Below are 117,337 nucleotides of genomic sequence, written 5' to 3'. Positions count from 1 at the left end.
ATAATGTGTTGCTAATGTTTCACAAACCATGTTCCCGTTGCTGTTCCCCATCTCAGTCTGCCTTCTAACAATCAGCATCCTTAGACACTTTGAACCACTCAGAATGTCAATGGAGAAAGGCATAGTTCATCATAACATCATACATCATTCACCCATTGCTAAATGTACCTGATTTTTCATATCAACAGAAAAATATACCGGGATATCCTGGCTTCTCTTGAGACTCCCCAGCTTCAGAGAATAGTTAATGATATGCTAAAGCCCGCCCGTATGTTGATGTGATTGGTTACAAGGTAGTTTGTGATGTAAGAAACACCAGCGATTTCCTGTCTTTGGTTCACTGCAGTTTTAAGGAGAAAATACTCCGCAATGGTGCTGACTTACGAATTTGCACATTGTTTGTCTTAAAGCATATTAAAAACACCACATAGACATATAAACAACATTAAAAACTTATAAACAAAAACTTTAAATCATATTGTTATTGAGGACTGACATTGAGGACTGATTGACAATTTTCTACCTTCATTCTGACCCTCTGTCTGAAATGATCAGTTTTTAAGGGTCGGCTCCTATAAGGCTTGTCAGTAAACAATCACTGTTATGATTGGCAAATGTCATTGCATAGGAAACAATATCAGCACCCACTGGCTATTGCACGTGAGTAAGTGTTTTGAAAATATTTTCCATATAAAACTGTCATTTACAGACAAAGCATTATGAAATCATTTACAATACAGCTGGCTACTTCATCTTTAAACCAAAGTTTCTTTGCCAACTCCCCATTACACTGTGCCTCATTTACAAAACAAAATGCTCCGAACAAACATATAGCCTATTCCTTCAACGTGATCCGGGACGCCACTAAAATAAACCATCCACTTGTTTCTGACGAATTCTTCTCAAGTCTGCACAGAGACACAAATGAGCTGTTTAAACTGGACAAGTCAAAGCGAACGTTCTTTCACTCTTTCATTTGCACTGTTGTCGACAAACTCGAGTATTGAATGTGGAAAAAAAAGTGGAGTATGTCAGAAACTAAACACACATCTCTACAGTATCTAGTGCAGACAGCATCAGTGATTATAATGGGTAAAAGTCTTTCTGATGTCGTGACCCATCACCTGCTGCCACCAACCATCAGTGGTTCATACTGGCCTTTAACACAACACACTGTGGGGAGGCGATCAGGAAAGGTTCTTGCATGGAGCTCCTCGCATGGCAACAAGGCGGCTTAGCTACCGGTTGCTAAGGACCAAATCCGAGGCGAGCCCCCCTGAAGAGATCCTGTGCCAAAAAGAAGGAATTCCCCCCATGGCAACGCTATAAAATGCCACTGCTGGGTTACCATGGTGACCACATGGAGTCAATGAAGGAGAGAATGGGCCACATGTGTCTGTTAAGGGTGGCAGATTGGCAGATCCGAGATGTAATATGTAAAGAAAGAAAAAAGAAAAGAAAAGACAGCACAGTAGCTGGCAGTCTCAATGTGACAAATGGTGCAGTTTTGCCCCTAACCGACTTGATTCATTTTGAATTAGCGACAAATGTGGAAGAGAGCGATGGAAGAAAACCCTTTTTTTAATGTATAATCAATATGCTTTAAGATAATATAAAAGAATGGTACATAGAGCAGGACAATTCTGGATAAATTCAAAATCACATTTTTTGTTGTTCAAACAGAGATGACGATTCTCCCACGATTCTGAACAGACAACTAAACAAAATAGCATGTCATTTACTAGAGGTTCTGACAAGATGTTAACTGCTGCAGCCCACTAAAAAAGTTTATAAATTATTTTTAAAAAGTCGGTTTGAATGAATTATTCAATGACTCACTCATAAATGCTTTACTTATTTCATTACTGGATGAATCACCATTTTTGAATGAATCTCTTGAATGAATGATTCAATGACAACTAAATTTTTTAACAGTCACTAGTAACGACGCAATCAATATTAAATCAATATTTGAAGCGCCAAGTTACTTTTAAAAGGTGATTTGCTCTAATTTGATCACTTTCGTAGATATCAGTGTTTATATCCCAACTAAAATCTTTTATCCCAGTATTTTTGTGATAATATGAATATTTGTAACACAGAAATAACGATAATGTGTGGTTGCAAAGAGATCTGTATATTTCTATGGCATCGCTGTCGAAGAGAAATTAGCTGGTGAAGTGGATTTACTCATTGTAGAGTTAATGAAAGTTATCATGAGCATAGTAATGTTTTAAGTGGATGTCATAACATATGTCAGCAGACCTGGAAGATTTTAAAAGAGCGGTTCGTTTAAAAATCCGTAAGATCTTACGAAGATGCTGTGGAAATACAAACCGTAAGACAGAACACAAGGAGTGCAGCGCTGTAAAGGGGCGGGGCTACATATTTAAATAACAACTGCTTTATCTGAGTCAGTGTCAGTGCGAACACAGATTTCAATGTTCCGGTGTGATTCTGTCAAAGGTTTAAAAGACACAGATGAATCGTTGTCATTTAGGAATGAAATCATGTGGGTGTTTGAATCGAGATAGCAAATCTTTTAACGATTAATCGTGCAGGTCCATTACATAGCTGTTCAATATATTGCTAGAAAAAATGTACTATCATCTTAGGTTACCTCCTCACCTCACACCACACTTCCCATTCAGAATGCAGACAAACCCTGTGTAACTGCATCAGGGTTATTATTTTAAACTGTATAACTATTAACATGTCAGCAATGTCATTGGCTGCATCTCAATATACTATGTACGCACTTAAAGTATGTACTTTACTGGTGAAAGTATATACTTATAAGTGAGTAGTAAGTTTAGAGCGAGTATTATAAGGACATTCTGCAACATCAGAAAATTGTGTCTTATGCAGCCTTCATGTGCTATCAGAAATTTCCCACTTCCCTTCTGAAGTCATGAATACGAGCTTGTCACATTCAAGTGCTTTGTTGTCGGAAAGAACAGGAACCGTGGAGGACACCATTTTTATTCTTGCCTATTAATTGGGAAAATCTTATTAAAGCCAAAATGATATTTAGCATCCCATTCATTGACAACCATAATAAACATTCACCACGTTATCTAAAGGTTAGTCAGCTTACTGATGATTCTGGAATTTCGGTCAAATACAGGCTATTTTCACTGTGTAGAATACATACAATACGCTTCAAATTATTCATATACAGTCAAACCAAAAATTATTCAGACACCAGATATAATTTGTTATATTTTTTTACTAGTGGGTGTAGTACATTATAGTTCATTTATGTAAGTGAGGATAGCAAAATAAAGTAAACTGTGACATATTATACACACAAATTCTTATACATATATACAGTGGACTACCAGTAAAATTTCTAAACATTTAGGACCAAAAATTATTCAGACACTTTGACCTGACCATGTTTTGCTTAAGTGTTTTTTCTTTAATTGCTAATGTGACCTTTTTACACCACAGACTGAACAAAATTAAGCATTGCTTGGTAATTGGTTGACCTAAATTGGTATTATCTAATTGTGTACTATAATTTAACAGCTGACAGCTATTCAACCTAATTCATTTGTGAGACAGTCTAACAGAAGGATGGCCAAAACCAGTGAAATACCAACTGATTTGATAACTCCGAGTTCTTGTCATATTTTATTACCATTTTCGAAACTATAGCGAATAAACTGTGATAATGTGAGTAATGTTGAAAGTGTCTGAATAAATTTTGGTTTGACAGTATGTAAATATGCCGTACTTTAATGAAAAGATAAGGCATAGATGTAGTTGTGAAAAACACTAATAAAAAATAGGCTATCAGTCACAACAGTGTTTTATTAATATTTAAATTAGCATTTCAGTTTAATTTTAGTATAATTGCATTGTCATTTTTAATAAATTATTGTAAATTTAAAATAAATTATAAAAAAAAAATATTTCAGTATTTCAATTTAAACTTATTTCAGTTAGTTAATTTATCTAATATTTATGCTTTAGTTTAAGTTTTTCATCTATTTTTTTTTTTTTTTACTTTTCTTCAGCATTAGTTCAACAACCAAATTACTAAACAACTTACTAACAAGCGACTTTTAGTTATCGTGTCTAATTTCAGTACGTGAAAAAAAAAGAAACCTCTCACCACCTCATTTTCATGCATGAAAAAATTTAATATGACATCTACCCTGACTAAAGAGCATTGAAAACTGCCACATGCTCACATCTTAGTGCAAGGGGTTGTGGGTAATATTTGACACACAAAAGAAGTATTGTTCCAATAATCCATCTGGGCACCTTTGTCATCCAAATGTCTACGTACCGTTTTTTGTTACTAATTCTTATCTCGCATACTATTTATTTATTATGCAAATTGGGATGCAGTGACTGACAGCCTACATTTGCCATGTGATCTAATTTAAGACGGAAAAGAGTCTCTACTGACCTCTAGTGGCCGTGAGGTGAAAGCAAACCCAAGTTCAACTACAGTTTTGTTCTTTACAAATGTTTTTTTCCCTACACATATTTCTATATTGATGCAACAATCCACTAACGCATGACTTCATTACCCCCAGTCATTCCCTTCTGCTGGATAAATAGAAATAGTATTCATTTTTCTTCTTTATGGTTGTGCTTTGGCCAATACGACTGTTTGAAACAATAAACAGAGCAGCAAGAAGACTCATTTCCAAACAATGACATATTCACAGCACACCATTACATGATGATATGCCCAACATCCGACCATACTGTAAAACTGGTTCACTAATCAAAGAAGGAACAATCTACAGGCAACGATCGAGTCCCCAATGGTGTCGATGGAGCTGGTTTTTGGTTTAATGCTCTTTGGCCGTCTTGCAGTAAGTATAAGCTAGGCTACACAATGTGTTGATGACCTGAATCAACTTAGTTTATGGAACAATAGGGTACTAAAAATATCTTCCAGCAGGAGAAGGGTCAGTAGGCCTACAGATGATGTTTTTGGACGTTGAGACTGAGCCTGAGATCTATCTGGGGAATGCGTGCAGTTATAAATAACAGATGCTCAACGTCCATGCAAGAAGAACATTTCTGTTCGGATTTTTTCAAGAATAAAAAAAGAAAAATGGATGCAAATATATTGGTTTCATCTTAAAGGAATAGTTCACCCAAAAATGGAAATGTGCTGTTAGTTTACTCACCCTCAGGCCATCCAAGATGTAGGTGACTTTTTTTTTCTTCTTCAGTTGAACAGAAAAGAAGATTTGTAGGTGGTGATTCAAATAATGTACGTCAACGGTCACTTTAAGAGTAAAAAAAATACATATACAGGCTAAATTAAATTATATTCATTGCTCCTGACGATACATTGAGGTCTTATGAAACGAAACGATCGTTCTGTGCAAGAAACTGAACATTATTTACAACATTATTACCTGTAACCCACAGCCTCGGCAAACTGTCCTGACTCGTCCTGGAGCGCGAGCTTCCTGTCGCATTATGACGTCAGGAGCCACTGACTGATGTTAATTTTGTATTTTGTATATTTTTTTACAGTAGCCCGTTGAATTGCGTTGAATGAATCACCAAAGAAGGAACACGGGATGACACATCTTGGATGACCTGAGGGTGAGTACATTAACAGCAAATTTTCGTTTTTGGGTGAACTATCTCTTTAAACCTGGAAATAAAGTTTTTTAGCATTTATTATTATTATTTAAAAAAAGCTACAGTATGATCTAAAACTGAATTAAAAAAATTTCTGCACTATTTCTGGATCACTAATCCATTAAGCATAATTGTGATAAAGTGAATTCCTGCAAATACCTAGCTATAGCCTGGATGCCAGCCGAACTTAGCCCCGCCCACAACATTTTTAGGTCGGGAAGTTCGATCTGGACTTGTATATCCGTTGTGGAGCTATTATGCTCGAACAAAAGCTATTCGGACCAATCAAATTGTCAGGGCGGGCTTTATACGATGATGGACAGATGATCAACAGTAACGTAATCATCCACGTCACCAAAGGTTGAATTCGTTTACAACAAAGATGACTACCGCTGGAGAATTGAGTTCTCTTACGAGAGGTTCTCTCGTATTGCGTAAGTTACTTACGCTACAGGTAAAGTCATCTTTTCTCGAGATATGAAGCCAAAAAATTATCCTTAATTTTTATAATATTGTCAACGCAGTGCAGCAGCACGCAGACCTAGAGCAGGCTATCTAGCGTGCTCATTGGCTGCTCTGCGGCAACTGCAGCAGCCTACCACTGAGCCTGGCGTGACGTCGCGCCCTCACGCGTCACAGCCCGCCAAAAGGGGAGTGGCTTAGCATATATAAGGAAGGGCTCGGGGGCTGCTACCCTGATTTTTGTCTCTTCAGCGAAGCTCTCCGCATCGCTGGACTACGAGAGAAGCTGCCGTCGAAGCAAGCAATCAGCAAGCCGAGGATAGAGTCTGAGGAAGCCGGTCGTCTTCGCCGCCTTCAGCCATCCGTGCCTGCTTCGCTATCCAGCGACAGTATCCTTTTTTGCTGTGCTTCCTTGTGTGCTCGCCGCCACGACACACTTCTCCTAAAAGAGCGTTTGTTTCAAAATGCCTTGTATTTCCTGTGGCTCTTGCCGAGCCCAGCTCAGCGACAGAGACCGCCATGTGATCTGCGCTCTCTGCCTGGGACGAGACCACGCAGCCCTCGCTCTGTCTTCGGGAGGCTGCGAATACTGCGAACTATTGAACTATTTGGACGATTGGCTGATACTAGCGCAGTCAGAGAGAGAGCTTATATCTCACAGAACAGCGCTTCTCAGCCATCTGGAAAGCCTGGGTCTCTCGGTCAACTGGACCAAGAGCTCATTACTGCCCCGTCAGTCAATTTCTTTTCTGGGAATAGAACTGGACTCGGTGGCTATGACGGCCAGACGGGCAGTCGGGTTCCACTGAAAACGTTTCAGAAAATGTTGGGCCACATGGCCTCAGCTGCAGCAGTGCTCCAGCTGGGCTTACTGCGCATGCGCCCGCTACAACGCTGGCTGAAAGCACGAGTGCCTCACCGAGCCTGGACTGCCGGCGGCTCACGAATCAGTGTGAATCAGGGCTGCGTTTCAGCCCTGCAGCCCTGGTTGGCGGCCGAATGGTACCAGACGGGAGTGACAATGGGAGTTGTCTCGCACCAGAAAGTTGTCTCGACAGACGCCTCCAACCTAGGTTGGGGGGCTCTCTTCGAGGGCAGATCAGTCTATGGCCTCTGGTCAGACCGGGAGAAACGCCTTCACATAAACTGTCTAGAGATGATGGCGATCGAGAATGCGTTGAAGCACTTCCTCCCATACCTGCGGGATCACCATGTACTAGTCCGCACGGACAATACGTCAGTGGTGTCCTACGTGAACCGTCAGGGCGGTGTCAGATCCAAAATTCTCTGCACCCTGGCGGGACGCCTCCTTGTTTGGGCTCAGCACTCACTGCACTCGCTGAGAGCCGCGCACGTACCTGGTCACCTGAACGATGGTCCAGACAGACTGTCCAGAGACAATGTTCCCCCGGGGGAATGGTCTTTGCATCCCCAGACAGTCCAGTTACTGTGGCGCCTTTTCGGCAAAGCGAAAGTCGACCTCTTTGCGTCAAAAGACAACGCTCACTGCCCAAGGTTCTTTTCAAAGAGCGAGGATGCGCTGGCCCAAGCCTGGCCCAGCGGCCCGCTGTACGCTTTCCCCCCGATCTCACTGTTGCCACAGGTCATCAGGAGAATCAGGGAAACGTGCCACTCGGTGCTCCTTATAGCCCCGCACTGGGAGAACCAAACGTGGTTCCCGGAGTTAATGCGGCTGGCAGACTCAGCCCCATGGCCGATCCTGGTGAGAAGAGACCTCCTCTCTCAAGCCCGCGGCTCGATCTGGCATCCTCATCCAGAGCGCTGGTCTCTGCATGTATGGATAATCAACGGATACCCGTTGACTTGCCAAAAGGGGTTGTGAAAACGATCACACAGTCTAGAGCTCCCTCTACGAGACGGCTCTACACGTCTAAATGGTCTGTGTTTAATAAATGGTGCACCATCAAAAATTTAGACCCACAAACTTGTGGGGTTTCGTGGGTGCTTTGCTTCCTTCAAGAGCTGCTGGACATGGGCAGGTCCCCCTCCACGCTCAAAGTGTATGTTAAGGCCATTGCAGCTTTCGCTGACTCGACGCACGGCCGCGCAATAGGAAGGAACGAGTTCATCATCCGCTTCCTCAGAGGAGCCAGGAGGATAAATCCCCCGCGGCCCCCGTCGGTTCCTATTTGGGATCTTTCTCTGGTCCTGGAGGCCCTGAAAGCTCATCCCTTCGAACCTATAGAAACTGTGGATCTGAAATACCTCACGCTCAACGACTGGGCCGTTCTGCACCCCCTACTGTGTGCTTATGTACATGTGCTGGCCACTCTGTTGGCCGCCTGATTCCCACTTATTTGTGTTCCCTGGGCTTCCCCTGGGACTCATGCTGTGGATGCTGGGCGCGCACGGCGTTGACAAGGTGGTTCCCGTAGCATAAGCAACTTACACAATACGAGAGAACCTCTCGTAAGAGAACGTACTCGGTTACCTAACCTCGGTTCTCTCTAGAAGAGGGAACGAGTATTGCGTAACCCGCCGTGCTCGCGCCACGAGCTCATTTCGCTTCAGTCGACGAAAACCAGGGTAGCAGCCCCCGAGCCCTTCCTTATATACACTAAGCCACTCCCCTTTTGGCGGGCTGTGACGCGTGAGGGCGCGCGCGCCATCATTGGGCGTGACGTCACGCCAGGCTCAGTGGTAGGCTGCTGCAGTTGCCGCAGAGCAGCCAATGAGCACACTAGATAGCCTGCTCTAGGTCTGCGTGCTGCTGCACTGCGTTGACAATATTATAAAAATTAAGGATAATTTTTTGGCTTCATATCTTGAGAAAAGATGACTTTACCCGTAGCGTCAGCAACTTACGCAATACTCGTTCCCTCTTCTAGAGAGAACCGAGGTTACATTAGGTAACCGAGTATGATTTCACGAGTTCACACTTACAAATAAGTCAGATAGAATAAATGCATATTTGGCATGCTGTACGAGGAGAGGGCTCCGGGATCGGTATTCGGCCCGAACCCAAAGTACTCCCCCCTTCCAGGCTGTGGAAGAACAGGCCAAGAGTGAGTGGAGGGATGCTGAAAACTGTCAAGGAATGTTAGGTGAGTTGACAGAGTGAATAATATGCTTCCTCTCATGCTGATAGGGTAGACATGGTAATTGTTTGATGACAAGTTGATTGGATTGATTATTTGAACATGCTCCTCCCGAACTTTGTTTATGAAACATCATGTGTAGATTCCGCCATCGCGTCTGTTATAGAAGATATCGACAGCGCATTAATTTTAAAAGAGGAACAGAGAACCGCAATCAAGGCATTTGTCGATCGTAAACATGAATGAAAAACATACGTCACTTACTCCGTTGCTCTGATTGGTTGTAGGTCTATCCAATTGAGTGCAGAGGCTTTTCCTTCCTGATTCGGTTGAAACACGCCCCATAATCACAGCCCAACGACGTCAGGCTAGCAAATACCCTATAAACTGTACTTTTTAACTATATTGTTATGCTGATGATAAGATAATTTAATTTTTAACTTTGAAACATGTTTTAAGAAATTGGAAAAGTATGCATTGGAATAGGAAAAGTATGCAAAAATATGCATTTCTACTAGTGATCTGACCTTTGGACCCCAGTTTATATGACACGTTCATAAAGTTTTAATCTCAGGAAACATTTGGTTGTTTGTGAATCATTATTTGTTTGTACATTTACAACAATCATGTTTCATACAGGAATCAGAGTAATAAAAAAAGAGGCACAATCTGCATGGCAGTACAACATTTTTTTCCACATAATATAATACAGCTTTTCTCTTTATCTAAATATATCTATATAAATCTTCTCTTGCTATGCAGTAGAACACACCTGCTGTCCCATCAAACGCAGACACTTTAAGGCAACAATTGTTCAAACTTCACAGTTTCTCAGTTATCAATAGTTTCTGTTTGTCTTCACACTAATATATTAGCATAAAATCGCTGCATGGGCAGTGAAATATAATCCTAGACATGCTGCAATTCATACATGTCCTATACAGATCATATACTGGCAAATGCCTTGCAGAAAAGTGTGATGTGTCAGTTGTTTGCTTATATTTCTTCTTTCAATTATGAAAACATGAGTTAACATCTTCATTTCACACTCTATTAATTATTAAGATATGCATAACAAAAGGAAAAGCATTAAGACAGAAGAGTTTCAAAGCAAATTCACTATATGATGGGTCTTAATATTGGGAGGAATTAAATTCTTAATCGGAACCAACTAAAATTTAAACTAAATGTATAATTACAAGTTATAATTTAGAAAACAAATGGCAGTATGGGTATTCAATGAACTGCAACGGTGATTGTCCAATATGTTCTCTAAAATTTGGATTTAGCTACTTTGGTTAGATTGATACCATCCAGAAATCCATTTCTTGCACTTTTGTGCATGATCTAAATGAGATTTGATTGACAAGCACATTAAAAATGCTTTTATATCCTCATTTAAATATTACAATGATTTCAGAACTAAGTGGTTCCAGCTCTAAATATAGATAAAACACTTGCATTCTGCATTGTTGTTTTATAATGTGGATCCACTAATCTTAGAGAGATTTGAGGCATCAGAGTTCTCTATCAAAAAAGAGAAATAAATTCATTGTCAATACTGCGAGTTATGGAATTAAAAAAAACTATTTTGTGCAATTGGTGTGTGTGCAAAATATTTCAGCAACAAAGTCACATTTGAACTGTAATCCATGATGAAAGTTTTTACAATTTGTCAAATATATACATGATACTGTTTTATGTAAAAGCAAACCTACAGTGAGGCCTAAAAGTTCTTAAAAGGACTGCATGCGTTCAATTGCATTGCATTTTTACAAAAGGAAAAAAGTTCAATTGTTTACAGAACCGATTCGTTCAGGTATTTATGACTGACTGGGAGTTTGAAAATAAATATGAACTGACTAGCTGAGCTATAATTAATGCAATATGGACAAAATTATAGAGAAAAGAGCAACCACATGGACTGCCTAATAAATGGAAAAACATTTGCAATTCATACATTCAACCACCGGGGATGCTATAGCTGAAAGTGAGTGGGCATTTCTCCATAAATCTGTGCTGAGATCAGCAACTTTGAATCTTTAAACACGTTTCATATATAAAGTCTGTGCTTACAAATGCCCTGTCTCTTCAGAAAGGTAAGCAAACACCAAGCAGAGGTATAAATATTCACATCACAGCCTTTGAAGAACACACACTTGATACTACAAACATGTGCTCACGCACATTGGCATTTGCTTGAGGAAGCAATGTTGTCACTTCAATCCATAAGGAAAGCAGGATAGGGGCCAAAGAGCTCCTTTGCAAAGGAAATCACTGTTGGAAAGATAAAAAAGGAAGGTCAGTGCATCTAAAGTGAGAATTCCATTAGAGGGGGTAAAGAACAAACAAACAAAAAAAGATACAGAAGGTGCAGAAAAGTAATAATCAATGAAAGCAAATAGAAGGTCTGTGGATGCACTCACAATTCTGGCGTAATCAGTGGCAAAGGTCACTCCTTTACTAGTCCTCTCCTGTGAACCACTGCTGCTGCCGCTCACTGAGTTCTTCCGTATGATACCTGAAGTGTGTTTGAGGAAATTACAATAGCACATGTATGAGTTACTGCCATATATGCCTTCATCTATAACCAATGAATGGCTATTATAATAAATATATATTACTTTGCATTCGTGTGAGTCTGAAACAGACATGCACATTTCAAAGTAACCATAATAAAGGTCATTGTATTTTTCCAAGTATCATTAAGTGCACACATCAACTCACTCTGACATGCTCTTAAAGGGAAAACGTTATTTAAGAGATGCACTTAACGGGTTAAATCTTCGGGCCATAATCTATCGTTACCCATTTAAGTCACAGCTAGACGATGAACTTAATTTTGAAATTTTGAATGTCCAGTATATATCAAGTATCAGCCAATAAACATCCAATGTCTGCTGATGCCAAATAATAAAAAGTTTATTGATAATATCGCAGCTGTCGGCTGATTATTAGTATGGTACGGATATTTTGTACACCCCAAATGCCAAAGAAATATTTATTCAAAATGTAATTTCTGAAACAACTATTCTTTTCAGTTGACATCATCGAGCCCTCTTATTTTTCAACCTCATCAACAACTTGACTTCATTTTGGCATGTAGCGCCCACTTTTCATGATCCAATCAATTCCCCATGGAAACAATAAAGTCCAGTTTCACATTATTAAAGGATAAATAGGTTATGAATGCAGTTCCATGTTGAAATGTGGTTTAAAGCAATAAAAAAAACTTTGTAAGTTCACCTATGGTACCTGTAGGTGGCAGTATGTCCAGTCTTTGCAAGCTATTTCGGCGAGAGGTAGGGTACCCTCCGCTCTTAGACAGGCGGCGCTGGCGACTGGACAACATGGCCGCTGGGGACACGATTCCCGGAGGGGGCACTTTACCCATCCGTTTGTAGAGCTCCTCAATCTCTAGCTTTTGAGAGGTTTGGAGAGCCTGCACCTCTGCCACATGTCTGAGAAAGAGGGGGAAGGAGAGAGAAATGACGAGGAACAGGATAAGAAGACAACATTCTCAAGGCAGTGCTTTTTAAACTTTATCACACAATCAGTTAATTCACAGATGATTAATCAGTCCATGAATTTAATTATTTGAATAATTATTTAAAATAAACATTAGATTACTGATAACCTAGTACATCTCATTCACCAATATATCATAGGATATAGAAATAGTTTTTCTGAATTCCTGTATTTTTGCATATTTTTACACTGTATGTCATCAGATATTTAACCAAAATAATATAACTGATGTAAAACTGTTATGCATTTATAGGATTTACACGCAAAAAAATTCTTTAGTTCTAAATTTATTCTTAGTTCTTCAATGATGGCAAGGCGTTCAGGTCCTGATGCAGCAAAACATCTCCATACCATCAAACTACCACCAAAATGCTTGTTGGTATGAGGTTCTTCATATGAAATGCAGGGTTTGGTTTTTGCCAAACATAGCAAGGCCCATGTGTACAAAAAAGCCCCACTTTTGATTCATTCGTCAATAAAACAAAGCAAAGACTTTTTCCACACCTGCAGACGGCATAATTGAAAACTTTTCACAGCACTGAACACGTTTGGACACGTTCAAAAATTGATTGAAATGATTTGGGATTAAACCTATAAAGGACAATGATTATTAGAAATTCTAAATTATAAAGAGTTTGCTGTTTTACATCATGCTGAGGCACACTGTTGGAGTTTGATTAAACTCTTCATAATGTATAAAGACCTGAGGGATTGTTAAATAGCCACAAGCAACCCACGAAACACTATAGGCTCACCTCTCTCTGAGTTCCTGTAGCTCCTCATACATTCCCTCGTCTTCACTCTCTGTCTCGTCGCTGCTGGCGTATGATGTGCTGCGCGTGTAGCTCATCCAAGGCTGATTTAGATTGAACTGAGGGCTCCCTGCTGAACTGTCCAGCAAACTCACACTTATCCTCCTCCGCCTCCTTTCTGTCTCCTCCTCCACCTCCTCCTCTTCTTCACCTCCACGCCCCTCGCCTGGTTCTACAACTTTTCTGTCCGGGGTTTTAGTTTCTCCAGTCCACAAGGGGGCACTCTCTGAGCAGCACAAAGTCTCACTAGGCCGTTTGGTAAGTGGTGGTGATTCATTCAGAGAGCTGGGACTGCTTTCGGGTTCCGCCTGTACGTCTGTGCTGCTGTCTGATTGGCTGTTGTGTGCGGGGGGCGTGGTTTGGGGAACTTTTATAGGACATGTTTGAGTCGGCATGGATGTTGGCGAAGCTGTAGGGGTGGGAGTTTGCGTCGGGCTGAGAGTTGGAATGGGAATCTCCTTGCTTGGACTGACATGGAACCGTCCCACTGTGACAATAGACTTTTTCTCTGAAAACAAGGAGACAAGGATATTTTTTAATTACAGTATGGACAGTGAACATGTTATAACAGCAAGACAATCAAAAACTAGATTTTTACATTTTCTAATCGCAATGTGAGTGGTAATAAGGGGTATAAAACTTATCAAAACTAACTGAACAATGTGCTAAGTATGCAGTGAGCTCTTACAGTCAATAGATGGCAGCTGTGTGTTTTCATGTTAGCCACTGGCAACACAATTTGACATTTTAGGAATTGGAGTTGACAAGACATGGAAATAAACCTGAGCAGAATATTGCAACAAAACCAACATTTTTGTATGGCTTTCACAATCATCATTCTATCACAACCATATGATAATTCCTGTCAGATATTTTGCTAGAGGTGTTACAGGGCATGTTTATTTTCAGAAAGTCAGCAAAAACCTTACCTTTAGAGAGGACTACTGCTCAAAGTTTTGGGTCTAAGATTTTTTTTTTTATGTTTTTTAAATAAGTCTATTATGCTCACCAAGGATGCATTTGTTTGATAGAAAATACAGTAAAAAACAGACAACTTCTGTCTTTGCGTACATGGAAACTAGGGTGTGAACTTATTTAAGGGTGTGAGTGTGTGTGTTTCACAAATGGAAGATTGCCACTCACCTTCAGATATAGGCGAGAGTCTGGATTTGGCTGCAATGGTATTTGTTTCAGACACTGCCAGAGATATGGATAAAGAGGGGGAGGACCTTGGGACAGGCGAGGACACCTTTTAAAACAAGTTGAAAAACATTAATAAAAGTGTCAACCCCAGAAGTCCTTCTACAGGTGCTTTCAGACATACAGTATAATAACAGGCAACACCCATGTCAAATAATTTTCATGCTCAGAACAGGTTTGTCTGAGTATGCTAACAAAGATGACAGAGAGCAATGTTTCACTTAAGAGTACACCATCATATGTATATTGACAGAAACACTAAAAAGAACTTATTGTGTCTTGTGTCTTTGTTTAAATGTTACACATCAGTAGAAGAACAGGTTTGGCTTTAGATGACTTTTAAATGATAGTTCACCCGAAAAACTTTTTACATTGTTTCTCACCCTCATGTTGTTTCAAACTTGAAAGACTTGAGTGGAACACAAATGGAAACGTCTTTCTCTATTACAGAATGTTCAAAATAATTTACCTAAATATATTCCATATGGCTACATTCCAATTGTTCTGAAGACATACGATAGTTTTGTTTAAGAAACAGATCGATATTTAAGTTGTTTTATATTGTTAAGAACTTGGCTCATTAAAAACATCAATAACATCTCGTAATGAGTCTGTTAACTGAACGTGATGATCTAAGTTTGAATATTTGTGAGCAGACGGAAGATTCTGCAATATTTTTCCTTTTGTGTTCCATAGAAGAAGAAAAAATCATACAGGTTTGGCATGTTCGATAATGCCTCAGAAGTTTAATTTTTGTCTGAACTATCCGTTTATGAAAAAGTTGTTTGTGTATGTTATTTCAAACACTCACAGTGTTTTGTGGGCTGGTAGATGTGGAGGATGCTGGTGAGCTTGTGCTTGAGGGGGTGCGGGTGCTTGATGCTGAACTGTCTGTCCGCTCTCTGAGCTGTCCTATGAGATTAGACTGGCTTTCCACAAGTGGGCTACTTCTGGACACTGGAGAAGAGCTTGAGTTTGTGGGAATTGTCTGTTTAATCTCAGGAGTTGTGCATGTTCTTGGCTCCCCAAGTGAGACTACTGGTATTTGGCTCCCTTCTTGAGGTTCAGGAACTGGTGCCGGAATCTGCGTATGAGCATCAGGGTATTGGTACATATCCATATACTGTCCACTCATTACCCCCTGGTGGTATGGAGCATCGGCATTGCTCATGCTTGCATGCTGAGCTGGATACATGGGGCCATACCCTGGTTGAGGGGTCATTTGCGGATGAAAACCTTGAGGGATGGATCCAGCGGGTATAATGGACTGTGCAAAGTTCATAGCTAGAGAAAGAACATTGGCTAGGGAAATAAATGGCTGCTGGGATGGCGATGGCCACATGCCTGCAGGTTGCGAACCAGGTGGAGGGGCAACTGGAAGTGGCAGATTGTTGGTTTCTGCTTGAGGAGCCATCTCGTACTGCTGAACTGGTGAAACAACAGAAGAGGACGAAGAGGAGGAGGAGAAGTTTGGGTTGCTGGGGACACGGGTGAGTGGACTTGGGTTGAGGGAGGCGTGATCCATTTGGTAGGGGTAGGCGAAGTGGGTGTTCTGAACGTAAGGTGGTTTGGTGAACTGAGGGGGCATGGCAGACATCTGATTTGGCAGATAGGACAGAACATCAGGGTGTGAGTACTGTGAGTAGTTGGGCACAGAGGACTGATAGGTCTGTGAAGAACCTGAAGGAAACAAAAATAGAGAAAAACTGGGTTAAGCTCTATATACATAGTAGCAATCAAATCGCTCTTTGTTGCCAAGTCGTTGTAGTGTTCATTGCTAGGAGGGTTTCCTGCCTCTTCTCAACAAGCCATGACTTTTTATCCATTATGACTTTACTCCAGGTTGCTCTACAAGGATTGTCCCTGGAGTAAATGTACTGTAAGGGACCATTCACACAGAACGCTTTTTTGCTTTGAAAAAGACGCTGGCAGTGGAATGGGGCAAAAAAGTCTTGAGATACGTTTTATAAGTTTCAGCCACGTTTTTAGAATGCCATTTCATGCACGAGACGCTGAAAAAGACACGAGACCCAAGTGCAACGGTCAAACACATCCGTCTAGCACATTTACATAGAAAAACAATGGAAAAGTGGTGCAGTGGAATGGAAAAACGTGTTCTGTTAGAACCAGCCCTAAGGCATTTACAGACCTGTAGACTTTGTTCCAAAACAGAGACTTAAAATGTTACAATGTTGCATTTTCTTCATGGTTCAGATCGCTTTCACAAGGCAACATTTCAAAGTGTACCAAAAAGTGTTTTTGCAAGTCACATGTGAGTAAAACTGTCCTCTCATTAATCAAAGTGCACCTGCTTATATTCTGGGATTCCACTCATCAAGATGGATTGGCCAGTTTGCTCAATGGGCTTATTGTGGCTTTATCTGAAGCTATCTTTACACACTTTTATTATAAATTATGATACCACTTGGTTCACTGGTCCAATGGGACGCATTGCTTTCTCACCGCAACTGAACGGCTCCAGAGTTCATTTTCAATCAGCCAATACCACCTCGTTCAGGCGATCTCGGACAGGTTGGTTTGGTGCTGATCCGAGCACGACTATCATGTTTAAATATACTTGCCTGTTTCCTCAAATCTCCAACTATTGTTAAAAATGAATCACTTTGTCATTGTCCATGTGAACGTACCTATTCACTTTCAAATTTTCAACTGAGAAATCACTCTCGGTTGACTCTCTAACGTTCTTTCACCTGTCGATGCTGTGCGTGACTTTTGAAAAGACTCCACAAACGTCATTGTGGCATAAAAACAAAGCCACAAACTGGGATGTGACCTCTCTCCTGAGGAGCAAACCACTTTGGAGCATTTATCAAACTCCCTGTGCAAGTCATCTACTTCCTGTACAGATAGTGGATACAATGACACAAATAGTCATCTTGAAATAGAGCTTTTATACTGTGCACAGGCTGTGTAATACATATTGTTTGTTCTCTCAGTTAATGAAATCTATTTGTTCATTTTGAAGCAACAGGTGTCAAAAGCAAATCCTGAGATACGTCAACAATGACACTGGCGTTAACGCTTGGTCTCCATGGGGATGGGTGTTTAGAAAGCCAATTGCAAAGTGGGATACACAAGATATCATGTTTGTTCCAGCACAGCTAATGGCGTGCAGCAGAGAAAGAAATGACATCAGTGAAAGAAACAAGATGAAAGAGCAAGACAGAGCGAATGTTCATTATGATGCACTGAACGTCCTCAAGGGGTTCGGACTGTACTGACGGCCTGTGTGTCTGAACATAGCACCCACTACCTGAAGAGACCAAAGATGATTGGTTCTGATATTAAAAGCTTAATAAATAAATTATATTAAAAAAACATTGTAAGCATCTTCATGGTAAAAATTAGCCTAGAAATCTAGACGCACCCCAGCGGCAGCAAAATTTATTTTGCAGCCAGGGTAGTCTAGCAACTCTCCGTTGACTTTCGAGCTGGAAAAACCAAACTCTAGTCAGGCCAATCAAATCGTGTATAGAGTCGGTGGGCGGGCTTAACATAATGACGGCAGAGTTGTGACGGTTCTGCGTGAATTCCCTGCTACTACTTGAAAACAAAGAATGGCGGCTGCTGCGGGCGAACAGCGGTCTTTCGAATCGGCTTTGGCCGCGACTCTGGAGGACTTGGAGTTAAGCTGTTCTTTGAGAAAAGAACAAAGCACGGCACTGAAGTCATTCTTAAAAAAGGAAGATGTGTTCGTAGTTTTGCCGACCAGATACGGCAAAAGTTTAATCTATCAACTAGCTCCGCTGGTGGGAAAACGCTCTGGTTGGTTGTAGCGCTATCCTATTGCGTGAAGAGGGAATTTGAAAGACAACCGTTTATCCCGCCCCTCGGATTGAGCCGTGCCAATGGTGAGTTGCCAGACCTAACATCTTGATGTAGGTCTGGCTTGCCAGGCTAGGTAAAAATATAACCATTTTAGGTTAATCTAATTCATTAATACTCTGCAAAAAAAGAGTACCCGAACAACATACTCGAGTAAAGTTACAGATAAAATGACTCCATTACAAATTACAAGTCACCAATTCCAAAACGACTTGAGTAAAAGACTTAGGACCCTATTTTAACGATCTGAAACGTAAGTATCAAATGTGAAACGCAAGTAACTTTGTGGGCGGATCTCGAGCGCTGTAGCTATTATACCGGTGGGATAAATGACTCTTACGCCCGACGCAAATCTAAAATGGGTTGGTCTGAAGTAGCTACATTACTCATAGGTGTGGTTTGGGCGTAACGTGAAATAAACCAATCAGAGCACAGTATCACATTAGGCAGAGTTGCTTAGGAAATTTTTTTACTGTAAAAACTATGCACAATACAAAAATGAAGGAAAGAAGTGAATGATGCATAAAGAAGATAAGTGGTTTATTGTGCCGACAGATGAATGTACCTGTGGTGTGGAAGGATTGTGAACGCAGGGGCCGGACGGGTGGAACAGCATCAGGATCGACGTAAAAGTCGGCGCTCAGAGTAGGAGAGGAATCGCGGGTCACTGAACCTATACTGGCACCAGCATAATCTGAAGGACATACACACAAACAGGTTTATATCATGGTGGGTATTGTTTTATATTGAGCAAATTAAATGTTCTATACCCTAACCCTTAGAGAAAGCTTTTTGCATTTTTAGATTTTAATGAATACATCCCTTAAGCCATTTTTTGTGAGAATCAAATACATTAATAATAAGATTCAAGACTGTATACTGATATAGAGCACACTGAGCATTTTACACATGCTTTATATGTGTTTGTGTTGTGTATGTGGCCTGCATGTGTGCATGTTTGTTACCTGGCAACGAGGAGGAGGAGTGCGTGCGAGCGAGGCCCTGTGTGTAGAGATTGGGCTTTGGGGAAAAACAGAGCACATGTTAGCATTAATGTCACCATCTGGCAAAGTGACAAAGTTAGGAACACGTGTGTGAAAAGATAAGAAGACTGTCACTCAAGCATGATTAAAGTCTCCAATCACACTGTTCCAGAGGCCTTTCTCACTAATGACTGTTGCATATCGATGTCGAAGTTCTCTTATTCCAATCAGTGTGAGGAACACACCGTGTTTTTGTGAATTGTTATCACTAACATGACACCAGAAGATTGGATTTCTGAACCACAACATCTAAAGCTCACAGTAAACAATTGAACTTTAAACCAGACACACAAATAAAAATAAAACCCCTTATATGAAAACCAAGGAATATTTATTCAACATCAAGATTTAACCGTTTCCTGTAACTTATTTCCCCTTAAGTTCAATTTAAATGGTCCTGTAGTGTGACAAATTACTTTTTATAACAGTTTAGAGTTTCTCAATTAAAGAATGAAAAAACTGTAAAATGTATAATACTAAATAATTATAAAAAACTATATATATATATATATATATATAAAACATAATATAAATAAATAATAATTATAGAATGATAAAAACAGTGGATCCACATATGTTATTGTTCCTTTATTATATTATACATTTATTTTATTTTTTACCACACACATACAGTTTATTATGGCTGTCAAATCCTTTTAAAATCCTTAACGCGTAAAATTTTACGTTCTGTCTATGTGTGTATATATATATATATATATATATATATATATATATATATATATATATATATATATAGTAAAAAAATATATATTTTTAGAATAAAAAAGTAATAAAATAAAAAATATATATTCTTTTTTATAAATGATAAAAACACACCTGTGAAGCAGACAGTGTGCCGACACCGCTCAGGTAAGGCAAGCGACCGGTTTGTCTCGGATCGAGTGGTTCCAAAGGCTCTCTCCTCATCAGGGCTTCTGCTCGACGGATGATATCTCTCATGCGGTGGATGAATCCCTCTCTCTCCCCAGGTAGGATAAACTCATTATGTACCTAAAAGGAGTGCAAAGAGACGAATAAGTTAATTGGGTTGATATAATTTGGAGTCTTCTTGAGCAGACTTTATTAATGAGTTCAAAGGTCTCGTTCAAAGGTACTGGAATTAAACACAGAGCAGTGAACAAAGACATGTACTCATAATGCAGCAAAGAGAAACACTACAGTCTATTTTAGACTCCTATATCCAGTCTCAAGGCTATGGACAGGCTGATCAAAACAACTTTTAGTCAGAGCGAGCTAACACAAAGAAGCCAAAGAAAGAAGCTTACAAAAGTGATGTTCAGAAAACACACTCACCCAGATTCCATTTTACATAAATATATTTAGCCTCATATCAATACTGACAAAAGTTGAACTGTTTTTAACCTGATAAAACACAGAGATGGGTCACAGCGGTCCAACACAACACATGTTTCCATGGAAAAATACTATAGTAGCAACACGAAAAACAGAAATATATTTTCCAGTGATTTTCAGAGCTAATTGAGAATGTGGTGATAAACATTTCAAACTGGTTCTTTCTCCTGTATGCAAAAAATATGTCAAATATTGCTGACAAGTCACAATGGACACATAAGAACTGGTTTTCCACTGGTAACTGTAGATGCAACAAAATGTTTTAGATGAACAGGTGAGAAAAATTGTGCATAGATTTTCCACTGTGCGTTTGAGGTTGCAGAGTTTGTGCAAACACAGAAGCTGAAACATCAACACTTCTCATGGTGTAAATCAGTTCTCACAAGGAGGACCGCCTTATCTGTGTCCTTGTGTCCTCTTTGACATCCATAACTTTTAACTTACAGACATTCAGTGAAGTAGTGGAGACCAGGGGCAATTGTAACACGTTTTATATTTTCCTTCAATACAGACTATTATTACAATTATAATTTTATTATTGTAAATGATGAAATTATTATTTATTATAATTATTTTATATTTTATTTATTGTATTTTTATTTTATATATAAAAAAAATGTAAAATACATTTTTTTTTTTTTTTCGCTGTGATGCTAGCTCACCATCACTGTAGCGATGTCTTCTGGGTTGTCTCCATCCAGATCGAATTTAAATGTCACCATCTTGCTGTTATGAGTCTGTAGTTGACACTCTACAACCCGATCCACTTTATCTGACAGCTGCATGTAGAAAGACACAGGCAGGGAATGAGGTGAGAACATTTATGAGAATATTACAAAAAAGCTATTGATTTTGAAAGCAGTTATCAATTTTTTTTAGTTTTTTTTTTTTTAGTTAGACACATTTACAGCCTCAGTATTAGCAGACTGTAAGGTTGGGAACCACGTCAGGACAGTTAATTAAAGCTAGGTAATTGACTGATGAGTCACCCCAGTGATGCGTAGCCTTGAGCGAGCTCTCTTCCTGAGCAGCTTGGTTCCGGTGCGTTTGTTCTGACCTTTCCCGCTCCTCTCCGAAAGACCCTCGTTTCCGTCACTCAAACCAGAGGTGACATCAGAAGCGTAGCTGTTCCGACAGGAAGGATATAAAACACATGGTGACATTCCGAGTTCCTGAATTTCACAGAACTCGACTTCACAGAATGTTCCTTTAATCAGTTTACCATAAGCACAAAAAAGGCCAAGTCATTTAAGATAGCTCTTCTTAAATCAGGTTGAACTAATTCAGTATAATGAAGCTGTGTCCTTGTGTACACATTTTACCATATGCTACCTTTGCTTTGCCTTCGTCAGGCTTCCAACAGAAATGCTTTTTAGGATATTATGCTCCCCTGAGGTAAATCATTCCCATTAATGCTCTTACCACTAGTGTATGTGTATGTGTGTGTGCCTGTATATGAGAAAGGAACTGCTCTCCACTGGAGCATTACAGCCACCGTGGGTATACGTGGCATGTTGGTCAGTTGGTGAGTAAGATTACAGCTCTCACAGCTGGGATCAGATCCACATTTTCTTGACGTCAAAACAAAAGCAACATCCACATTCACACACATACTGGGGGAGGTAAACAACAGTCTTTTTATCGGACTGATTCTGTGTTCACAGCTTAACAGGTTAAGAGCAGGATGAAGACGTTAAAGTGAACTAATTTTGTCAAATTTTGACATATATCCCCTGATTAGGGAACTGTTAATCAGAACTCAGTTTACCTGTCGACAGGAGAGGAAAAACCACTGGCACTTCCTGACTGGGTCCTCTCTGTATTTTGGGACACAGCAATGCTCTGTGGGTGGGCCAGTGAAAAATGATTAGCAATGCAAATTATAACTCAGTTTAGGTAAACCTCATTCAAATGAGCATTTTATTTGATGGGTTAGGGTTAGGGTGCATTTTAAAACTGCTTTCATTATAATCTCTGTAGTGTCAGTCAGAAATGCTCAACCATTATGCTTACAAACATTCAAAAGTTTGGGGTTATTAAGATTTTACTGCTTATTAAGATTTTAATGCTACAAAGGGTGAATTTATTTGATCTAAATATACAGTAAAACATTAATACTGTGAAACAATATTACAATAGTTTTCTATTTTAATATAATTTAAAATTAAGTTATTTATTCCTGTGATGGCAAAGCTGAATTTTCAGCAGCCATTACTCCAGTCTTTGAACTCACCTATAATGACCAACAATTGTCATTCTCCATTCTCCAAAGGGTAGGTTGGATAATATATCAGACAATCATAACTCTCCATCATTTTAAGCATCTCATGCTCACTGGTAACCTACCGAGGGGAAACGGAGAGCTGGGATTGCAGCAGCTGGAGTGGGAGTGGCTTCAGTGGGTGGAGCTTCAACGGGTGGGGTTTCCACACGAGGTGCTCCACTGTTCGGTTGTGGAACTGTGAAGGGTTGGTTTGTTACAGGAGCTCGAGACTCTGAAGGGTCCTGAAGCCCAGAGGGGCTGAGGTAGCCGTCCGTCTCACAGTCAGCTGCCATGGTCATCGTCATTCAACCAAACAAAAAAAAATTAGTTTGTTAGTGTGCAGCTAACTCTTACTGCTAAGTGCATATAGATGTCAAATGTGACCCGGCAAGGCATCAGATTATACAGTGACTTTTATGGAAGTTGCTTATTTTAAAGGAATTTTTCCATTTTTTCAATCTGTTGTATTATTGAATGTACACTACTGTTCAAAAGTTTGGGTTTGGTTAGATTTTTTTATGTTTTTAAAAAATGTCTCTTATGATCACGAGGGCTGCGATTAAAATATAGTAAACATATTGTAGTGATGTGAATTGTGAAATATTATAACAATTAAAAATATATTTTCTATTGTAATATATTTAAAAATGTAATTTATTCCTGTGATGGCAAAGCTGAATTTTCAGCATAATCGTTCTAATTTGCTGATTTGGTGCTCAAGAAACATTTTTTTTTTTTTTATCTTTATCAAAGTTGAAAACATATGTACTGCTTAATATTTTTGTGGAAACAGTAACGCATTTTTTCAGGATTCTTTGATGAATAGAAAGATCAGAAGAACATGTATTTGAAATCTTTTTTAACAGTATGTCTTCACTGTCACTTTTGATCAATTTAATGTGTCCTTACTGAAATTCCTATACTGACCCTAAACCTTTGGGCAGTAGTGTATAGGTGATATATAAATCTATAATAAAATGATACATAACATGCTCACTAATTAGAGCCAAAATGGAACGAATTGGAATCGAGTGACAAACAAACAGTCAATTATATTTTTAGTGGTAAAAAGTTGTTTCAAATCAGTCCGGCCCAAATTAAAACCTTGGACTTTTCAAAATTGAATTTACCCTTTTAAATTGACATGTAAGTAAGTAAACATTCTGTCCATGCAAATGGTCCAGTAATAAAGATATGCCGCCCGCCATACAATGTAGCAACTGTTTATCCACTAACAAGTAAATCATGTTGTTTTTAAAGGACATTTGGTCATGAGAAACATGTTTAAAGGTTTGGCTGGTCATGGGAAACGTGTGGATCAACATCCTCACTTCTGATGGAACAACATTACAAGAATCAACCAATCAGATTTGAGGTCTAAAGGGGGTCCCACACTGGACGAGAAGCGCAGCTCAGGACTACGGCTCAGGACCTTGTTCAAAATCCTGCCGCGCCATTACAACCATGGTTAGGAGCTTCTACATTCTCACTATGATTTTAGAAGTAAATTATGGTTAGGATTATGTTAGGACTATGTATTTGGACTGGAACAAGTCCTGGCAAAATCATGGCAGCCTGCACAATACTCTACAACACTGCTTCGGTGCGCACGTCACAGTGAGAGTTTTTGGGTTTCATTCAGATGTGCTCTTATAGTAAGTTGTGTCTATGACAAAATCATGGAAAAGTACATTCAGGAAGAAATGGAGATCAACAGCAGACAGGATTTTGGAAAACTTACAGCACAGACTGAAAGTCTGTGAAAGTTTTTTTGAAACGGTTACAACAAATGTGAATGCCTGGAGCATCCAAGTGTAATGGATCATTTAAAAAAATGTAAGGCAGGACCGGTTCTATGCATTGGTTATTGATTGGATTTTGAGATATGGGCTCTGCACTTAAAAGTAGAGGCAGATGAACATGACCTTGCAGGGTCAGGTTTAAGTGGATCAAATTCCTGTGAACGTGGACGCATGGACGAATTGTTCATAATAAGATCTAAAACTTGCATTTAGAAAATAGATGCCAATGCCATTTCATGCCGACTTTAATATAAACAAAAGCACACAAACTCACATGTTGCTGATGAGTAGCTGGCATGGCGTATGTTGAAATGCTGCCGCTGGTCGGCGTCCGGCTCTTCGGGTTCAGTGGCAAAGCTGGCATTGAAGCCAGAGTCCAGAGATTCGTTTGCAGGCAGGGAAATGGGACCAGACACTGTGACAGTGGGCGGAGCTTGTGTAGGGTTGGATACAGGTGTCTCTACAGGAGGTTTAGAAGCTGGAGGGTTAGAAACTGAAGGTTCGGCTTCAAGACTAGGTTCCGGTTCCTCTTCAATCACCTCCTCTTGGCGACGCCTCTGCACCTCTTCAGCCTGACGGCGGAGCTTCTCTCGTTGCCGTTTGATGGTGGTGACGCGGTCACGGATGGCTTTGGCCACAAGCTTGTAGTCGGCCTCACAGACAAAGCCAAGAACAACCTGAAGGACATGGATTAGCTTTTATGTTTGCTGAACTGTTAAGTAATAGCATGGAAATTAATTCGAGATCTCAGATCTCACCATCTCCTGAGCCACCTCCTCCGGGACATCCTTGTAAAGTTCGAAAAGGAACTCGATGGCATTGTTGTCCTTGTATTTGCCATGGAGCTTCTTGGTGTCGTCCATCCGAAGCCAGAGTTTAAGGCCAGACTTCACCATGTCGTCTTCCTCAGCCAGCTCGACATGGACACCATTATTCTCCTGGAAGAAGGTGTGCTCTAAGAGGTCCTGGATAGTGTACCTAAACAAGAAAATACATATGATCATATACTTTTTACAAAAAGACATCAAGGTTTGGCTGGTTAGCATGGCCTAGTTAGCCGCTACTATCGCTACTATTTTTTTTCCACTGGAAGCCATTAAAAATTAGCTCAGTATTTTTATAAGCAACATACAAATGGTAAAATACTATACTGAGCTAGCTATTTTTAGCTATTGTTTTTGATGAATGCTGTTTACTTGAGCAATTGCTTTTAATAAGTGCTATTTATTTTCCCAATCTTTTAAGCCAATTTATAACTATACTGTCTTGTCGCAGAGATAAGTCAAATGCTAGTATAATAAAGTCTCATATCTTATAAGAGATGGGCTGTCAGGCAAGCACTCTGAGGTCCTAATCTGACTGAGAGTAAGAAAATTCAAGAATTCAAGAAAATGGAGTTAATTAAATCAACACTATTAATCATAAGAATTACCTGCTGCTGGATGGAGTGAGTCATTACTAGTGGCTATTGACCAAATGCTTTACATAATGGTTGGATGACATTAAATGGACCATTATCCAGGCATAAATGAGTTATGTTGAATTAGGACACAAGTGGTGTGATTGAGTGATTTCAAGTTGGTTACTAATGGAAACCAGCATTCCAGTTACTTCTCTACAGATACAGAAATATTTGACTCATGTCAATTGTTTTTTAGTATAAAAGTGTCAAAAGCACAAAGTCTGTTCAAAAAGTAGTGAGCTGCCTACAGAGGCAAGAAAAATAATACATTATTTTACATTTCTTTCCCTAAAAACAGTTCAGTTTAACAAAAAATATTAACACAATATTTGTGAGCTACTGTGTGGATTTGTATGCATATTAGAGTACCACACTGTTAGCTTAGCAATGCAGTTGTGTAGCTGCCTATAAGTACAGCGTTCCAAATTGGTCATTTATGAGCAGTGTTCAGGGTAATGCACAAGTAACATGAGTTATGTAATCAGATTACTTTTTCAAGTAACTAGTGAAGTAACACAATACTTTTAAATTTACAACAAAAGAGTTACAAAAGAGTTTTTTGTTATCCCATTTATAGACTGACCTCTTCTGTCCCCATGTTGAGAGAAATCGGCAGTAAGTTCAGAGGTGTATTGTGCGCTGTGTAAACATGACGGTTATTGTAGTTCTAGACTAAATGTGAGCATGCATTTAATCATCTCACTTGCAACAAATAGATTTAGTATTCCTTAAAATGAATAAAAACAGTGAAATGCAAACTCAGAATATTACTCAAACCTGCAATAATTAAATATGTTAAATAACACTAATATACTTTATGTATTTAATCTCACTTTATTAACCAATGTCTTTGTTCCTGACTGTTGAAATTCCAGTTCAACCATACTAATAAGCAGTTTAATTGATTTATTTTTTATTGCTGAAGTAAGAGTGTTGAACTTTCTTCACCTGTGTCCTATTCTACAGCGATCCAGAATGGCAGCACAGCTGAAAGGTACGGTACGTTTGAGCTGCGCCCTCTATGTGAATTTGCATTCCCTTCAGCCTGAAGCTTATTCATTTACTCATTAATTTGCTGATTCCCATTAATTTACTCATATTTACTTTAAGTGTGAGAGGGAATAGAACTTTTTCTGTTATTAAAAAACAAAGCAAGCAAGCCCAACCCAGGTGAGAAAAAGTAATCCAAAAGTAATGAAAGGCATTACTTTCCATAAAAAGTAACTAAGTTACTTTTTTAAGGAGTAACTCAATAATGTAAGATTACTTTTAAAAGTAACTTCCCCCAACACTACTTATGAGGTTCCATATTGGTTATAGTGTTGCTTTAGAAGCATGTGACCAAAAATATATTAATAATATGACTGAAATTAGCTAGAAGTTAAAAAGATGGTCAGGAATGTGTTAGTAACTCTGAGTGTAACTCTTATTTAAGTGACCCAAAGCCCTCTGATACCACAGGGGTCATGACAGACAACCCAGAGGAGAATGTTTTTGCCCTAGTAGCACTGTAAAATCTGAAAAAAGTCTGTGTCGGTGTCTTTGACACTGTTGATTCTGCAACATGTGTCACCTGACCAATGTAGGGTGGAACAGAAATATCAAACAGTGCAGCTGGGTAACAAAAATAGTGGCATGCAGGGATCTCTGAGGAGCCTGCGTGGTATTGTTTAAACGTCAAAAGGACAAGAATCAGGGTATTGTTGTTTTAATGTGCACACAGTAAAAACTCGTCTGGCAGGTGTTAAAACATTACAAAGGCTACTGGCGCACATACACAACTTTGCAGTTCTTTGGTTACAGATTTTCCTCTTTGTTGAATGACCTTGTAGACACTATAGTTACCTTGCGTCTTTGTTCATTCGGATGCATCCCTCAATGATCTCTTTTAGTTCAGGGACTTTCACTTTGTAAAAACTGTCTGGCTTCATTCCCTGAGAGAGAGAGAGAGAGAGAGAGAGAGAGAGAGAGAGAGAGAGAGAGAGAGAGAGAGAGAGAGAGAGAGAGAGAGAGAGAGAGAGAGAGAGAGAGAGAGAGAGAGAGAGAGAGAGAGAGAGAGAGAGAGAGAGAGAGAGAGAGAGAGAGAGAGAGATTTTTTCAGGATTCACAGATTTGTCTTTAAATCACACAAAATACAGTTACATACCATGTGGCTAATATTTTGCCAACATTTGGTTCTCACAAGCACAGTAAAGAAAACACCCACATTGTGTGGACCAGACCAGACTTATTAAATATTAATTTAGTGCTGATTTAGATGCATAAATCTTAAAATATGACTTTTTAAATTGTGAATAATTTGTGTTTTGCTGACTACCCACGTCTGTACCATGAAAAAAACGTGCAAACACAACTCAATAATGATACAAACAAGGCTTGCCAGGTTGACCTTCAGCATTTCAATGTTGAAGCTTCAGACTCTGTTTGACTTAAGAATGGCTAGAGTTAAGCTACTCTTTAAAGCTAATCTTTTTTACTCATTTCACATGCAAAGAGGTTAGCCAATAAAAGAGATCATTTTCATATAGATGCTGAAAAAGGTCATGAAAAACTAAATTATGTCCTTGACTAACATTATAAGTGGACTTCAGAGGAAGAAGGGGAAAAACCAATAATGAATATAACATAGACCTTGACCTGGTTCAATACAATTTAAGCTCAATTGACAGCACTGCTTCATCCTTCAGTTTGTAAAAAATGAACAAAATTTAATAGTACTTATAATGGAAACCTATGGGATGCTGTTGATGCTTCATTTGAATTCAATCCGTAAGAGTCCTTTAAAAGGGACCTAATAGAAAGGAAGCTGGCAAAACCTAATGCAGACATCCCACCTCTCCCGCATATTGATAGCGGCTCCCTGACGCCTGAAAATTAGAGAGAGAAAGCCTGTTTCCATCTAGTATTCAGATGTGTTTTCAGTGAATCGATCACAAGTGGCCAGCCAATACGCATTACGCATTGCCATCTCCCGGAAATGAGTTTTTGCAGGTTGGGATGTCTCTGCAAACCTAATTAATGACAACTAATTTGCCTCCGTTTTATAATATGTACCTCCATATTGTAAAGAAGGAGAAACTAGCTTTTTAACAGATTGGCTATATAAAACTAAGCAGTTTTTAACACAGCGTACATTTTACATATTGGCCGTATAAAACTGTAAGCAGTTTTTCTGCATATTTAGTCAACAGAACACACCACGCCAGAAGTGCGTTCAGTCCTTCTGGAGTAAACAGACCATGTTATCGTTGCAGCTAATGACAGGGAACAAACGCCATATTGTGGAAAAACATTGATCACACAAGATATGCTTTGTGGAGTATGGTTTGATTGACTGTTTTTACAAACTCTATTTTACAAGCCTTGTGAGGACATATAAGTTTCCACAATCGGTCATAATAAACACTCACAAACACACTTAGTCTATATTGGATTTTAAAGAAAAACAGTTCATAAAAGTAATGCACTGCACCGTCATTCTATAAAATTATTGTTGTCCTAAAAAGACCTTCACTTTTTCATTTAGATGATAGTAAATTTAATTCTGGAATCCAATGAAATGGTCTTTTCACAGTCCATCTCCTTTGCTAACTGGGAGAGCAAAATTAAGTCAAGCTCTCGTTCTGGAAATGTGAGGCAGCTGAAACCACACTGTAAAGTAGATGAGGTGAAAACTACAAAATTGTAATGCTGAAGGCCATTTTCACAGCATTATACCCATTTTAGAACCAGCTGATTCAAAGTAAATGTAATGTAAAGTGAACACAACTAGTGTGTGAAGTTTGCGATAAACAGTTTAAAATTCATCACATCATCACTTAAAACGGTGTTTTTGGACTGAAATCTTCATGGAGGAAAGCTGTGATGTAACTTCAGTATTCTTCCAACCAGGCCTGGTGCCATTTGATCATTGCAAAAGTCATTATGAACTAGATCCATGTATTTTTGTGGCAGCGGCAGGCACCTCAATGTTTTGAGCTGGCCAGAAAATACAGAGAGGAACTTCTTGACGTAACCAGGACGCTTTGGTATTGCTCATTTAGATAATAGGCCCATTGAAATGTTGAGATGGAAAAGAAAACAGAAAATACAAAACAGAGGTGCAATTCAGCGTAAAGGGGGTGGGGCGGGCATGAAGTTCTCACCCCTGAAAACCGCTTCTGTCTGAGGCACTGGGCAAAACTGATCTCATAGGCTTTCAACAGGGGTTTGGGAGGCATCCAGACCAGAGTGTTGAAAGGGATTAGCTGAGTTTAACAGAATGAGTTTTCTCTGGTCAGGCTCCTCGTGATGACATCGTCTTTTGAGGAGACCCCTTGAGAGCATGAGGCAAAAAACCAAATGCCCATTTATGTTTGTTTCACACTCCATTAATCACTTCTAGAAAAAAAAATATCTTAGCCTGGTCAGGATGGTCTGGTTTACTGGTTTTACAGGGATTCGGGGTAATTATTAGCTGGCCAGGCAGGGAGACCAACTTAAGACCAACCTGACCAGACTAGGAGACCGGCAAGTTTGTTAGGACCAGCATGTCCAGGTTAGGAGACCAGCTGATCTGGCTTAAACCACCTAAAACCAGCAAACGTTCTCATTCCTGCTACAAGAAATATTTTAAATAAAAATATAATTTCTACTCTGAAACTTTCTCTCTTTTTCCTCCTCCTCGCCAATGCCTTAAGGATTCATTACCTCATATTTACGCAAGAAGCACAACATTACATCCAGCTAAATAAGCTGCAGCCATTACATGCTGGTGGCTTCAGACCAGGGGCCGTATTCACAAAGAATTTTAAGGCTAAAAGTAGCTCCTAATTAGCAAATTTAGGAGCAACTCCTAAAAATAATGGGCGTGTCACTCGTAACTTTAGGACTCCTAATTTTTTTGACTAAGAGTAATTCACGAAGCATTTTAGCCCTAAAAGTAGCACCTAAGCCTGGGACAGCTTAAAAGAAGTCGAGAGGACTCCTAACTCACTAAGACCTATTCACAAACCGCTTTTTGTGGCATTTCACGCTGCGATGTTTAGAAATGCGTATGCGGCGGCTACAGGAGCTTCCAATCGCGAGGGAACAATTTTGCATTGTAGGCATAACTAGGGATGCAATAACGCCACCAACAACAACCAAAACTAGGCTACTCATTGAATGTAAACTAATTGTAACGTTTCATTGTGAATCAAATTAAAATGTTCTTCTCTTTGCAAACGTAGGCAGAGGCATATAGTGACAGATTAATTCAATAATGTTGCAAAGATATTGCATCAATCCATATGCTTCATTAGGCTACTAGGCTATTTGTTTTGCCTTACTCTTTATTCATTTAGGCTATTTATTCAGTTATTCATCATCTTCCGTCCTTCGCACTACTTGTGTAGCGCACGCATTCTCAGACCTGTCACCTGTCACTCATCATCGTAGGGGAGGTGTTTGGAATTCCCGCGTTACAATCATCAGCCAATCAAGGTGGTCACTTCAGTCAAGCTCGTGCATGAGTAATGACGTCATCCATAGCAACGAAGACTCACTCTTAGTGTAGGAGTTGTCATTTTTCTTTACTAAGAGTAGGTCTGAAAGGCATTGTGAATAACTTTTAAGAGAAAACTCCTAGCTAAAATCTTTTAGTGCGATTTAGGAGTACTCCTAGTGGTAAGATAAAATGCTTTGTGAATACGGCCCCAGATCTCTCTCTCTTCATCTCTATATACACAAGTGTATTGTCAATAAACATTCTGTAAGAAGTGAAAACCCTGAAATACCCTTCACTAATCACACATTGTCTTCCCTAGTGATTTCAACTGATTATCTGAATCAAAAGTCAATATAAATGATACTGTTTTCACCAAATACGTACATTTTTCATTACTTAAAATTATCGTAATGTTAAAATCAATGTTATCTTAATGCTGGTATATTAATGGTATCAATGAACTATATATGATCAAAATTAATTTATTAACCTAAGTTAATGTTAATTCATAAAAATACTATTGTTCAAAATTAATTCATGTTTGTTCAAAATACATTCATGTTCATTTATAACTTTAATTGATCGAATTTAGTAATGTAGAAATTTACATTAACTAAGGTCAATAATAAATGCTGTAACAGTCTTAAAATTGTTACTTCATGTTAATGACTGCATTAACTATACAACAAAATATTAAACAACAATATTTTTGTGAATTCATTTTACCCATTCATTTCATATCCTCAATTGAGTCTTGTCCCTAAGGAATATTTAGGCTAAACAAATGATACATAACAGGAAATACCATCAAGTCTCATGAGCTATCAAAGAGCAAACTCTTAACACTACGATTCCCTTCCCTGTCAGGCCCAGTTGCTCTTAGTGAGAAAACATCACAGTTGTAGATATGAAACAACCTTTTCCCCAAGGACTGCAGACAGATATGCCAACCTTTCTAGCTGACAACATTAACATGCCAACATTAACTTCTGAACCACACTGAAAGCTTCACAAACAAACTGTGCTGAACTCCAAATAATGAATGTGCTCATACACTGTATATAAATACACTACCCCACAAATGTGTCTACAGAAACCATGTGTTAAAGGGCCGAGTAGTTTACGTATAAACATTCTCTCAAGAGAACTGTGATTAGGTTGATTAGCTTGGCTAAATCTTTGTTCATTTTACAGGCAAGATTCATTATGCTCATGCAAAGCCAATAAATAGACCTGAAAAGCTTTTGATTGCAGTGAAAAGGCTGGGCCAGTTTTCTACCGCATCTCGGCTAACTGACCACAATCATCTTACTGACACACGGACCTTGAGCCTGAAGGCTTTCATCTCCGCTGTGCATTTAACAGGTAAGCAGCATGGAGTGAATTACAGAAAACAGCAAGGTCACATGTTTCAGTAAATGCATAATGTGTGGCTCAGTGTTCACTATACACTCACCTAAAGGATTATTAGGAACACCTGTAAAATTTCTCATTAATGCAATTATCTAATCAACCAATCACATGGCAGTTGCTTCAATGCATTTAGGGGTGTGGTCCTGGTCAAGACAATCTCCTGAATTCCAAACTGAATGTCAGAATGGGAAAGAAAGGTGATTTAAGCAATTTTGAGCGTGGCATGGTTGTTGGTGCCAGGCGGGCCGGTCTGAGTATTTCACAACCTGCTCAGTTACTGGGATTTTCACGCACAGCCATTTATAGGGTTTACAAAGAATGGTGTGAAAAGGGAAAAACATCCAGTATATGCGGCAGTCCTGTGGGCGAAAATGCCTTGTTGATGCTAGAGGTCAGAGGAGAATGGGCCGACTGATTCAAGCTGATAGAAGAGCAACTTTGACTGAAATAACCACTCGTTACAACCGAGGTATGCAGCAAAGCATTTGTGAAGCCACAACACGCACAACCTTGAGGCGGATGGGCTACAACAGCAGAAGACCCCACCGGGTACCACTCATCTCCACTACAAATAGGAAAAAGAGGCTACAAGTTGCACGAGCTCACCAAAATTGGACAGTTGAAGACTGGAAAAATGTTGCCTGGTCTGATGAGTCTCGATTTCTGTTGAGACATTCAGATGGTAGAGTCAGAATTTGGCGTAAACAGAATGAGAACATGGATCCATCATGCCTTGTTACCACTGTGCAGGCTGGTGGTGGTGGTGTAATGGTGTGGGGGATGTTTTCTTGGCACACTTTAGGCCCCTTAGTGCCAATTGGGCATCGTTTAAATGCCACGGCCTACCTGAGCATTGTTTCTGACCATGTCCATCCCTTTATGACCACCATGTACCCATCCTCTGATGGCTACTTCCAGCAGGATAATGCACCATGTCACAAAGCTCGAATCATTTCAAATTGGTTTCTTGAACATGACAATGAGTTCACTGTACTAAAATGGCCCCCACAGTCACCAGATCTCAACCTAATAGAGCATCTTTGGGATGTGGTGGAACGGGAGCTTCGTGCCCTGGATGTGCATCCCACAAATCTCCATCAACTGCAAGATGCTATCCTATCAATATGGGCCAACATTTCTAAAGAATGCTTTCAGCACCTTGTTGAATCAATGCCACGTAGAATTAAGGCAGTTCTGAAGGCGAAAGGGGGTCAAACACAGTATTAGTATGGTGTTCCTAATAATCCTTTAGGTGAGTGTATGTAAACCTGACATCAGTGTTATGGAATCAGAACGGTTTAAGCTGCCATGATGGTGGCTGTATGACTTTTATCTTTTGTGGAACACAACAGTCAGAAGATATTATGAAAAATGCCTCAGTGAAAAACATTTGGACCACACTGACTTCCATTTTATGGGCAAAACATTCAAAACATTCTTCAAAATATCTTATTTTCTATTCCATGGATGAAAGGAATTCAGATAAATACAGGTTTGTTACCTCACGATTCAAACTACACATTTTATCAGTACATATATTACCAAGGAATTAAGCCTAACTATGGTGTTGCTAGCGCCATGCTTTATCATTTGAGCTAATGTGGTAAGACCACATGCTGCAGTGACATCACTGGCTCCGCAAAGACTAACAGACATGATTAACGTCTGATCCAGCCTTAATTCTCTCTGTCTGTTTTCCTCTCATTCCGCATGTCCCTCATTTCTCTGCAGATACACTGGAGGTCATTCACAGCTGAGAGAAAAAGCTTACACACTTTCACAATCAAGGTGCACTGGTTCTTTGGAAAAACATCCTATTCTATGTGCGCTATCAATATAATGAGGTTTCATCAAAGTTTTACCTATGCTGATGTGTAGGCAGATGAGGAGACGAAAGTGATGTGTACATGGTCTAATTATAGCACTTCTGATAAGCAGAGGAGTTACATAATCTTTTGCCCTCCCAATAACATGCACACAAGTAAGTTTGGTCCTAACGCCTCCACAACCTCACGAGAACAGATCTGTCCCCATGGCAATACAGGACCCAGATTCACGTCTAAGAGAGACTAATTGTACTACACTTAATTAGCTGGAGTCGTGACAACAACAGCATTACATCACTGAAACAACTGAAAATTAGAACAGACTAACAAAATCTCCTTATTTACATATATATATTAAAATTAAATGGAGGACAATAAACATTAAATTTACATTCAATTCAATGACCATGCCTTTTGAAAAAAAAGGAATAAATATAATATTATTAAATAAATAATTGACATAAAAAGTAAAATATATAAATATATGTAACAATGTTTCTTACCAACATCTATCTATCTATCTATCTATCTATCTATCTATCTATCTATCTATCTATCTATCTATCTATCTATCTATCTATCTATCTATCTATCTATCTATCTGAATGAAAATAGTGAACATTGCTGATAAATTAAACTAAGGTAAAAAGAAAAACCTTTTTGGTCACACTTTAGATTAGGGTCCAATTCTTACTATTAACTATAACTATTAACCAAGACTTTTGCCTCAATAATCTCCTAATTACTGCTTATTAATAGTTAGTAATGTATTGGTTAAGTTTATGTATTGGGTAGGAATATGGTCATGCAGAATGAGGCATTAATATGTGATTTATAAGAAATTAGAAAAAGCCAATATCCTAGTAATATGCATGCTAATAAGCAAATAGTTAATAGTGAGAATTGGACCCTAAACTAAAGTGTTACCAACATTTTAAAATTTAAAAAAGGGGGACCAAATGACTTGCAAGGTGTGAGGCTCTTATATTACAGGAATGAGCCACAGGTGGTTCAAGCACCCTTTTTTACCTTACAATGGACTTTCAGAAGTTAGAAAGAATGACAGGTTAAGAACTAAATAAGAGACTGAGTTGCCATGGTAACCCTAAAACAGCAAGAGAACCCTGTGGCATAACAACACAAGAATTTTAAGTGCAGGGACGGCAGTTCATAAAGTTGCGCTCGAGGGCCCACCCGTCCTGCCCTATCCGAAAAACAAACACATGAGACTGAGGATTGTGTTTGTTGGAACACGTGTTGTGCACTTAAGACTCTGAATATTGAAGCTCAGCCTCGAACCTCCACAAAATTCATGTGTTTTGTGGTATTTGCACATCGCCTAAAACAAACGTACACAAATAGAACTGCATGGCTGAGGGGAGCCGGTTGTTTACAATGCTCACCGTCTGCCTTGAATGATTTTCTGTGTTACACATGCCTTGTCTCTCTGGGATGCCTGGGACGTGTGGTTTTGAAAAACAGCTTTGAAAAGCTGCTGTTTGTCTTTCGAACTTCCTCTGCTCCAGGAACGATTGAACATTCTTTTTCCCATCTCTTAAAAGCTTGTTAAAGACTCATGCAGATCATAAAACCCGTTCGCATTCTAAACAGAACTTAGAGCTATCTACATACAACAGCATCGTTCTTGCTGTAATAAACATGCCAGGGTCAAACGCCTCCTCCACAGATCATGAACGCCGTATCACAAACCCCACGCTCTCAGCCCCCGGCGACACAGAGGATGATTTTCATTAACCCAGGGAAGTGCAAGGGCCCGTTGGGGTCAAATATGAATGTGACTTTGAGACACATTCTCCGATCAGCTGATACTCAGGCACATTGTTCGACCCCATTTGGGCTCCACTTTGCCCCACTGAACTCCTCTGCATCCCTTCCAGGCTTGTCAGGGGCCATTGCATATGTTTGTGTCCACACTCTTAGATTACGCATAGCTGATCCACTGTGTGCAGTGTGAAAATGAACAGTCATAATCAGTGAATTATGATTGGCTCGAGGCGGTGATGATGTGAATGGACATGCAAATACAGACATACAAGATACACATGCAAAATACAGATATACAAGATAAACATCCACAGAAAAATCTGTGCCTTAATCAGAATTTTTATTTTTGTCAGAGTTAACAATTTTAAACAACTATAAAAAAAAATATGTAAGATAATAAGTCTTGTTTGAATTACATTGGGAATTAAGAATTAAGTTTGATAATCCACTTTAGACATTCTGTGAACTAACATTGTAACTACATGTCAACCAGTCATTAGAGTTAGTAAACAGATTAGTAGAATTTCTGCTTAATATCTACTAACACTTTTAGGGATGAAAATTTCAGAAATTTTGTTTTAGAAATTAATACTTTTTTCCAGCAAGAATGCATTAAATTGACCAAAAGTGACACAAATACTTTAACAGTTACAAAAATTTCAAATAAATGCTCTTGGAACTGTGATAATAATAAGACTTATAATAAGCGATAATAATTGTAATAATATATCACAATATTACAGTTTTTTACTATATTTATAATCAGGTTAATGCAGCTTTGGTGAAAATAAGAGACCAAAGCTGCTTTAAAAAAATATCTTACTGACCACAAACTTCTGAACAGTAGTGTAGTGTAGTGTATACTTAGATAAATGTAAATATATAATATATACAAATATACCACTAAGTTTGCTTCAGTATTTTCTGGGATTGCAGAAAAATGCTACTGTCTCGCTCTGCCTATCCTTATCGCTTAGTGTTCTGGAAAACGGAAATGTCCTCTCCGACCAACCATGTAATTTCTGCATGCCAACTTGAAAACCACACATGCCACAAATTCACTGCTCTATTGTATCAGCAACAGAAGGATAAAAGGTGACGTCTGTTTGTCATGTTAGATACACAAATGACTGCAAGCATCTAATTCACGCTTTCCTTCCTCTTTCCTTATCAGCTGAATCTGATATGGCCTAACCTTGACAACGCTATAACACCAATCTGTGAGGGAAAACAGGAACAAAACACAACCAAAGGATGTGCTGACTGAAGAATGAATGGATGTAATGTCATAAAACACCGGACCATGATGCAGGACAGGACAATATAATGAATAGGAAAAGAGTTTCTTCAACATGTGTTGGCTATTAAATACATCATATGGAACTGAAATAAAAGAAAATCAGCCAGTTTTCCTACCAAAATAATGAATCTCCTCTAGGGCTTCTGCATTCAACAATGCTGCTAGTGTTGTTCTAGAACTGTTTAACTGTGTGGTTTTTGCTTTGTATATTATTCATGCAGCATGCCGATTGCTTGGACTCTTAATGAGTTGTCCCAAGGGAAAAAGCCACCCCTTGGAAGATATAACCATGCAACTCACTGCTCACCCAAGATTGAGGTTAGCATGCATTACACACAAGTACAACTAAATGACACATTTGCAGCACTGTAATCAGAAATCATCTTGGATTCTGTGGTTTACCAGGAGGGTTGATTAGAGATCTAGACAAGATCAGCATATCCTAAGGAGAATTACAGCTCAAGGAGAGATGCGCTAATTGTCCTCTTGTTGCAAAGAAATGTCACTGAGCACCTCATAAAGCCCTCACACAACCATTAGTGGACTCATAAAAGCCTTGGAGCCTCTTTGAGGGGAGATGGCCAGTGAAGTGGGTGGCCGAGAGCTGAAAGAGCAGAGAATCGGTGCATGGTTTCACCAAAAGGCCAGCTATGCAAGCAAGTAGTACATGTGAGAGTCAGACAGAGAAAGAGGTCATATTTTTCATGTAACCTGACAAGCCAATGTAGTCTGTCTTGATGGTAAATGACATATTAAGAGCAGCCCGGGGCAGTGACATCCATCTCAAACTTGCAATACAGATGCGAGGATTGACTTACACTGGTGACTTTGCGGTAGATCTGCGCAGCGTTTTGGCACTCTGAGTAGGGGTACTCTGATGTGGTCATCTCCAGGATGCACATGCCAAAGGCATAAACATCCACGGCTTCATCATACTTCTCCTCGTACATCTCTGGAGCCATAAACTCTGGGGTTCCTATGTGTGAGCAAAGATCAATGTCAAAAATAGAGATATTATATATAGATAGATAGATATATAATATAGATATTATAAGGACAGTCCTAATGTGGTATACTGGGTTACAGTGTTTTGCTATAGGGTGCAGCAGTGATCCCAGAGCTTTGTTTGGCCCACCAAGTGGCTGAATGTTAAATGTTCACTCATGAACATTCACAATGCATTTGAGCAACCCTTGAAAACTCAATTCTGGGAACTTGAGCTATTGGTTGGGCTAGCCTGATGTACCAGGTTACACACTCTTTACTTATTCATGTCATTGAACTCCTAATCTCAGCGTGAGAAGATCAGATTTTAAACCGTGCTGAGCCTATGATGAGTTAATATGATATATGCAGCACTGTATATAGGTGAGGTGAGAAATCTGTGTCAAGCACTTGTTGGGGCATAAATACAGTTGACAGAGAAAACAAACAAGATAAGCCCATAGTAGAGGCAGCTCAGGGCACTATTTACAGTAACTCTTATGAAGGTCAAAGAAAGTTCTTTTAAAGTTGACAATGTAACTTTTTAAATTTAATAAGCACTACATTTTTCTTAACTTACCAATGACGCTCTTAGCAAACGAGGCACTCTTGAGAGTGGCTAGGCCTAAATCACCAATCTTAACAGATCCAGTGGGGCCAGTGATGAAGATGTTGTCACATTTAAGGTCGCGGTGGATTATGGGAGGTGTTCGTGTGTGCAGGAAGTGAAGGCCCTTGAGGATCTGATTACTCCAACGCTGGAGGAGCTTTAGCTTCATCTCTTTGAACCTTTTCAGATACCTACAGGGAAAGAGCAAACAAGAATACCCTTAAGTTTAAAACACAGAGACAAACAACAAAAGGCGAACAAATGTGCGCTCTCTTCCAAAACCTTGCAAACTGCCTACGAGAGGCAGAATTTTAAGGGACTTTCTAAAAATGAAGGCTATTCCAAAAGGTAGGCATTTTAGTAATAGTTGGCATATTTTTTAGCTAAATTCTAAGGCAGCATAATTTAATGAAGAAGGCAAATTCAGAATGAATTATTAGAGTATTGCACTGTTAGCTTAGCAACATGCTAACGGCAAGCTCTACTGAAATAAGTCTCCCATGCAGAGCAATATTTTGGTGGACTATAAAGGCAGTTGGCAGTAAAAAAGAATAATTATGTTCGGAAATATTTCATTCTCCTATTTGTCCTTTACGTTCACATATATATACTCTATGCAGTTTTGATGTGCCTGCAGGGCAAACTTCAACAACAATCTGTGAAACATTATGTCACAAATTGTGATGCCATTTGGGACAGGGCTACTGTTAATGAACAGTGCCAAAGGACTGGATACAATATTTGTTTCATAACATACAGGGAAATAAATTTAACCTACTGTATGGTGGTGGCATAGTTGTGAGAGATTTGGGTTGTAACCCATAGGTTCAGAAGTTGTGAGTGAGAGTGAGCTCAATAAAAAGCTGAGATCTTTCATTTATTGAACAAAACACTTCTCCAAATGACTGCAATTATTCTACGGTTGGCAACTCTTGATAAATGTGTCTGCAAAATGACAAAGTGCAGTTATTAATCTGGGAAAAAGAATGGAAAAACAGCTGGGTTTTAGTGTCTCATGTGAGAATGCACAAGCATGAGCAGAAGCTCAATTACAAGAGAGACATCTTTTCTTGTCTTCGTACTGGCATCTCTAATAGCCACACCATCTGCAAGTACTTTCATAGCAATTTTGCGCATATATGTACAGACTCAACTTACGTCTTCAGCGTCCCTGACGTCATGAGTTCCGTCACAAGGATAATGCACTTTTGCCCTTTCATGGTGGACTTCCAGGAGTCGTAAAAACGGACAATGTTTGGATGCTGCAGGCACTTCAGCATGTCCACCTCTTCACTGAAACGCTGCCGTTCCACTTTCGTCAGCCTTCTTGTCTGTCGAAGAGACACATATTTCAAGTAAATTTATGGGTTAGAAGATTCATGTTGGTACATGGTAGAACATACAGAATGGTGACTTGTGGGACAGGTCTTTGTCAGCTGAAGTTGAACCACATTCAAGTTCAAAGTGATTTCAGTGGCGAATACAAAACAACATTTCTTAACCAACCTTCAGGTCTCGACTTAAAGAATTACACAGAGAGAAAAACACGCCAGAATTTCCTGACAAATCAAAACACAACTTACTAAATCAAGTTAGCAGCTATTCTGCATTTTTAAAGTATCAGAAATGCAGTAGACATCAAAATGTGCCAAATCCATAAGCTGGCACATGCTCTATGCTGAAGATTCTTTGCTATGCACATGGAAAAACTGACAGTGCTGTCTTCTTTCATAACTTTGATTTGTGGCTTTGGGCTTTAAAGGCTGAACTGCATAATTTTCTGTAAAAAGTTGACAGAAGTTGTTGGTAAAAACACATATAGCACAGCTAAGTTTGTTTGAATTTCCACATCTGGCTCTCCAGACAGCTCAACCTGTCCCACACATGACATTATGTCAAAGCCAAAGCCAGATGGTGCTAATAACAAGAGGGCCACTCTCAGTCTCGGGCCCTCGAGACAGGACTGGTCAACCGGACCATTGCCTGCCTCTTTCTCATGCTTGTCGGCCTGTAACCAGCAAAAACACGATCATATTGGGTGTTTTTTTTGTTGTTGTTTTTTATCTTGATAACAGGGAACTGATTGTCCTGAATGAGTTCATGTGTAAATTATGTGTATTGGTTCAGAAAGACAGTCCTACAGCAAGCGCAAAACTTTGAAATGCTCAGTGAAAAGGCGAATTTAATGTGCTTAGACTAATGGAAAACATATTTCTGATAGATCTGAAACATCCTGAATGGGGGGCAAAGACAGCTGGTTATGTAACCAAGGCAGATGAGGACAATCTTGACAAGTTTGGATGAAGTTAGCGGGAGTGAAGGGTGAAGAGTGCATGAGCGTGTTGAGAGAGCATTAATAAGAGTAATGTAGTAATAATATGGTACTGCAAGGAAAGTAGGAAAGAAGATCCAGTCTTGTATGTTAGACAGAGCTGCTGAGGAATGCTGTTGCGTCTCTGACAACGCTATTTCAGGAAGTAACCCGTTACAGTCCTGGAAAAACTGCTGTGTAAAACTTACTCTCCTTCCCTCAGTTCCTTTCCCTGCTCACCAACTATTTCCCCTCAGATAAGTGGTTCTCAACTGGCTTTGCTTCACGAAAATAAAAAAATCTGAACTCACTATTTTTGACATTAAAAACAATAAAACGTACATAGGCATATTTGAAAGTACATAGGCTTATTGCACCCCACCTGTTGAGAACCACTGTCTTAGATCCACTATCAGTGATCAAACATTATCCAGATTTATTGCATAATTAATAATTTATTGCTTATTAATGAGCTTGTTGTTCTGATCTCCTTCTACATTTCAAGAGTTATTAAACTCTTCCTTTTGAATATCAACTCAGTCCAGTAGAGAATCTAGTTGGGTATTTGTAACCATTCAAAAATAAATCTTCTTTCATAGTAAAAGGTTTGAGATAGCTTTAAAAATGGTAACAGAAAGTAGGTACTGTTCACATGGACATGCTCCTAAGCTAAACACATTCATGGTATAATTCTCTTACTATAAAGATGTCACAAAATATGCAGTGTCTAACTCGATGAAGAACCTATCCGACATAATTTTTTAATCTGAGTTCTCTAGGATGTTCGTTCCCTCGAACCGGCTGTTCCCTCGAACCTCCCATAGTAACAGTCTCAGATACTAGTGGTTAGTAGATCACTTCTTAGCTGTTTCTGCCAGCACAATTTAGCACTGAACTAACCGCTAATGGAACCACATTCAGAATGACTGCCTTGAGTTTCACTAGAGAGTACACAGACCACTCATAGAAATATGAATGGGAGAAACTGTTACTCTCAATATGGCCGCAGTAAGAATGCAAGTCTTGCCTTTCATTTAAAAAAAAAAAAAAAAACTATAATCTTTTCAGTAGAGTTGATTTATGCTACAACGCACATATGCAGTTTACTGAAAAAGGACGGAGGTTTGGACATGATTTGTTCTCACAGGCTGCATACAAAAACAAACATACAAAATGACCCTGTATTCCGATTTACAAACAAATGACTTAGTGAGTGAGTGTAGTCTGATTTGCAAAATGTTTTAATCTCATGAGGCAGTGCTTTAAATAAATAGTTTAAAAAGACAAGCTACTGTTTGGAACCGTTTGAAACACTGCCATCAGAGAATTAGACTCAAATGAAATCTAATCAAGTGCTTGTAAATCTGAACTGAATTAAATTGGATAATTCTAACTGTCTGATCTACCCAATGAAGAAAACAACTGCTCATGACATCGATTCATTAGTTCTTTCTACTTTAACAGGGACTTTCCAACCAAGCTGTTTGTTGAGTTCTTAAGAGTGTGTCCCACCAGGGTTATTTTTTAATGAAAGGAAAGAAATGTCCTTGATAGTTAAATAATCTTATTCGTACATTTATCAACCCCAAGTGTGGGAAACTCAGCACCACAAGTCAACACACCTGTTAAACAAATGCCTTATGCAACATAAAGGCCGTGCAAGCAAGAAAAGGTCTTGAAACATACAAAAATGGGGTTAATTTGCTTCAGCGTGGCAAAAAAATGCATAAACAGAGAAAGAATATGTTAAACCGGACACTGGCTTGGTAAAGCGGAACCTGTAATTGTAGTTTATGATGGCGGTCAGTGGCGGGCTGTGATTGGGGTTCGTGACGTCAAAGCCGGCAAATAATGTATTCCAGACAAGGGAAAAAGCACACACATGTAATGTGCATTTACAGCTCAAATAATAAACTGGGAATAAATGGAGGATTTGATGTAATAGTGTTTGAGCGTGTGGGTGAGTTACAAAGACCTGCTCTTTATCAGGAACAAGCTGTGTCAGCTCTAAGATAAAATCAATACGGTCTCAATGGCTCAGTGCTCTTTTAACAGATACACAGAAAACATCACTGACTTCCCACAAATGTGCCTTTGAAATAGCATGATAAATTAAAATAAACGATAATAACCGCCTCTAAGAAATATCTAGGGAATATACTGGACGCTACAGATCAAAAGTTTGGAATGATTTAGATTTTTTTATGTTTTGAAAGAAGTCTCTTATGCTCATCGAGCCTGCATTTATTTGTTAAAAAAATACAGTAAAACAGTAATATTGTGATTAAATTGTATTACAATTTAAAATAAGTGTTTTCTATTTGAATATATTTTAAAATGTAATTTATTCCTGTGATGGATTTTCAGCAGCCATTACCGCAGTCTTCAGTGTCACATGATGCTTCAGAAATCATTCCAATTAGTCAAGAAACATTTAAAAATCTTAATGATTCTAAACTTTTGAACAGTAGTGAACTATTGATTAGAAACTTAAAATTTAAAAGTGTTGTGAATGTTTCAAATGGGCTCATGCCAGGAATCTCAGATAATAATATGTGCAAGAATTTGAATATGACAGAATTTGTCTCAGACACTGTTTGGATCAGCAGCGTTTACTCACTAATATTCTAAGGCTTCAAGGGCAAAATAGAAACAAACATTTGCCAAGTTTAAGAAGAGATATCAACCAAGTCTCATCCTATGCTTAGATTTACCAGGATATCCAATAAAGGAAAGTAGCAGTAATATCTGAAATAGCTGGGACCATTTCTGAAATCTAAGTAAATGTGCAAGTCCAGTGTTTTAGCACAATTTTACCACTTGTTTTATTGGCAAAACAAGCTCTTTTTTTCTTAGCAGAAAATGTTCTAAAGTGCATTGCATGTTTGCTCAGCGGTCGCATATGAGAAGTGAAGCTAATGCTTAAATCCCTTAAACAGAAATTCAAAGCATTTCAGTCCATACTCTTATTAACATGGAGCAATTCTCTGACCTTGTACATGTATACCAAGCAACAGTTACCATGTCCATGCAATTACTCATATTACATGGGTCATCAGACTCCACATCTGCTCTGGGCAGTGTATTCTTAGCCTACACTAGAGAGCAATGAATATTTGGCTCTGCATGTCACTCTTACCTAACCCGTGTTAGGGTGTTTATAGACCCTTCACTTTCCTCTCTGCCTTTTAGAATGACTGAAGGCCAGGATATGAAGATAACATCTAAAATGATGAACTGAATAATGGTTGATGCCATGAGATGTACATTAGATAGCAGAATTAAGATAAAATGCTATCTAGGAGACCATGTTTTTCCACATACAGGCCATAATTAATATTCTGTCATCATTTACTCACTCCAGCCCTATCTTTTTGACTTATGAAAACTATACGAAAATATATATTTCTCACTGACAGATTTTTCAGAAAATCTGCTTTTGTAGTCCACACAAGAAAGAAGGACTATCCCTTCAGTGTGTGAACTGAAGCACGGTAGCAGCTAATGTTGGTGACAACATCACAAGTTCGTCTAAGGTCGCAACAGGCTACTGGAAACTTCTCAGGTTCCTCTCTGGTATCTGAGATGATGTGGCTGATCTCAATGTACAAGTGGAAGCCAAGTACTTCCAAAGATACCCATGGTAATCCATATATTTCCAGGCTCTGATCCACATGGTTGGAGTCAGTAGATTCAAGCGAGGGCTGGTAACCTGCCAGATGGATCACCTGAGATCTCACTATAATCCAGACGTCCAAAAGGAGAATCCCACACATCACAACTGCCTAATCAAGCATAATGACATGCAAATGGTGACAAAATGATAATTTGGGTGAACTACTCCTTTAAACCTTCTGTCAAGCAGGAGGAATTCTGGCATGCCAGAGGAACGATGCAGGATTTCGCCATTGCGTAAGAGACGAATCAATCTGGAACTAGCAGCCCCAGTGCCTCACTGGAAGCTTCCTCTCTATCTCTCTCCGAATTATGAAAGGCTAAGATTTATGGATCACCAAAACTCCACGAACAGCCTCTTGCTGTAATACAAAACAGACTGCACAATTAAAATTGACACGGTGGAAATGAGGTGTGGAAATATCTGCTCATTTCCACAAGGCTGGTGTGTTTCACTGAACAGAACCAGACCCATATCACTGATTTGACATTATTAAACTCAGGAAAAAGTCTGACGCATGTATCTGGTATCATTCATTGGTCAGTATATTACTAAAGCAGGGCTGCACAATGCATGAGAAGATAAACATTGTCCCCATGAAATCAAAAGTTTTTTTGGCTTTTAGTGTGAATGTTAGCCTTAAGGTTATCTATAAGTTAGTGTGCTCCAAAACAATGACAAAATTCACATTTAGAAGATCTGATGCATTCAAAACTTACAGTCTCTCACTTCCGCCAATATTGATCGATGATTTTGATGACATCACTCCGCACTTTAGCTTCTCAACAGATTTTCTGTCCAATCAAATGCTCTCTAGAATCTGAAGCATCCCACCCACTACACTAGTAGACCCTGAAGCTGCGGCCGAAATCAGTCACTTGTTAACACAATTACTATTTTCTATATAGTGAATGGCACATAATGCACTATACAGGGGATAGGGAATGATTCAGACAGTGTAAATATGCTTTCCATTGGGGCAAATGAAGTCTGGTTTTGCGTGGCCATGCAAACCGCCGCAGCGCGCACACATTCTGCTCTGGTCCAGACACACAATAGCACAGAGCGGATCATATGCGTGAGTCGACGCTCATGTGAAATTGTTAAGGGGTCTTTATACCATCAATGAACAATACACACTGAGAACTCGCTTTGGAACGACAGATTTTTAAATGCAGTGCTCCCTAAAACACTCCATATGCAACTGCACAGGTAACCGCATAATAAAAAGATAAGCCAGCGTCATTTATTACGCATATATTAATTAAATATTCAATGCCTATTCTATTCTAACTGAAAAATTAATTGAACTTTTTTGACCACTTAAACTCTAAAAATTTCAAATATTATAATATGAACACATTATTTATATAGTGTATAAAAGACGAATCCTAGTCAAAATTAGAGAAGAATATGAGAAGAATTAGTACTAATATACTAATAAATAAATACCTAACATAAAACAAACCCTTGAGAAAATAAATTTCATGTGCTGCTTTTATTCGCTTGACAGGAGCTGATAACAAGTTTCTCTCCATTTTCTTCCACAAGTTTGCGCTTCTAAATGATAGTAAGTTAGCTGTTCTTGAGGCGTTGGTGTAACTCATTCCTCTTTACTAGTCGAGTGTGTACGTCCTGCCTGAGGGGAGGGAGGCCGTCTGGTGGCTGTGTGGAATGTCTCATTAAAGCAGCATCTCGCTCATAAAGCTCTCAGATCTATGAAGGGAACTGGAGATCCAGCGCGTCTAGATGTTCCCTATTATAAGATTTCCCAGGAGCCTCTGACAGCACTTGGACTAGATTACGACATGCTCCCGGATAACAGCTAAATTCAGAGCCGGCAACAACAACAACAACAAAATACTACTAATAATAAAAAGCATCAATAAATCGAGTGATAGTTCTTTTTTTTGTGGCCCTGAGAATAAGGAATAATATTCTAACTGACTCCCCAGAGTGAGTTTTTTCAAGGCGACCGTTATTTTAGAACGTTCCCTCTTAAAGGGAAAAAATACCCTAAAACAACTTTTTTTAGTTAATGATTTGTAAGACTAGGGCTTTTAAATTATCTAATTCAAAATGAAAACAAATATTCTCTGTTTATGTAATCTGTACGAAAAGATAGAGATGTCAGTCGTTCTCATGGCAACTCATCTGCTAACGTGAACATGCCTACAGAGAGCACGCACTATTGAAACGGGTCTCAGGTGCAGGTTTTTTTTTTTTTTTTGGCAACTGCAGGCTGTTAAAATACTGGCAGAACCATGAGGTTTTATTGATTTCCAGCAGTAAAAGGGAACAATTTTGCTGCCATATTCCTATTTCCTTAAGTTAATATATCCAACTGAGCTGTTGTGGTATGTTTAATCCCAAATAGTATTGGTAAATGTATGTTTTTAACCTAAAGTCTTTTTATTCTGGCCTGACAACAGAAGCTGGGAAACACCAAATGTGAATATAAGATGGAAATTATGTTTGACAGACATAAAATGACCAACTACTGTTTGCATAAGGGGCCATGTATTGTAAGTAAATCTGAAATACAGTACTCTCCAAAAGAAAAAGAAATCTTATTATTTTGTGATGGCTTTGTGATGGTTTTGAAAACCCAAAAGAGAAAGAACACATGGTTTGCTGGTATTAGCTGGTATGTGGGTGTTTTGGGTACATGAAATTTAGTCCAGTATCACAGGATAAATCAGGCATAACAGTCTGACTGTAAAAGAAAATCATTAGTTACTTCAATCGATTTATGTCAAGAAATGGGGAGGGATTTCTGTCGATATTTTCCAAATGGCCACTTAGAAACGTTTCCACCCTTTTTGGAAGGCACTGCTGATAACACCACTGGTTCAAATAAAAAGAAAATTAATTAGTGCTCAAATAATTGCACAGCATGTGCACAAATAATTTCTAAGCAAAATAGTATACCTTAATAGTATAATACAAACAATTATTACATACAGTACATTTCAAATATTTCAAAGATTTAAATAGAATTATACATATTTTTAATACATTCTTACAAACCCTGAGACTTTCTCTCGTCCCTAAGTCTCACTTAATAGAGTTTGACCAAGCGTCACCATATGCACGGCCCACAGTGGCAAAATAAGTTAATTACTGTATATAAATCCGCTATGATAAATTACTCTCGCTCATTCATAAATCATTCAATCACATTATCCATCCATAGAGAATGAACCATGACTCACAGTTGTAATATGCACAGGGTGTGTGCAATCGCAAAAACACTGTATGGGAACTCAGTGTGGAAGAGACGACTATCCTGAATGCTTCCATCTCTTAAAATACTCCTGTATGTTCAGTAAGTGCTAGATAACATTTAAATACTTCTTTAAATAACTTTCCTGCGCAGTTCTGTATACTGAAGAGCTCAAGTAAATGATGGTCAAATTCGAAAACAAGGCCAAATATTCCAATTGCATCCTATTTTAGATATTATAAAGCTTCAGAAGTTTCTAGAAATTAAACACTGTGTCCATGAAGCATGAGTTTACACATCAGCTCAACTGGAATGCAGAAATAAATGTCAATGCCATGGTTTATAAAAACAAAATGACATTGAATACAGACTTAAATGCAATGCCAACAATAAGAGATAATGATTTTTCCTTCACATGAAGGAACACAAACATCAGGCTTATCGGAGTTTGAACTGTCACTAATGCAATAAATCAAAGCACTTTTTACTAGAGAGTGCTGACGCACTCAGCGGTTAAAAATTACGTCTTACAAATTATTGCTTTCAAGTCATGTTGAAGCTATCATAATTATGAGAAATTTTCTGAGTTGGACTTTCCATGTCGACAAAAGAATTATGGCGGGAACAAAATGGCATTGATCATTAGTTATTAAGCAATTGTGAATGTTGACCGTTGATGTGGAATAGCAATACAACTCGCCAAAGCATACTAAACATATAGCTGGTTAATGAAGCAACATGCTTGTATGACCAAAATGTGCAGTAGTGTTTTAAAAAGAGAGGAAGAAATATCAAATTGGCCACTCCACTGCATTCAAAATCACTTGAACGCACATCCCATGGTAATTATAAGCTCATAAATGATCCAGGAGTACTTGAACGCAGCATGAGGTCATTTCAAAAATCAATTAGAAGTACATTTAGCTATTGACATTTCACCTGGGATTAACAGAATAATATGAATGCTTAATTCAAGACTAATTGTATCACTCACAACCCTCTGTTTGGGATTCATGTGTTTGTCATATCACCTCTGATAATATCAATGCTGTGAAATTACGAAGTGATTATCCTCCGGAAAATATCTCCCAAAGGAACGTACATTAGTACATTGCTCTTGACCTGAGTGAATAAGAACGAATTAACCTTGACTCATCATATTGAAAAGGAAAAATCAAGTCAGTTGCAGTGTGGGGTATAATATTCTACACAGTGTGCTCTGAATGCATGATACACATTTTGGAGAAATGTACTATGGTGGGTCATGTATTGCATGTATATAGATATTTGCATATTATGTACAGTATATACTACAGAAATAGTAGTATGCTAGTATTTTGTCCTCAAGGGAATAGTAATTTAATATTTTTAAAACTTGTTCTTATACAATCTAATCCAATCTGACTGAAACACAAAACCATGATTTTCATACAATTGTGGCTTGTAGCCACTGACTAAACAATATATCAGCTAAACTAAGTACAGCTGAGATTTAATCTGTGTTTGAATCCAGTGTGGTCACATGTTCTAATTGGGTAATAGATTTAAATGTGAACTCTCACCCTCCATTGAAGACAGCTGCTGTTGTTTCATTATACAGAAACAAAACAGAGAGCAGCCAAGGCCCTACAAAAGACAGATTGAATGTGTGAACTTTACAGAGGACTGCAGGGTGTGCGTACAAGAGAACAAACATTACTGCAGGGAGACTGCGTGTGTTTGAATGTGTGGGGGCGTGTGCAAATTGTATGCATGCATCTAAAGACAAGTTTGCACAGCTGAATTATTGCATGCTGTAATTATAGTGCATACTGAATGACGTAAAACGTATAATCTAATATTTTTAAAACTTGTTCTTATACGATCTGATACAATCTGACTGAAACACAAAACCATGTGGCTTGTAACAGATTTGATACAGTATATATATGAAAGACAAAATTAAATGAAATTCTGAAATATCACCAGAGAGAGCAGATGTGAGGTACACTATATTCATATTTCCGAAATAAACAAAAAACTAATTCTGTCATTATTACTCACCCTCATGTCATTCTAAACCCGTAAGACTTTCGTTCATCTTCTGAACGCAAATTAAGATCTTTTTGATGAAATCTGAGAGCTTTCTATAATTAATGAAAGAATTTTCATTTTTGAGTGAACTAACCCTTTAAGAGTCAATACAGCTATAGCAGTGGATGACTATTATTCTGTTGCGGGAACAGCTGATAATGGCACAGTTTGATATTTGATTGACCATTCAGTGGAAAGGGGCGTTTCATTCCCAGCCATGTAGTGATCGAATATTCAAGCTGTTTATCCATTTTGGGATATTATCCAACACGAGATTACTTTATTAAGTTCATGAGAAGGGTCGAATATGTGATAAATTAACAGTTTCTTAATTTTTACGTTTTGAAGAAAAAAGCAAGAAAACAAATTATCCAAAGGTGCACGACCTCTGTCTGTCTGATTTCCTTGTTAGTTGCCTTGGTTACTTGATTTGAGTTACACACCTGTTTGTAGTTGAGTTGTTCATTATCTTGTTTCCTTCCTTTGTTCAGTGTATACACTCCTGGGCAAAGAAAAAAAATGGGCCAAGGCAAAATATTTAGTATGGTCTTTTAATGGTCTTAACCATTTTAATCACTGGTCAGGAAATTAGCTAAAAATGCACAAATACTGTAGATAAAGTAACTTAGCACAGAATAGCCTTCCCCAACTTGCAGACTGCATTTTACAGGAAGAAGACTGTTGTTCCACTCAATGTTAACGTTTGAGTTTAATGTGAGACAAAATATTGACTCGTTGGATGGACTTGTTCTCAAGCCACTTCTTGGTTGTCTTTGCAATTTGGGCAGGAACATTGTCTTGTTGAAAATAATATCTCATCATTCCTCTTTAGATAACAACTTTTCAATTGTGGGAAGCAAACCATTCTGCAATATTCTCCTGCACTCCAAAGCATTAAATGACTTTTCACAGTGAAGTATCTCACACATACCAGCAGATAAAAAGGCACAGTCTCTTCCTCCATGCTTCATTGTGGTAGAGATGCATTTATTATTATATTTCTTAGCAGATTTTCGAAGACATCACTCTGGAGCATCAACATGCAACTCGTGTTTCATTGTGATTTATCACTCCACACACAACTCCCCATATTCTGCCAAAAACTTGTCTTTTTAAGTAGTGCATTTGTTTAAAGTTTGCTAAGACAATTAAAAGCTTTTTGGGTTAAGCCCTTTTTTCTTTTTCGCCCATGAGTGTACTCTGTTTCTATTCTCGGATGTCCGTTCTCGTCATTATATGGAGGTTGTTCTCTTTGTGTATCAAGTGTTTAAACTAAAGTAACCTGAGTATTTCTTACTGCTGCAATTAGATCCGTTATTTTTCATTATCTGCGTCAACTAAGCGTGACCCAAATAATGATTAATTCATTTCCATATAATTTCATTTTTTCAATATTTTATTGACAGCCCGATTGAAAAAATAATACACAGTCAAGGCCATACTAAAGATCCAGATATGACAGTCTTGTTCCTCTGACTCTAACTCATCTGAATTTGCAACACTCTGTACTAAAATAGTTGAGTTACTGTAAACGAGCGATCAGAGGATGACAACACCAGATCTGATGTAATCTCAAAAGATACACAGTTCACATGCTTTTAAGTCACTACATGAAAATACACAGTATTACAGACACTGTGTTCAAAAGATGCACAACAAGTTTCAATGTCATGAGTGTATTTTTGTCAGTGTTGATGAGGAAGTGTTAAGCAACAGCGATAATGCTATACATTGCCTATTTTGCTTGTGTTATCTCATTCATACAGACTAACATATCTGTAGTATGACGCATGGCCAGATGAGACTTCACTTTGCATACATCTTGAGTATGGAGGCAACACATCTTCATCTTCAAGAAGACAAGAAATTCTATAAGCTGGATTCAAAGAGGCACAAGGAAATAGGAAGAAAAGAATATAACACCACAGATACTGCAGTATTATAGACAGACTCGATCCAGCCCTGGCCCACTTCCAACAGCAACAGATCTGATAGCATCAATAGAGAGTCTATGAATATCCTGCATTCACCTGTTGCTAATCCCACTGGCTCCTCACTGACACGTGATATCTGGGAAATGTCCATGTCAGAGGAAACTGTAAATTATAACACATTTTCAGAGAAGAAGAAAAGACATTTATATAAATAAAAGAATAACACAGTCTAAAGGCCAAATACAAAAAGCCAATAAAACTTCTTCCGTCTGGTTCAGCCAAGACTCTTCTCGTGATTTACAGTGGTGAAGTCCTAACCTAATTTTGTGTACTTTTGACTTAAGACATAAAGCCATTGTTTATACAGCACCTTATTTTTTTGTCAAAAACAGCCCAATTTAACAGAAAGACACAGGGCCCTATCTTAACGATCTAAGCACATGGTCTAAAGCGCATGGCGCAAGTTCACTTAGGGCGAGTCCGAATCCACTTTTGCTTGTTTAACGACGGGAAAAATGGTCGACGTGCCCGGTGCATGGTCTAAAAGGGTTGTCTCTTTTCTCTTTATGAGTAATGGGTGTGTTTTGGGCTTTACGTGCAATAAACCAATCAGAGTCTCATCTCCCATTCCCTTTAAATGCCAGTTGCGCTCGCACCATGGTGTATTCGCTATTTACATGATGGAATTTGATAGTGGAAAGAATGAACGCGTCTCCAGAGCGCAAACGGATCTGCTCGTGGTTAAAGTGGGACAAGCCGGATTCCACCATATCTTTATGTACACAGTAATGATCTTTTACATTGTAATCCTTTTATTTTTAATATTTGCCATGTTTGTGTGCTGCTGTGCATCCCTGTGTGTTTAAAAATGATAACTGCGTCGGGCTGAGACTAGCAAAAAACACTTGCGTCGTGCCTGGCGCTGCATTGCGCCGGGTGTATGATAGGGCCCACAATCTGATTAAAAGTGACCAACCACAGCTATGAATTCTGATATCAATACAACAGTAATAGACCAGTTCTATAGCATATTTGGACATTTTGAAATGAACCGATTTCACTTGGTTAATTAAAGTTTCAGTCTCTCCCTTTTCATCATCTCCAAATTCTACTGACAGCTTTGACAATGAATAGATAGTCTGATAGTAATTTATTTATTAGGGAATATTGAGTGAAAATTAAAAAAAGAAAGAAAGAAATATATATATTATATATATATTAGTGGCCAAAAGTGATAGTTCGGATATTTGTTATGTTTTAATAACCCTACAGGTTCGATTAATCCATCAAAATATAAGGAAAATAATTTATATTTTTTAAGTTTTAAATATGAGGGAGGGAAGAACAAAACACTAAACTTAGTTAAGGTATTTATCTGACAAAATTATTTGGCGAAATTTATGCAAAAACAAAAAAAGCATAGAAAAGCAAAAAACTCACAAAAAGCATACATGAATAAAATCTTTAACATAATATTTGAATAAAGGGTAAAGACACAATTTTTTATATAAATATGTTTACAAATAATTAAATTACAGCAAATGAGATGCAGAAATCTTACACTACTTTTATTTATAAAAAAAAAAAAAAAGTGTATTAGGCTACACCGCCAGCTCACAAACACTGTTACTGTGTCTGTCTCAATAATACTTAAGGCTAGAGGTGCTGCCCATAACCTCGCATCTCTCTTTCATAAATGATCTTAAAGGCAGTGTTCAATCATTAAATGGAACAATGACAGAAAACATGTTAAGAACAGCATTTCTCTGTGATTGGTGTCTGGTTTTCCCAGTCTGGCTGACATTAAGCTACAAGGGCATGGCAGAGCTGTGGCTTGTTTAAAGTACAAACAGGTGGAAAGGTTTCATGTAACCATCAACTTTAAAAGCCCTGTTTGCAAATACAAAAGATACAATTTGGAGATATTATGTGTAGTGTACACATATTAGCTAAGGTCAAGACACAGAAAGCACCTTTAGATCTACACTGTACTGGCCAAAAGTTTAATTAAAATAATGAATGCATAGTTTTTATGTTGTTACAATAAAAAAAAAAAATAATATTGTGAAATATTATAACAATTTAAAATAATAATCAGTTATTATCAATTATTATTGGTGCTCAATTATTAATGATGGTTCTTCTTATTATAAAACTGATACATTTTTCCACAGAGTTTAGTTCAATGAACATCTATTTGAAACAAAAATCTTTTGTAAAATTATAAATGCTTTTACTGTAACTTTCGAACAATTCAATGCGTCCTTACTGAAGAAATGTTTAAAACAAATTATTTGACCTCGACTGAAGGTCATTTGCGATATAGGGCCCTATCTTGCACCCAGCGCAATTGACTTTGTACACCGACGCATGTATCATTCCTATTTTGCACCCGACGCACAGCGGACTTTTCCCTCCACAGACGCACGTCGGTAAATTAGGGAATAAACTTGCTCTCCCGGGGGCGGTTCAGCGAAAAGAGGAGGCGTGTTCCAGCGCAAACGTTCCCTGGTGCTATTTTGTAGGTTTAGAAAACAATTCCGCCACTGACCAGGAAAAACCTAGTCTAAAGTCAGTGGCGCGTTCAGATGCTATTTTAAGGGTGCATGCTTGGCCATAATGTAGCGTGTGCACAACGTGCATACCCTTTGCTTCTCTCATCTACACACAGACGCAGCAGTTGCCAAGGAAAAATATTCCACATGAGGGAAATCATAGTGGTGTCCATGAAGATGTGAAAAAATAGGCATAAATCTAGCTTACACATTTACCAAAATTATTATACGCCTGTTTAACCAAAGCTAATTTGGGTGGGTTTCTCCCATCCCCATACAATGTCAATTTTCTGTCTTTTACGGCCCTGACGAGAACATCGGTCTCCTCGGCTGTGAACCGCTCCTGGCGTGCGCCTGGCAAATCCACCGTTATAATAGCAATCCGTCATGGAACAAGCACGCATGCTGTAAAAGGGAATGTGAGATGTTGCTCTGATTGGTTTATTGCACGTTACGCCCAAACCACACCTATGAGTAATGTAGCTACTTCACACCAACCCATTTTAGATTTGCATCGGCCGAAAGAGTCATTTATCCCGCTGGTAATTATACCTCAGAAAAAGTGCCCGAGATCCGCCCACAAAGTTACTTGCGTTTCGCGTTTGATACTTGCGTTTCAGATTGTTAAAATAGGGCTCATAATCTCCAAGATCCCCATAAGTATCAATATGGAGTATCTGATAGTCTTGTGATGAGCCACTGAAAGTTAATGGTAATGTTGGCATTCCAGAACCAGACACAGCCGTCTGCTGCGGTTGTGGTGAAGAGATGAGTCCCAGCTTAGATATAAAGCTGTTCTCGCGATAACTTCTTGTAGCTAACATGAGCTGTTTTAGCTTTATGTGGTAGCTTAATGTAGAATGCTAAATCCCGCTGTTATATAAGGCCTACAGCTACAGTAAATCCTGCTGCTATGTACAAGATAAGATATTCCTACCAGAAGCCTACGATTGGTAAATGAGCAACGGTTCGCGGTGATCACGAAATCACTCTCCAGAACATTCTCATTCACGATTCCTTGCTGGTGGAATGATCTCCACACCTTCATCCGGAATGCAGAATCCCTGACAACATTCAAAAGACAGCTGAAAACTATCCCTCCCTTGTCTAGCTCATGCTACTCTAAGCAATGTCGGAAACTTTGTATTTTGAGCACTTCTTGCGTTGTTTGCCTCTTAATGATGAATCGCTTGCTGTATTCCACATTTGTAAGTCGCTTTGGATAAAGGCGTCTCCTTAATGACTAAATGTAAATGTAGATAAGATAAAAGCAGTTTGTAAAAACATTTAAAGCAGTTTTTTAAGTTGAAGGGTGTGGATTTTGGAATAAACTGCTGCTTCGATGTATATGTAATGAGTGATTATACTTAAGGTATTAATCAAAAATTTTCCTTCTAAATATTACATGAGTTGAATGACTTCTTTAGGCTTGTGAGATTTTATTTTGTTATAGAAGTTACCAGTGTGATTACTGCAATGTTCTTTTCATGTATTCTCTATGTCTGTATTTGATATCTGAATGCAGTAACAGTGCTTGCTAATTTAGCCCGGCTTCCAGAAATGAAATATGGAAAGATGTTTTGTTTTGTTAAGAAATGTCTTCAACATGTGTTAATACATTCATCTGTTTTTCTAGGGTACTCTGACAGCAATGGTCACAGGGGTCATTGAAGTCTATAGTTTAAGGGACCATTTCTTTGTTAAAGCTTTACTATAGTGAGTTATACTAAAGTGTCCTCTCCTTGAGAGAAAGAATGCATTATCTTGATGTTTTGAGACGACTCTCCTGTTTATAGTTAGAGCCTGGCCAAATCCAACCTTGGAAAAGCTGTGTGTCGGTGTGTGTCTTAGTCTTCTTGGTTACAGGTTAAGGAACCACTGGAATTATTGGAGATTGACTGAGTTGTTGTTCGGGACAGGCTGGCACCCAGCAACCCAAATCTGCGACCTGGAAGGTCACAACGCACCTAACTTCAGGGTCTGAGTGTCAGCTGCATAATCGATGGAGATATGCTTCAGTCTATCTGTATATGTGTGGAAAATTACTATGTTTATCTATTTCTTAGCCAATGAGAATCATTCAACCTGTAAGCAATGACGTAGCTTAGACCTTGGTGAATGGTATAACTGCTGTGATCTTTGTAACTGTAAGCGAGGCGGCCTACGAACTCCTGTGTGAGTCTTGAAGCTGACTTCTGCTGATGAAACTGCAAACTATCTTCAGTAAATCTTTTCTTTAATTTATTATAATTCTGACTCTGGGTCTTCTTTCATCATATCTGGTTCTGGGTCTTTGACTGTAAAACCCCTCAAGTTTTTTGCCATCAAGTGCATTTATTTGAATAGCGTTTTTCACAGTAAGTACACACAGCTTTACAAAAAGACAGAAAGCTATTGTATAGTAATTGAATTGAATTGAATTGTACTAAAATCTCAAGTTGTTGAATGTTTTATTTTGATACAAACAAAATATAATTTAATTTGACATGTCAAGGCTTTTTTAATTTATGGCTGTAATTAAATTATTATACCACAGAACAATATTCACTGGTGTTTGTCTTTTGCTTTTATCCATATATCCAATATCCAGGTCAAGATCTCTCTACCTCTCAAAGATTGGTTTAGTAAGGGTCTTGTGGAATAGGATTCGGCTTGGTAGATCATCGGATAGCTGTATGATATGCTACTATATAAGCTAACTATAAAAACACTAAAAACATTTAATTTCACAATCTAGCTTCGGTTATATACTAGTATATGAAACATATAAGTTAAAAGAGATTCATGGTTTTTATAATGTAGTTCAAAAGACATATATAATAAAGTGATAAAGCGATTACCCATAAAACGTGCTTTGAACCAATCAGATTGCTGGGGTCCTAAGCTGGGACTACAGCATCCTGGGTCTGAGCTCCAGTCACACAAGCTATCATGCCTCATACAACAGCGGGTGACCAACACCAGGAATGTTGCACTGCTGAACCATCTATACAGACAGACAGATTTTTAGATGACTAAAGATTTTTAGATAACTAATTATCATCTACTACATCTACTATTGTTGGAAAAGGCAATATTTCCATAGCTGCAGAATTTGCCCTACCACTTTTGTTAGAAGGGAAGCTTTTAATCACTTGGCTTGAAAGGGCCACACCATTGGTTGAAAGGTCAGTTTGCAATATAAGATCCAAAACAAGGTAAATCAGCGGAAAACATGTGACCTTTCAAGCATGTATGGAAAGTGATGACATGCTATTACCATGCAGGATTCTCACGTGTTAACAGACATGGACTAAAAACCATAAAACTGGGGACCTCAACACCTTAGTTTCATTGTCAGACGTCACATGAACATCTAAAGAAAGCAGCAAGATAAAGTCTCACTGTTGGGGGGGGGGGGAACTGATACGCTGCGCAACTGATGCCACACCAGAGCTTCAGGCCACCGGCTTTGTGTGAGAAGTTTTTGGAATGACGAAAAAGGAGGAGTGACATGTCATTCAAGAGCAGAATGTGTGGCGAAGCAAGGCACGGTCTCGGCACTCTAATGATGTGTTGGGCAACAAATCTTCTTTTCACCAGCTGTTGTTGCCCTTTATCCTTTTATGAATGCTTTTAAAGTCTGACTTCATTGGAATAAGTGAGATAAAGGGTGTGAAATGAGCAAGATCAGCTGGTGAAATCCACCTGCTGTGCTGAACTACAATGGGTTGTATTCAAGCCATCAGAATTATAACTTTCATGCACTGCTATCTGTAATCACACAGTTATTAAGGTCAAAACATTGACTTGACAAAGAAGAAAATTGGTTACATTGAAAATAGGGGCTGCGTGTGAAGCAGTTCATTTTAAAGAGAAACTCAAGAGACATTCAGGCTGGTCATTACATTATACAAAGCTGGGGAGTTGGCAAACTCTTATGCAGCCTGCAGCTCAGAAAGATGATGAATGCTTGTGAGGGAACGATTTTTTTCTGAGTTAATCCACCTTCAAAAGCCACAAGCCTGCAGCCACTTTTTATAACACAAGTGCAAATAAATAGTATGCACTTAGCCATAAATAAGATATACTGGTGCTGTACTATTGAAAAATAAACAAGACTATTGGCAAGACAAAAAATCCCCAAAAATAATTTAGACATGAATGGACACCGGGGAAAAAAGTACAAGAATATTTTTCACAATATTTTACATTTCCATTAATCCTAAAGCACAAATCAATGCAATGCATAATTCAAAATAAACATAAGTGAAAAATCAATATGTACAATTCCTTCCTTAACATATACAGTACATGGTGGCCTATTTTTACAGACTTTTTGTGCAGTTAAAAATTATATTTCATCCATTTACATTTTACACCAAGCTCGGCTTTCAGTTTTGCACAGGTTTTTTGACTTCATTAAATTAACCTACCCACACAACTGGCTGACCCTAAGCTAGCTATGAACACACCATAGACCATCTGTTACACACTTTGACATAGCCTACTTGTTTCCACCCTCCCCCGCAAGTTCTGCGGCCAATGGCCTCTTTTTCAGCCCGGCTTGTCAATTACATTCTCTATCCAGCCCAACCACCTGGCAGACATGCGAGTCCCTAGCATCTCCGCTCCTGCGTCCCTCCTCTACAGGAAATACAATATCAGACCCCCCAGCTGGGCCACGTGGAACGATGAATTACACAACAAGTGTGAGACACATCCACAGCATGATCAGCCTCTAATCAGTGAGCAGCAGAAATTAGGTGGAGAGATAGGCATGAATGTAAAATTGAGTCTAGATGTTCAAAAGACAAATTAATTATGCATATTATTTACATTAACATTTAATATGCAAATAATTTTATAAATATCTGATTTTGATTGATATATACATTTTTTTTTATAATACTATAAATAGGGTGTAATGTTTTTCGGTAAAAAAAACGAACTGTACCGCTCTCCACCCACGGTTCGGCATGCACTTGCACAGTAGTTCATCTCAAATCTGATGACATATATGCATTTATAATATGGTTTGTTGAAAATTACATAAGTTTTCTGTCGATGGATTCGTATTCTGGCTTCCCCAAACTTTGTTCAACGCGAGTGCCGTACGCTCTAATATGACCAGTCATTTGTGCCATTGTCATCACTCGGGTGTTGATAACGCGCGAGCGCAGGTGAGACCTGAGCAGCACACGTTGCTATCTGTGTTTAAACTAAACTCATTTAAGCCTTGCCGATTTAAACATTCAAGCGCAAGAAGGTGCGAAAGAGAACTTGCGCGCGCTGTGAGAAGATGTGTGTGTGTGTTAACAGTGCACACATCCGAAAGCCGCATCTCAAACAGTGCGCAAATATTGAGTTCTCAATATTAATTATAGAATATAAAGAAAACTTTTGCAATCCAATTCTAATCTATTTGTAAAGAATTTCTCACAATATCTTACTGAAACAAAAACAAAAAAACACACACACAAAAAAAAACACACAACCAACATGTAAAAAGCGTAAAGCGATTAAACACAAGTCACATGGGCGGGGTCTTACACATAAGGGCCATTCCCACACAGTGAAGCCAAGCTCTGGGTTAAGTCATTCTTAACTTTGATCTCCCTTCAGTCGTCGTGAAAGAGAGATCGCTGAGTCTCAGTGAGAGACTTCAGCCAATCCCATTAGCAGCCTTAAGTCTCAAAGCAAATCCTGTCTCATTTTCACAGAGTGTGGAGCCATCCTCAAGCGGTCACAAGCCACCGTCACCATGGCAGCTCCTCCACCAGACGACCATTTACCAAGGTAATTAAGCGCTGCATTCTGGGTAAAATAAATGTTCTACTCTTTCAACAAGATTAGCTCAATGAGCACGCCACAGGCAGTGAGATGAGCAGGCAGAAAAATGAACTGCAGGATAGTGTTGCCGAAGAATGGCTTTCTCGGATAAAACTGTGCGGGGAAAGCAAGTTCTCTATGAGTGGCCAGGGGCCGGTAGTCTGGAAAGTCACAAAACCACTTCTCTGCCTGTTCAAAGATTAACAAGCATCCTTTTTTTCTAAGAGTCAACGCCTCCTCTAAAGCTACGTTCACATTACAGGCCTTCATTTTCAGATTTTTCTTTTTGTACATATCCAGTATTTTGCTATATTTGCAAGAATAAATCAAGGAAAAAAGAAATTAGCTAAAGAAGCACTCATCAGAAACTGTGTTAGCAGATCATCATCTGCTTTGCCCAAGAAAAGTGCCACTGGCAATGAATGACGACAACAGTAATGTGCACCTGCACAGTGATGAAAGAAATACATGAATTGAAGTCTAATAGTCTATGCTGAGCTCTTTGTACAGTAGTGGTTTTGCTTCAGGACCCACAATTTACATAAAGTGACGACCCAACACAATACCAAAAATGTTTATTTTACAAAAGTAAACAAAAATGTCCATAAAATTTTAATGTTAAGGGGTAAACAGAAATCATTTGACCTAGAATGAGTAGAAATATGTAAATGAAATGACTACTTTTGTAGTGTGTGTGTGTGTGTGTGTGTGTGTGTGTGTGTGTGTGTGTGTGTGTGTGTGTGTGTGTGTGTGTGTGTGTGTGTATATTTATAATGTCTTTTGGGTCGTGTTTACTTTCAGAGGTGTAGCTTTGTTCATATTTTTTGAGGATGAGAGTATGTTACCCAACCTGTTCAGATTGGGATTTGGCTAATTTGGTTAACTTCTACTAAGTGATGATAACTGAAAAACAGAGTTCGGACATTCAACCTTTGACGTCAACCACCAACAATATGGTAAGCATATTCTCCTCCCTTTAAAAAGTTGATTTAGAGTAATTCGCTATCCTAAATACAGTTTAATTGCATATTATTATTTGCATTTAGCATTGTTTATTTTCTTGGAATCCCATCCAAACCTGAAATCCACCAAATGAGAACCACATATAGTGATTTACTGAATTAGCCAAAAACAGATTTGAAAAGCTTAGAATCAGATCAGTGGCCATTTCCATCTGTAGTGTGCACATGTTTTAGTATGCAAGTTTTTGCAGAAAAATAATTTACTTGACAACTAATATGACCCCGTCTATCTGCATAGTAACCACAGCATGTGATCACATATCACACATGTCATGACATCTTGCATATTACACCATAAGGAAGCCTGGAGAAGAATTCTAGATTTTGGATTCAAGGTGAAAGCATAGCTAACAGAACACATACATATAATTAAGATTGAGGATAGGCCTATATCAGACACTCTACAACCTTTATTCAATTTGTACAGTTAGAAATAACAGATCCAGCAGATTTGATCCACATGATTTACATTGTATCAAGCAATGTGCTGATTATAAACTAATAAGCTTATTTAGAGTCTGGACTCTAGTATTATAGTATTATAAACTGTTTGACAATCCACACACACACACAAAAGGTAGGCTATTAAACTAGAAAAAACTTACTTAAAAACCTTGAGGTGAAAATAAAAATAGATTTACCCATCTATATATACCACTGAAAAATGCAACATGACAACCTTGAGCAAGCCATTCCTGACTTGAGCCTTTCACATTAATCAACCTGACTCCATGTGAGTAGATGAGATCATGCATTTGCATTATCTTATTTTTTAGAAAACCACTGCCTTGATTAGACTGAAATGTCACATGTTGATAAAACCTATCAACTGCCTTGCAAATATGTGACATCAGTATCATTTCCAGTGAAGAACAGATGCAGAGGGAATCTGACAACTAGTGCAAAGATAACAAATGCATCCATCCATTCATCATAGGGTGAGCCTATCAGCTGGATTAGGTCATTGTGTGACACAAAGACAATCTAAATGCTGTCAATGCTTATCATGATTTTAAATTGACCTACACCCTTCCTCATCAACATCACAAGATTCTGACCATACAGAACTTGCTCTGGTCCTTACTGCAAGATCCAATTTTACTGACTGACCTGATGGCTCCAATAGGTTACACATCTATGCTGTAATTGCTAACAAAACAATTAAGACATCCCCTCAAAGGAGATCCAAGAAAAAGGTTGGGATTGAGAGTCTTATAAAAAGTAGTCTAAAAAATGCTGGGTTGTTTTAACCCAATTTTGGGTCAAATATGGACTAACCCAAACGTTGGGTTAAAAATGCAATTTAAAAATGTTACCCAACGGCTGGGTTTGTCCATTTTTAAGTTGCATTTTTAACCCAACGTTGGGTTAGTCCATATTTGACCCAAAATTGGGTTAAAACAACCCTGCATTTTTTAGAGTGTAGTATTTTTACTTTTAATTTATGTTTCAAACAACGTTTTAGGAAACAATAAAGTTTACAAGTTAGTTAGAGTCTCCTAAATGCATCGGACAGTGTATCGATAAAACTTAAGTAGGCTACATAAGCCTACTGTCATTATTTATCTATATCCATTACAGAAAAAAATCCTTAGTGTTATGTTTAAAAGTTAACTTCGCTAGGGGCGCCATAAGACAATTAGGGTTGCTTGAGGCGAACCTCAACCGACAGAAGATTTGACCCCCATCCATACCTGCAGTTCACACCAAGCAACCTCCACGGTGGTCTCCGTATCCAAGCCTTTGTAGACTGTCTTAAAAGACCCCCTTCCGATCTCAATGTTAAATTTCAGAAACCTTCCATCAGGTGAAGTCGCCACAGCTTTAGTCTCGACCTCATCCTTTTCCTCCTGCTGGCGTTTACTCTCAAACTGGGCTCTTGACAAAACGAGCTTCTTCTGGGTGCTTTCATCATCGGAGTCCGAGCTGGCATCAGCCTCCTGTGCGCTGGGCTCCTCGGTGGCCCAGGAACCAGCCGGTCTCGGGTCCGAGTCTTGCGTCTCAGGTGGGGAGCTGGAGACAGGTGACATTGGAGGAGAAGAGTCCGTCTTTTTCTCCTCGTTGGTACTTTCCGATATGTTGTCGGCTGACCACGAGAGAGTTTTTGTCAGAGGCACGAGTTTCTCCTGGGACTCTACGTCCATGGTGTGGAGTTTGTTAAACCTGTAGGCATTTCTCCTGGAGTTTGCCGAGTGTCTCCTCCGTCTCGGCGGTAGGCGAACTGGGAAGAACGAGTCCGCGTCCAAACCTGCAGGCAACTTCGGGAAGCTAAGACCAGCCATGTCAACCTCAGCCTGTGACATTGTAGTCGATATCTGTGCTGTTTACATTAGAATTACAGCGCACAATTTAATGCGTTATTTGTCTTGGCATTCCAGAATTTCTCCATAACAACTATGCGTTTACATTTAGCTCAACAATATGCCCTCCAAACAATAACAGCAGCTCGAGAACGAACTTCTCCAAGAGACCAATAAAGATTATATGTAAAACGCGACTATAAAATAAATGAGAACGCAAGTTAACGTTCTGTTGAAATGTAACGAAAGCGTTCTCCACTGAGCGCGTGCTGTGCCTTCGCTTTCCAAGTGCAAGTGTGTGTCTAGTACGCTACTTTACTATGGTTGCTCCTCCCCGTGGAAAAACACCTTAGTAATTAGTCTGTGAGGGACCACTAACAGTCAAGCTACACTGCAATCCCTCACGTCTCAGATATTCCAGTCATCTATTATGGAAAGTCGTGCAACAAACATTTACTCTTTAAAATGTTATTACTGTAGTAATTAATTATTATATATATATAAAAAAAAAAAAAATTATTCCAATAGTGACATGTAGGCTAACTTTTCCTTTCATTAGGTCAGATATTATAGCCAAAGTAACTATATCTGTTCAATTAGTATTTATTCATTAAATACTGGTACTTATTCCTTTGATATAGCCTAAGTCAAGAAGGCTAAATAGGTAACAAATTGCTCATTTTAAAATGACCATTCAATTCCATGAGGAGCTGAAGTTCAGAAATATTCACCCCAGATCATTCCAGTTCACTCTAGTCGTTAATATCTGAACCAAATTTCAAGTTTTACAATTTATTACCAGTGACAATGTAACTTTTGGGAAAGTGTCCGCAAATAGTTCATAATTGAATAGAAATAAGTCACTAATGGAATTAGTGATCTAAAATAAAAGCAGAAATAAAAATTCTATAAAAGATTCTAGTTCGTTAAAAGGAATGCTGAAAGAACCTGCTTGCCACATGTCCATTGCTTAATTTACTTTGGGTTTGTCTGTTGCAAGAGAGTTAAAGTCATTGAGTTAAACTCAGTGCAGGGAAACCCAGATCTTTGAAATCACGATGCAGTGAATTCAAGAAACGGCTGCTTAATAAAAATGCAAATAGTAAGTGTCAAAACGTCCCTTTTTAAAAGTGGGGAAAAAAAATCAAATTATTTCTGATTAGTTGGTCATAGCCCCTTAATGACAATTATATTAGTCCAGCTTAAAACTGCCATTGTACAAATTCTTTCTGAACTGAAAATGATTAAATACTGCTGTATTTTATAGTGCATGTAAGAATCATGCCAAATAATTTAAGAATCAATATGTGAACCCATCAGTCAACCACTAATCTAAATATTGGGGAGTATGTGCACCCCCTTAATGTAGTCATGACCCCATGATCATATTACAATAAGTAGGCCGTATACATAACAGAAACTAATAATAGCTGAACATAGACATCGGGTGTAATGAAAAACCTCTTCATGACATGTTGATAAGCTCAGACACTTCGAAACACTTACTGAAAACATGTTTGACAATATGACATACATGACACATGTTTTTACTGGCTTCATGTGACTATAAATATTATACCGTTCACATACAGCAGCAATCACTGAAACTTTTCCGCACCAGTCATTTATCTCTCTCTGTCTCTTGTCTTTGTTATTATTGTCTTAGTTTCCTAGCAAAGAGCTGATGCCCAATAAAAGGACATGGACTGATTGTGATCGCACAGAAGCGTGAGGGTCAGTGAGGGTCGAGCCACTCAAACACAGGTCATGTTTCCGACTGAGTGTGTGTTTTTATTGGCTTAAATACTCGAAGGATTAACTTTGAATCGTCTTGTTCTACCAGCGGGCCACAAGGGAGGATTTATATGAAGCGACAGGTGACTTGACAACAGTGTTTATGTTCATTTTCACAACAGTGATCTCAGGAGCATTGAACAGTCAGGGGAAATAGAATAGGGAAAGTTCACTCAAAATTGAAATGTATTCATCCTCCAGTCCAAAACTGTATCCAAACAACATTGGACCTCATTGACTTCATTATACAATCCTAAAAATAAAGGTTATTTATTGGAATCTATATGGTTCCACTGGACAAAAGGGTTTTTATAGTGGAAAATGTTCTTTAGATTAACAAAATGTTCTTCACACTGATTAAAAAAAAACATGGTTTTAAAGGAGAACTCCGGTCAATTTTAACATTGAGCTCATTTTTTTGTAAATTTGGAGTGCTGTCAATACAGAGAACAACGACAAAAATCGGTGTTGCCTACACCGTGTTATCCTCTTTTTAAAATTTGCACCCTGTTGACTTCAATGGGGCAAGTTTTAAACCTGCTTTTAGCCTCTTAACATCCTTGATGTGTCATTACAAGTGCACAGGTCATGTGAGTGATTCCTTCAGAGTGAACACGAGTGAATCTGACTGCAGTAGATGTGAAAGAAATGGATAAAAATGATGTTATTTAAGCCAGCGCTCATACCTGTATTTACATCCTGTTTTCGGTTGAAGTCCAAAGTAATCGATTTCCGAGTTCACGCGCGTGATCATAGGTACTAAACCAATGCGCGTGAACTCGACAATCGATTACTTTGGACTTCAACCGAAAACAGGATGTAAATACAGGTATTTGCGCTGGCTTAAAGGGTACATAACATGCACAGTTTCACCTAATCTCATGTTAATCTTAAGTACCTATAGAGTAGTAGTGCATCCTTAATATCTCCAAAAAGTGTTTAGTTTTATTATAATTTTAAAAGAAAAAACAGCTTTCCGATTCTCTCCGGGAAAAGCCGAGGTCCTGGAGGCGGAGCTCAAGCGGTAGCGCTGATTTCCAGCAAAAGACAGAAATCTGATCCAGTTGTACTTACATGACTGGGGTCTTTTATCACTGGGACCGCTCCACGTTTTAATAGCAAACGATTTGCAAATCCAGCGTCGAGGCCTTGTTAATAAAACATTCGTCACTCAAATGACCAGAACACACAACCGCACTTCCTACACTCCGTTGCTGCCCCGGAAAAACAAACTGCATCCACTGTTCCTGTAACACTGGGTTCTTTGGAAAGCTGAACACGGTAAGCTTTCCCTCACATCCAAATACACACTTTTTTGGAGACATTCTTGAACAAATCCTATGCAGCGCTGGCGCCGATGATTTCCTGTTGAAGCACGTTGATGTGCGCGGTCTCACTCTCCTCTAGTCGACGTGCGCGCGGGCGAGCTTTTCTGAGAGAAATGCTCATATAAGGAGTTCCACTCTGATCTACGTCATTAGATCCACGATCGAAAAAAAACCAGCCGAAACTTGCACCAACCCGGAAGTAAGATTTTCGGCACAGAAATTCTCCGTTATTCGTCCAAAATATTTTTTTTAAACTTTGCCCATGTTTAGCATGAGAATCCATCTCTTTAACAGTGTAAACAACTCTGAATACATGAAACACCATTGTACCCCCCCTTTAAATAACATCATTTTTATCCATGTCTTTCACATCTACTGCAGTCAGATTGACCCGCAATTGAATCGATTGTCGAGTTCACGCGCATTGGTTTAGTACCTATGATCACGCGCGTGAACTCGGAAATCGATTACTTTGGACTTCAACCGAAAACAGGATGTAAATACAGGTATGAGCGCTGGCTTAAATAACATCATTTTTATCCATTTCTTTCACATCTACTGCAGTCAGATTCACTCATGTTCACTCTGAAGGAATCACTCACATGACCTGTGCACTTGTAATGACACATCAAGGATGTTAAGAGGCTAAAAGCAGGTTTAAATATTGCCCCATTGAAGTCAACAGGGTGCAAATTTTAAAAAGAGGATAACACGGTGTAGGCAACACCGATTTTTGTCGTTGTTCTCTGTATTGACAGCACTCCAAATTGACAAAAAAATGAGCTCAATGTTAAAATTGACCGGAGTTCTCCTTTAAGAACAGTTCATTGAAAAGGTCCTTTTGGAGACCCTAAAAACCACCATTGGAACTTTTATTTTAACGCTCTAGTAAAACATAAAAAAATATATGTATTTTTTATTTTTTTATTTAGAATTTTTTACTTCATCTGAATGGTACGAAACTTGGTAAAGGTTTTGGCACTTGCTATGTGAACACACACACACACAAAAAAAAAATCATGGACATGATTCGAAAAGGTTAAATGGTCCTGAAAAAATAGTCACACTTGTACTCCTTAAAAATGACCTCATTGTAAATAAATAGGAGACGAATTTCATCTAGTGGAATCTTTTGGTACTGCGGCCAAACAAAATCTTACTGAAAGCTCATTTTTTAGATATCAAGCTCAACTTGTTTAGATTTATGGCTTTGATTTTCTTGCAGTTTTTGAGTAAAACGTGTTTTTGAAAATATATTTCATATCAAAATTGAAAATAGTGTTTTTGTGCATTTTTCAAAACAATAAACGTAAAATTCTGTAACTCTTTCTAAGTTTTAAAAAAATGTTTCACTTGTGTAGTCTTTGAAAAGAGATCAAACTTATGTCTGTGCTTTAAAGCATTCAAGATTTATGACAGTTTAAGTTGGAAATTTAGTAATGTTTGGTATAATTAAGTAAAAAATAAAGTTAATAAACGGATTATAACTACAGCGTAAATAATTTAGTATCATAAAAAACCCTGAAAATACAAAATATTAAACAAAAAACATTATCAAACTAAAATATAGAATGAATCAATTTGAAATAATAATAAAAAAAAATTGGTCATTTTTGACGCAAAGAGCACTTGTAGTGTATGGATGAAAAAAAAGGCTTTCTTTGAAATATGTTCTTTTGTGTTCTACAGAAAAAAACTAAGTCATCCATTTTTGGAAGTGAAGGGAATAACATGAAGGTGAATAAATGATGACAGAATTTCCCGTTTTGGGTGAGCTGTTGAACGGTTGAACTGGCTGGCCTGCAAACTGAACGATGCACTTAAATGTTATCTAAAAGAGTATCAGAACACTGAAGGCTGTTCGCGTGCCGTTTCATGGCTTCGCTGGAAAGCTTCGTTGAGCTGAATGACCGCATTTCACAAGCAAAATCACGTGTCTGAAACCGATAAAGAAGATATGAATGTGGTCCGGAATGGAGCTACAGATGAGCTTGTGTGGAGGATATCTCCGACCCCCAGAGCGAGATACTGTAGTGCCTGGGGCTCTGAACTGACCCATGTGACACACAAGCTCACAAGACAGACTTGTGTAAGTGTGCACTCTTATCAGGATCAACACATTGCTGCTCCGTGAGCTGCTCCGCCTCGCTACAAATCAACCCCTCCCCGTGGAAAACTTTTGCAGAATCATATTTATATTAAGAACATCTTGTTGGATTGAGAGAGGAGGACATATACAGTATAATCTTGTGACAGAAGTGGGTCATGTGAGAGAGGTGATGACAGTTGTTATTCTCACTAAACGGTGTTGGCCCCGCATCACCTTTCTGCCCTCCCTATGGATCTCTGTGCAAGCTTCCAGGAAAGGAATAAACACGAGGAGTTTAGTTTCATAGATGAGTCAATACAACTAATTCCAATTTATATTCCAGGTTCAATATAACTCATAAGCATTATCACCAAAAAATATTTCCACTCGCCATTGCTTTTCTTTATAATAACAATAATTATTATTTATGAATTTATTTATTGCTATGTTAGCATCAAATGCTATGTACAAAATATAAATAAAATAACAACATGAAATATTTCAGTGTAATGATAGAAACTCTAAAATTTCCTAAGTTAAAAAACTTTTTAAAAACATTTAATAAAACTTCTGAATGAAACTTGCACCCTTTTCATAAAAAAAAAACTCAAAAAGCTCATATATAAATAAAAAAGCACTTTATATATATATATATATATATATATAGAGAGAGAGAGAGAGAGAGAGAGAGAGAGAGAGAATGTTGATTAGATATGTAACCTGGAATTTTTCATTTTGCTTTAACATGATCCCCAGTAAGAATATTATCAGAGTGGAAAAGGTTGAAAAAGTTAAATTGAACATAGCTAGCTCTATGGGCTACGGCTTTGCAGATCTTAGGATTGTTATAAATACTGTTTGTACAATTTTTTCATTATGACATAAAGAACGACAATTTGTTATATTCTCCAGATTTCTAAGAAAAATCCTGCCTTCTATATATCACTAATCAATTTGTTCCGTAATAAGCAATACGTCAGTACTGTTCTTGAGCGACACATGACCGGAGAGGTACAGTGTGTCCTAAGCTTATAAAGATATGAGTATTTACTGTGTAAACAAATTACCATCACCTCCTCCTGATGGGACTGCACATACTGCCATCTAGTGGAATACTTTTTTTAAGTCACAGGAACTATTATAACAAGACAAGGAATAATTCAAATAAATATATCTTTATTGAAATCATTCCTTAGTGAAATACGCATTCATGAGGGCATTTGCATTTTGCTTTGTATCATATAATGTGGCCACTGGAAAATAAATGTTCATTGAGACTGTATGTAAAAGACCAACAGTCTCAAACATCAAGACGAATGTTGACTGTCTTGCCAACATTGCAGAGCTGGAGCTCCTTCGGCATCACTAAGACTAAGAGTTGGCCCCCGTCCGAGGCCCTTTCATGATGAAGGTCTTTGCCTCGTCATCAATCTCGTCCAAGATTCTCTCCTGCCTGACTGAGAGAATAGTGTAGCTGACTGATGGAGTAGTTAAGGCCATTAAGTCACACGACTGGAGTATGAGTAGCCTATGTGAAAATGTGCTATTGACATATTTAACAGAAAGAAATGGATTATGGTGCTAACATATTTTTTTAGATACTGTATGGTACCATGATAATACAATGTTTTTTGAGTCATGAAAATCTTTATTGTACATTGTTCACTGTCCTTTGGTACTCTTTTTTTAAAAAAAATTAAATATGTTTTGTTTTTAAAAGAAGTCTCTTCAGTCACCAAGGCTGCATTTATTAAAAAACAAAACAAAAAAAATTATCATTACTCCAGTCTTCAGTGTCACATATGACATCCTTTAGAAATCATTCTAATATTCTGATTTATTATGAGTGTTGGAAACAGTTCTGCTGCCTAATATATTTGATGAATAAAAGGTTAAAAAGAACTGCATTTATTCAAAATTAAAAAAAATATTTTCTAATAATATAAATCTTCTTTACTATCACTTTTTATCAATTTAACACATCCTTGCTGAATAAAAGTATTGATTTATTTCAAAAAAAGAAAGAAAAAAAATTACTGACCCCAAATTACTGACCAGTAGTGTATATTGCTGTTACAAAAGATTTCTATTTTTAAAAATTTGCTTCTTTTTTTATTTTATCTTTTTTATTTTTTATTCATCAAAGTATCCTAAAAATGTATCACAGGTTATGAAAAAATATTAAGCAGCAGAAAAGTCCAACACTCATAATAAATCAGAATATTAGAATGATTTCTAAAGGATCTTGTGATAGACTGGAGTAATGATCCTGAAAATTCAGCTTTACATCACAGAAATAAATGATAATTTAAAGTATAATAAATTGAAAACCAATTATTTTAAATTGTAATAATATTTCACAATATTACATTTTTTTTCTGTATTTTTGATCAAATAAATGCAGGCTTGATGAGCAGAAGAAACTTCTTTCAAAAACATTAAAAAAAGTAATGTTTCCAAACTTTTGACCATATATGCATGTATGTATATGTATGTATGTATGTATGTATGTATACTGTATATACATATGTGTACTGTATATATATATATATATATATATATATATATATATATATACAGGGTGGGCCATTTATATGGATACACCGTAATAACATGGGAATGGTTGGTGATATTAAAGTCCTGTTTGTGGCACATTAGTATATGTGAGGGGGCAAACTCCTCAAGATGGGTGGTGACCATGACTTTAATATCACCAACCATTCCCATGTTATTACGGTGTATCCATATAAATGGCCCACCCTGTATATATATATACACATACATATATATATATATATATATATATATATATATATATATATATATATATATATATATATATATATACAAACATACATACACACATATATATATATATACAAACATACATACACATATATATATATATATATATATATATATATAATATTAGCTTAGCTAATACTAAGTAAACAACAGTTTTACTGTAGTAACGATGGTATTTTATAAGAAATTAAGATTACCATGTATTTTTTTTTAAATAATGCCAGTAAGAACGTTCTAAAATAAATTGGCAGAGTATGAGCAGTATTAATTATATATTTTTTAATTTAAATGTACAAAACGATGTTTATCCACTTATGAAAATAAATCATTTGAGGCTCAGCCCTCAGCTGTCATGTTATGAAACTATGAGAAGGATACATATGCCCACCACAAAGGCTCCGATGGTCAGTCCCGTGATCAAATTACGGCTTCGGAGTTGTTTTGAGTGCCTTTTCCAGTATTCCAGCTCCTGCTGTCTTTTAAGCATCTGTTTCTGGGCAGGTGTGAGATGTTTCGGCGCCGCAGAGGACGCGTTCTGAGTCTCTCCCTCCATGTTTGTTCCGTCGTCTGTGACGTCAGACGCTGCACCAATCAAATCATCCATATGCGATACGTCACGTGTCTCGCTGCGAACAACCAGGGGGTGTCGCTATAACTACGAGGAATATTTTGGCAAGGACTTTTTCACCAACAGGTTTTAGATTAAATTAGGACATTTAAGTAGCTTTTTTAAACGTGCCTTAGAAATAAAAACTTACGTGTGCATCCTGAGACAAAACAATGGCACTGACATCTTAAAAATATCTTACATATACAAAAACATCTTAACATATACAAAAACACCTTAAAATATAGTTGCTTTCAGTTAAAACAGCTCAAACATGCATTTTAGTCTGGGACTAGACTTAAGACTTGTCTGTGAAACTGGGCATTAGTATGACATGAAACTCCTTCATCTATTATTCCATTATGGAGGGCCAAACCTGAAACAAACTAGATTCATAATTTATTTCCCAATGAGAAAATAATTAAAATTTAGTTTCTATTCAGTTTCTCTTTCTATGCATTATATGTAAGAATAATTCTTTTACAACTGGACTATTTAAGACTATAATTTAGTCCATAAAAATACTAAATAATTATAAACAATCATAGATAGTGTAGTGCAGGAAAATATAGTATAATGCAGTGTGATGCGTTTTTTTTTTTAAATCTTAATCACACATTTTTGACAATTAAAAAAGTACATAATCTTGTTTAAATTAACAAACGGGTTATTAAATGCTTGAAAATATCTCAGGGAACAATAAACAAAGACAGGAAACCAAAGAGTGAAAATGAAGGCACCATATTTATTTATAATTTCTCACATTGCATTGATATATAGTCCAGTGATAATATCTGTTCACTATCTTAAATTGATGTACATACTTTTCATCCGACTTGCAAAATTTGTATTGTATATGCACTCTTTTAATACTAATAACATTTCTTTCTTATATCTTTGCTATATTTCCTAGATTTCAGTAATTACCAGTGTAAAAACTATGCACATATTTGCATAAAATTAAATATGGTTAATCTGTTTTATTTACAGAATAGTTATCTCTGTAATGAAATGAAATTGCCAATTATTTCTTAACCATACTTTTATATAAACAACATATGTATAATATGTACAGCTTTAGTCTACATTACTGCATAATGTTCCATTGTTCATATTCGTTTTCATACGTCTGTACATTGCACTGTCAGCATTTTATAAACACGTTTGATCTTAAAGAGTAAAGACAGTGAAAATGTTAGTCAGTATACAGTTTCTTTTCAGTCTCCTTAGCAATAAATTTCATTGGCCTAGAGCTTCCTCCACATTGGTGATCAAGCACTTTAAAACCCAAGATCTTCTTTCAGAGAAAAATTACAAATCAAGCAAATGTCCATACTTTTGTTGAGGACCTTTACTTGTTCATTCAACATCTGGAAAAACCTTTTCACAGGAAAAACTTCGTTTGTTTGGCTAATTCAAAAATGTTGATGTTCCACAGGAACTGTTTTGGATGAGTAGCAATAATATACAGTACATTATTCAGTAACAAGTACAAGTATGTGCTCTGCTTGTCTAATATCTTCAAAGCAATTGTTGCAAGTTATTTCTTATTGAGAACTCCACAACGGTCTCATCTCAAACATAAAACCATGACAAATTAGAATTTGTCTTTCTTTATAAGATCTGTTTGATCATATCGGCTGATGGTCCCTTCGGCTTTTTGTTCTCTTGATTTTGGCGGTACCAAAAACACAGATTGCATTCAAGAACAAGGCAGTTTTGAGGTGCAGATCCTCTTGATGTTTCACAGGGCACTTATTGGTTGAGACGTTTTGATTGGTTCTAATAAAAAAAAAGAAATATTGAATGGGACAGTCAATATCCAATCAGTGGACAGAAAACAGTCAGTAACCTTGTTCATTTCTCTGGAAAGATGATGGGAACGACAGAAGATGTGCTGATGTATTATCATTTTGTAATTTCATTTGGTTTTGAAGAGGTCATTGAACTCGTTGAGGATGAGCTCCACAATCTGGTTCTGAAAGACCATGTGCATGGTGATGTTGGACTCCTCCTGCGGTCTCAGCAACGTTGGGCCGAACACGATGGCCATACTTTGGACAGACATGCGGTTCTGCTCACCATGGTCAATTACTCTGAAAGATGGGTAAATGGATTTAGTACTTCAACAGACAAAACCAACATATGTGACAAAGATGCTCATCATACTACATTAAAACGGAGCAAAAAAAAGAGGTCCATACTTTCGGAGATGTTTGAAGAGAACCTCCATGGTGTCGTGGTTGGGTAAAGGCAAGTTTCTCACCAGATCTCGTATATACGACACTTTCTGGCTGTAGTCACTCATTTCTAGAAAACAAGTACAATTCTTGATTTTTATCCCACTGAATTGTATTTATAGATATAAGAATCGTGAATCACACATTTCAGAGTCCATGCAGACATTTAGTAAAGAATCATACCAAATCAAATCGCTGTCAAAGCAAACATACTGTACATCCATGTCAAAAATATATTATTTTTAATATCTAACAAACTCTGTTTAAAAAAAAATAAAAAAAATCAACGGATTTATTAGGTACACCATTCATTTGTTCTCTAAAACAGGACAGTTACACTCACGGATGGCTGCGATGAACCTATCAAAAAAGCTGAATGGGAAAAGAGGCTCAGGAAGTTCACGTAGGAAAAGCTTCAAAGCTCCTGTGATCACATGGATCTCTTCCCACTGCCCGTCCTCCAGATCCAGATCATCTTCTACAGAGAGAAAGGCAAATGCAGTTTTGTATCGTCAATAAAACAAACTTTTTTTGAAAATAAGAAATCATTGTTTGAAGGAGATCTCGCATTAAGTTATTATGATTTTACAGCATTAACAATTTATATTTATAATACATTTTTTAGAGTAGAAAAGTTACAGTACAATGACAAAACCATTGAAAACAAACCCTCACTGGTTTGTAAGAAAACTATGTAAGCTCTTTCAATTTGACATTTGATGAAATTCAAAAAAAAAAATTGTCCTGGTGAGAAAGTTTTAAAAACAATGTTTAAATAAAATTCAGAATAAAATCTTTTACTATAGCTATAGCAGTAGTGGTGTTTTGTTCATTTCCAGAGTGGTCTATAAATTCACTGTGATATAGTGAACAACTCAATCCATAATGGTGGATGTGTACAGTGAAACGGTTTAAACACAATAAAAGTAATTGCGGTGATCATTCATGATGTGTCTAGTTCTTGTTTACCATGATCAGCTTTAAATCGCAGCTTCTGGATGACAGCCAGGTTCCCGCTCACTCTGTAGATCCCATCTATACTGAGACCTGCACCACACAAACAGACACTGACACTTTAGATGACTTTTCTTAAGGCCCGTTCACACCAAGCACGATAATTATATTATATCTTTTTGTTTATTAGAAGCATGCTGCAGTTTTGTTGTCCACCGCTTTAAATGCTCAAGGAAGAATTCTGATTGGCTGTCAATGCTTTCATCATTTATCAGATGGAAATAAATAGTTGTGAGAGTGATTCCAATTATATTGTTTCTCTGTTCTGTCATCGTTATAGTAGACGTTCTTTTACATTTAGAACGATTTTTAAAACGATTTCTTTATCGTTATATTTAACGTCCTGGGTGTGACCAGGCCTTAACTCAAACTCGTTATCAAATGGCAAAATGATTGCTTACCCCTTTTCTCAATAGATCTGATACATTTTTCCATAAACTTGGGCACGGTTGTGTTTTCCCGATGACAGAGGGTATCTATGTGGCAGCCAAACACATTCTCTGTAAACAAAGGAACAAATTGCAAGTTAAAATCAGTAAACAGGAAGTGAATATAAGATAAGAACCAGTCCATTACAGTCAATTTCTCATGGATATCTGCTTGAATTCTTTGAAACAGGGTCATGTATGGACTGAACAGTGTCATTGATTAAATTCACGTTGAAAGGCAAAAGTTGATACTAACCTTTGATGTAGCCCTTCTCTTTGACTGACTGTAAGGTGGGACGCCTCTGGAGGAACTTGCGTAGCTTGGTACGGACACGGCCCTGTTCTGTGTCTATGCTACTTGCTGAACTCAGTCTTGTTGCTATAAGAAGAATAAGTGAAAACTCAAAGATGCTGAATTGAGTCATTGATAACAGTTATGTATGTGATGTGCATCTGATTCAGTTTCTCACATTCAGTCTTCTTCTCTTTATCTGCCAGCAATGGAGATTTTTCTGGGATCTCTTCCACTTCATCCTCTGAGTAATGGCCATGGTCATGCTGTGAAAGATCACAACATATTTTCAACATGTGAGGGGGGTAGAAAAACCTTGTGTTATACTGTATGTGGCCAGCATGGGGCAGCACTCACCAGCAGTCTGATAGTGTCCAAAATGATCTTGTGCCAGTCATGTATGATGCTGTCTGTGTCATACTGTATCAGATACTCAGAGCCGTGACGCGTCTTGAGCTGCTCAGTGACATGGACAGTATTACAGGCTTTAATATTAGAAATATGGACTGTATATGCCTACAAGAAAATCTCTAAAGGGCAAAAGTCAACCATTATTGCCAGCAATCAATATTAAAGCTATAAATTAACATATTTGTGCATAAGATAACATACTTCTAGGCTTTACCACACCTTAAACTGCAACACAGGTTCATAATAGTGCAGGAGTTATAACAGCATTTGTGTTTTATTGCCAAAACAAAGGTCACAGTCACACTTGCCTATGACTAAACTGATGACAATGGAAGAGATTTGAATTCAGAGAAACTATTCAGGAAACTTCAGTCATAATTCTAGGAAAAGCAATGTAATAAATTTCACAGGATGCAAGTCCTTTGTTTATTGATTTTCAGAGACTGTACTGAGTCACTGTGATTACCTCTAAAACATTCTTCTTGCTTGACTTTTCTTTAGATGCCCATGACAAAGTTGCTCCTTTCAGTTCCACCGTGAACTCTGGGACAATCTGATTGGACTTGGTCTGCAGGAGACAAACCAATGGCAATCAGTTTATATGAAAGTAGCTTTCTTTAGTAAACTTAATCAAAGATAACATTTCAATTTATTATTAAAGGGATAGTTCACCCAAAAATAACCCTCAGGTTGTTCCAAACCTGTATTCATTTCTTTCTTCTGTTGAACACAAAAAGATATTTTGAAGAATGTTGGTAACCAGACAGTTTGATTTCCATAGTTGTTGTTTTTTTTCCTACTATGGAAGTCAATGGCTACTGTCAACTGTCTGGTTACCAACATTCTCCAAAATATCTTCTTTTGTGTTCAACAGAAGAAAGAAATGAATACAGATTTGGTGCAACACGAGGGTAAATAAATGATGTCAAAATGTTCATTTTTGGGTGAACTATTCCTTTAAAGCAGTGGTTCTCAACTCCAGTCCTCGGGACCCGCTGCTCTGCACATTTTGTATGTCTCCCTTATTTAACACACCTGAATCAGATCATCAGCTCGTTAAGAGAGACTCCATGAACTGAACTGAGTGTGTCAGATAAGAGAGACATACAAAATGTGCAGAGCAACGGGTCCCGAGGACTGGAGTTGAGAACCACTGCTTTAAATGATCATCTTTTAAAAGATTTAAAGATGATGGCAAAGGTAATCTGGATTTAAAAATACAGGATAAAAATGAGCATGTAGAATTACATATAATCCTAAATAACCTCAAATATAAATATAAACTTACAGACATCCCAGCAGGTGTAAATTTAGGGTCTTTGTGGAAAGTGAGTATGCCATCATGGAGAACGGTCCACGACTGCGCCCAATTCTTCCTGCACAGACAGCAGCAGGATTTCAACATTACAGAGCAGAGAGACTTGTTGAAAAAACACATTAACTGGGCCCTGGAGATATATCTACCAGCAGAGTTCAGATCCAACACACCTGTCTATAATTATCAAGTGCTCCAGGGCCCAGTTGTTCAAAAAGTTCAGAATGATCTGGATTTGGAAATCCCATGTTTTGCTATCCAGAATTTTTCTGTTTAAACTATTTTAAAATCCTCTTATGATTCTGCCAATGCAATTTACAATAGTGATTAAAAAAAACACTAATTTTTGTTTAATATTTACAGCTGTTTGTGGCACAATAATCTCTTTTTTATTTTTTACTTTACTTTTGTAGGCTTCCGTAAGGCTTAATAGGTTGCCTAATGTCTACTTCTAATGAATTACTTTAACAGTTAAACTAATCAAGAGCAAAATAAAAAAAAATACGTGTGTGTAATAGGTTCCCAAATGAAGACGGTGATAATGCAGATTCAAATAAATAGAGGATTTATTCCAAACTTGATAACAAGCCAACGTAGGTGACAGTGTGCACTTCACACAAACAATAACCGACAAGGGATACAACAGAACAGGAAGTATAAATACACAAGCAGACTAAACAAGGAACGGCTGACAAGACTTAACTGAATGGAAACCATAGAGACTAATGAGAACAGGTGGAGACAAGACAGAACATAATTGTGACAGTGTGTATACAACATTTGACCAGTATTAACGTTTTATTACATATTTGTTCCTGAAATCCACCCTTCTGCTTGGATCAGTATAATCCTGATTTTATTGGATCAAAGGTATCCAATCTTACTAAAAAGTTTTGAACAACACAAACTGATGGTTTGATCAAGATCAAAACCAGGATTGGATTTTGTGATCTAATCTGATTTTAGAAATTTTCTTTTGAACAACCCATTTTCAAGATTTGATCCGATACGATTACTTTCAAACAACTGGGCCCTGAAGATCTTAATTAGCTGGTTCAGTTGTGTTTGATCAATGTTGGAGCTGAATTTTGCAGAAAGGTAGATCTCCAAGAAAAGGATTGCCCTAAGGTAAAACATAAAAACTAAGGTTATGTTTACACGACAATGTACTAAAACCGAAAGTTCTTCCTTGTTTTTCGCGTACAGACGACAACGTTGTCAAAAACGATCCCCGTTCACACAGATCCACGAAAACGACTAAAAACGCTGTATTATTCATGCCAGGCCAGTAGTTGGCGATGTCACTTTGTAAAGAAACACTACGCGCCTATAGACTGAACGCGTAATACCAGGGGGGCAGGGTTTGATATTTTATTGAAGATTCCCCGGGCGCCGCCATTGATTAGCAGACCATCGCCTGCTGTTAGCATTCCATTGACTCCCATTCATTTTGGCGTCACTTTGACAGCGAATAACTTTACATCTGAGGCGTTTAAAGACTCCATTTGTCCATTATTTATTTCTAAAGAAACACGAAAACGTATAAAAGGCTCCATTACCTTGTATCTTACGTTATGGCCCCGTAGAAGCAGTTTTTGTAAAAATAGGCTAACGATTGCGTCATAACCACGCAACTCTCTGTCGCACAGTAGAGAGATTACCGTATGGACAGGAGGAGAAGCTTGCGGGCAATCGGGGGGACGTGGAGGCAAAATGACAAAGTAATTAATCAGAATACTTAGCAAAAGTTGCTCCTGCTCCTAGCTCATGGACAGCCCCTACTCACGCTCTCTGTCTCTGCAAGTTTCGGAAGGGAATGATTCAGATTTCTCTTGGCACAGCTACTAGAAGACAGACAGGTTGCTCACGTCACATCTACGTCGTCAAGCTCAGTTTGAGTCTGCGCAGTACGCTCGACCCCCAGGAAGTGTGTGCTTCTAACTGACTTCACTTGTCTCCGTTGAAACCTATGGGCTCGCTGTGTCCATTTCTTTTACTGTCTATGCGTAATACGCACGCACATGACTTCACCATTTTCACAGATTCACGTGTTTTGTAGTTTACATGGAGACAATAACAGTATCGTTACAAAAACTCGCACTTTGAAACCAGTTTTCAAAAGTTTGCGTTTTCAGCCGCCCAAAACACAGTTGTCATGTAAATGAACTAAAAGGTTTTCCATTTTTAGTTGAAAACGGTGTCGTGTAAACGGCCCCTAAACCGATGACTGATTTACATGCTTTTTTTCCCATTAATACTTAGGTGAAGTATGACTACTGTTTAACCACAGAAAAAAGCTGTTAATTCAAGGCCCCACCTCAGCCTCTTTCCATTCTCAGCGACTTTGGTCTTGTTGAGAATCCCAGCCTTCTCCAGAGATGACTGCTGAACGCAAAAGACAAGGGGTTGTTTGTCAGATTAAACATTAATAAATCAAACCAAGGACAAACATAAACCATTTGTTCATTATATAATGACAAGTGAAGTAAACAAGAACTACATTTCAGAGCTTAGAGATTTGATGGTAAATTTAGTTTGATGTGAGTGCAACAGTTGTTAAAAAAAGTGTGTGTTAGTTCAGTTCTGTCCGTAGAATGTTTAATGAGTAATGATAGAATATCATGCCACAAAACAACATGATCTACAGCTACTGATGAATGACAAACATTTAAAAGCCAAGCGAGACCATCAGAGAACGAGCAGTGATGTTAGTTTTTGTCTAATGCATGACATGTTAGTTTTGTACCCCAGTGCAGACAACTTAAAAGGCCTAATAAACAAGCTCAGGACGCACATGATGAGAATGTGAATCTGTGCTTTGACTGGACAGGTTTCTCCGCCGTCTTAACTTTTTATCCTTGAGAAAGGAAACAAAATTAGGGGTTCTCACAAATCTTTTTTTTAAAACTATACTGAATATTTTTTTATAAACAACATATCTAACCAACTAAATCCGCACATCAGAAAATCGTTTACTTGAGATTTAAAAACACCTTTTTTTATTAACATGACCTTAAACGACTGGTCAAAATCGGTTTAAGATATTGTATGCAAATGCATTCAGTTAGAGGAACATGAATTAGAGCAAAATTACAAAAAAATTAGAATGAGACTGTTACACATGAATGAGTTTTGGGGAACTAAATGACATGAGTGATTAGCTCCAATGAGAGTTGGAAATAACAGAGGTCACGTTACATACGTAATGCTGCGATTCTGGTGAATTCCCTGTGCTGGATGCATCACTGGCGTTGTCAGAGGCGATCCGCCTGTGTGAGGGGGAAAATTTCTGATGGAGGAAATGAAGAGAAATAAAAATAAATGAATATTAGGTGGTGGAAAGAGGTGCGGATCGGGTACCAGATGTTTCCTTCCTTCCTGTTGTGGTCCCTGTGATGTCAGCTGCAGAAAATAGCTGAGAAAGAAAAGTCTGACACGAGAGAGAACAGACTTTGAGGGCATCCCTCACACAATTTGATGAGACATTTTGGCTTATGTGTAGCTGTATCTGACTGACCTCTCTAAGGGTTTATAAGTCAGATAAATGTTAACTATTTAAAAAGCAAAGGATAAAAAGAGTCAAAGAATTGTGTATATCTTGAAAAGAGAGCTGACACTCACCAGGTCTTCCTGAGACATGTTGAACAGGGCCGTTAATCTCCAGTTGTTCAAAACAGGTTGAGCATCTTGGTCTAGTCCGTTTCCATTCACTGGCTGACCGGACGGGACTGAAGCCTTCACAAAGAGTCAATAAAGGTCTTATGAGTATATACAGAGTTCAGGGCGAGACATGCATTTGTATAGAATATAAAATGTTTTCGATTTAACAAAGACAAAAAAAATTGTGACAAATTAAACAAAATCATACACAGACCTCTGGAAGGGTCCACTGACGTTTAGACCCCCCTTTTAAGTAGTAAAACAACTTTCCCTTGTCATCCTTAGACTGGATCCACTGCAATTGGGAGACAAATATATTAGTCAGTCATTTTGTGAAACACATTTCTGTTTTCTTTAAGTTTTTTTAAGCCATTTATTTTTAAAGACTTGACCTGGCCACAAAATGATTTGGACTCCAATAAAATGATTTGAGCTTATTTGATGTGGTGATATAGGTCAGCTACAGAAGTCAAATCTTTCACAAAGTTCAACACTTATTTTCCCCATGATTTTCTACCAAATTAGGGCAGAAAATGTGAAGAAGAAAAAAATTCAGTTTGATACATTTGCAATATGTCCTCAGTATGTTGCCATGTGTTGTTGCAGTATCATGAAGGCACCAAAAGGAGGCACTAATACACACAAAACATTAGTCATAATTCTGCTGGGTTTTTTTTTACGGTGACATTATAACGACAAAGGAAATATATAAATTAAATATAGTTTTTTTAGTAGTTTAGTAGTGTATGATCATTGTAGTAATACAATAATTCTGATAAGCCCTCATCACCTGTTCATGAGTGAGTTCATTTGTGTAGACATTTTTTCCATCGGCCCCTACAGAGTGAGTCCAGCCCAGATGGACATCTTTACGTCCGTCCATAACAGCCCTAGGGATGATGGCATGCTTGATTTGGTGCAAATGAAAATCTTTAGGGAGTTGAAGTGAAATAAGGGAATCTTCACGCTGATTCGCTGGGTAGTCCTCATCTGGAAGAGGTGGCTGAGGATGCAAAAAATGAAAAAAGATGAACAGACAGACAGAGAAAGATAGACAGACAGACAGAACTATACATGTATAATACTTTAATTGTAATTTAATACTACTTTAATTTAATAATACTTTAAATTGTAATTTATTCCTGAAGCAAAGCTGAATTTTTAGCATCATTACTCCAGTCTTCAGTCACATGATCCTTCAGAAATCATTCTAATATGATGATTTGAAACATTTATGTATTCCCAAGAAACATTTATTGTTATCAATGTTGAAAACAGTTGTGCTGCTTAACATGTTTGTATAAACCGGGATACATTTGATCAGGATTCTTTGATGAATATAAAGTTCAAAAGAACAGCATCTATTGGAAATAGAAATATTTTGTAACATTATAAATGTCTTAACTGCCAGTTTTAAAGACATTTTAATTGAAGACATTTTAATTGAATACATCCTTGCTGAATACAAGATTAATTTCGTAATTTTTTTTTAAACTTTAAAATGGTATTGTAGATAGAGATGATCTTACCGGTTCATCCGCCTCATTGCCATGACTCTGTGCCACGTCCGTGGATGACGGAGGTGGAGATTGCTCCGGGGCAGTCCAAGAGGTTTGCTTCAAAGCGTGATTATAATAATAATGTCTCCCAGTGGTCTCATCCAAAAGCTTCTCCCAGTCAGAGCCCAGCGAGTGAGCTGAGGATGGGGAGGACACAGGCATGGAGGACGTCACAGACTCCATACCAGCTCCTGGGTTAGGGCTACGGGGATCAGACCAACTGCTCTCTCCTGTGGAAGGGTGGTAGTAGTACTCCTTACCGCTGTCGTGGTCAGTATGGACCTGCCATCCGGCCGAGCTGGGCGAGTATGCGGAGTCTGGGCCGGGACTGAGGGCGATGCCGGGTGAGGAACAGTTGGAGGCAGAGGAGTTTGAAGGGCGAGGAACGGTCTTCTTCAGGTCAGTAACGTTTGCATACACTGCAGTGGTGGGGTCATTCTCAGTCTGGGGGGGAGAGAGGACATGTTTTAGGTATGATGGCTGCTTTTACAAGACTAAATCTCATCTAAAGATGAAAAAATATATATAGTCATCATCTACTGACCTTCATGGTTGCATTACATATTTAAATGAATTGAAGTCACTGAATTATAAGGAGATGCCAAAAGCAAAAAATTGAATTTCAGTCAGAAAAATGTTCCATGTACTACTTTGGAAGGTCCAAAATAATGAGTTTAACATAGTTTGACTTTAGTAGCAAAGATTGAAAGCATTACCCTTAACATTTCATTGGACTTTTCTAATTTGGTGGTGTACATAAGCAGTGGAAACCATTTAAAAAGTTAACTGGTAAACTTTTATACATTTGAAACCACATCCCATGGAACACAACACTAACATGACATCATGTCAAAGTGAGGAGTGTATCCAGGGCCTAAAATTAACACTTGCCAAGCACCAGATGTGAGTAAAAATTGACGTTGGTGAGTATACTGTATGAAACATTGTGAATCACCAGTTGGTCGGTAACTTTTTCATGAATTCTTCTAAATATGCAATGCTGGGAGAACATGAATGACGCTTGGGACAGTTGACAAGTCAGTGCTGCATCATCACGGAAGTTTAAGCTTAGCCAATTTAAATATTTAAGTGCAAGAAGCTCAATTCATTACTCGCGCCCTGTTTGGAACGTTTTGTGTGTGCACACATCCGAAGCACCCCCAGAAAGCCGAGTCTCGACAGCAGGCAAATAATGAAATGAGCTCTCTTTCATGTCGTCTTGCACTTCAACAGACAAATTCACACAAAAAAAAGTAAGTATCCTAGTAAACATAGTCAGTTATGTCTTAAGTGAACGTAAACAGTTGAGAAAGACAACACGTGTAACAGTATATTGGATCCTTGCATTAGGCTGCCTTTGCATGATACCATGCTAAACTCGTAAATACGAGTTTCCAAGTTAAAAATTGGACTTGAATGCCGAAGTTGTATTTACTGGGAAGTTCGGGAATAATTGTGATACCCAAGTTTAGGAGTTGGGCGTGCCATAAACTTCAAAAATGGTGGAGGGAAGACCGATTGCGGCTGTGACTGGTATTCTTCATTAGTGTTTTTTTGTTTTTGTTTTCACAACAGCTACAATCACCTGGTCTTGTAATGAAACTGCATACATATATGAATAATCATTTGAACCATATTGTACAGCGAAAATAGCCTGTATTTAACCAAAATTCCAGAATCATCAGCAAGCTGTCTAGATAGCGTGGTGGATGTTTATATTGTTGTCAATGAATGGGATGCTTAATATCATTTTGGCTTTAATAAGGTTTTCCCAAAAATAGGCAAGCGTAAACCTGGTGTCCTCCACGGTTACTGTTCTTTCGAACAACAAAGCACTTGAATGCAACGAGCTCATAAACACTACCTCAGAAGTGGTAAGTAGGAAATTTCTAATAGCACATGAAGGCTGCATTAGTTAATTTATATTAGTTAGGCTAGTAGTTTTAGCTGTGGTATTGAAATTGGAATAGAGAATTGTGATTTTTCACTGGTATCTAAACTGGTTTCACTGGTCATAACTGCCTTTTTTTGCAAAAATCGGTTTAATGGCCAGTAAAAAATATTTTTGGCCGGTAAATTTTCTTAAGTCAGCGTCCATTGGCAGGTGTGGCAAAAAATTAGCTTTAGGCCCCGAGTGTATCTGTCTATATCCCTTGCAAGAACTTCCATTATTTCATCCCAATAGATCTATCAATAGAAACCTGATGAAAACAAAGAGCTATGGGGAGAAAATCCTGCTGGAACCACTCCCTCGATTCAGGAAAGACACAAAGACGTTTATGTGGAATCAAATATCTCGCCAGCTTTCATCTTTAGGCCTTCACTTTTTCTCCTGTTATGGAGAGCTTCAATCAAACAGAACACGTCTTTGCACTTAAATGGAAAGTTTGACCAAAACATTTTATATTATTCACCTCATCTTGCTTAAAACATTTAGAGTTATAAAAGAAAATAGACTAGACTTGTATGGACAATTTAAAGTATGTATACTTGAGAGTCGTAATCATGATTTGTTTGGGGGAAAAGCAGCCTGGACATTCTGCTATAGCCAACTCCTAAAACTCCAACTTCAAAAAATGGCATCATATGCATTTGAAACATCATGAGGGGTGAGGATATGACCATTTCAGTTTGAGTTAGAACTATCATAGCATGGCTGCAGACTTTTGACCCGCACACCTGTGAAACCTCACTTGAATCCACAATGTGAGGTCTGATAAACATCAACATCAGGCCTTCTTAATATAAGCCAGTGTTTGTTTAGTCCAAGTGAAAGTTTCTCTGGAAACCATGTCCTTTCAAAATTTGGATGCATCCAGATAATGTGTTTTCCAAAGCACAGCACACTCTCTGGGGAAGGGAAGCCAAGATCAAAACAGAACAACGGGCAGAGGTTTTCCGCTGCACGATGGACATTTGAGAAGAGCTTGATACACACATAATGGTGGAGTGTGGACAACGGCCAATATAACTGCCAGATACTGTCAAATTAATCAACTCTGTCTCTGTGTGACACCTAGAAGAAATGTTTATAATGCAGTAAACAGAGCAACTTTTTAGCTTTATCATGTTCACTTAACGTCATGCAATGTGACTGAGTACAATAATTCATGTATTAATCGCTTAATTAACATAGTCATTAAATTGCATGTTCATTTTAAAATAATTTTGTTTTGAAATAATTTTACATGCACGTTAAACTGCAGTACACAGCTCTCGCTGCTTAAAATTTCATACAAACTGCTAAAATAAAGCTGTAAAAAACAAATGCAAGAACAAGCTATGTAACCTTTCACATTATATTCTCATATTCAAATAAACAGTAAAAATCAATCTGCAAATATCTTATCAAGTGCAAGTAATGGATTTGCATTATCTACAATTCAAATTCTGGTGTTCCATGCAGGCTATATATTGTCATCCAAAATCTCTTTTATGATTTGGAAATAACAATTACAATTTATTTATGGGTTTAGTTCAAAGCATCAAAACAAAAGTAAATCATTTGACCATGCGTCACCTCTTCTCTAGCAGTAACAAACTTTGAGAAGAATATCTTTATCTGGTAAACAACAGCTTCTTTTAAGCAGACAATAGTAGTCTCACAAGCACTGACGTAATCAGTGTGTTCACCATATCCTGCATATCTAACACACAAAACCCATCAGCTTCACAATGCTACCTTGTGTTTACCGCTTACCTTACGAAACCTCAGAAAGGTCTGCAGTCTGGGCATAAGCGTATGGCAAGCCTTACGGATCACCTCTTTCACTTCCATCCGAATGGTTATCAAAATAAAATTCCTCTCAGAAAAAAAGGCACCTCAAGACTCAATAAGCGGAGCAATTCCAGTAGGGTCCTGTCACCATTGGTGCTCGGGCCCTAATTACTGTGTTCAGACCACATATGAAAGGAGCGAGAGTTTCAAAACACCACAAAATCTGGAAACGCTTTTCCGCCGAACTACAGCTCAGCTCAGTACATTATCAGCATGTATACAGCGAGCAGAGATTCACAGAAATTGTGAATTAACATCAGGCTTTAGGGGAAGGGCACATCAGATTATTTGACAGGAAAGCTAAAGGGGATCTCCTGAGGGTCCAACACGCATGTTTGAGTGCACATACAAACACAGAAAGCTCAAATGGGAACACAAACTAACTGCTGTGGGTGGAGGGACTATCATTTCCTCTTGAGGTGGAGTAATGCTAATTAAAATAAACAAACAATCATATAGGCTCAGCAAACATCCTGTGATCTGTCAAAAGGTTACATGGACAACAATCAACCGTTTGAAGTAAAACCAAAGCTATAAATGCAGATTTAACGTTTTAACGTTTCAAGTACGCTTTAGTGTATGCAAAGCCCCGTCATTCCAATAGAGGAAGTAGTGCTTCCAAACTGAAATCACAAATTTAGTCTCTCCCATTACTTCCTCTTTCCTATGTGCAACAAACTGGGTGAGACAGACTTCTGGTGTAATCAAATCAAGCGGTAAGAGATCACAGGCTGTGTTTTGTCATTCAAATAAAACCTCAAAAGCCTGATTTCACTTTAAAGATGGCCCTATGGATCTGTATCAGCATTGCAATCAGAATCATCCAGTTAACAAACAGTGAGAACAGGCCAGATTTAACTCAACTCACAAACTATTACTACTGTTCATATTAGGGATGTTTTAAACCCCTAACTCAAGGTATACATGATGTAAGGTATGGCTTGAGGAGAGGTGGTATAACTTATCTATTGTCCAAAAATATCATGGGCTTACACTGAATGAGGGATCTGAGCAATTTCTGTGATAGTGTGGTGGGATGTTTTGCACAGGCAAGCAATGTACTAGTTTTATTCAAAGAAAAATAGTCTACTAGCATTGGTGTCAAGGAAACTGAATTTGAGTTTGTTTGTTAGTTTTTGTGCCATCTCGTTTTGACTTCACACTGACACACACAGGCCAATAAAGTGTTGAAGGGTTCAAGGAGGACAACAGTCCACATTAACTGTTACTGCATTACAATTGTGTTGTTTACATTCATGTTTTAGAGGAAAAAACTAATCTGTAATAACTAACACTGATTTTTTTTTTTTTAATCCCTCAGGTTACAGGTAAACATATTTCATTTCAATAACCCATGAACTATTGTCAACATATAGTACACTGCTGAAAATCAATGTTCACTAAGTAGGATGTTTGGTTAATCATTTATGTTTCCTAAAGTCTCAGAATAGTCTTATGACGTGACATTCCAGCAGTTCTTCCTTTTGCAACAAAACAATAACAGAAACCAGGAATCAAACAAAGTCCATATCTATTAAACTGCTGATCACTTAGGTCTTACTAAAAGCAAATATATGAATAAAAGTAATGGAATTCATGCCAAACCAGATGACACAACTATTAGTCACCAAAGAAATCACGTGGACACTGATTCATTAGGTCAGATAAATTTGTGAGTGGTGACTCCCTGTCAAAGTTTAAACGCAGGTAAATAATAATTATCTAAAGTTTTGAGGACACAAAGGTAAACTTGATAACATTTGCATACATCTAAGAATTTTTGGCTTAATCATGTTGTAACTGCAATCATATCCAAAAGAGGCAGCAACTTCTGAGTAAACCCCAAAACAAGGGCTTTAAATAAACAATCTGCACAAATATTATCAATCAATGAAATCCTGATTTACATCTTATCACTGCAGTTCAGAGAGAAAGTAGCCTTACCTGCTCATAATAGCTCCACTCAAGCGAGAAGGCAAAACAGGACGGTCAATGAGTTTGTGTGTGTAAGTGTGAGAGACAAAAAGAAATGACCGAGCAGAGGGAAAAGACGCAATAATTCTCAAAGAAAAAAATATAAAAAAAGAGAAAATAAGTTTTTTAGTAGCTTCAGAATGTGCACACCACAACAAGCTGCTCTTTTATGCTGGCTGTTGTTGAGTCACCTTAAAGGTAAAGCACACTACTAACTGGGGTCTACAAAAGCTCTCAAGCTTTTTTGCAATCATTTTAGATAAATACTACAGCTTTCTTTTAAATATCAATATTGTGTAGGCGTAGGTTTAAACCAAACTAATAATTTTAACCTGGAAATAGACAGCTTTAGTATTTACATTAATCAATGATGAATAATGATAATTGATTATCCTATCTGATAAAAAAAAAAAAAACAAAAAAAAAAACATTATATAAATACACTGACACAGCATGGTAATCATTTAACAGCAATATGTCCACGTTCATAGTAAAACAAGGCGTGGACCTAAAGTCCACTTTTTATTTGTATCCGTAAATTTCCAATTAAAAAAAAAAAAAAAAAAAAAAAAAAAGGTATTAGGGCATAGGCTGCATACAACAATGTACTGTGAAAAGCACAACACAAACAAAAACTGACAATATCCCATAGGTTATACACTAGCTCCAGTGGAGTCTCGCGAACGCTCGGTAACGAAGCCGTCTAAAAACCGCGCGAATCAGTTAAGTTCTACCTTATAGTATTAGGTATAATAATACCTGTATTTGATTCGGACGGTTTCGATGAATCTCACCTGTTTCTCCTAGCAGAGAGTCAAGTCCGCCTCCCTGGAGCCAGCGGCGCCCGTGCAGGTAAACTACCACACAACAAGTTGAAGGGAGCGTCGAGTCGACCCACCTTCGTTTTTTTAACTCTTTCTCTACCACACTTACAGCGTTTTATGGTTTACACGGGCAGATACGAATAATAGCCTACTTGCGGTGTAAAACGAAAGTGGTGTATCCTTTAGCCTATACGTTTATTCCCACATTTAGCTCTTCGCAGTTTACCGGCCATCTGTCACGTTCAGGTTCAGAGGAGAGGACACGGTTTGCTGGGGCTTCACAGTGCCTGTGGTGTGGGTTAGGGTGGGAGCTGTTCTTAACTTGTTTGGGTTTTAAGCTGTAAAATGAGATTTGGAGGCCTTCAGGAAGAACTCCTCCTTTGTTTTGTAAACGTGCTGGTGGCTGAGGGGCATTTTAGCAGGAATGGACCAGCTGTCATCTGTTCTCATGGTTGTTGCCATAGACAAATAATAGAGCTACAATTGCCTAGCCTACACATAGCTAATAGCAGTAAAAGTGAGCCTATAGTGATTACAAATGTATGTGTATTCCTCAATACCTGAAATGAGCTCATGGACATTCTTAAAATATGGTGACAACCATGTACCTTGACTTTGCAGTCATTGAAGAGACATTTTAAGTGTTTAACATAATCCACCTTATTTTTCTGGTATTTGTAATTGTAATGTCATGTGTCTGGCTTTCTGTGTCATTTGCTTTCAAGTTATTTACAAAACAGCTCATTGTGCTGTTTGATATTGCAAATGGTATTTCTTACCGTATTATTTTAATAGGCCTATGTCTTAATTATAAACATGCTGGTTTGTAGCACAAACAGTTTTACAGTTTTCTTTGATATATTCTTCTCGTTATTTTCCTATAGCAGCTAATAAATCAAAAGTCTTGCACATTCACAGAAAACACCTTACTTCCGCGTTGAAAAATAAGGTGGATAGAAGCATGAAGTCGTCTGAGGACCTTCAGAACCGAAGCTTCACACAGTACTGGTTTTGTGTGAAACATTCGTCATGTACACTGATGTAGACAGACTAACAATGGCTTTGAAACCTGATACAGGTGCACTGAGAGCTCCACTCCCGCTGTGCCTCTCCCCTTCTTTCCAAACAAATTCCAAGCTATTCCCAAACAAGAATGGAAACGACACTCACTGAATTAATTTATGTCTTGTGATATTTAATGAAAGGACGAAAAAAGATGTGGGGAAAAAAGTGCACTTTGTTGGCACTGTATAACTCAAATTCTTTGGAATGAGGTAAAGTTCAGAGAAACTGAGAACATGAGAGTGAACTTTCCCTGGAATTTTGTAAAAATGCTTTGTGGTGAAACTGAAATGAATATGAACATTTTATATAAATATATATTCTTAGAAAGTTATTTCTTTAAAAAGTAAGCCAAAAGCTCTTTCGCTCTCACTCTCCATCTCTCTCTCTCTCCTCCCTCCTAGTTTCAATGTTTCAGTGGCTTTTTGATAAAGTTATTTGAATTACCAAAGTAACAGAGAATGAGACAATGAGAACAAAAACCTTTCTCTTTCATACTCAGTCTTTATCTCTCTCTCTCTCTCCCTGCCTTGCTTTTTGCCAAATTTCAGTGATCTTCAGGATCATTTACTGTTTTTGAAACGGAGAAGCTGAAAGCATCTGTGCTAACAATAGCAACCTTGCAGCTACAGATCCCAAGATCTGTGTTAACAGTGTCACAGGAGATGAACATATTCCCTTTAAAATGCAAAAAGCTAAATTATACTTTTTTACTGTACTGTTAGGAATATTGTCTAATAAAATATTAGGAATATTGTCTCATTATATTTCAGGTATGATTTTGACTGAAACATTACCTGCTAGAAGTGAGATGCCTCACTACATAAAATAAAACCGAACCCTGTTGTGACATGCCCTGTAGCTCTTATTATTAACTGAACTCAAAACTCTAAAATTTGTTCACGCACATGAAAAAAAAAAGGGATGGGCGCCCTTACAACCTGTAAAGAGACACGAGTAAGTGCATTACATAGTGAATGCGAACAGAAAAAGAAAATGAATTTGGAATGTTTTCTTCGGAGACAGTTTGTCAGTTAACAGGGTCGGGACTATCATTGGATATTATTATGCACACATGATGCATGAAGGCATATGAAGGTTTTTTATTGGATGAGAGTGTCTATAGATTGTCTTTCAAATGATACAAATTAGAAGCTTTACTTCACTATATCCATCCCTCGCTATAGGAAAGGCTGTAATATCCTGTTCTGATGTCATGTAGGAAGGCCTTATTGTGAAGCGGCTCTCCTTTATTTCCCGTTGTTTTCTGTGCTTTATTTCATCTGGCTCCAAAACAGCTGAGTAACTACTTCTTTAGTGGACAAAATGTCCCATTGATGGTGACTTGATCGCATCAAGATCATGGCTGTCTCAATGTTCTGTATGATTTGGGGTAATGCTGAAACTGTACTGTAGCCTACACTTAATGCTAGCATCCTTGAGCTTGGAAAAGGTGCTATATAAATTAAACTTATTGTTATTATTATTATTATTATTATTATTATTATTATTATCATTCAAAACTCGATTCTTAACGGGAAAAAAACATGTACTACACTTTATGCAGCATGCCAACATCGCCTCCCTGTGGCCCTTTTTGATAACATGGCCAAACATTTCCTTTGATACACACTGCCTGTTCTACTGATTTTCCTCATAAGGATTTATGCTCTGTTGCTTAACAGTCCTGCCAAGCTGAAATACTCTGGTCAAAAGTCATTATGTAATCAAATACAACACTTATTTTGTTCTACAATAGATACGGATCAAAAATATATGTAATATGAAGATGCTCCATTCAAGCTAACTTTTCTCTTAGAAAGATAAAAAACAGAAACTTGAAATAAGTATATGTGAAAGGCAATGCTGTCAATGTGCTCAAAAGATTGTTCACATTTTTCAAATCTACCTGTACAGAAATAGGTCACTGTTATTTAAGTAACTGTCTAAAGTGAAATTTTGAAAGGAAACCAATGCCACAAGAGGATTCTTGTGAAAACATGCATTCTTATTTCTATTTACTAGCGCGATAAAGGCTGTTACCTGCATGGCATATATGGTCTTCAAACTTTTTTTAACTTTACGTTAATTTGACTTAATTTAAAATGACACTTATTGCAGTTATATGAATTTGAATTAATTTCGATCCTGCATCCTTAAATATGAATTGTTAATTCTACATTCTGTTTCCTCAATTTAAATTCTGGAAAGGAATACAAATCTAAAAGACATTATCAATTCAATTCTGAATGGGGCACAACACTTATAAACAAACAGTTAAAACTGTACCTTTATTGTTGGAGGTGAGCATGAAGAGTTGGTCTGAGGGTTTGGCAATCCATCAGGTGCTTTCTCAGTCAGTGACAACAGGTCTAGATTCAGGTCCGATATGGATTCATAAATATTCTCAGAGTCTGGTGATGGCAGTGGTTCTGAACTGGAACTTTCACTTTCAGGCTCTATTGGGGATTCCAGCTCTGGAGACTTCCTGTGAGGCCTGGTCTCATTTAGGTTCTTGATGACAGGGAGCTCCACAGGTTTGGCAGGGGTGGGTCTATGCAGGGGGTCGGCTGGGCTGAAGCTGGGAACTCTGAACTTATCAGTCACTGTTTCAGCTGGAGCAGTGCGAGAGCCGAACAGCAGATTGGTAGCTTGACTCATCCTCTTCTTCTGCTGTGAAGAATCTGAGGCAGAAACCGTGTTCAGGGAGAGGAGAGAATCTGAAGGTCTGCCATGTTTGTAAGAAGGGGGCTCATGCAAATCCAAAGGAACACCAAATGTCGACATGCGGTTTTCTGTCTTGTAATTCCCTTTGGAGCGAAGTTTAATTGTCACCTCATCTGGTTTGCGTATCTCTGTGAGGTCAGGCACCGCAGGCCTCACATCAGGGGCTGGAGGCTCTCTTAAGTCCAGAGGTGAAGGGATGTTGGGTGGAAGCTCTTTTACATAATTAGCAGGGATGTAAAATGGCTTGGCTCGTTCATCTTTGCGCACATGCCACCAATGATCGTTTGTTTTGTCCAGGAGGATGTAGCGCTCGTTGGGTTTAATGGACACCATGTGGCCATCCCGGCCCTCATATTCATATTCAAACTCCACCAATACTAGGCCCACACTGTGTAAGGACGTCATCTTTCCCGTCTCACCTTACCCTTTAAGGGAATCAAGCTGGAATCAAGGCTCAGGAAAGGCCCTCCTGTGGGTAGAAAACAAATGAGAGGATTATAAAAAGCAGTTTGAGCACAAGACACAGATCTCATATCTGAGTCATAAGCAAAGAGCACATGCTCTACAAGTGTAAAAACAACAGCACTTTCGCTGAACTTTCTACTGGTCCAGCTGTTCAGGAATTGCCCAACAAGCCTGAGTGAGATAGATCATACTACTCCTTACCCCATTTTTTTTTACTGAAATAGGTAGACATAACAAGGTGCAGTCACTACAAATTCTGCAATGCATTCCGCAGTAAAGGCAAGCACAGTATTTCATTTTATCACACAGGACCACATTCCAAGAGCTCTTGATCATTTTAAGCTGACAGTGGAGATCTCTAAACTACTCCTTTTGTCAACAGCTGATGTTTAACTTAAGAGGATTTAAGGCAGGCAACTGTGAGGTAGTGCTCTGATCTGGACCAGTAACTGAGGTTAAATGCCATCGTTCTGATCAATGACCTGAAGCAATCAATCTAGTGTGGCCTCCACAGCCACTCAAGTAAGATTAGAGCACCCCCTTTTTTGCAATGCTCTTGTAGTTTAAATAAACAGGATAAGATTGTAGAAAATTGCTTAATTTACTAATCAGGCCTGCATTTCCAAAAAGCATCGTAAGCGTAAGTAGATTGTAGAACCATTGCCCCCAATGGTCTCTAAAATGATCAACTTAGCTCACAATGCTTTTGAGAAACGTAGCCCAGATCATTCGGATTACTATATATATATATATATATATATATATATACACACACAATAGTCAACATTTGAAGTGGATCAGAACCTTTAATCAACCTTTCAAAACAATACCTGTTCTTGTCAGGACAACTTTGATGAACTTTTTTGAACCACTACTTTTTTCATACTACTGTATATATATGTTTATAAAATTATATTGATTGACAGTTCATCTTGTTTACTCAGTCCTCAAAGAGATTCACCCTTGACGCATCCGTGGTTTTTGTTTGCTAAGCATCCTCTATCGCTTGTTAATCTTTTGTATGTGGTTTGACTCTGCCTGTAAAGGAAAGGAAGTTGACTATTATACGAGGACAGATAACAGCATAGTGTCACTATAGTCAAGGTGCTCTTTTGATTGAGCTGCCAGCAAATTATGTAGAAATTCATCTGAGACATTAATGTACAGACAAAGGAAATGATGTTATTGTCATTCTAAGGAACACTGGCTACCTTTACATGCACAACTTTTGTTTCAATCGGAACGAATGAAAATTAATTTGAACGTAGTGTTTACATGAATGCTAAACATGTGATTGGGTTGATGTGAGCGTTTATATGTCACAAGCTTCAAATCGGTATATCATTTTTTACATGCGCACACTGCACAAATATACAGTTTCTGGCTGTTTGCGCATAACTATTCTCCTACATTGGTTCTGTAAGCCTGGAAGCTTACGCTGCTATTTTGAACCAATAATCTGAACAAAAGGCAGTTGAAGGATGACGTGTATAATTCAAATATTTATCTGGCTCCAATATAATTAATCTGACTCCATTAAAGTTGTTGTTATTCTTTAACCTCTTATTCTTTAAAGGTCTTTCTTAGAACTGATAGGAAAACGTAGGATTTAACCTGAACGTTTAGATAACGAAAGTTATAACCACTTTGCTTTCAGCATAATCAGTGCTAAAAGATTCTCAAAGCCTTTAAAGCAGGCAAAGTTAAGTTACATTTAAATATACGGACAGTAGAATGGAACAACATACTGTATAGAAAACTTAGTTGTAACAAATAGCCTAATGCACTGTCGTGCAGAAGAGGCCGTAAAAGCCTTTCTTGTAGTATGAGGTTACGCACCGTTGTGCGGGAGTGGCAGAGTTAAAGCCTTTCTCCTAGATCAACAGTTACCTTTCCTTCTTATACCCTGAGCAAAGCATTGTTAAACATGAGTGGAATACCAGCACCAAAACCGACCGACAGGAAACCAAAAGATGAGGCAAATGGGTGGTGATCAAGAGGGGGAGAAGAACATTAACATATTCTCCTCAATGTATGTTTAAGTAATAGTACCTAGATTGTACAGTAGGATACTTTAATATCTCTATTAAGTTCACCACCATTCATTTCAGTTTATAAGCTGTCCGATGAGACCAAACATGGCATAGTTACATATTAGAACACACTAGTAAGTAAACAGTATGTCCTGTGAGGTAAATGGTACAGACGTGTCATTGAGGTGCAAACGACTCTGTTTCTCCCGACAGAACCATCCTGTGCCTAGAGTGCCCGACAGTCCTCAATCAGCATATTGATGAAATCCCTTGCACTAGATAGGCATTAGCATACTGTAATGATGAAGGCCATTGTGCCACGTTTAATTCACATGTATACCTTTAAAAGGATTTCTGAAGTACTAGGGCAGTAAAGAGTTCTGCCCATATTTGCTCAGCTCTACCATTCTTTATTTGTTTTAAACAGCAGACTTAATATTTATCCATTTCTGGTCATAATTTGGAGTAAAAGAGCATATGAACCGTTGTGATCGAAGTTTCATTTGGACCGAACTCAATCGGATCGATTTAAGGTGTTTACATATGAAGGCTTTTCAGTCCAATTGAGCCGTCAATCCGATTAGCCTACTAACGGATCATTAGGTTGCATGTAAACGTAGCCAGTGATTGATCTAATTGCTAAAGCACTGGAGAGGTGATGCATTTTTTCCAATTCTAAGGCAAATGTTACATTGCCGCACCTTTGTTTGTTTTTTATTAACTAATGACCACTGTTTCACTTGATCTTTTAAAATTTTGGTTTTCGCCGTGGCACTTTTTAATAGACTTAGGCTACTTCCCCTTGCTGAGAACGAGAGAGGAAGACTGGGTTGCATTGTCAGCAACACACATTAGCTTTCTACTGATTTGAGATGTGTGTGTGTGTTCTGGTTATGGCAATATATATATACGTATATTTAAGTACATTTGATAACTTCAGTGCTTGCCAGGAGCCACTGAAAATGTCAATCCCTCACACCCAGTGTGCCTTGATCTTTGTAAACATCTAGTAGCTGTCTGAAGCTGTCAAAAGTAAGCAAGCTTGCTTCAGTCAAAAAATTCTCCAAGGATCTTATATGTAGTCCTTTTATGTCTAACCACAGCACTCTAAACCACAAAGCACATGTGCTCTGGGACTATTTTCATTAGATAAGCAGCATTTTTAGACAGTATCTGGTCAAAATTTACAGTATTTAAAAGGGTGTCTCTTTAGAATTTCTTGTCACATCTGATGTTTTTATTTTATGAGAGTGAGTGAAAGAGCCTGCTGTCATGAGACGTGGTGTTTTTAAGTTTAAAAAGCTTTTAAGTTTTAGATAGTTTGGTAAATTTGTATTTAGTTTATTTATTTCATTATAATTAATAAATGAACCGGTGAATCAGAGTGGAAGAACACTTATTTTCCCAGAATGTGTTACCTTTCTGCAATTCAGTAAATTTCTCCTCATGTAATTCAAATTACAACTTCCTGTCAGGGATGGCTAAATAAATTCATATTCCAACTCCTCAACTGAAAGGAAGCCTATTCTTCAATTATGAATTTACAATGCCTGAGAAACTCTCAAAAGCAATTCATTTGTGTGATATGTAAAAACACCCATGTAGACTACAGAAGTCTTCATCAGCCTCTTGCCAAAACAACATCAGCTGCTGTTTTTTAACAAGTCAAGACATGCCTCCCGAGAGACAAACGAGACAAAGAACGCCACCCTTGTACACTTGAAAAAGCTAACCAAGAGAGAGTTTGTAGACACCCAGCAGTCCTTCCTTAAATGGGGAAGTAAATGATAGGCCAGAACACCTTCTCGATTTATAAACCAGGGGGTGGCAATGGATCGAGAGGAGGCCTTGTGGTCTACCAAAGGAGCACATTGCACAATCCAAGGAGGGAGTGGCCAAAAGCACTGCTATACATTTGATTCTGAGAATATATCTTCTTCATACTGATATGCTGTCATACCAACTTGGATCTCAGACTGGATACTTAATGTACTTCACAAACAGTTCACCTTGGAAGGGGAGAGCCAGAACCTGTTTCACAACTTTTGAGCCTGGAGTTGAACAGCAGCAAAGCAAAAATGACAGAAACATCAATGTGTGATTCATCATGTTGGAGCAGTTTAAAAAGAAATCACCTTGGAATCTGCACAAGCTGTCTTTGGGGGGGGAGGGGTGTCCTTCCAGTTGAAAATGGCTTTTAGTGTAGAACAATTGGAGGAGGCCGTTCCCATTTAGACAGTGTTTAAACACGGAAACTCCTTGTTTTTCTCTAGCCTGACTTGCTTTGACCTTGCTGTGCTGTCTGGATCTCTCACAGGATGTTCATTGCAGGGGGGAAAATGGTTCCCTATGTGATGTGTTCACTCACCCTGCAGCACCCGGTCATTTTTAGAATTAGATTTAGGGCTGTCCTAACACTTCATATGTTCCCCTGCCACATGTCAGTCCAAGGTCTCAACATCCTAATTTTGTTTTAAATTGTCTTTTTCTTTGTCAGGTACGGAACATAAAAATACAAGAACAAAAAATATTAAAAGCTATTGTCTTCCCATCTTCTTCCTTGTTACATTTTTGAGAGTGTGCCAGAGACTGTGTACATGCAATATAAAAAAAAAAAGAATTAAGGAACCAAATAGTTCACATAGCTTTGTTTATTAAACGGTAACTTGTTATTTGTTGAAAATGATCAAATCTAATTTGTGCATGTGTGCATTCAAACATGCACCAGGTTTGATGTCAATAATCTCCAACTTCATGGCGTACATGAATTGTAATATAAATGCAATGTGAGGTGAAAGTTTTGGCGGATGTGATTTTCAGCAATTAACAACTTTGGTCGGTTCATCATGCAGAGCTACTGTATAACTTCAGAAGACTTGGAATTTAGTGCTCCTTTCATATGGACTACTTTCTGTCTAACATAGCCTTTTATGCTACGTGAAAGAAAGAACATTTTACAAGGTGAGTAAATGACAGAATTTTCATTTTTTTTAAAGTTAACCAGTAAGCCAAACTCAGATGTGTACAGAAAAAATGCTTGCAATTCAAGATTCTAAGCAAAACCTGCTGTGCTTTCAGATTTGAACCCAACCAAAGCAGTGGCCTCACAAAGTCAGAGGTGTTATTTTGAGGTGTGCACACAGCGAAGACCTGAGGCAGAACTGAGATTGGAATGGGCCATGCACCTCGGATAGCTGTACCAGATCTGTGGTGTTCCAGTTTTTTCCCTCCACACCCACACCCACCAGCCCAGTCACCTCAGGAATGCAGAAAGAGCACTCTCACTCTGTGAAGTCTACGCACTAAATGGTACATACAGCCTGCATACAAAATGTTTCTTCTTATCTTTCTTAACAGGTTCCATTGAGCTTATGAAGCTGAATTACTAAGGTCGGAGAACGATGAGATCCAAAGACACTGAATGACAACGTTTCGCACATCACAATTTCACCTATCAGCTTGACAGCCTCAGTTGATCGACGTGCCAATGACACAAAACAAAACTCTTATAATTATAACAGATTTGAGGATGTAAAACTCAACGCCAGAAATCAAGTGCTCTGATTTTTTTGGTCTCACATCACAGCGTAAGAAGGCATACTCTTTGTAAACTGCAACAAGTTGCTGTTTATGTGGGCAGACAGCTGTTTGTCACGCAACAAGCCAGAAACAGAAAATAAGGAAGGTAGCTGTTATAGGTAACTCGAACAGATTTAAAAAATAAAAATGCGACCTACCTTAAGAATGAATACAAAGTACATCTAAAATAAGCAAATTCATAGAAGATTACCTGCTGAGGCAGGATCGGAACACCATCTTCTCCACACCTTTGTTTCCTACTCTTCTTGTTCAAGTTAAATTTGTAGGATCCGTCTCCTGTTTTTCTTCGTCTTCAAATCTCTTTTCCTTTCTTAGAAGCTCACTCCGCTTAATATCTTAGACGGCACCGGTCTTTTGCCGCCACCGCTTTGACGTTCCACCTCTGACAGTTGTTGCTCAGGGCCAGTGTGTGTGTGTCTGTATGCTTGTATGTGGGTGGGTGTGTATACACGCTAGTGCTTTGTGCCAGTTTCAGCTTGCCTGCCTCCTCTGTCTGCATTCATTTCCTGTTCCAGCACACATCACAACTTCAGAAGATTCAGACAGTTAGCAACAGGAAGAGAGAGATGAGGGTATGGTTCAACTGAATCAGAGAGAAAAGCCTTGTAATGCGTAACCAAATGTTATTCCACAACAGCAATAAAGCATTACTCTGACAAGATGATGTTCCTTATTAAATAGATGTTCTGCAATGTTACTATGTGTTTCAAGCTGTGTTGTGCCTCATCAACAAATCAGGTCAATGGAAAGTTGGTGGGTGAAATCAATCAACAAAGCAGTAGACAGGAACACATGACTGAGACTACAACTGACAGGATGTTTTAACTTAGAAATAGTTTCCTCACCTGCAAACAGAAAGTTCTGCTTTCATCTCTGCTGTTCACTCGTGTGAGTACAGGCTTATTGACATCTTTCAGGTCCCAGCCAGCAGTAATAGGTATTTTTATGCTACGCTGTACAGGCTCCCTTGTGGCAGTTTCATGCACTCCTGATGTCAACTACTGAATGAAAAACATCAGCTATTGCAAGAGTTCCCCATGCAGTTTCTATGAATAACACCCAGTGGTTGATTCACACCCATTTGGGCTCCCTGGTGGTTTCTTCCCTCCCTTCCAGTTTGCACAACCTCTGATCACATTTAGGCTGGATAAAACGGAACGACCACTAAATATAAATACTAAGAAATCTCACACTGAACAGTGAACACTAAGGGAAAACCAGGAACAAAGAGGTTGATACTCACCCTCACGTGTGCGAACAGGACAACATGCCCCACCCCTGTAGTAAAAAAGTATGTTTTCTGGGTGGGGCACGTGATGATTTACTGTTGCCTTTGGACTCTATACTTTCAGTGATGTCCCATTTTAGCATGCTCTTGAAATGTGGTGCAAATGGTGGAATTTTTTGTTAGGCTAATTCAATGAATCAGCTGTAGTTAGGTCATAAAACAATGTTCAAGTTACTCAACATTGTTTAGTGAACACAGTCACATGGTGCATTTAGCATTGTTGGAAACTGAGTGTGTTGAATGATGCATGAAAGGCTAGGTTTTTTTTGTTTTTTTATTTCACAACTGATACAAACATTGTTTGTATGTTATAGTTTCCTCTGGATTGTTAATTTATTTAAAAAAAAAAAAAAATATATATATATATATATATATATATATATATATATGTATGTACTACCTGTAGTGAAACATTTTGCAAAATTAATTTCCTTTTATAGATCTGCACATAATAATAAAAGGTGCTGCTAGTGCCATTTATAAATTTTAAATGAGCAAAATGGTTCACAGGGAGAGAGTGTTTTTAACTTTCTGATTTGGCTAAAATAGTGGCCCGCCCCTCCTGACATGTTTTTGTACTTTACAGAGCTTAAAGGGATAGTTCACTTTGAAATTAAATTTTGGTATGTTTTAGCTTACCTCAAGGGCATCCAAGATGTTGGTGTCTTTGTTTCCGCAGTAGTTTAAATTTTGATATTTTTAGGTCAAACCGTTCTTGTCTGTCAGTCATATAATGCAGGTCTATGGTCACTATCTGAAAGAGCATGTACAGAGAAGTCCAAATTAAACAATTCCCCATCGTAAGTACACATTGATGGCCTAAGACATGAAACGAGCGGTTTGTGTGAGAAAACGAACAGTATTTATATCGTTTTTACCTCTTGTACACTTTCCGGCGCTTGCGCAGACTAAAGCCCTATTTGGACGGGACTAGTTTCACAGGGGGACGTTAGAGAAATTTCTGTTTCAAAGACGTACTTTGAGATTTTAATCCTGTCAGAATCTGCCATGTCTGTCTTTTTCTCACACGACCTCTGTAAAAATTCCAGAGCAAATTACCTACTGTTTTTCGTCAAACTCGGCGGTCCTCAGAGAAATCTAATCCCGTCCGAATGCGACTGTCTGTGATTGCCGAAAATGTTTTTTTCCAAAACGCTTTTTCTTGTGTGTTTTGGTCAACGTGAACTGCCATATAATCTATTGCTATCGCGCCGGTATTCAAGTTTCTGCTTTTTGCGCACTGATAATGGATGTAGATGTGTTCGGTACACTGCAAAGAAATAAAAAAATGAAATCAACAAGAAAGAGCCAAATCACGTAAACTGTTAAGACTGGCTACTGTAATATCAGTTTCAGGTAAGATTACTTTCATTTCTGCACTTAATTACATAACGTGTAAATTATATAAGTTAAAACTTTTTATTCCAGTGGGTTTATTATAAGAACCCAGTTCTATAAAATCATGATGATAATGTATGTTTACTTTTTTTATACTACAATTTTTATAAAATGTTTACAAAACACTAAATACGTTAGGACGTTTTACTTTAAATATTTCAAAGTGCTTAATTTTAAAAGTACTTAATTTAAAAATACATTTGATACATTTGACCATACGCAATCCACGCATTCTGAACACGTGATCTTCTGCAACGCCCACATGTAAAACACAGACACTCCTACCTCGGTAATAAACACGGAGATGTTAGTCCCGTCCGAATCCGTACATGAAATCACAGACGTAGGTTGATAAGAATTGTAACTCAAACGTCGTTTGGAAAACTAGTCCCGTCCGAATAGGGCTTAAGCCAGAACGCGCGCACACACCAGGAAGCGCGCGCACCCTCAGATCACTTGGACGTGGTTGTATACAAGAGGTAAAAACGATATAAATACTGTTCGTTTTCTCACACAAACCGCTCGTTTCGTGTCTTAGGCCATCAATGTGTACTTACGATGGGGAATTGTTTCATTTGGACTTCTCTGTACATGCTCTTTCAGATAGTGACCATAGACCTGCATTATATGACTGACAGACAAGAACAGTTTGACTTAAAAATATCAAAATTGAAACTACTGTGGAAACAAAGACACCAACATCTTGGATGCCCTTGAGGTAAGCTAAAACATACCAAAATTTAATTTCAAAGTGAACTATCCCTTTAAGGCTGTCACTAGACAGGTGTGATTTAGTAATGTCTTTCAGGTAGTTGGTGCATTTTCTGTTCCCTGGAACGAACAACTCCAAGAAGTACATTTTTGGCAAACAAATTATTGTGTGACCATAAACATTCCATATAATAATGACCTATTTTTGAGTGTCAGTGTTTATAGGCATCTTTACTGTTGGTGATGAATGAATGAATGAATGAATGGCGATGAATGATTCATATGGCAGGATTCAGTGAGGACAATCTATTTCTGACTGTAGAGGGTGCATTATAATGTCATTTGTGTCATAACTGATGATATCATTTGTGTTGTAGGAAAGAAGTCAGTTTATTTTATGTATTTTTTTTAAAGTGATACAGTCATTTGAACGATACAAATAATTGTCTCTTTCAAAATTTGTTATAAAATGTATTATTATAGTCTAAACTAATCCATGTAAAAGTATAAACATATTTTATAAACACCATTTGCAAAAGTTAGAAAAGCTCAAATTTATTAGTAATCAGTGGTATTTTGACACTATCCCTGCAAGGCCTAGAAACATTCACATGTCTGCCTTTCTTTCTCCCTGCAGTCCTCCCTCTTCCTCATCCTCTGGAAGGAAACCCACTCTTTCCTGTTCAGTAAGCCAGCCACATAAAGTTTCCTCTTCTCAAACGATCTCATTTCCTGCCGAGGATTCACATGTCCTTGCCCCAAACACACTCTGGAGTAGAGGACAGGTGTAGTGTGTGAGTTTTTGGATGGTGCGTATACGATCTTATGACATACTGAGACATAGTCTCATCACAAAAGCAGGTGGTGTGCAACTCTTGATCAGGTATGAACATGTCCCAGTAGTCTATATCTCAGATATATCTCTCTCCCCCCCCCCCCCCCCCCCCCCCCCCCATTTGAAGTAGATGACCTTTTGTAATCTAGCAAAACATCTAACTTTTTTTTCTTTTCAGCCCAAAGTATGTTTTGCCCCTCTGTCAGATTCAATTTTGGCAATTCACTGGACACAGCAGTTTCCTAATTCAGGCAGTTCTCACTTTTCAAATAAGCCTATACTCATATATAATATATCATTGAGGCAAGCACAAACTAGACCAGGCAAGCAGTGCACGATATAAACTTTTATGCTTAACATGTTCCTTATTTGTCAATTAGGCATATGTGTACAATAAGAGGACAGTTAACAACACAAACGGTAAATAGATGCAGATAGGTGTTATGCAACTACATTTATTTCCCATAAATAAATCTCGGTTTCTCGAGAGCATAAGCCTTGCATGTAAATGTAAACTGTGTAAAGCTACGAATCTCACAGATATGTTGGGCTGCCCTCTACCGACGGAGATTTGCAATAACGCAGAAATAACAAATTCAAATGATTTTAGATATGATATATATGATATGACATTAACACAGATTTTGTGCTGCTGTGCGGTTTCTGTTTTAAGACTAGATGTGTGTTAGCCTAGAAGCAGCATTCAATTACTTGATATATATATATATATATATATATATATATATATATATATATATATATATATATATATATATATATATATATAACCAATTTAAACTAAATTATTAGCCAACATTTCTATTTTTTAAATTCATTATTTGCTTTAATTTAGTCATTTTCAATGGCTTTTAATAGCTTATACCATATTAAGGCCAAATTAAGGTCCTTCTTAAATTATTTATCATTTATTTCTTATATAGCCTATTATGAATTTTATTGGAAAGAGCAACAATGTTTTGGCCCTTTAAGATGAATCGTACTTTTTATCTTTCTCAATCAGAAATCGTGTCTAGGATTTTGAAATGAATCGACAAAACAAAGAGAGATATAGGTAGTTAATTAACTATTTTTCCCTTTGAACTGAAATAGACACTTAGGCATTTCCTTTTTTATTATTTTTATTATTTTTAATGTTTTTTTATTATGCCCATGTCTTCACGCGTACAGCCAGGTGTACAAAGCAATTGTTTTTCTTTTTACAAGACTTCGTCGTCCATGAGGCACAGCGTGATTTGCACAACATATGTTCCAGCATTAATATCCTTTGCTGATTCTTTGAATAATAAAAAGAAAAAAGGGAAATTTACACAATTGCAGTCCCCGATTGAAAGTTTTGAAAATATTGTTTGCGTCATAATACAAGCATGTCCATGGAATTGCTAAAGGAATGCTAAAGGGAGAGCGCAGACACGTCACTTTGGAAACTGAAAGTGAAATGCTGTATGTAAACAATGAGGGATTACCAGCCCGAGTTTCTGTCGTCATCATCACCTCACACAAACGGTTTGATGATGTCACCCTAATCAAGAACGCATGCAATTGCTGTTAAATAATGTTGCACATTTTGTGCATGATTTTATCATAATTTTTTTTTTTTTTTTTTGAAATAAACTTGTTTTAATAAATAAACTGTAAGAGTGCAAAAAAAGTGTAAAAACTCTTTTTTGACAAAATGATCTAACGCGAGATTGTAAGGAATAACAGAAGATATGGGGATATGGATAACGTAGGCTACAGTAAACATCCTAATTTTGACATCACAGGCTACTTGGTTGATGATGTCGTTGCGTCGCCTATAATAGTGATTATGAAATTCCCGATTTTTTTTTCCAGATGAATGAGATCACTCTCACTGTGTTTTCAAGTTGAGTAAACTGCTCTAGATCCATCTCATTGCGTTTTCAAGGTGAGAAAATGAACTTCCACCGCGAAGAAAAGAATCACGTGATTCTTTCATTTTCTCCTTCTGTAAACTTCCAATTGTAATATACCGCTGGGCTTCCCGTTCTCTGCACCTGTTCAATGGAATGCAAATTATAGGGTTTTTTCCTTTCTTTGGAGAACACTATATAGCCAAGGTCTTGCCATGAACTAGTATCCATATCGTAGTATTCATATCGTTTGAATTGTAGCACTGCACTGCTGTCAATATAAAACCATTATGAGAACTTTTTTGTGTTTTCTGTGGCTTATCATTTTTCCGAGCCTATTTGCAGAATCCTTTATTCAGGAGAGAATGAATTTGTCTAAAACAATTAAACTTCTGCGTGAGCTGGTGAGTAGTCTAATTTATTATTTTAATCTATCTATCTATCTATCTATCTATCTATCTATCTATCTATCTATCTATCTATCTATCTATCTATCTATCTATCTATCTATCTATCTATCTATCTATCTGTCTGTCTGTCTGTCTGTCTGTCTTTTTTTATTTATTGTTATGCACACACATGGTCCATTAATCTATTAATAAATATTTATGGATTTATTAGAAAAGTTCCTGGAATAACAATATAACACACTGTATCACAAAAACAAAATTACATAGGCCTACTTTATTAAGGTTAATGTGAATTTATACATATACCATTAATTGTTCATTTTATTTTAAATATAGCCTACAACTTGTGTATTAAATATTAACCATTAGGTTAAAAAATAGGCCTACTTAACAGTATAGTGTGTATTGTTTTAATATGGAGCTTATACCTTATGAAACCCTCAAGTAAAATGATGGTTCATTGTTAATTTCATAGCTTAGTGGTGAAGAACACACCTTGAACATTGACATGTTTTTCTTTCTCTCTCTCAAAGGGCCCAAAAGACTGCCTTGAAGAGGTGGAAAATGCCACGTCTGATCGCTTCACGAGTCTTCCCAAAGAGGTTGCAAAAGAGGTAGCTAGACAAAATATCAAGAAACAGTACACAGAAATGTTAAATCCTGGAGACATATGAAGACTTCAGATGCAAAAGTCCGTCTAATGTTTTTCTAACATTTTTATCAGGCTCCTATGTATAGGTTTCTACCTAAGTACCGACATGGGCTGAGATTTAGTGAGTTTGAAGTGAAAGTATTTGATGAACGTATACTATGTGCGGGGAGCATTCACTCAATATTATTATCTAATTTTTGCCATAAGGTGGCTTTTAGAGGCTTTTGTATCAGAGGTCTTCATATCTTCCTGCTGAGTTTTATTTGCAGTCTCACTGTGTGCGCCCAAAGAACTTGATTTGCTGGTTCAGGTGTGTCATCATGATAAAACTCTGCAGTGAGGTTGATCGCCAGAAATATTTAGCACTGTTGGAGTTACTCATTGTTTTTAGCATCCTGATGGTTTGACAATTAATGTTTTGTCTTTTGTGCACAGAAAATATCCCATGCACTGAAGATACTATATAACTCTACCTTCGAGCTCTTCAAAAAGAAAAGAACTCATGGTCACTGGAACAACGATGCATTCCAAAATCTGATGGAGCACCTCAACCGGCAAGCTAGATCAAATAGCGTAAGTCACGGGCATTAGTTGGGCTGTATCAACATCGACTTGTCATTTTTTGACAATTCTAGATTGTAATACAATGTATCGTCAATATCTAGGTCCCGGCGATGAGCTCTGAACTTGAGACGCTGGTCAAGAACTTCAAGTTGCTTGATCATTTTCTTACACAGCAGGTGAGATATGCAGCAAACGACGCGCTATACCATAACAAAAAAGGTTTAGCAGGTGTTTGTATCTTCATAGTTCAAATCTGTGATTAATGAGTGACTTTTCTTTCCTCCAGAACTTTAGCCGCTGCGCGTGGGAGATTGGACGAGATGAGATTTTGTTCGTCATGAACCACTTCAGCAGAAAGACAGCACATAGAAAGAGACACAATTAGCCTATACATACGTGTAGTAAATTAATTTAAATTAAAAGCCGTAATTTATTATTTATATGCTATTTTATTGTTTTTCTTTTGCACTTTTCACTGAAGTTGAGTTTGTAAAATGAATGAATGAATGAATTTCCAGATAATATTAATATGCCATTGTCTAAACTGGCTTTAATGGCTCTGCTCTTATTTATTACAACTAATCTACACTAAAAGATCTACATTGAGCAAATAAACTATTGTCTGTTATTATGCAAAGCACAGGGCATGTGCTATGAAGGAATGTTTTGTTTACATTTTGAATGAAGTATACAATGAATGTCTAAATGTCTTTGTAACAAATACACACAAGATGATGTGTGAATCTGTCACTTCACCATCAAAAATAAATGCAAAAAAAACAAACAAAAAAACACTTGTCTCTCAAATTGTTATTTCATATCATTCAGTTACAAGGGGGAAGATTCTGACCAATAAAAGTTATAGGCTATAGTTTTTATTTGTAAGTAAAAAGATAAAATCAGACCATTGGGGTAAGATGAACCAACCCCAGATGCAAAGTGGGATGTTGTTACTTGTGTTATTATTTTTAAATGGAATACTTATTGTGATTCATGGGGTTATTATTGAATATTTCCATTAATTAGTTCAGACATCTTGGCTTTTATTAAAACCTAAAGGTTAATTGAGTGAAATCGTTCAATTTGATTTCAGTGTTTCTATGACATATCTTCAATTAAAACATGGCCAATTAAATATGTAAATAATGTATGCCTGTACATAAGTAATATAGTAATATTACCTTTCAGATAAATCTCATGGAATTCTGCTTTGTCTGTCACCGGTTATTCAATTATTCAACCAAACTTTCAAAGTACAATTTTGAATAGCTCTTTTAGTATTTTACATTAATGACACTTTAAAAATATATAATTATTCATAATAAACATAAAAAGTGATTTATACATATGTATTTGACATCTATATGACATTTTGTGCTACAGTATAACAACTAAATTAGCAAATGTGTCTATTTATTTCCTATAATAATACATTGGTTGATGCATCATCATCCAGCACATGCTAAACTTATATCTAAATATAGTTGCAGTTTAAAAGTAGGGGGAGACCGGGGATGGTTGTAACATTTTTGACATTTCTGTCTGTATCTTGGAGTTCTTTTTTTGTAAAAATGACTTTTTAAGCTTTTTATTTAGCTTTTTATTCAACACAGACTTTTTAATTTAATGGGTTTGTGTGTGTAGCAAAAAGGAATAAAATGAGCAAATGTGCACCAGCTTCAACTGAATACTATTTGTGTGTGTGTGTGTGTGTGTGTGTGTGTGTTACATTAGCATCATCATAATACAACTGAATGTGTGTGTGTGCGTGCGTGCGTGCGTGCGTGTGAGTGTGTGTGTGAAAGTTACGTCTGTTACTGTCATAATTGGCAATAAAAAAAATGGCATACAATTCTGCCACAGATCAGATTTTCCCAGCTCTTATACATCATATGTATTATTATTGATTATTCTTTTCACTCCTCTATCAGAAATCTTGCGAGGAGCACTGGTCGAGGCAAATTTATGGTGAAATTATTGTCTTTCCACTTCCGTATTATGGCCCCAACAGTGCTCACTGGACCATTCAGACGCTTAGAATGGCGCCTATAACCAATGCCATCATTATGTTTTGCAACAATTAGGTTGCGAAGGTCTTGAGACAGCTCTTTGCTTTTGCCCATCATGAGATGTGTCTTGTGTGACACCTTGGCAATGAGACCTTTTTGTAGGCCATCATTTGGGACTGAACCAGCTGTTATTAATTTCCACTGACAGGGGGCTGGATTGCTTTTTAATTACTGTAAGTTTTCAGCAGTTGTCTTGGCTTTCCATGCCTTTTTGCGCCTCCCTTTCTTCATGTGTTCAATACTTTTTCCCTGTGTCATTTCACATTATTACACATAACTTAATTTCTGAACTTATTTTTGTTTGTTTCTTTGTATGTATGGCTTACTTGGGTTGTTACCAACATCTGGTGAAAATGTCATGTCAATAGCACCTTTGGAAATATATTTACTGAGAAAAATGATGACGTGTTCAATACTTATTTCCCCCGCTGTAAGTATTATTTCTTCTGGAAACTTTTAACTTTAACATTTAGTCATTTGAAAGACAAATATTGTACTTTTTACTCCAATGTGGTCCTTGAGTATAAAGTAACGTCAGTCAGGGGTTGCATTTTGGTTGAAAATAAAGATGATTTTTTTTTTTTGTCAATTCAGTTGTTTCATTTCTATAGGTTTTATAACATTCTAAAAGCTCTTAATTCCACAGATACTTCTAACTTCAGAGGCATAAGGTACTGTAAGTATTACATACAACAATGCAAAAATAATAAAACAATGCATTGACATTTACTTTTTACTTTTGATACTTAAGTAGCCTACTTTTAAAAACGAGTAGGCTACTTCTGTACTTTTACTTAAGTAAAAATCGGTCTTTACAACTTTTACTTGTAACAGAGTAATATTTGACCAGTAGTAGCCTATCTATTTCATTCAAGTAAGGACGTTGTGTACTTTGTCCACCTTTGGTTACTTTCTTACATCAAAATGAGTTTTTCTGCTCTAAAATTTGTGTTTTCTGCTCACATGTGGAATAAGGACAAAACCGAGCATGTGTGAAGTGAATCAGGTGATTTGCAACTTGTTCCTGGTTGGAGAAATTGGAAGTGTTACAATTAGCCCGTATTAACCATCCCCGGTCTCCCCTTAGTTCTTTAGGGGGGCATCTTCCCCCATGTGACCCTGTGTCTATTCACGCAAGTTGTCACATTTTGGGTGGGTATATTTTTTAAAGTCAATTTCGGCATAGACGTATAGCACAGCCTACTGAAACAAACAACAACAACAAAAACTTTGAACATGAACATTTACAAAGAGAAGAAGAAGGCGAAGAAGTCGTCGTTCCTTTTATTCACTGTTTGTATTGCTTTGGGCTCTGTCCTCATGCAATATTGGACAGAAGAGGTGGAGGCGACAGCTGTGGTCGAAAGACATCAAACACAGGTATCGATGAGTGAACTATGAAACAAGGAGCCCACTCTCACGAAAATATTTTCTCCCCCTAACTTTCTTTCCTTCCTTCACTTTTATAAGACCTACTGTGAACAAAATGTGTGCTGTAAGGACTTTCTTCGTGATACTTTTGGTCTCACTCTCAGGTCAACAAACTGCGGTCAAAACTCAAAACACATCCTCATTACATCTGTTTCAATTTATATGGCTCTTGATTTTATCTTGCCATCTACAGGCAAATAGGTGCAACATCTTCAAAGTATAAGGTGCTCAATGATTGGAACAGCGCATGCGTAGCCATATTGCCCAGAAATGTTTCATTTAATCGTACAGTATAACCAACGCGAGATAATCACTGTGCCGCGAATATGTGTTAAATAATCCCAGAACAAAACACTGATCTTGAAGAATCTTCGAGTTAGCCTACATTTGATTTATCTACAGGGTGCAATGTTTGAGCTTTTTCTTAGGTTTGTTTTAAAGTAATGGACCATTATTCATTAATTGATTAAAATGCCACACTCGATTGAGAAATTGATTGTTTTAACAACTGTTTATTAATTTTATATTTTTTCTTGTGATTGTCATAGGCTACTATAGGCTACATTTAATCAGTGAAATTTAGGTGCAAGCTGTCCATTAGCTGGTTGCAGTTTACAAGCTCGAAATCAGATTCCAAAACACAATAGGTCCATAAATAGCTTAACCTGGATTCATTCTTAAATAATATTATTTATTTTTTCTAAAAAAAATAAAAAATAATAATAATAGGCTAATCATTAAAATGGTTTAACAACAACAAAAAATATTTTAAAAAATGTTGAAAGTAAATATTGAGATGTGAAATTACAAAAGATGTAAAATTACATTTCATTGCACCATGAGAAAGTGCGGTTTTTTTTTTCATGAGAAAGTGCGGTGAAATCCAGTGAGAGCTAGAGGTTACGTCAGCACGTTGACGTTGCGTAAATAATGCGTTACATCACGTCTCAAACAGAAAGTGTTTTTCTATACGAGCCCGCAGACCATCTCCCAGTTTGGAACGTCTCGATCGAAAATACTTTGGAATCAGGTAATTATTTTGACCCGTGGGATTGCTTTAATTTATACGAACTTGCTAATAGCATTGCTTAATGGATTGCACGTGAGTTTGTGTGCTTTTTGCGTTGATGTTTAAGCTAAAGACTGTTAAAGAGTAAACTATATCTAGGCTACATAGGCTATAATTTTTACCTTTGTCTTTTCTAAATGCAAATTTATTTACTTTTAAAAGTATTTTTGATGAATTAAAGCAGAGCAGATAAGTTATTCTGCGTGATAGCCTATATGTAGGAAAGTGAAAGTGGGAATGCCCATACTTCGATTTTGCTTTCCATACTCCCGAATAAAATCCAAGACACTGCACCATGTCCCTGCAACAATCTCTCGAGCGACAGTGTAGAAAACTACTGCTTGTGTGCAAAGATGAAGACTCAAATGTGGACGTATATTTTTGTGATATTTTTTACTCTGCAGAGTAAGAGCTCAGCTTGCAAATGGCTCAGCCAATACAGGAGAGTAAGCAGCGATTCTCTGACTCTCCTCGGGGAGATGGTAAGTAGCTACACTTTAAATCAAATGCTTTATTTGTGAATTTTTGAATAGAATAGTGACAATGCCGCTAGTTCTACATTAGACTGTTGCGCACAGCTCTGCAACTTTCCTTTAAAAGACCTTTCTTTTCAATGATTTGTGCAACAGATTTGTTACTTTTTTTCTTAGAAGTATCCAATTGTTAACTCAACCATACAGAATCATTTACAACTATTTGGAATACTATGCAATTTTTTTCATCTTTGCTTCTATCCTTAATTTTTGTCACAACAATTTCTGTTGTTTACATTGTATTTGATAAGTTTCTATTTCTACATGCTCTAATCTTCATTCGTAATTCAACGTGGTTGCCAAAGTGCAATGCACTAACCACTGCGGGTTGGCACCACTTTGATTTTATTAAAAATTTAAGGCAGCAATTAAAGTTTTCGTTTTTGTAAATTGATGTCTGTAACAGCAATGTCAAATATTCAGCATGTGTTATATATCAAAAAATACTAATTGTACTCTGTCTTATAGGGTGGAAACTATCATGATATCAGGGTGCCATTTCCAGGGCAAGTGTACAACTGGATAGACAACAACAATAAGGTTTGCCGAACTTTTCTCCTTATTTAACATCACTTGAACAGAGTGCAAACATTTCATTCCCTAAATAAGACTTAAGTTATCAGAGAAAATCTTGCATACAATGTTCACAATCTGAAGGACCCAGTTACCTACACAGGCATTATGTCTCCTTACAGGTGGAGACCCAGCTGAAGTTTCTTGTCCTGACCTTAGAACGTATCATCCACCTCATGGATGCCAAGGAGGGCGTGCAATGGAACAAAAAGACTTTAGAACATTTCCTAGCTGACCTGAACAGGCAGTCGTCGGAACTTAAAGAATGTGTAAGTCTTGTGTTTTCAGAATACCATTCTATGAATTGCATATCATCCTACATTTTTAATCGAAGAGAACACTTTATTTTGATGACCGCTTTAACACATTCTGTTGACTATAAGTAGCGTTGCACCTACATTTCTACTAACTTGCATTAGAGTGTTAGTAGAGCATTAGTAGACTGGTAGTAAGTTGACATATACTTGCAAAGTTACTTATAGTCAGTTGGAGGAGCATCGCAATAAAGAGTTAGCAGATGTAAAGCAGCGAGTCGAATACTCTAATGACAGTTAGTTGACATGTAGTTACTTATAGTCAACAGAATGTTCAAAAGGGACCATCAAAATAAAGTGTTACCGATTATCATAACAGTAATAGACCATAAACTCAGAATGAATTACACTCAACCATTCAACATAATATTGCATTGATCTTACAAATGTTGATGACGTCCGGATGAAAAGGCTGAATGAATAAGAGCCTAACTATTCAGTGTTTGAATGAGATTTAGAGACCGTCAAAAAGATATGATTGTAGAAGTATATAGACGCTGTAGAAGATTTTTCATCATGTTAACTTTGTCATTAATGTTATTTTTGCTAATTGTTTATGTTTTGTTGATTATTTTTCAGGTGGCTCAATACCCCCATCCATCACATAAGGAGTCCTTCGAGAAAAACATAAAAAGGCACTTCAGGAAGTTACAGAAGATTCTAAAGAAAGAAGTAAGTTTGATCGCATATTATATTATATGCGTACCATAAGAGGCATATCATATTTGCGCAATGTAAATGTTACTTTGTAAAGAGTAAAAGGAATGATTTTCTTCCATATAAAATGTAGTCTGTTGTACTCAGCTAAAGTTGTTCCTCTTGTGTTTTCAGAAATATAGCGCCCAGGCATGGGAGAAGATCCGGAGAGCTGTGAAACATCACCTTCAGAGGATGGACATCATCGCAAGCAATGCCATGTTCTTACTAAAAGTTTAACAGATGATCAGATATAATGACAGAAGAATGGCTTGTGATACAGTGGTGTTGGAGTGTTGAAAAGTTACTGCTAACGATGCCTTACAAACAAAAACTGAAAAAAGTGAATGTAACAAATGTATTTATTTATTTACATGATTGTATTTCATTGCAATGAATGTAGAGTTGTATGTTCTGCCTAATGGCTGGTGTTTTAATAGAGTTTACCTTGTGTTTTTCCTATGAAAACTTGAAGTAATCGAATCAAGCAGGCTAATTATGTTTCTTACCTGTGAAATTCCTGTGAAAATATCAGTTTTTTTATTTATTTATTTTTATTTTGGTGCAAATAGGCCTCTGTGCCTAAACGATACTCAGATTGTTTGCTGAATGTGAACAAATGTTAAAAAAGAAACAAACAAGCTATGCAATTCAGATCACCAGTATTTATTTACTGCCAGATGTTTCTGGTATTTATTATACTTAATGTAATTAACATTGTGCAATTTTTGTATCCCAGGATATTTGCTGTTTTCATTTATTGTTATTAATATTTATTTATTTATTTATTTATTTAATCTGTTTGCTCTCAAAATGTTTTTGTACTTTCAAAGTTATTTATTTATTTGATCTGTTTGCTCACAACATTTTTGTACTTTCAAATAAAAATAAGTTATTGAAACTAATGTTTCTTACATTTACTAAATCCATTGAACTGTCACACACCAGTATAAGTATAGACGGCTGACAACTCCTTACTTGTCCTATACTTTTCTAGTATGGTTCTTCAGAGATTTAAAATGTTCTTTGCGGTATTTAAAAAGTTTTGCCTATATGGCATCAAAATGCAAACCCATTTTTTTATTCTAATTTCCAGACATTTGTATAATGCAAATGCTTCGTCTATAATGCAAACGTTTCACTATAATGGACATGGGAGAGAGGTGCAGAAATTGCGTTTGCAACATATTAGGGCTCTTCTCGTAGGGGGGCGCCAAAGTCATTCCGGGCGCCAAACAAACATTCTTCTGTGAAACACAAAAGAACATATTTCTTCTTTTTTTTGAGCATATGAGCGTCAAAAACAACCGAGACATCTAAAATAAAGTCATGCGGGTTTTGGAATGCAATAAGGAACTGATTACAGAGTTTACATTTTCGAATAAATTCGAAATGTTGTCGAGTGGCCTAGTTCCATTTTTATGCGACTGCATAGGCTATTGGACGCATTTATGCTATGTTTCACACTTAATCTAATGATTGTCTGTCACATGCTTTTGTTTTCATGGTGCTTTAAGATTAATTTGTGAAAATGGGCTGTAAACTATAGTTTTTCCCAGCTTTAAATAAAACAAAGATTGTTGGAGTAGCCTAGGCCTACGTTTTACGATGTTTCCTATTTCAGTCGTTCTACTTCAAAATTTCACGTTTAATTTACTTGTCGCTTCTTTTAATTAATTGTGAAAATTGTTTCTGTGCCAACTATTTTAAGTGTAGGAAATAGGTAGGCTACACTCTTTTCTAAAGTGGTTATCTTGAAGCATTTATAAGCATTTCACTTGATGATTGACAATTAGCCTACCGTATATATTTTTATAGTAGCCTATACAAGACATTTGACTAACAAAATGAGTCATAACCTACAACACTCCACCATATCCATAGTATACAACGCAATCTTTAGGCTATTTCTTTTATTCTTTTGTTTGTCTCATTAAACTATTTGAACAATTCCATGATGATGCATTTAAAGGAAACCATTTTTGTTTTGTTTTAAATTAGTTGGTCTCATGCTCAGTTCCATAATGATGAGCAAGCACATAGGCTAATGATATTTCTCTGTGTGTTTTTTTCCAGATAGGCTACATGCTCAACAGCAGAGGCTAAATGAAGATAATAGGTAATTGCGCTT

General features: G+C 37.7%; 4 protein-coding genes across 8 annotated transcripts; 1 reads left to right on the top strand and 3 right to left on the bottom strand.

The window, feature by feature from the left end:
- Positions 1-9,656: 9,656 nt before the first annotated feature.
- On the bottom strand, positions 9,657-65,075 carry wnk4b (WNK lysine deficient protein kinase 4b). Of its 2 annotated transcripts, none has more exons than XM_079868218.1 (20): positions 64,161-65,075; positions 41,017-41,189; positions 39,829-40,049; positions 39,083-39,240; positions 28,319-28,407; positions 25,770-25,989; positions 25,286-25,688; positions 23,293-23,495; positions 22,715-22,788; positions 21,936-22,071; positions 21,609-21,725; positions 20,410-20,583; positions 19,495-19,549; positions 19,095-19,223; positions 15,495-16,363; positions 14,627-14,732; positions 13,427-13,991; positions 12,399-12,604; positions 11,570-11,664; positions 9,657-11,420 (listed from the first exon to the last, which is right to left on the bottom strand). In XM_079868218.1, exons 1-20 carry the CDS (start codon positions 64,767-64,769, stop codon positions 11,418-11,420), a joined length of 4,605 nt encoding a protein of 1,534 aa, XP_079724344.1. In that variant the 5' UTR covers positions 64,770-65,075; the 3' UTR covers positions 9,657-11,417. The 2 variants fall into 2 exon arrangements, with proteins under 2 accessions (XP_079724344.1, XP_079724343.1); XM_079868217.1 differs by having other exon boundaries at positions 9,687-11,420; positions 12,390-12,604.
- A 6,059-nt stretch (positions 65,076-71,134) lies between these two features.
- On the bottom strand, positions 71,135-73,368 carry coa3b (cytochrome C oxidase assembly factor 3b). The gene is made up of 2 exons (XM_079890007.1): positions 73,161-73,368; positions 71,135-71,455 (listed from the first exon to the last, which is right to left on the bottom strand). Exons 1-2 carry the CDS (start codon positions 73,333-73,335, stop codon positions 71,349-71,351), a joined length of 282 nt encoding a protein of 93 aa, XP_079746133.1. The 5' UTR covers positions 73,336-73,368; the 3' UTR covers positions 71,135-71,348.
- Positions 73,369-74,110: 742 nt separating this feature from the next.
- arhgap27l (Rho GTPase activating protein 27, like) lies at positions 74,111-101,266 on the bottom strand. 4 transcript variants are annotated; one of them, XM_079868236.1, is made up of 19 exons: positions 100,962-101,266; positions 94,236-95,142; positions 84,279-84,752; positions 83,540-83,752; positions 82,964-83,044; positions 82,711-82,824; positions 82,292-82,378; positions 81,884-81,946; positions 81,407-81,471; positions 79,063-79,150; positions 78,241-78,342; positions 77,721-77,819; positions 77,542-77,629; positions 77,328-77,450; positions 77,045-77,143; positions 76,599-76,676; positions 75,973-76,107; positions 75,594-75,699; positions 74,111-75,485 (listed from the first exon to the last, which is right to left on the bottom strand). In XM_079868236.1, the coding sequence occupies exons 2-19, from the start codon at positions 95,076-95,078 to the stop codon at positions 75,311-75,313; spliced, it is 3,033 nt and encodes a 1,010-aa protein (XP_079724362.1). In that variant the 5' UTR covers positions 95,079-95,142; positions 100,962-101,266; the 3' UTR covers positions 74,111-75,310. The 4 variants fall into 4 exon arrangements, with proteins under 4 accessions (XP_079724362.1, XP_079724361.1, XP_079724363.1 ...); XM_079868235.1 differs by having other exon boundaries at positions 74,112-75,485; positions 81,407-81,474; XM_079868237.1 differs by lacking the exon at positions 81,884-81,946 and having other exon boundaries at positions 74,112-75,485; positions 81,407-81,474.
- Positions 101,267-111,826: 10,560 nt separating this feature from the next.
- ifnphi1 (interferon phi 1) lies at positions 111,827-115,820 on the top strand (the record flags this gene model as incomplete). Its single annotated transcript, XM_079884477.1, has 7 exons — positions 111,827-111,970; positions 112,977-113,051; positions 113,495-113,572; positions 114,092-114,163; positions 114,319-114,465; positions 115,090-115,182; positions 115,342-115,820. 7 exons carry the CDS (start codon positions 111,827-111,829, stop codon positions 115,444-115,446), a joined length of 714 nt encoding a protein of 237 aa, XP_079740603.1. The 3' UTR covers positions 115,447-115,820.
- Positions 115,821-117,337: the final 1,517 nt, after the last annotated feature.

The sequence above is a fragment of the Squalius cephalus genome (assembly GCF_949319135.1).
Source record: "Squalius cephalus genome assembly, chromosome: 1".
In the NCBI taxonomy this organism is placed as follows: domain Eukaryota; kingdom Metazoa; phylum Chordata; class Actinopteri; order Cypriniformes; family Leuciscidae; genus Squalius; species Squalius cephalus.
This window is presented reverse-complemented; position numbering and strand designations above follow the sequence as displayed.

What these genes read in the sequence shown, in the direction of transcription:
- wnk4b (XM_079868217.1), bottom strand. Translation starts at nt 64,769, where the DNA reads ATGTCACAGGCTGAGGTTGACATGGCTGGTCTTAGCTTCCCGAAGTTG. An exon ending in AGGAGGTGGCTCAGGAGATG is followed by an intron (nt 25,689 to 25,769) that starts GTGAGATCTGAG and finishes CATGTCCTTCAG; the next exon opens with GTTGTTCTTGGCTTTGTCTG. An exon ending in CTACCAGCCCACAAAACACT is followed by an intron (nt 14,733 to 15,494) that starts GTGAGTGTTTGA and finishes TTGTTTTAAAAG; the next exon opens with GTGTCCTCGCCTGTCCCAAG.
- arhgap27l (XM_079868235.1), bottom strand. Translation starts at nt 95,078, where the DNA reads ATGACGTCCTTACACAGTGTGGGCCTAGTATTGGTGGAGTTTGAATAT. An exon ending in AGAGAAGGGCTACATCAAAG is followed by an intron (nt 77,144 to 77,327) that starts GTTAGTATCAAC and finishes CTTTGTTTACAG; the next exon opens with AGAATGTGTTTGGCTGCCAC. An exon ending in GCGATTTAAAGCTGATCATG is followed by an intron (nt 76,108 to 76,598) that starts GTAAACAAGAAC and finishes TTCTCTCTGTAG; the next exon opens with AAGATGATCTGGATCTGGAG.
- coa3b (XM_079890007.1), bottom strand. Translation starts at nt 73,335, where the DNA reads ATGGAGGGAGAGACTCAGAACGCGTCCTCTGCGGCGCCGAAACATCTC. An exon ending in AGCCTTTGTGGTGGGCATAT is followed by an intron (nt 71,456 to 73,160) that starts GTATCCTTCTCA and finishes CTACTCCATCAG; the next exon opens with TCAGCTACACTATTCTCTCA.